Consider the following 143,293-nt stretch of genomic DNA (forward strand, 5'->3'; position numbering starts at 1 on the left):
CCACAATAAGCTCATCATTTCAAACTCCTTAACACTTCTACAAAGTCCATTTAAGGTGAGATTCTGGGGATGAGGACATGGACGTCTTTGAAGGACCATTATCCTGCCCACCAGGAGGCTACTGCAATAGTGCAGGCAAGAGATGATGGTGGCTTTGACCAGAGTGACCGCAATGAAGATGGTAAGAAATGATAGCGTTCTGGATAGATTTTGAGGATAGAGCCAACAGGATATTCTAAGGGATTGGATGTGGACTTTTCCTTCCTCGTGCAGGGAGACTTCTAGTCTACCTGTGCCTTGGGCCTGCGCCTGGGTGAGGATGAGGGTTTCCCTGGGGTAAAGTCCAGGGAGTCACAGTCATTGACTGGAGCCTGTGTGGCCGTCTAGGGCCTGCTGCATGGCCTGCATGTGGTCAGACAAATGGGTATGGAGTAGGCCCTGTAACCCACCATTAGCACAAGTGTAGGGTCCTTTCTGGTCAACAGTTTCACCCACCTCCCCCTCACTCCTCACTTAACCCCTCAAGTTCTGCTGGGTTGGGCCTTTCCTGCCCCCATCGCTTACTTTGCCCCACTCCCCTGGGAGGTGAGACCTGCTCCCAGGCCCACCACACTTTATTTATTTACCTGTTTGTAGGTGTGAGCATCTCTCTGTTCATTCATTATTTGCATGTAGGCAGAATAGCACAGTGGCTAAACTGGTTGCCTTTACAGTAAGAATCCCAGCTCTGCCTCCTACAAGTGTGTGATCTTAGGCAAGCTGTCCAACCTCTGTTAATGTATAAAATGGGAACAGTAAAGCCTACCTCATATAGTTGTTGTGTGGGCTAAATGAGGTAATGCATGTAAAATCCTCGGCTCAGTGTCTGGCTTAGCATAAAGTGCTGATGAAGATTCTCTGTTATTTTCTCACGGTTCAAGTGCCAACCAGACCACTCAATAATGGTGTGATCTTCGGCAAGTTATTCAACCTCTCCAAGCTTCTGTTTCCTCAGCTGTAATCTGTAACTACCTCATAGAACTATAGTTGGATGATTAAATGAGATAATCTGGCTGGGCGTGATGGCTGACACCTGTAATCCCAGCACTTTGAGAGGCCAAGAGGGGAGAATCAGTTGAGTCCAGGGGTTTAGGACCAGCTTGGGCAACATAGGGAGACCCTGTCTCTACAAAAGATACAAAAATTAGCTGGGTGTGGTGGCACACACCTGTGGTCACAGCTACTCGGGAGGCTGAGGTGGGAGGATCGCTTGAGCCTGGCAGGCAGAGGTTGCAGTGAGCCATGATCGTGCCACTGCAATCCAGCCTGGGTGACAGAGTGAGACCCTGTCTCAAAAAATAAAATAAAATAAAATAAAAATAAGTAAATAAATGAGATATTCTATGTAAGCTGTCAGAGTGAGAGCTCCGTGGATGTTAATGATTATTATTCCTGTTGTTATTATTTCATAAATATCTGTTGAATACATACTCTGTGCTAAGGCCTTTGTCTGTGTTGTCACTGAATCATCAGAATGGCCTGGTGAGGAATATAGTGTTATTTCTGTTTCACAGACAGGAAAACCAAGGCAGGTAAAGCACATGGCTGAATGGCAGAGCCCCAATTCTAATCTAGGTCTGTGTGGTAGGCACCAAAACATGTTCCCTCTTCATTACTTCAACGCACTTTTAAAAATTGAGATAAGGGGCCAGGCGCAGTGGCTCACGCCTGTAATCCCAGCACTTTGGGAGGTTGAGGCGGGCAGATCATGAGGTCAGGAGTTTGAGACCAGCCTGGCCAACATGGTGAAACCTGTCTGTACTAAAAATACAAAAATTAGCTGGGCGTGGTGGTGCATGCCTGTAATCTCAGCTACTCAGGAGGCTGAGGCAGGAGAACTGCTTGAACCGGGACCCGGGAGGCGGAGGTTGCAGTGAGCCGAGATCGTGCCATTGCACTCCAGCCTGGGCAACAAGAGTGAAACTCTGTCTCAAAAAAAAAAAAAAAAAATTGAGATAAGGCCGGGCGTGGTGTTTGTAGCCTGTAATCCAAAACTTTGGGAGGCCAAGGTAGGCGGATCTCCTGAGGTCAGGAGTTCGAGACCAGCCTGGCCAAAATGGGGAAACCCTGTCTCCACTGAAAATACAAAAATTAGCCAGGTGTAGTGGTGGGCACTTGAAACTGGGTGGTAGAGGTTGCTGTGAGCCGAGATTGTGCCACTGCACTCCAGCCTGGGCAACAAAGCGAGACTCTTTGTCTCAAACAATAAAAATAAAAATTGAGATAAAATTCACATGACATAAAATTCACCATTTTGGTCGGGTGCGGTGGCTGATGCCTGTAATCCCAGGACTTTGGGATGCTGAGGCGGGCGGATCACCTGAGGTCAGGAGTTTGAGACCACCCTGGCCAACATAGGGAAACCCCATCTCTACTAAATATGAAAAAAATTAGCCAGGTGTGGTGGCAATACCTGTAATCTCAGCTACTCAGGAGGCTGAGGCAGGATAATTGCTTGAACCTGGGAGGCAGAGGTTGCGGTGAGCCAAGATTGCACCACTCCACTCCAGCCTGGGCAACAGAGTGAGACTCCATCTACCAAAAAAAAAAAAAAAAAAACCTCACCATTTTAACTAAAGTATACAATGCAGCTCTTTTTTATTACATTCACAATATTGTGTAACCATCGCCACAATCTAGTTACATAACATTTTCATCATCCCAAAAAGAAACCCTGTACCCATTAAGCAGTCATTCTCCTTTTTCCCCCTCTCTGGACCCTGGCAACCACTAATCTGCTTTCTATCTCTATGGATTTGACTATTTTGGACATTTCATATAGGGTCAGCCTGGGTGACAGGGTCTCACTTTGTCACCCAGGCTGGAGTAGAGTGATGAAATCACAGCTCACTGCAGCCTCGAACTCCTGGGCTCAAGTGATCCTTCCACCTTAGCCTCCTGAGTAACTGAGACTACAGGCACACACCACCATGCCCAGCTAATTTTATTTATTATTATTATTATTTTGTATAGCTGGGGTGTCCCTATGTTACCTAGGCTGGTCTTGAACTCCTGGGCTCCTGCGATCCTCCTGCCTTGGCCTCCCAACGTGCTGGGATTACAGGCATGAGCCACAGGGCCTGGCCTCATTCCTTTGCATTTGGATACCCAGCTGTCTTAGCACCATTTGTTGAAAAGACTATGCTTCCCCCATTTAATGGTCTTAGCACACTTGTTGAAAATCAATTGACTATAGATGTATAGGTTTATTTTTGTACTCTTGACTCTATTCAATTGATCGATAAACTTCTTTATTGTAGCTTCGCAGTAAGTTTTGAAATCAGGACATGTGACTCTTCCAACTTTATTTTTCTTTTTGAATATTGTTTTGACTATTCAGGGTCTCTTGCGATTCCATATGAGGTGTGGGGATAAACTTGTCCATTTCTGCAAAAAATGCAGCTCAGATTTTGAAAGACTTGTATTGAATCTGTTGAGCAATTTGGAGAGTGTTGCTATCTTAACAATTAAGTCTTCTAATCCATGGACATGGAATGTCTTTCCATTTATTTAGGTCTTCCTTAATTTCTTTCAACAAGGTTTGGTACTTTTCAGAGGACAAGCCTTTCCTTTCCGTGGTTAAATTTATTGCTAAATGTTTTATTATTTTTGATGCTATTGTAAATGGAAATGATTCTTAATATCATTTTCATATTGCTCGTTGCTAATGTACAGAAATACAACTGATTTTTGTGTGTTGATATTGTTGAACTTTGCTGAACTCATTTTAGTTCTAATAGCTTTCTGTGTGTTCTTTAGGTTTTTCTCTATATGAGATCATGTCATCTACAAATAGAAATAGTTTTACCTCTGCTTTTCCAATCTGGATGCCTTTTATTTATTTTTCTTGCTTAATTGCCCTGGCAAGAACTTTCAGTACAATGTTGATTGGAAGTGATGAGAGTAGGCATCCTTATCTTATTCCTGATCTTAGGGGGAAAGCTTTCGGCCTTTGTCTTCACCATTAAGTGTGATGTTAGCTGTGGGTTTTGCACAGATGCCTTTTACCAGGTTGAGAAGTTCTCTCCTCTTCCTAGTTGGCTGAGTGTTTCAGGTTTTGTTTTGTTTGTTTGTTTGTTTGTTTTTTGTTTAATCAGGAGAGAATGTTGGATGAACTCTTTTTTACAACTAAAAATCAGCGAAGTCCTCTGTATTTAATTTGGTATAATTATGTGAGACCAAGTTTCATAATTAAGGTTTTATTTCATAATTTTTTTGATTTTTTGGGACAGAGTTTCACTCTTGTTGCCCAGACTGGAGTGCGATGGTGTGATCTTGGCTCACCGCAACCTCCGCCTCCCAGGTTCAAGCAATTCTCCTGCCTCAGCCTCCCGAGTAGCTGGGATTACAGGCATGCACCACCATGCCCGGCTAATTTTGTATTTTTAGTAGAGATGGGGTTTCTCCATGTTGAGGCTGGTCTCAAACTCCTGTCGTCAGGTGATCCACCCATCTCGGCCTCCCAAAGTGCTGGGATTACAGGCGTGAGCCACCGTGCCCGGCCTCATTTCATAATTAATGTTTTCAAAGAAGGTTACAAATATATGGCTGGGTATCTTTAACCATGTGACTTTAGTCAATTCCTACTTCTTTGGGCCTCAGTTTCCTCAACTGTAAAATGTTGGTGGATAGTAATGCTTACTTCATGGGGCTTAGAGGGATGATGGAGATAAGATGGGATTTTTGTGTGCAAAGGCACTTTGCAAATAAAAACTATTCTTCTGTTGCTGCTCTTATTAGAGATACTTTGTGTGTGTATGTTTTTTTGTTGTTGTTCGTTTCTTTTTTGAGACAGGGTCTCCCTCTGTTGCCCAGGCTGGAGTGCATTGGCGTCATCATAGCTCACTGTAGCTTTGAACTCCTGGGCCCAAGCAATTTTTCCACCTCAGCTTCCCAAGTAGCCCAGACTACAGGCTTGCACCACCATGCCTGGCTAATTTTTAAATTTTTTTCTAGAGAAGAGATCTCACTATGTTGCCCAGGATGGTGTTGAACTGTGGCCTCAAGCAATCCTCCCACCTTGGTTTCCCAAAGTGCTGAGATTACAGGCATGAGCTGCCATGCCCAGCTAGAGATGTTATTTATTTATTTATTTATTTATATTTACTTATTTACTTATTTTTGAGATGGAGTCTTGCTATGTCGCCCCGGCTGGAGTGCAGTGGCATGATCTCGGCTCACTGCAACCTCCACTTCCTGGGTTCAAGCGATTCTCCTGCCTCAGCCTCCTGAGTGGCTGGGATTACAGGTGTGCACCACCATGCTTGGCTCATTTTCGCATTTTTTTAGTAGACTTGGGGTTTCACCATGTTGGCCAGGCTGGTCTCGAACTCCTGAGCTCAAGTGATCCACCCACCTCGGCCTCTCAAAGTGCTAGGATTACAGGCATGAGCCACCATGCCCAGCCTAGAGATGTTGTTTTAAATTGTAATATAACATGTTTAATAAAGTACATAAGATACATAAAGGGCACTCGTCTTAAGTATAAAAACTGATTAATTTGTATACAGCCATGTGAACACCTCTGGATCCTGCTATTGAACCTGTTAGCACCTTGTAAGGGTCCTCTTCCTGGTCTGTACCTCCCTGGAGGTAACCATTATTCTGATTCCTAACACCATGGATTAGTTTTGCCTGTTTTTGAGCTTCGTATATATGGAGTCATACAGGCTTTTGTATCTGGTTTCTTTCACTCAGCATAATATCTGTGAGTCATCCAAATTCTTGCATGTATCAGTGGCTCATTCTTTTTCACACAGTTTTGAATAAGTTAATACGAGTTGGTCAAAGTTTGAAAAGGCTGTGCATTTGTCTGAGAGACCAGAAAAATACAGGCCAGCAAAGCCCAGGGCTCTCCAGTATTGAGCCAGTCCACTCTGTGAATCTCTATTTATGGCAGCTGAATTCTCAGCCAGGATGGCAGCTACTTTGCCCATGTGTCACCACTTCCCATCCCATACCCTGGGTAGACATCACAAATCCATCTTGAGCACTTTTTTTTTCTTTTTTTGAGACAGTGTCTCACTCTGTCACTCAGGCTGGAGGGCAGTTGCATGTTCACAGCTCACTGCAGCCTCAACCTCCTGGGCTCAAGTGATCCTCCTGCCTCAGCCTCTCGAATAACTGGGACCATAGGTGTGTGCCACCATGCCCAGGTAATTTTTAATTATTTCTCGAGACTGAGTGTCCCTATGTCACCCAGGCTGGTCTCAACCTCCTGGGTTCAAGCAATCTTCCCATCTTGGCCTCCCAAAGTGCTGAGATTACAGGTGTGAGTCGCCATGCCAGGCCAATCTTGGCACTTTTTTTACAAGAACTTCTGATGCAGCCTCAAAATTCTTTTCAACCCAGCGGTCCAGGTGGCCAACACTAATTGCTTGTAGTTGGTACTTGATATAGTTTGGCTGTGTCCCCACTCAAATCTCATCTTGAATTATATCTCCCATAATTCCTATTGTTGTAGGAGGGACCTGGTAGGAGATAATTAAATCATGGCAGCGGTTTCTCCCATACTGTTCTTGTGGTAGTGAATAAGTGTCATGAGATCTGGTGGTTTTATAAGGAGAAACCCCTTTCTCTTGGCTCTCATTCTCTCTTTGCCCGTTGCTATCCATGTAAGACGGGACTTACTCTTCCTTGCCTTCTGCCATGATTGTGAGGCTTCCCCTGCCATATGGAACTATAAGTCCAATTAAACCTCTTTCTTTTTGTAGATTGCCCAGTCTTGGGTATGCCTTTATCAGAAGCATGAAAACAGACTAATACAGTACTCAAGATTAAATCTGAGGCTTCTGCTGTCATATCCCCAAGATATTTTTCTGGGCTCCCAGAGTTAGAACATGAGGGGCTCTGTTATCACCCTCAGTTTACCGCACAGCTGTATGAAACTGATGGTGGTGAGGTCCACAGCATCTTCCTGTTCATATATCCTTTGGGTAATGGCTCCAACCCAGCAAGTGTTTTGCTACCTATGTACCTGGGAGCAACTTGACTTAGATAAGAGGTGATGAGGCAGACTGCTTAGATGTGGAGGGGCTGCTGCACCCATGAGGTGGCTTGACTGAAGCCTCTTTGTTTTTCTCTTTTACTTTGCTAAAACATTGCAATGTCTCAATTACGGAACAAACACAAATGTGACTTAATATTTAACAATACTCCTGTGAATTCTTGACAGTTCTAGCATGTCTCTCACATTTGAAAAACTTATTCCAACCACGAAATTGGGTGAAATGAACTCTACCATCCTCTGGGAATGGCTGCCTGTATGTGCAGGGTTGGAGGTTGTGGCTGATTAAAACAACAACGACATCCAACTCATGGCTTTTGTCCAAATGTAAATCATAGTCTGAGGGAGGAGATAAGACTCACATATAAACTAATAGAGGAAAAGTCCAGCTAAGCTCTCATTTATTTGAAACTCTGATCCTGAGCAACTTCACCTATTTGAAAAGTACAGGAAGGAATAAAAAATACCTTTGAGAAGCTGTATTTTTCTTCATGGGAGAGCATTTCAGCTCCTCATTTAGAATTGGTTTATTCTTTGTTTTTGTTTTTGTTTTTTTTTTGAGACGGAGTCTCGCTCTGTCACCCAGGCTGTAGTGCGGTGGCGAGATCTCGGCTCACTGCAAGCTCCGCCTCCTGGGTTCAGGCCATTCTCCTGCCTCAGCCTCCCGAGTAGCTGGGACTACAGGCGCCTGCAACCACGCCCGGCTAATTTGTTTGTATTTTTAGTAGAGATGGGGTTTCACTGTATTAGCCAGGACGGTCTCGATCTCCTGACCTCGTGATCCGCCCATCTCGGCCTCCCAAAGTGCTGGGATTACAGGCGTGAGCCACCGCGCCGGCTATTCTTTGTTTTCATGCAAGGTTAACACATGCAAAAGATTGGAAGCAGCAAATTAGAATGGTAGGCTTGGGGCAACTACTGGCTACTAACAGCAGCCTCACTGCTAATGGATGGAGAAGTGATTTTTTCCCCCTTTTTATCCACCACTAAGAGTCTAGAGAAGTGATGCTTGACACCAAAGACAATGGAAAAACAATGAAATGTGGTACCACAATTAGCTGCGTCTATTTATTGCAGAGGCAAAAAGGTCCTCAACGCTTCTGCCACTTTTGAAAGTTCTGAGTCTGGTTCAATTCTTATTGCCTATAAAGATGACAGAATACCTAAGAATAAAATACACATTTTTGAGCATCCGCTAGGTGCCAAGTCTATGCTCAGTAAGTACTTTACATTCTATATCTCACATAAGCTTGAGGTGGTCCTGTTATGATCATCTCCAGTTTACACTTGCAGGAAGGGAGGCACAGAGAGTAGGGGAAATAACTTGCCCAAGTAAGTAGTCAAGGCTGGGTTTTGAACCTTTGCTATCAAAGTTCAGTGCCAAGGCCCTTAGCTTCTGCTAGGTTTCAAAGGATCTGTTAGGTGAATGAAGAGTAGAAAGGCATTCCAGGTAGAGGGAAGAACATTTGCAAAGACAGGTCTAGTCAGTCAGTCACTTGATTTCTCTGAATCTTGGTTTACTCCCCTATAAAATAGGAACAGTATTATCTGTCCTAGGCTGCTTATGATAATTAAATGTGTTTTTTTTTTCTTTTTTTTTGGAGACGGAGTCTTGCTCTGTCACCCAGGCTGGAGTGCAGTGGCGCAATCTCAGCTCACTGCAAACTCTGCCTCTGGGGTTCAAGTGATTCTCCTGCCTCAGCCTCCAGAGTCACTGGGATTACAGACACGTACCACCATGCCTGGCTAATTTTTGTATTTTTAGTAGAGACGGGGTTTCACCATGTTGGCCAGGCTGGTCTCGAACTCCTGACCTCATGATCCATCTGCCTTGGCCTCCCAAAGTGCTGGGATTACAGGCGTGAGCCACTGCGCCCGGCCAAATGTGATATTATATGTACAGCACTTTGCACAATGCCAGAATGTGCATCGATGGTGCAATCACAGAACGTGCATCAATGTTAATTATTGTTGTTTTTCAAATACAATAGTTCTCCTTTATCCTCAGGTGTACCTGCAAGTGGATGCCTGAAAACATAAATAGTACTGAACTTTATATATACTGTGTTTTTTCTATATATATACATCTATGATAAAGTTTAATTTATAAATTAGGCACAGTAAGAGATTAATAACAACTATTAATAAAATGGGACAATTATAACAATATAATGTATTCAGTTTTGTGAATGTGGTCTCTCTCTCAAAATGTCTTACTGTACTGTATTCACCCTTCTTCTTGAGATTATGTGTGATGTCAAAATCCCTATGTGATGAGATGAAGTGAGGTGAATGACACAGGCATTATGAGGTAGTGTTAGGCTACTACTGACCAGTGGAGATGTCAGGAGGACCATCTGCTTTGGGTGATCCTGGATCCTTGAGCTATGACGATGTCAATGGTTGGATATCAGGATCAGATGATGTCAACCGATGATTGGGGGTCCTTGGATAATTGCGTTTTTGCCAAAAACTTTTGGAAGAACATTATTACTGGAAGTTGTCTCTTTTCTTTCTTTTTCTGAGATAGCATTTCAGTCTGTTGCCCAGGTTTCAGTGCAGTGGTGTGATCATGGCTCACTGCAGCCTCAACCTCCTGGGCTCAGGTGATCCTCCCACCTCAGCCTCCTGAGTAGCTGGGACTGCAGGTGTGCGCCACCACACCCAGCTAGTTTTTTGCATTTTTTGTAGAGATGAGGTTTCACCATGTTGCCCAGGCTGGTCTCAAACTTGTGAGCTCAAGTGACCCACCTACCTCAGCATCCCAAAGTGCTGAGATTACAAGCATGAGCCACTGCACCTGGCCATCTCTTTCTATTTAATTCTTTTTTTTTTTTTTTTTTTTTTTTTTTGAGACAGAGTCTCTGTCGCCCAGGCTGGAGTGCAGTGGCGCAATCTCGGCTCACTGCAATCTCTGCCTCTTGGGTTCAAGCAATTCTTCTGCCTTAGCCTCCCAAGTAGCTAGGATTACAGGTGCACGCCACCATGCCTGGTGAATTTTTGTATTTTTAGTAGAGACAGGATTTCACCACGATGGCCGGGCTGGTCTCAAACTCCGGACCTCAAGTGATCTGCCCACCTCGGCCTCCCAAAGTCCTAGGATTACAGGTGTTAGCCACCATGCCTGGCCTCTTTCTTTTTAATTCATAGAAGTGTGGCTGCAGAAGTTGTAATCCTTTGGTGACCACACGAGTGATTTTAATGCTGTGTTCTATCTGAGGATTGTATTCCATAATTTTGTCCTTTAATGTCTGTGCAATTTGAAACACTCGGCAAATTTTGATAACACCCATATTGCTGGATCTGTTTCTGTTTCTCCTTCATTTTCCTCTTTCTCTGTAGATGACTTGACAAGTTCTTCCAATTCCACATTTGTTAACACTTCCCAGTGGCCTTCAAAATGATCTTCCACTTCTTCATCAAGCATGTCCCCAAATCCTTCTCCACCAACTTGTCTTGCTGTAGCCTCTCTAGTAATATTTATTTATTTATTTGAGACAGGGTCTCACTCTGTCACCCAGGTTCGAGTGCAGTGGTGAGATCACAGCTCACTGCAGTTTCAAACTCCCAGGCTCAGATGATCTTCATGGCTCAGTCTCCTGAGCAGCTGGGACTATAGGCCTGTGCCATCATGCCCAGCTAAATTTTGTATTTTTTGTAGGGAAGGGGTTTCGCCATGTTGCCCAGGCTGGCCTCAACTCCTGGGCTCAAGCGATCCACCTGCCTTGGTCTCCCAAAATGCTGGAATTACAGGCGTGAGTCACCGCACCCAACCTCCAGTAACTTTTTTTTTTTTTTGACACGGAGTCTCGCTCTGTTGCCCAGGCTGGAGTGCAGTGGTGCCATCTCGGCTCACTGCCAGCTCTGCCTCCCGGGTTCACGCCATTCTCCTGCCTCAGCCTCCCGAGTAGCTGGGACTACAGGCGCGTGCCACTACGCCCGGCTAATTTTTTTGTATTTTTAGTAGAGATGGGGTTTCACCGTGTTAGCCAGGATGATCTTGATCTCCTGACCTCGTGATCCGCCCGCCTCGGCCTCCCAAAGTCCTGGGATTACAGGCATGAGCCACCGCGCCCGGCCTCTTTTTTTTTTTTTTTTTTTTTTGAGACGGAGTCTCTCTCTGTCGCCCGGCTGGAGTGCAGTGGCGCAATCTCGGCTCACTGCAAGCTCTGCCTCCTGGGTTCACGCCATTCTCCTGCCTCAGCCTCCAGAGTAGCTGGGACTACAGGCGCCCGCCGCCACCATGCCAGGCTAATTTTTTGTATTTTTAGTAGAGACCGGGTTTCACCTTGTTAGCCGGGATGGTCTCGATCTCCTGACCTCGTGATCCGCCCGCCTCAGCCTCCCAAAGTGCTGGGATTACAGGCGTGAGCCACCGCGCCCGGCTCCAGTAATTTTTTTTTTCTTTTTGAGACAGAATTTTGCTCTTGTCGCTCAGGCTGGAGTGCAATAGCGCGGTTTCAGTTTACTGCAACCTCTGCCTCTCAGGTTCAAGTGATTCTCCTGCCTCAGCCTCCCAAGTAGCTGGGATTACAGACGTGTGCCACCACGCCCAGCTAATTTTTTTTTTTTTGTATTTTTAGTAGAGATGGGGTTTCACCACGTTGGCCAGGCTGGTCTCAAACTCCTGACCTCAGGTGATCCACCCGCCTAGGCCTGCCAGAGTGCTGGGATTACAGGTGTGAGCCACTGTGCCCAGCCCATCCAGTAATTTTTATATTTTGCAGTCTAAACCTATTCCTAAGTCAGTGCAACCATCCATTACTTTCAGTAAGTGGCTTGGTGCCACTGGTTTTAGGAGATTCCTTGCTGAAGCCTTTATACAGGCTCAATGCTTTCTCGGGGGTAACAGGTTGCTGTCAGTTGGAACACATTTTTTGTTCGTGTCTTCCACCTATAAGCTTAATGCTTTTTCTTTTCTTTTGTAAAAAAATTTATTTTCTTTTTTTCCCCTGTAAGTAAGGATACAACTTAATGCCTTTTCTATCTTAACTAAGCACTTATCACACACTGTGGCTGTAACTTTTGCAGTTTGAGGTACGACAGCAAAACCAGCATGAATTTCTTTTTCCTCTTTCACAATTCTAGGGCTAGAAGATTCGTTCTTACTGCAGACCTCAGTAAGCTCAGCATACGATTTTTTTTCTTAAGCTCAGAACTTCCACCTTTACATTTAAAGGAAGCACTTTACAGCTTCATTTTGGCATATCCAAACTGCCAGCATTACTACTCTTGCACTTTGGGGCCATTATATAGTAAAATGAGGGTTACTCGAACCAAAGCACTGCAACACCGTGACAGTCCATCTGATAGCTCCTAAGCTGGTAAGTAACTAACGGATGGTAGAGGTATGTTGGACAAAGGGATGATTCACATCGCAGGTGGGATGGAATAGGATAGCACGAGATTTCATTAGGCCAATGGAAATTAAAAACTTATGAACTGTTTATTTCTGGAATTTTCTATTTAATATTGTCAGACCTTAGCTGGCCAAGTGAAACTGCTCAAAGTAAAATCTCAGATAAGGGGGACACTACCATACTTAAATGGAGAAGATACTGCTTTGCTTCTGTGACCACAGAATTGACAGGTTGAAATTGGAAACAACTGTTGCCTTCACGCTTTTAAGACAACTTCACATGAATATACATGTGAAGTTCAAGCATGGCGGTATCCCATACTAGCAATAAATTTTTGAGCAGTGTTGCACGCTTACTGTCATTTCTCTTACTGTTCTGCCACTCCTACAGAGCGCAGGCCAAGGAGACTACATTTCCCAGAATGCCACACGCCCTTTGACCCCAGCTACAGCAAAAAGACGCGCCGGGGAGCGCCTGAAGCCGGAAGACTATAGCTTCCCGGCATGCAGCGCGCTTCCCCCCATTAGATTTGAGGCGCGGCCGGCGCGTTGCCCACTGGGAGTTGTAGTCAGTGGCGCGTTGCCCCGACGCCTGCCGGGCCGGGCGTGGGGGCCTGTGGGAGGTGGCGCGGCCGGGCCCAGCTGCGGGGCGGAGGCGGAGGCGGAGGAGAGGCCTGCGGCGGCAGGGAGCGGCAGGACTGGGAGAGGGCGCCGGAGCCGACCCGAGCCGAGCCGAGCCGAGCCGGAGCGGGCGGCGAAGGCCGGCGCGGCGAGCAGCAACCATGTCGGTGTTCGGGAAGCTGTTCGGGGCTGGAGGGGGTAAGGCCGGCAAGGGCGGCCCGACCCCCCAGGAGGCCATCCAGCGGCTGCGGGACACGGAAGAGATGTTAAGCAAGAAACAGGAGTTCCTGGAGAAGAAAATCGAGCAGGAGCTGACGGCCGCCAAGAAGCACGGCACCAAAAACAAGCGCGGTGAGGCTGCCCGGCCCCTTCAGACTTGCCACGGGCTCCCCCCAGGCTCCCCGGGCCCGGACTTCACCTTCATCAGACTCGCCTCGGGGTCTGGTCTGACCCTGGAACTCTCCGGGTCAGACTTCTTGCCGGGTCTGGGACCCCCTCCCCGACTCCCTTCAATGTCTCCCCGATCCCTGGACTTTTCCATCGTCAGACTTATTCTGCCCTCTCCCCTCAGCCTCTCTCCACCCCGCCAGGTCCCTTCAGACCCCAATCTCACAGCACTTTCCTCCGCCCTCACTCTGTCCCTTTCTCTTCCGCCTTTTCCTTCTCGCCTCACCCACCTGCCTAGCTACTGCCCCTGCCTCCTCCTCGGCTCATTTCTGCCCCCATCCTAGCATTTCTGTGCTTCCTGGTCCTACCTGTGCCCTCTCCCGACTCCTCGGTGGAATCTGTGAGCTGCCCCTTGGCCTCTCCCCTGCCCTCTTATCTCAGAATTCTCGTTGAAAAGCCTCCTTGCTGGAGAGAAAAGGGGGCTAGGGGAGATGAGACCCCCGATTCCTGCTCTATTCACTTGCTGAGTGAACTTGAGCAAGTTGCTTTCCCTTTGAGGCCTCAGTTTCCCCATCCGTCAGCCAGAGTTCGGCCTCTGTTGAGGCCTAAGGTGTTTTCCAGCGTTGTGATTCACTTTTTGTTGCCTCATAGCTTGACCTTACCAAAGTTTCCCGTGGCGCAAGCCTTCACCCCATGACTCACCGCTTCCCCATCCGTCTGAACCAGAAATAGAGACTCCCGACTGCTCCCCAGTCCCCACTACTAGGATTCAGGGCCCCAGTATTGAATCTTGAGGCACTGCTTACTTTACTTCCTGTTGTCGTATGGCTTTCTGGGCATTCTAAGTGCTTTGTGTTTTTCTTAAGTGAGATGAATGTGAAAATGCTTTAAAACTGTAAAGCAGTTTAGAAATGTTTGCTTTTTCTTGTTATGGCCATGTGAGAGTGAATCACAGAACGACATCCCTTCCCCTTGAGAGGGGTTTAGGATTGAGGTAATTCACTCAGAAGTCTGCTAGTGACTAGCAGTGTGACCTTGAGCTCATTTACCTTTCTGAAAGGAAAATCATGGATTTACAGTGCTCAGCACATAGTAGGGGCTAAATCGATGTTTTCTCCATTCTAATAGGAGAACAAAATAGCCTATCTGGAGGATGCTTCTCTGCTGATAGTCAACAGATATTCTGGAAATTCTTTTTAGTGCCTGCTGCATGCGCTGTATTCATAGGGGTGAACAAAACACGGCCTCAACCCTAATGAGAAAGAAGACAGAAACAGGAAAATAAATGAAGAAAATATTGTCCGGGGGTGATAAGTACTAAACACACAAAAAGATGGTCTGATAGGGAGTGGTGGAGTGGGAGGGATGCCACTTTAGATAGAATGGTCAGGGAAGGCGTCTTTGAAAAGGTAAAGTTTGAACTGAGTCTGGAGAAGGAACCAGCTCTGTAAAAAAAAAAAAAAAAAAAAGGGGGGGAGGAGCCTTCTGGGCGTGGAAAGCAGCATGGGAAAAGGCTCGGAGGTTGGCAGGTTGTAAGAAACCGAAGAGAGAGACCCTTGTGTCCAGAATGTAGTGCTTGGAGGGAGAGTGGTATGGAATAAAGGGGGCGGGGCTTGGACTTTGAACCTGTTGGTGAAGAGTTTGAATTTTATTCCAAGTGGATGGAAAGCTTTTGCAGAGTATTTTGTTGGAACGTGTCCTTATTGACAGAGTTTTTAAAACATCATCTGGCTGCTCTTTGGAGAGTGGGTGGGGGATGAGGGTGGGAGCAGGGAGAACAGTGAGGAGGCAGCTGCAGTGGTCCATTTGTGGCCTGGACTCCAGCTTAGTTGTGGAGATGGGAACAGGGTTATATTTTGCTGTCTCTAGCTTTTTCCTCTGATGACTCTCCCTCAGTCCAGATCCTCTGTTTATGGTCATCAGAATCAGTGTTTTTAGCTTTCTGCATTTTGGAATGCAGGAGGAGGGTGTCAGTTTACCATTTTCCTCTGATCTTTTGGTCTGGAGCTAGCTTAGTTTCCGGAGTTTGTTTTTTTGTTTGTTTGTTTTTTTTTTTTTTGAGACGGAGTCTCGCTCTGTTGCCCAGGCTGGAGTGCAGTGGCGCGATCTCAGCTCACTGCAACCTCTGCCTTCCGGGTTCAAATGATTCTCCTGCGTCAGCCTCCTGAGTAGCTGGGATTACAGGTGCACGCCACCATGCCTGGCTAATTTTTGTATTTTTAGTAGAGATGGGGTTTCACCATGTTGGTCAGGCTGGTCTTGAACACCTGACCTCATGATCTGCCTGCCTCAGCCTCCCAAAGTGCTGGGATTACGGGCATGAGCCATCGCACCCAGCCGTTTCTGCAGTTTTGGCGATCGAATTGACTTTCAAGGGGCTGCGGGAGAGCTCGCCAGCCAACTGTGGAGGACCCATCTCAGTTGTCAGACTTGCTGAAAGCAGGCTGTCTTCCTGAGTTTGCTTGAGAGGATGGGAGCTACTGTAACCTACCCTTCTTTTTAGCATCCTCTAGGAGGAAGGTCTTAGTGTGGGGAGGTGAACACTACCACATTACCATTCAGTTAGTCTACTTATTCACCTGCCACTATGCTGGGACCTTGAGAGTCAGAGATGAAAATACACTGTGTCAGCCCTTCAGGAACTCGGAATTGGAAGTGTGGGGTGGGAGTGTATGTGCGTGTGAGAGAGCAGGAAATTATAACAGTGCAGAAACATGAGTGTGTACATGGGCTGAGGCTGCAGAGGAGGTGGCGTCTGTTTGGGGGGAAAGGATAAAGAAGACTTGGCAGAGGAAGGAGAACGTGAGGTGGGTCAGCAAGGAGTTGGGTGTGTTTGGGAGGCAGTGACAGTGTCGCCTCTGGAGTCTGTGGGTGGGACAGGAGATAACACTGAGAGTGGCCTGTAGTCTTTGGACCTTGACCTGGAAGTGGTGAGGAGCCCTTAGCTGTCCTTTATTTTTATTTATTCATTCACTTTAAGCAACAGGGTCTCGCTCTGACATCCAGGCCGAAGTGCAGTGGTGCAGTTATAGCTCACTGCAGCCTGGCACTCGGGCTCAAATGATCCTCTCACTTCAGCCTCCTGAGTAGCTAGGACTTCAGGCACATGCCTAGCTAATTCAAAACATTTTTTTTTGTAGGGACAGGGTCTCGCTGTGTTGCCCAGGCTGGTCTCAAACTCCTGGCCTCGAGCGATTCTCCCGTATTAGCCTCCCAAAGTGTTGGGATTACAGCCACTGTGCTCAGCCCTTGGCTGTCTTTTAAAGCAGAGAGTCATCATATCTGTTTGGAATTTTGAAAGAGCACTCTAGCAGCAGCTTAAAGGAAGAAGTGTAGACTGACCAGGAAGGGACTGGAGGCAAGAATCCCATCAGGGGCAAGGATAGTGCCTTTCAGACCTGGGTTTGAGCTGCAGCTTCATCATTTCCTTGCTGGGTACCTGGGGCAGGTTACTCTGTACCTCAGATTCCTCCTCTACAAATCTGGGTACTAGTATCTGCCTGACTGGATGAAAATATGTTATGCATGCAAAGCTCCTAGGACAATGCCTGCCATATGGTAAGTGACCGATAAATGCTTGCCATTATCATTATTACAAGGAGACTTGCAATTCTTCAGGTGAGAACAAAGGGCCTAGTGTAGAAGCATGGGAAACTGGAAGAGAAATAATACATGTCTGAGACTTTTCTGAAGGAGAATCAAAAGAGACTTGGTGATTTGTTGTAATTGTGGGAGTGGGCAGGACGAAGGAGAGAGGGGAGTGGAAGATGATTCCCCAGTTTATAGCTTGGGCAGCTGGTTGGATGGTGATGGCAGTAATGAAGTTGGGAAACAGGAGAAGGAGCGGGTACTTGATAATAGTATAGTCCTGGTAGGTTTGGAAAACCGCTCAGCATCCCCTGAGACTGTGAGGTCCATGAAGTAAGATGTGATGGTCACATTCATCACTGTGTCCCCACCACCTAGCACAGTGCTTTGCACATGGTTAATGGTCAGCATTTGTTAAATGAAAAAAACAATCTTGTGGGTAAGTTCTGTTATTCCCATTGTACAAGAGAGGAAAATGAGGCTCACGACGGGACGAACTCAACTCAAAGACCAGTTCTGTTGACTGTGGGCATCTTGTGTTGTTTACTCCCATGATGACTAAGGGTGTCATCATGACCATCACCATGTTCATTAAACACTCAGTTCATTAAACACCCACCTGTGCAAGGTGTGGTGCTGAGTAGGGGAAAAAGAAGTAAAGCAGAAACAGGCTATTCCCTGCTGGGTGTGTAGCCAAATGTAGATGCTATCTTTGAGGCATACACATTGGAAAGATGAAACAAACTTCAGAAGCTTTGAAACAGACCTCAGAAGCTTGAGTAGAGTATTTGCACTGTGTAGGTGTGTCCCAGGTAGTGGTTCCAGTGAGGAGCCTAGAGCAAAATTTGGATTGCTTTTTTTTCCCAAATTTCATTTCTTTTTCTTTAGTCATATATTCATTCTTAAGCATGTGGCAGGCCCTTACTGTGTCCTAGGCCCCATCCTTGGTGCTGAGAATGCAGACGTGAACCAGATGTGGTCTCTGCCATCCAAGGGACTTAAATATCATCATTTATGAAATAATATTCATCTCACATGGCTATGGTGAGGATTAACTAAGATAATATATGAAAGAGTGTGGCAAATTGTGGATATTGTTTAAGTGTACTTTTCTTTTCTGATAAAGTTATTGTTGATCAGACTTCTTTGGTTTAGTTGTCTCTTTCATTGAGAACTGGATGGAAACCAAGATCAGAGTTTAGGTGAACTGACAAAAATCACCCAAAGCTAGGTCTTTTTTGGTACCTTTCTAAACAATGCCCTTTGGTTTTCTCCCTAAGAAAGGTGATCATACTTTTCTGGAGAACATGTGGGAAAAAAAAGAAAAGAAAAAAATGGAAGATGATCAAATATCAAAGATTCTTTTCTTTTTAAGTCTTGGTAACTAGCTAAGGAAATATCTACTCTAGATGGTTCAGATTTCCCTTTTTTTCCTGTTTTAGTAAAGATGAAAACAGTTGTAGACAAGATCATAGTTTAACAAGAGAATTGGAGAAGATTAGGAAATGGAGAGTGGCATCTAAAACACCCTACACTGGTACATTTCTGTGGATTTATGGATGCAAATCAGTTCATTTACAGGTTAATTTAGGTTTAGCTGAGAATGTCTGATGGATGCACAGAGGCCAGAAGCTCACAAGAGATATATCTTCATTAAGTTCTGCTCATTGCTGGAGTGAGGGTGGTTTTCTCATGTTTAATAAAGTCTCTCTCAAACATGAGCGTATGTGAAGACACTGTAATAAGTTTATAGTGAACGTGGCTCTTTGGTTCTCTGGAATCAAGATCTCAGGTTGAAAAGCACAGTGTCTCAATGGTGCATGTGCCAGCAGTATCTCTTATCCGAGGCCCAGGGATAGAAAACTCGAAATCCACCCAGGGAAGTGAGCAGTGGGAATTTCCCTCAGTGACGCTTAAGTTTCTTGTTTGGAAAAATGGTTGGCTAGATTGAGTTTGGTTTACTTCTTAAGACAGATGGAGTACCAGAGGCCCTATGTGTTGGCTATCCAAACACGCTGGTTCCTTTAATTCAAATGACAAAATCCTTATTTTGCCCCATTTGGCAGGGAGATTAGATATTTTTAATTGCCTGCCAGAGTAGGTTTATAATGTGATTTGTAACTCAAGATAGATTTTGTTTGGAAGTTTAACTAAACGTGAAGACCTGTGAGCAGGACTGTTTTGCTTGGAGAAACCTTGAGTTGTCCAGAGTTGGGTTTGAGTGTGGAGCGAGGTCTTGGAGAGCATCCTATGAAGATGTGTGTGAGCCAGCCATCTCCGAGGCGTAAAGCCAGGACCTAGTTTGTTTACAGTGGTCCAGAGCCTTGACATGAAGCCAGAGCCCACCAGGAGGAGGGGCAGAGCTCTTGGGGCCTTGAGGAATTTCTTATGAAAACTTAGTCTTCTTGCTCAGAATTATTTTGGGTTGTGCCACTGTCTTTAAGAGTGTGAGAGAGAGGATATTAGAAAACAACTTTAGTTGGTCATTTTGCAGATGGATGATAATATTTAGAAGGGGAAAATCTGAGCATAGCAATGGGAAACTACAGATCTAGCTGGTTATAGTACTGGCCTGTTTTTAAGCTGTTTGGCTCAAGTCAGCAATCATTTATTACGTTTCTTCTAGGTGGAAGGTGTGGTGATGTGGGCAAAAGATTCCCAGTTTGAATGCAGCTTTACCTTTCACCAGTAGTACCTTGGCAGTTACTTATTTTCTCTGAGTCTCAATTCCCCACTGTGTGAAAAGGGAAATACTACCAATACTTACTTGTTAGGGCTCTTATGAGGATGTGGAATAAGTTAATGTATGTAGAGTGCCTGCCAGAATGCCTGGCAAATAGGCGAGATGAAACTGTTTCCTTGGCTTCCCAGGGATAGTCTTAGGAACAGTAAGGCTATAAAGATGGATGAGACACTGCCTTCTCCCCACAAGGGCCCACACAGTTCATCGAGGAAGACACACAGGTAAAAGTAACTATGAGAAAAGGCAAACCCCAAGTTTACAAATGAAGTGTTAGAGGAAAATACAGCAGGAAGAGTTTAATTCATCTCTGAGGTTGCAGGTTCATCTCACCCAGCCACCGATCTAATGCCCAGATTCCCTCTGTGGCATTCCTGCCAAGTGATTAACCTCTGATTGAACCCCTCTGTTGACAGGATTTATATTAGGTGCCCTATCCTCTCACACTATAGCATAGTCTGTCTCTGGACAGCTCCGACTGTAAAATCACCTTTCTTATTTGGGACTGATATCTGTCTTTCTATAGTACCTACCTCTGCTACAGGTTGGGATGATAGCTCCATAGGGAAGCAGCCTGGGCTGGTGAAAAGAATGTGGGATTTGGGGACAGAAGGGTTGGGGCAAATCCCAGCTTTGACACTAGACATTTGTGAACTAGAAAACGGGTTGTGATTTCTGCCTCTTGGGGCCACAGAGAACAGGTCTGATCCCGCGTCTACATCACAGATCAAGGAAGATTGTGCTTATGTCTCAAGCCTGCACTTCTCTAGGACAGCCATTCTACATTTCATTGACTGTCCATTTTTTGGTGCTTCTGTTCCTTCCTTTTTACTGTCCTTTGGATGTGCTCCTGTTCACCAGTGTTGCTCTTTTTTTTTTTTTTTTTTTTTGAGATGGAGTTTTGCTCTGTTGCCCAGGCTGGAGTGCAGTGGCGCCATCTCATCTCACTGCAACCTCCGCCTTCCGGGTTCAAGTGATTATCCTGCCTCAGCCTCCTGAGTAGCTGGAATTACAGGCATGCGCCACCAAGCCCAGCTAATTTTTTTGTATTTTCAGTAGAGACGAGGTTTCACCATGTTAACCAGGCTGCTCTTGAACTCCTGACCTCAAGTAATTCACCTGCATCGGCCTTCCAAAGTGCTGGGATTACAGGCGTGAGCCACCGCGCCTGGCCAGTGTTGCTCTTAAGGTGTGGAGTGGACAGAGCTGAATAATCTGAATATTCTAGCCAAAGTCTGAGCAGCACAACCCTAGAACAGGCAGGGCCGAGCCGTTTGTTTAGGAACTAGTTTGGTTATGAGTGCTCTTTAGCCCTGATACTTCCGGTATCACTGAGACAGGGAAAAGTGATTGTATTTTCCTGTGGCTTATTCATTAGTAAAGGGATGAGCATCTAGGAACCCCTAAAGTTTGTTTGGTCCTTCTTAAGGAGTCTTAGCTGAAGGATTGAATGATTTAAGTTCTTAACAAGAGCATCTGCTGGCTTGATTCCCTGACAGCTGATATTTCTAGCTCTACCTCCTCCCTCTTCCTTACAGGGCAAAGCTGGCTTGGAGGGCTTATTTGAGTGATGGAGGAAAGCTATACATCCCTCTGGTTGTGGTTGTTTAGCTCAAAAGGTCAGTGATGTGGTATAGTGGAAAAGGTGCTAGCTTTGGGGTGAGAAGGCCTGAGTTCACGTTCCACCTCTGCCGCTTGCTAGTTTGGTAACCCAGGGTAAGCCTCCTCATGTCTCTGAACAACAGCTTCTTTAGCTACAAAAGTGGAATACAGAATTGACTACACAAGCTTTCTGCTCAAAGTGTGGGCTATGGAGACATCTGGGAAATTGTTAGAAACGTGGATTCTGGCCAGGCGTGGTGGCTCACGCCTGTAATCCCAGCACTTTGGGAGGCCAAGGCGGGCGGATCACGAGGTCAGGAGATCGAGACCATCCTGGCTAACACGGTGAAACCCTGTCTCTACTAAAAATACAAAAAAAAAAAACAAAATTAGCTGGGCGTGGCAGCTGGTGGCTGTAGTCCCAGCTACTCAGGAGGCTGAGGCAGGAGAATGGTGTGAACCCGGGAGCCGGAGCTTGCAGTGAGCCAAGATAGCACCACTGTACTCCAGCCTGGGCAACAGAGCGAGACTCTGTCTCAAAAAAAAAAAAAAAAAAAAAAGAAATGTGGACTCTTAGGCCCCATCCTGACCTACTGAAGCAGAACCTGCGTTTTATGAGATCCTCAGGTGGTTTGTATGCCCATCAAAGTTTGAGAGATTTTAAAACAGATCTGGATATTTTGCACTTTGGGGACTCTGATGTTGAGATCCCAAATCTTTGATCTTAATGCTGTATAGGTACACATTTGCATTTAATTTCAGTTGATCCATTTTCAAAGATGGTAGCTGGAAACTTGCTTCATTCATGAATCTATTTGATAGATAAGTATGTAGTAATTTGAGCTGTATGCTAGATACTGTCCTAGTTGCTGAGTAAATGCAGATGAAGACAGGTCATTGCCTCTGAGGTGCTTATAATCTAGCCAAGTGACACAAGTAAACAGATAACCAGGGTACAGTGTGATTTGTTCTAGAAGCATACTTAGGATCCAGTTTGTGACATGCAGTGGAGGGAACTGGAACAACTTCATTGTGGGGGGTGGGGGACTTCAATTTATGTTTTATCGATAGTTATTTTGGGGAGTAATGGAATGTTAGAGCAGAAAGGAACTCAAAATGTATGAGTGCTTGAAGCTTTAAATTAATAGGAAGAGTTTTTTGAGAAAGAAAAACCAGGAACGTGGAACTATTTGCAGTACTTTAAAAAAGTACTTTATTTGAATCAGAAGCCTCTTAGCGGGGACATGAGAATGGATCAGTGTTTAACTTGGTCATAAAATAATTAGCTTTGGAATACTAAATTTAGAGTATAGTTTATTCTGATAATTAATTTGCTTAATTATTCAGTTAATGATTCAGTTAAAATTATAATTGTCTTCCTACGAAAGGAAGTAGGAACTAAGAAACCTGAGCAGTAGATTCTCTACTGTCTGCATAAGCAATCATTATAAATTCCTGGTTTGGCCGGGTGCGGTGGCTCACGCCTGTAATCCCAGCACTTTGGGAGGCTGAGATGGGCAGATTACCTGAGGTCAGGAGTTCGAGACTAGCCTGGCCAGCAAGGCGAAACCCCATCTCTACTAAAAATACAAAAATTAGCTGGGCGTGGTGGCAGGCACCTGTAATCCCAGCTACTTGAGAGGCTGAAGCAGGAGAATCGCTTGAACCATGGAAGTGGAGGTTGCAGTGAGCCGAGATTGCACCACTGCACTCCAGCCTGGGTGACAGAGCAAGACTCCATCTCAAAAAAAAAAAAAAAAAAAAAAAAAAAAAAAAAAAAATTCCTGGTTTGTAGTCTTTATAATATCTAATAGTTGTATAAATAAAAATAAGACTTTACATGTGCGTAGCCCAGTCGCTATTCCCTGCAGAGGTTTGGAGAGGAGTTGCTACCCAGACTAGGATTTACTCTGTGACTCCTCCAGTAGGGTGAGGAATTTGATCAGCATGGTGTGTCCCAGAGTTCCCTGGACTTGGAGACATTGACTGACAAGACTGACATTTAAAACCCAGATTAGGCTGGGTATGGTGACTCACACCTGTAATCCCAGCACTTTGGAAGGTGAGGTGTAAAGATAACTTGAGGCCAGGAGTTTGAGACCAATATAGGCATCAAAGTGAGACCCTATCTCTATTTTTTAAAAAAAGTTAAAAATAAAAGCCCAGATTATTGCTATTTTCTTTCTTTTCTTTTCTTTTTCTTTCTTTCTTTTTTTTTTTTTTTTTTTTTTTTTGTCAGTCTTGCTGTCGCCCAGGCTGGAGTACAGTAGCAAGATCTTGGCTCACTGTAACCTCTGCCTTCTGGGCTGAAGATATCCTCCCACCTCAGCCTCCTGAGTAGCTGGGACTGCAAGTGTGCACCACCATGCCCAGCTAAATTTTTGTATTTTTTTTTTTTTTTGTAGAGACAGGGTTTTGCCATGTTGCCCAGGCTGGTCTCAAACTCCTGAGCTCAAGCCATCCACCTACCTTGGCCTCCCAAGGTTTTGGGATTACAGGTGTGAGCTGCTGCACACGGCCTATTGCTATTTTATTTATTTATTTATTTATTTATTTATTTATTTATTTATTTTTGAGAGTACTGAGTCTCGCCCTGTTGCCTAGGCTGGAGTGCAGTGGTGTGATCTTGGCTCACTGCAACCTCCACCTCCTGGGTTCAAACGATTCTCCTGCCTCAACCTTGTAAGTAGCTGGGATTACAGGCACGTGCCAGCACACCCAGCTAATTTTTGTATTTTTAGTAGAGATGGGGGTTTCACCATGTTGGCCAGGCTGGTCTCGAACTCCTGACCTCAGGTGATCCACCTGCCTCGGCCTCCCAAAGTGCTGGGATTATAGGCGTGAGTCACCGTGCCCAGCCTACTGTCTTAATTCTCTATCAGGTGAACTAGTTGATTTCATCTCTCCAAAGCATGTTCTCCCTTTAGAATTTTGCACATAGGCAGCATGTCATCGCAGATTGCTTGGCAAGTCTGGAGGTAGGACTTTGGGTGTCAAGTTGTAATGGGCTCCGATAGCCTTCTGTGGCCTTGTCTAAGGAGGGAACTGATATCAGCCTGGCATTCAGCTTGCTGCTCCTAGCTGACAGGGCTGCAGGGCTCACAGCTGCGGACAGCCCTCCTCATGCTTAGATTTTAGAGGTAATTTTGGAGGTGTAAAGGACACAGCAATATAGGCCCAGGCCCAGTTAAGTAATTTTTTCTTTCTTTCTTTCTTTTTTTATTTTTTTGAGACAGAGTCTCATTCTTTCGCCCAGGCTGGAGTGCAGTGGTGCGATCTTGGCTCACTGTAAGCTCCGCCTCCCGGGTTCATGCCATTCTCCTGCCTCAGCCTCTTGAGTAGCTGGGACTACAGGTGCCCGCCACCACGCCGGGCTAATTTTTTGTATTTTTAGTAGAGATGGGGTTTCACTGTGTTAGCCAGTGTGGTCTTGATCTCCTGACCTTGTAATCCACCCGCCTCGGCCTCCCAAAGTGCTGAGATTACAGGCATGAGCCACCGCGCCCGGCCCAGTTAAGTAATTTTCATCATGCTTAAAAACATTGTATTTCAAAGAAAAATTTTTTTTTTTCAGAAAAAGTGTCCCCTGGAAATGAAAACATTTCCCCCATCTTTGGGAAATACCATATACTTTACAAACTTGATCATGTTTGATCTTTTCAGCAACTCCATGTGTGAGTGGTATTATCCTATTTTAGAGATGAGAAAGTCGAGGTTCAGATTATATGAGTCACTGGGCAGATCTAGCTCTGTGACTTGGGGATCCTGAGGTGGGCTGTATCACAGTGGATTTTCTGGTGTGTTTGATATTCCATAGGATCTCAGCTCTGTCGCCCAGGTTGGAGTGCAGTGGTGTGATCATGGCTCACTGTAGCCTGGACATCCTGGGCTCAAGTGATCCTCCCACCTCGGCCTCCTGAGTAGCTAGAACTATCGGCATGTACCACCAAACTTGGCTAATATTTTATTTTATTTTATTTTTCAGACAGAGTCTCGCTCTGTTGCCCAGGCTGGAGTGAAGGGGCATGATCTAGGCTCATTGCAACCTCCGCCTCCCAGATTCAAGCAATTCTCCTGTCTCAGCCTCCCGAGTATCTGGGATTATAGGCGTGTGCCACCACAGCTGGCTAATTTTTGTTTAGCCATAGGGTGAAGCCAATAGGGTTGCACCATATTGTTAGGCTGGTCTCGAACTCCTGACCTCAGGTGATTCACTCGGCTTCCCGAAGTGCTGGGATTACAGGTGTGAGCCACCGCACCCAGCCTAATTTTTTATTTTTTATAGAGATGGGGGTGTCACTATGTTGGCCAGGCTGTTCTTGAACTCCTGGGCTCAAGCAGTCTTCCCACCTCAGCCTCCCAAAGAGTTGGGATTACAGGGATGAGTCACCATACCCGGCCCCAGATTGCTATAATCCTTGAGTGCTGGTAATTTATCAATAGACAGAATCTTGTCATTGGAAATCAATTTTTATAATATTCCCTGTACAATATGAGCACCTATCCTTATTCTGCAGAGGAATACTTCACAGTGTTTTATGGCTTCCAAAGAACTTTCACATACATAATCTGGTTTTGAAACTCAGAGAAGCCTTATGTAGGGCAGATTATGGTTTTTAGCCCCATTTTTTCCCTTTTTTTAGAGGAAGAAACTAAGGCTCAAAACAATTAAATTGTGAACCTAGAGGCAGAGTCAAGGCTAGAGCCCTTCTTGAGGCTCCAAGTCTAGTGTGTTTCTGCCACTCTGTGCATCCACCCTGGCTCCTTCCTGTTAATGCTGCATTTCAGATTCCCCCCAGCTTCAGCAAGGCTGTGTCAGTAGTGGGTGTGGTCAGGTTGAGGAGCACAAGGTTGGGGTTGGGGTGTGGGGGTCCCAAGAGTGACTGGACCGTGTTATACACAGTGGGACTAGTGCCAAGGAGACGACCAAGAGGAGACTGTTATTACATTCTGGAATGGCTTGACAGCCTTTATTCGCTTGTCTTCATTCATTCAATTCGCTACATCAACATTGTGCATTTCCCTGCCAGGTTTCTATCTTTTCCCGCAATAAGCTCATTTTCTCTGTGACCTCTAGAGTAGGGTTTCTCAACCTTGACTGCTGACATTTTGGACTGGATAATTTTTTTGTTGTGTGGGACTGTCTTGTGTATTGTAGGATGTTCAGCAGAAGCTTTGGCCTCTACCTACTAGATGTTCTTAATACCTCCCCATCCAGTTGTGACAACAAAAATGTCTCCAGATATTGCTGAATGTCCCCGAAAGGGTGGGGGGAGGGTGGCAGAAGCTCCTAGGTTGAGAACCATGGCTCTAGGGCTTGTCAAGCCACTGCAAATAGAGCTCTAGAGTGTTAGAGGCTGGTCTAAGGATAAGGGAGTCATAAAGAGCAGGGCTGGGTGGAGCCTGCTAGGTACTTTTCATTCTACCCTTTTGTTGTTCTGCTGGGGAAACCAAGGTCTAGAGACTTAGCCCAGGGCCACCTGGCTCTGCTTTCTAGAGGTCTGGCTAGGGCTGGGAACTTGACCTGAATCCCTCCCACTCAGGACTCTTTGATCAACCCATAGTCCCTAGTCTTTTCAGGTTGAAGAAACCTTTTCTAATTTCAAAAAATATCAAGAACGGGTGTATGATAATAGTTGTACTTTTAATACCCGTTAATTGAGAAGATCAGATATTAATTCCCTTCAACCGATATTCACTATATACCCACCGTCTTTCTTCTCTAGGATTGTGTCTGCGTAAATGGTAGATGGTCACATGGTAGTTGTTTTTATTATTGTGTGATATATTCATCATTTAGTGCACAGGCAGGGCACAGTTGGGCATATTCACAGAGCGCTGGAGTGACCACTGTGAACCCTATGAGCTCACAGTCCATAGGTTGGGAACTGATTGACACATTATACCAGGAGACTTGAGAGAACAGCAGGCCTGAAACTCTGGGCTTTTCCTGAAACCATGAGCTGTCTTCACACTTGAGATGGAAATCTCCACACTCTGGAAATAAAAAGCCAACAGGCTACCCAGAGTGCTCAGTGCTGCTCTCTCAACAGCTATACACTAGGGCATTTGTGATAAAAGAAGAGGCATTTGGCTGGAAACAAGCTTTAAGTTTCTAGCATTAGTTGGTAAATGGTGCATGGGTCTAAGGGGAGTATAAAATAATGGCCTTGAACTTGGGAATCTGTGTTTGCAGAGCCTCTCATCTCAAAGCACTGAGCTTCTCTGACAAGAACCATTGTTCTTATTTCAGAGGTAAGAGGCAGAGAGGCCAAGCCCACACAAAGGGTCTCTGAAAAAGAGCCAGCTCCTTCCAGGTTTAGGAGCTTGGACCCCTGGTTGGCATCCTAGGGTGGAGCTGTTTGGTTTTATCAGGTGATGGTGGGAAAAGGAAAAAAGTTTGTTAAGTTCCACCCAGTTTGGCAAATATTTTGAGTGTTTACTGTGAAAGACTCAATTTGAAGGGACGGTGTGGGTCATAGTTCTTACCCTCCAGGAACTCCCTGTCTGGTGAGGGCTGTAGAGAAAGACAGTGCATAACTCTCCGTAAAATAAGGCACGCCTACCATTGGTATTCAGTCAAAGTATGGTAGGAAAAGGAAGGAGGAAGAAGTGAATTCCAGCTGGGAGACTCTAGGGTAGTGCCAGGGGGATGGCAGGGATTCTGAGCTGGGACTTGATGAATGGGATTTGGGAAGGAGGAGGCCGGTAGGACCATTCGAGGCAGAGGGGACCGTGAGACCCAAGGTACAGAGATTAGCATATGCTGTGTTTGTATGTGGGAGGGTTGAGGGGTTATGGGGTATAGATGAGGGGTAGTGGTGGCTCAGGTTGGGTGAAAGTATGGGTTGCGGCCTCCCTGAGGGGCCCTGGATGCCAAGCTGAGGAATCTGTGTTAGTTTGAATTTAGCGAGACACATACCAAATGGACACTTTCTGTCTCTAGAGAGCAGTTTGCTGGGACCAGCAGCTATCTCCCTACAGCACCCAGGTGAAGCTTCCCATTGGTTAGGTTGTCTGTCCATTACTGCTTGAGGGAATGAGGTGTATCTGGGGACTGTTCCCTTATAAGGAAGTCCATCGGTCACTACCCTTTCTCTTGTTTGTTCTCCCAGTTCCCCTTCTGCTTTATTTGAAGTCCAGCCATTCTGGGCAGCTTGGTAGAGGCAGAACAGCCACTTTTCTGTTTTCAGAGTATCTCAGGTTGCATGTCAAAGGCAAATCCTCTTTGCTTAAACTAGCTTGACCCAGCCTCATTTATTAATCAGGTCCTTGGCTAATATTGTGCATTTCACTCCCAGCTGGCTAGCTGGCTAACTCAATTAGTTGTGATCTTTGGGATTGTTTAATCTTCCTTTCATGTTTATCTTTGGTTTAAGAGAAAGCTAGTTATTCTTTTTGGTTGATGACAGTGACCTGTATTTCTGAGGCCATACATTTCAAGTTCAGCCCAGACTTGATCTACTATCCCATTCCCAAAACTCTGAGAATGAACTCTTACTCTCCTCCCCCTTTCCTGAGCTCCTGGCCTCCTGTTAGCTGTCCTACCCCTGGGTGCCCCCTCCATCGCCCAGATTGGTCTGGCAGACCCCTAAGACTTTGAGACGCTGCACACTAGTTCAGACTCTGTCACTGTATGTCTTTGGACAAGTAAGGGCCTTCCTACCTCTGGACCTTTGTTTTGTCAACAACAAAATGGGAAGATGGATTAAATGAGTGCTAAGATTTCTCTGCTGTAACATTCTGTTAGTCAACAAGTGCCACATTACAGTAACCTTACCCTCCAGACAGCCAGGTGTTGCTCCAAGCAGTTTCACTGCATAAAAAGATGGAGTAGCTCAGCCTTCATCTTACCTGTTAACAGCTTAGGTACCTGCCTGCTTATTGTAAAAGTCGAGGTCAGCCACAGGCTGTTTTGTAGAAGGTACTGGACATTTTTCTGTTTTGATTCCTTCGATCAGAGGCCAGAACTGAATAATGGTTTTTAGCTACTCCCCTGATCCTGCATCCAGGCAAGTAGCGCAGATGCTGGAGGGCATCTTTTTTGGTACCTGAACCTTGTTTGGTTCAGTAGCCTGCCTCTGACTTTTACTGCCAGCCTTTTGGCAAATCAGAGGCACAAATTTCTGTTGGGGCTCAGCAGGTTCAAGCCCTACTGGACAAACCCCCAGCAGTGACCAGTTAAGCACACTGGGGTAAGACTTGTGATAGGACTTGACTTCCTCACTGACCCGCCTTTGGGGCCACAGGATGTAGGGGATTTGTCTCCTGTGTGAGGATCATGAAGAAAGGAACCAGCTGCTGAGGGCTGGCCTGACTTGAGTCATTTTATTTCAATCTGCTTTTTAGGATGGCGATCGAAGAGAAAATCAATGGTCCTGGTGGTGTCAGAAAGAGCAGCGGGCTTTTCTGCAAAGGCCTCATGCTTAGCATAAGTCCTGGCTCCATCATGAGCAGCTAAGCTTCTTAGGAATATGGTAAACATTTACCCACCTGGTTCTAAATTAGGCCATTTAAAACCTCAAGTCTCCACTAGTGACATTAAAACAGCCCTCTCCCTTTTATTAACCTTCACAGTACATTCCTGTCTCTTAAGCAGTTCTGGAAAATCAAACTTTAGCACACATCTTGTCCATACAGAGGGAAATCCCGGGCCCAGAGAGGTTAGGTGACCTGTTAAAAGTAATACAGCTCATTGAAGGGAAAGCTGGGACTGGAACTCATGATACCTATCTCCTCATTCCAGTGAATTCTACTGTAGCCTCACCTGTTTCTCAACAGACGCTGTGGTAAATGTGGCCAACCCTGCCAGAATAGTTTTGAAAATAAAGTTAAAGTGCCATGCAGAAAGCCAGCTGACGGGGAGATGGAGCAAACAGTTGCTATTTTAGGGGGTTGTTTTCTTTTGAATTATAACTGGCAGTCAGTGGTTAGGCGGGCGGGCACAGCCGTGGTGCAGGATCACAAACTACAGGGTCTTGTTGCGCCTACATTTCTGACTCTCTGTGTGACCAGGCTGAACAAGGCACTGTCTTTCCCTGCATCAGAGTTTCCTCCATGCAAGGGATCAGAATAATTCCTACTTTCGGCTCATTTTACAGGACTCTGGGGAGGGTTAGGAAGTCTATAAAGAGACCTAAGAAAAAGTTGGTATATAAATAGTAATTTTTGGTGCTTCTTGTCTTTTTTTTTTTTTTTTTCTTTTTCGTTGAGGTATAACGTATAGTAAGCAGATAAGTCTCAGGTGACACCTGAATGAGTTTTTTAAATGTATACACTTGTGTAACCACCACATAGATCAAGATATGAGAACATTCCAGCACTCAGCAGTCTGGAGGGTTTATAGCAGTCTAGGACTTGAGAAGAGAACAATATTTGTTTATTCTGGCCCCTTTTAGAATCTCAGAGGCCATTTATCCTTCTGTTACTCATTCAACATGTTTCCCAAACACCTTGTAGTACAGGGCACAGTGCTAGGTATTGCTGGGAGTACGGAAGTGAAGAATTGTTGGCCTCTGTCTTGGGCTCACAGCCCATTAGGGATTATGACTTGAATCCAAGGGAGAAAGCGAGAAGAGCTGCGAGGAAGCTTGGAGGAGAGAGGCTGCTTCTTGCTGGGAGAGAGAGGAGGGTGTGTGGTATTTATGTAGACACAGAATTTTCCCCAGTTCTCTCTGTTTATAAACATAGGAAAGGGACCAGATTATGAACTTCAGCCCCTTCTCAGCCAGTTCTTTGCATTCTCAGACCACATTGGGTACTTGGAGAGGTGCAGGCCCAGCCGAGAATGCCCATCTGTGGTGTTTGCTCAGCTTTGCCTTTCCCTTGGGAAGCAGAAACAAACTCAGGCAAAAATAAGAGACACTTCCCTCCCTTTCTTTGGCCCCTAGGCTCTAAGGAACTGATTTCCCTTCTGTATCGGGTCTTAAGGCTATAAGGCCACAAATCTGTGAATTAATTTTGGCCTGAATTTCTTTCTTTGCCCTCTTTGGTTAAGTAATTAAAAATTTCAATTTCTTATGTGAAACCAGACCCCAGAAAGACTTTCCTGATCATTTTCATGTATGAGAAATAAGTTTTAGATTTTCTTTTAATTGGCTAATATACGCACGTACAGCTCTGTAGTTGGTAGGAAAGGAGGAGGCTGTATCCTGAGTAGACACATGGTGATCCCTTTCCTTAAAGAGAGTCTCCGGAGATAGTTTAAGACCAGTGCCTAATGTAGGGTCAGCCTGAAGAGATAACACCACAGGACATCTGAGCATTATAGAACCACATCTTGGTACATGTGTAGACAGACAGTAGATAGTAGATAGGAAGGGAAGAAGGGCAGATGGCTCTGCCTGGCTGAATCTTGTTCAGGTTCTGATGAGTTACTGGGTCTGGGAAATATAAACGACTTGAGAGATCATCTGGGCCCATTCCCCCACTCCCATTTTACAAATGAGGAAACAGACTTTGATTTGACCAGATCTGACTGGCAGCAGAGCTGGAACCAGAACCAGGTCTCACGTGTGGTGGAGAATGAAGACGTTCTGGGTGGAGTGCTCAGCAGGATGTGGAAGGAAGCTTGGCTGGGAGAGGGTGGTGGTGAAGAGGAGGATGAAAGGAGTGGCAGAAGCATTTGGTGGTTCCCTCAGCATATGGAGCCAGGAAAAGCAAGGCGCTGGGTGGGAGAGACACTGAGGCTGTTGATCATCTCAGGGGAGGGACCTGAAAGCCCTACAGCAAGAGGGTATGGGGGATACTGTAGCCAGGCTGAAAGATTTTGAATGGCTTGGGCATCTATAGTGCTTATCTTCCTTGTGTTAGTTAGCTTGGGCTGCCATAACAAAATACCATAGACTGGGTGGTTTAAGCAACAGAAATTTATTTTCTCAGTTCTGGAGACTCAGTCGATGGTCAAGGTGCTGGGTAATTCCGTTTCTGGTGAGAGCCCTCTTCCCAGCTGGAAGACAGCTGCCTTCTTGCTGTGTCCTCACATGGCCTTTCTGTGGAGTGTGTGTTGTGCATTGCAGGGAGTGGATAGAGAGCGGGGGCGTCTCTCTTCCTATAAGGCTAATAGTCCTGTCAGATTAGGGCCCCATCCTTGTGATGTCAGTTAGCCTTAATGACCTCCAAGAGGCCCCATCTCCAAATGCAGCCACACTGGGGCCAGGGCTTCAGCATATGAATTCTGGGGGGATACAGGTCAGTCCATAGCACTCCTTAGCTTTTTGTTTTCTGATTGACTACTTTAGGACCCGTGAGGTATTGTTTTTCTTGGTAGGGAGGCTGCTTTCTGACATTCCTTTCTTTACATTATTTTCTAAACAATCAGATTATAATCTAGCACTGTGAATTAATTGTTCAAAGGAACAGAGTTGTTGTTGTTTTTTTAAAATTTTTTTGAGACAGGGTCCTGCTCTGTCACTCAGGCTGGAATACACTGGCATGAAAATGGCTCATTGCAGCCTGGACCTCCACAGCTCAAGGGATCCTCCCACCTCAGCCTCCCAGGTAGCTGAGACTACCAATGCTCAGCTAATTTTTTTTTTTTTTTTCAGATAGCTTTGTCGCAAGACTCAGGCTGGAGTGCAGTGGCGTGATCTTGGCTCACTGCAACCTCCACCTCCTGGGTTCAAGCGATTCTCCTGCCTCAGCCTCCCGAGTAGCTAGGATTACAGGCACGTACCACCACGCCTGGCTATTTTTATTGGAGACGGGGTTTCACCATGTTGGCCAGGCTGGTCTCGAACTCCTGACCTCAAGTGATCCGCCCACCTCGGCCTCCCAAAGTGCTGGGATTACAGGCATGAGCCACTGCACCTGGCCGTCCAGCTAAGTTTTAAAAGTTTCTGTGAAGATGAGGTTTCGCTGTGTTGGCCAGGCTGGTCTTAAACTCCTGACCTCAAGTGATCCGCCCACCTTGGCCTCCCAAAGTGCTGGGATTACAGGTGTTAGCCACCGTGCCTGGCTGCCCAGCTAAGTTTTAAAAATTTTTGTGGAGATGAGGTTTCGCTATGTTGCCCAGGCTGGTCTTGAACTCGTGGCCTCAAGTGATCCTCCTGCTTTGGCCTCCCAAGGTGCTAGGATTACAGGCATGAGCCACTGCACCTGGCCTCAGAGATTATGTTCTCTCAGTGTTTCAGTGTCTGGTAATTCTGTGCAGTTTGGAGTTTGTTCTTTAATTTTATTATTTTCACATATACAGTTGTAATCGACAGTGTTCAGCAGGGAAGATCGGATAACAAACCCATGAACCAGACGGTTTTTGTTTTCTAATTGCGCTAAGGTATACATAACATTACAGGTGTGAGCCACCGTGTCTGACCTGTGCCCCATTTTTTAAGGACAAGGCAAGACTACCTTTTCCCGAAAGAGAATCAGCTTCCTGTGCCCTTCACCCCTTGCTGCCTTCTGGGCAAGGAAAATCATTTGTCTGCAACCCCTTCATCATGTCTCTCTTGATTCCAAAAGCATAAAAGGCTGGTTGGGTTTTCCCTCTTGCCTTGCTTTTCTAACAAGCGCGCACATTGGAAGTATTTTTCTGCCGGCATTTCACTCTCTTCCCAACTTCCCCACAAACGTCCCCAGCCCCCATACCTCCGTTGTCATCTCGGTTGCCAGGGTGCTCTCATGCTTGCTCAGGCAGAAGGGGGCCCTTGTTGGCATGGATTCAGCTGGAAGCAGAGGAAGAAAAGCCAGTCGGAAAAGAAAGAGTGCATCCCAGCCTGGGAACGGAAACCCAAAGCAGGCTGTTTCCCCTCTGTCCCAGCCAAGAACCTGGTCACCTCTCAGCAAGCCTGGCTAAGAGCATCCAGCCTGGGACCTGGCGGGTGGGGGAGGAGCTCAATCAGTGCCTTCATTCCACCCGAGGGCCACACCAAAGCGCCAGTGCCAGTCATAGTCAGGTTGTTCTTAGTAAATGATTTGCTTCTTTAAATATAACTGTCTTTCCATGTCTGGGGATGAGGAAGAAATGGGCTGTTGTTTTTGTTTGTTTTGATTAGGTAGTCATGTAAATGGTACATAATTTTAAAAGTGCCTTCGTTGCCTCAGTCACTCCCTTCCTAGAAATGACCAATTACAAGGCCCTGAGGTAGTCTCTGCAATTAAAAACATGTACCATACCTGTATATTCTCCTGAGACACGCCCATGTATGAATGGTAGTAATTAGGTTACCTTTGAATCCTGTGCTCTTTATAGTTTTACAATAAATGATTTTTTTTTTTTTTTTAAAGAGACAGGGTCTCGTTCTGTTGCCCAGGCTGGAGTGCATTGGCGCAATCATAGCTCACTGTAACCTCAAACTCCTGGTCTCAAGCAATCCTCTCGCCTCAGCCTCCCAAATAGCTATGACTACAGGTGTGCACCACCATGCCTGGCTAATTAAAAAAAATTTTTTTTTTTGGTAGAGACAGGGTCTTACTATGTTGCCTAGGCTGATCTCAAACTCCTGGCCTCAAGCGAACCTCCTGCTTTGGCCTCCCAAAGTGCTGGGATTGTAGGTGTGAGCCACCACGGCCAGCCAGAAGTGATTTAGATTTGACCCACTCTGAAGTCCCTGAACTCCATCTTCCTCATATGGATTTAGAGAATGTTAATTCAAACTTCAGGTGCTAACTTGAATTTTGAAGCCCATGGCCCCACAGAAAGATCTGGGAGAATAGTTTCTCCCTCCCTGCCTTATCTTCTCTTCCCTGAGTTACTAGTCTCTCTGAGAAATGGCATCTCCACCACCTGGTTGCCCCAGCCAGGAACTTGGAACTTATTCCTGACTCAGTCTCCATTTCCTTCTGTTGTACATTCAAACAGGTGATACAGGCCCATGGTCTTCCCTCTTGGTATCTCTCAAGTTCACCCTCTCCTGGTCAGCCCCTCTGCTGTGGCCTCAGTTCAGGCTCTTGAAATCCACACCCTCTGGATTATTGCAGTGGTTGCCAGCCCCTTCTCCCCACAGCAGCCAGAGGGATCTTTCTGAAATGTAAATCTGATCACGTTCCTGTCCTGCTTTGAATCTTTCAATGGCTTCCTGCTAACCCTGGGATAGATTCCAGCAGCTCCTTAACAAGACATCCAAGTCTGTCCTTGAGTTTCTCTCTTTAGCTTTTATCTTTCCTTGTTCCCTCCCCTATTTTCTCATGCCTCTCTTTTCCTGCTGCTTGGATATATTCCTCTGGGCTCTCTCCTACCATCCTTTAAAATGCATGATAACCCCAAAGGTTAGTTTCCCCCCTCTAGGCATCCACAGTAAGTGTCCTGTGCTGACCTCTGTCATGTATTACATTGTCCATATCTGCTGGCCTGTGAATTCCTTCAGCCTTGGGACTGTATCATTTTTGTCCCTAGTTCCCTAGCAGGGTATCATGAGCAAAGTGTAATTCCTGGTACAGTAGAATGAGCAAAGGAATTGCCTGTTTCATCTAAGCTGTTGCATCCTTTGTAGTATTGGTATGAAGTTGCTTCATCTTTTCTAGTATTGTCATGAAGTTGTTCATAATATCCCCTTTTTATCCTTTTAATATTCCTGGAGTCTGTAGTGATATCACATCTATCATTCTCGATACCAGTAATCTTTTTTTCCTGGTCAGTCTGGCTAGAAGTTCAATCTTGTTGAACTTCTCGAAGAGCCAGAATTTTATTTCATTGACCTTCTTTCTCTTTTGTTTCTTTTTTGTCTTTTATTGATTTTTCACTTCGATCTTTATTCCCTTTCTTCTGCTTACTTTGGATTTTGTTTGCCCTTTATTTGTATTTGTATTTTTTTTTGGAGACAGGTTATCACTCTCTCACCTAGGCTGGAGTGCAGTGGCACAATCATAGCTTACTGTAGCCTCAAACTCCTGGGCTCAAGTGATCTTCCTTGCCTCAGCTTCTCAAGTAGCTGGGGCAGTACAGGTGCCCGCCACCGACTAATTTTTGAAAAAAATTTTTAATAGAAATAAGGTCTTGCCACGTTGCTCAGTCCCAAGGTGGAAGCTGAGGTCCATTTGAGATTGTTCTTTTCTAGTGTAGGCTTTTAGTTCCCTTAAGGTACCACATTGGTGGCATCCCACAAATTTTGATATGTTGTGTTTTTATTTTCATTCAGTTCAAAATACTTTCTGATTTCCCATTTCATTTCTTCTTTGACCTACGGCTTATTTAGAAGTACATTATTTAGTTGCTAAATGTGTGGGGATTTAACAGATTTTCTGTTCGTGATTCCTAATTTATTTTATTTATTTATTTTTTTTTTGAGATAGAGTCTCACTCTGTCGCCCAACCTGGGGTGCTGTGACGTGTTCTCAGCTGACTGCAATAACCTCCACCTCCTGGGTTCAAGCGATTCTCCTGCCTCAGCCTCCCGTGTAACTAGGACTACAGGCACACGCCACCACGTCCAGCTAATTTTTGTAGTAGAGACGAGTTTCACCATGTTGGCCAGGCTGGTCTTGAACTCCTGACCTCAAGGGATCCGCCCGCCTCGGCCTCCCAAAGTGCTGGGATTACAAGCGTGAGCCATCGCACCTGGCCTGTGATTCCTAATTATTAAATTCCATCCCAGGTGATAGAAGTAATGAGATTCTTTAAAAATATTGCTCCACTGTCTTCTTGCCTGCATTGTTTTCTATGAGAAATCTTTGTCATCTTTATTTCAGTATATGTAATGTATATTTTTTTCTTTGTCTGCTCTTAACATTTTATTACTGATTTTGAGCACTTTTAATATGATGTGCCTTGGTATATGTGGTCTTCTTCATGTTTCTTAAGCTCCAGGGTCATTGAGCTTCTTGTATCTGTGGGTTTAAAGTTTTCATCAAAGTGGAAAATTTTTGGCCGTTATTTCTTGAAATGTTTATTCACCTGCCCTCCTCCTTTGGGGACTCCAGTTACATGTATATAGGTTACCTGAAGTTATCCCACACCTCACTGCTGCTCTGCTGATGTTTAAAATTATTTTTTCTCTCTGTATTTCATTTTGGATAGTTTTTATTGCTATTCAAGTTTACAAATCTTTTCATCAATGAAGTGTCTGATCTGCTGTTCATCCATGTAATAATTTTAATCTCTAGAAGCTCCATGTAGGTGTTTAAAAAGATTATCTTAGTCTATTTGTGTTGCTATTAAAGAAATACCAGAGGCTGGGGTATGTATAAAGAAAAGAGGTTTATTTGGCTCACAGTTCTGCAGGCTGTATAAGAAGCATGGTGCCAGCATCTGCTGCTGGCGAGGGCTCAGGCTGCATCCACTCATGGTGGAAGGCGAAGGGGAGCTTATGTGTGTGGCGAGAGAGAGAGGAGGAGGTGCCAGGCTCTTTTTAACAACCAGCTCTTTCGGGAACTGAATAAGAACTCACTTACTCCTGGAGAATGGCATTAAGCCATTCCTGAGGGATCCGCCCCCATGATCCAGATGCCTCTCACTAGGCCCCACCTCTGACATTGGTGATGAAATATCAACATGAGACTTGGCGGGGTCAAACAAACCGTATCCAAACCATAGCAAATATCTTCCCTGTTTCTCCTTCGCTTTTTAAGCATATAGACTATAGTTATAACTGTTTTCATCTCTTTGCTAATTTTGACATCTGTGTTAGTTTGGGTTACTTGCAATTTGTTGATTTTACTCTGCATCATGGGTGTTATTTACCCATTTCTTTGCATAAATGGTAGATTTTGATTAGATGTCAAATGTAAATTTTGCCTTGTTGGGTACTGAATATTTCTGTCGTCCTATATTCTTTATGTTTTGGGGGCACAAGTTTTTGGTAACAATTTGCCTTTTGGGTCTTGGGTCTAAGAATTATTAGGCAGGCCCAGAGCAGTGTTTATCTGGTATAGAGCTAGTTAATCCCTACTATTAAGACAAGGCCCTCCTGAAGGCCCTCCAAGAAGAATTATGAGGCTTTTCTAATCTAGCTGAGGAAGAGGCACTATGACTGGCCCCATGTGAGTACTTAATATTATTTATTCTCTGTCATCCTTTTGAGTGGTTCTTTCCCTGGCCTTAGATAGCTTTTTCACACATGGGTGCTGATCAGTATTCTGCTGAATACTTGAGGAGGACCCTCCGTGGCTCTCCAGGGTTTTCTCTCTCCATGCAGCTCTCTCCTCAGGTACTCTCATGAACTCCAGCTGCGTTGGTCTCCCCATACTCTCAGCTCTATCTCATTAATTCAGGAAGTTGCTGGGCTCTGCCTGGGTTTTCCTTGCCTGCTCCTTGGCCTGGAAACTCTCAGCAATCAACTGGGTGTGATCGTAGGGTTCAACTTGGATCACTGTCCTTTTTTGCTTGATGTCCAGTGTCTCAAAAACTGTTAATTCATTTCTCTTGGGCTATGGATAAATCTAGTCCCTGCCATCCTGTCTTGGCTAGAAGCAGAAGGAAGAGTCTGGATTTGAATCCTGACTCTGCTGGTTGGTTATTCACAAGCTTTGAGATAATCTCTCTGGGCCTCAAATCTCTTCATCTGTAAAATTGGCTAGTAAGACGAATTCCTTATTGTCAGGATTAAATACAAGAATAAAATACGAGGCTCAGAACAGGTGTTAGTTCACGTGAGAAAGGAAGAACTGGCCGGGCGCGGTGGCTCACTCCTGTTATCCCAGCACTTTAGGAGGCCAAGGTGGATTGGATTGCTTGAGCTCAGGAGTTGGAGACCAGCCTGGGCTACAGCTATTTCGGTGGCTGAGATGGGAGGATCATTTGAGCCTGGGAGGTGGAGGTTGCAGTGCACTGAGATTGTGCCACTGCACTCCAGCCTGGGCAATAGAGCAAGACGCTGTCTTACAAAAACAAAAAAACAGAAGAACCTAGGATCAAGATTTTTAAGATTTGAGCTTCAACCATTAGGAATTGAGAAGAGGGAAGGATCTAGGAAAAAAAACACCTCAAGAAGGAATGGCCTCTGGGGCAAGGGAGCCAGGCTAGGGGATCCCTCAAGGCTGACAGGAGAGAGGAATTTCAGAGAGAGGAGGGAGGCAGTGCCAGAACTTGTAAGGAGACGGAGGGTGAAGGTGTCTGTGTTCACATTCTAACTATAGTTACCTTTGCTTCCTGAGTGACATTTGTGGCTCACATTGGATCTGAGTGCTACTTCCTCTGCCCAGTTGAAGCAGCTTAATTCAGAGGCTAAAGGGAGTTTCTGATCTTTCTAACTCAGTTTGTGAAGCCAGTTAAAATAAGAAAGACTGCTTATTTCATTGGGCAGGAAAAACTTGATTATGTGAAGCGGTCAGGAAATGGAGCATATGGATGTTAATTACATTTTCTGGATCACACAAGATCAACCAGAAAGAGCCTTTTGTGTTTGTTTCAATCCTGTTATTGGAAATCTCAGAACTATATGGGTTCACCTATTGTTAGAGCTCAAGGAAGACCTAGAGAGAGCACCTAATCCGCCCTTCTTGTGTCCTTGATGAGGAGTCTGAGGCCCTAGGAAATGAGGGGACTTGCTCAGTGACATACTTTAGTCATGGCAGAGTTGGAACTAGAAGCCAGATTCGGAATCACAGGACCCGTGTTGCAGGTTGTGTCTAGATACAAGTCTCCTGTTCGGGCACCTGGCTTGGATTCCTCCTTGTCAAGTACCTTTAACTTTGTTACTTTGAGGAGGTTGTTGAACCTTTATGACATCAGTTGCCTATCTTTAACTTGAACACAGCCTTAACTGCCTGAAGGCAAGGGATTATATCAGATAACTCCTAGCAGTTTCCTCCGGATGTAAGATTAGTGTCAGGTGTTACAGGGACTGGTCAGGACATGTAAATGAGTAATGTGTCCAGGTAGAAGTTGGTGGGCAGTGGTGGGCTCTGAGACGGACTGGAAAGTGTGTGCCCCTTCCAAAAGGGATGGCTGCTGCTCTGCTCTAGTGGATCGTTGCTAGGTGGCAGTGTGGGCTCAGTGTTGCCAGATACTCCATCTTTACAAAAGGAAGCCAAAAATCTGGATTTTTATGTGTAGTATGTAATATTCAAATTTACGTATTAAGACACGACTTAAGACATGGGACAAATGAAGACATATCTGTGGGCTGCATGGGTGCTCAGTTTTAGCCTCTGATCACTGTTTAAATGAAATTCTGCAGCCTGGCTGGTGTCTAGGAAAGAACTTTGGCCTTGGATTGCAGGGCACAGGCTGAATGACTATGGCCCTCACTAACCAGGGGGAGGTCACTTTCCTTCCCAGTATCCTGGTTTCCCCCTCCTGGCTCTGAGTTATCTTGATCACCAAGAGCTACTCCAGGGCTGCCTGCTGGGTCTAGGAAGTGAAACCCCTTCTCTTCCTGATCAGCTGCCCTTTGGGGAGCAGGAGGAGGCAGCCCAGATAGGCCTTGCAGGGTTCCCTTTGGTGACCCTGACTCCCATGGCCATTTCTCTCCTTCCTTATGCCCTGGGCCACGCCTGCTGACCCAGTCTGGAATAATCTGCTGCTTACTTTGGGTCTCTGCTACTTTCCTCCAGGTATAGTCACAGGGGAGGTCCTAGGCTCATTGTCCCTAATAATAATCCCCTGACCCTTTGGTTTTAGGGTTCTAGCAATTCCAGTGTGGGTTGACACAGGAAAAAAGTGGGCAAGTGACAGAGGTTCTTGTAGCTTTGGTCCCTGGGTCCTCCAGAATGTGGAGGAAAGGCTGTCTTAGGACCTGGGAAAAGATCTGGAAGCCATTATAGGGTGAGAGGACGGGGGCACCCACAAATGAGGAAATGGCAGGGTCAAGTTGGGCGTTATGGAGTGCCCCTCCCTTCTCCCTGTCTCAGTGCTGTTAGGGGCACAAAGATGGAGGTTCCACCCTGGAGGAGCTTATGGTTTAGGGTAGACGTGAGGGAAGAAGACATTTATTCTTTAAAACAGAAAAAAAGCTCACAGCAAACTTTCCAGCTATGTAGAGTCATCGACCTAAGTGTAGAGAGGATGGTAATAATGGTTGGATTTTTATCCCATGTGCTTTTAACCAATTTAAAATCTACTAGAAAAAAAACTTTTTTCCAGGTAGAGGTTTTTACTGCATACCATCTGGACTGTCGCTAGTGGACAGTTTGTGGGCAGAACAGGCAGCCCGCTGAATGCCCTTGGTGCCAGACTGCTGCTAACTTGTGGGGTCCATGGGGAGGGGAAGGCCTTCAGGGCTTTCAGATCCCCAGGCTCAGGCAGAAGCAGGCCCAGCTGCCTGCTTGGTGCGGGGTAGACGCTCTTCTGCAAAGAAAGAACATGCCCTTTGCAGATAGGCAGCTTGGCTTTGATCCCAGGCCTGCCACTGCCTAACTGTATGACTTGGGCAGGTGATAAACTCTTTGAGCCTCAATACCCTGGCCTTTCAAGTGGTACAGTAACAGTACCTACCTCATAGATAGGTTGTTAGGAAGAACTAGTGAGCATGGAAAGTATCAATTTTTCATTGCCATGAAAGCACCAATCATGGCACCCAGGAAGCTTCTCATAAATGTTAGCTGCTGTTATATATTAACTTTTTCTCCACCATGCCATAACTGTATACTCTTTCTTAGACATACTGGGCTAGGAAAGGGGACAGGATACCACTGCGTGGTGGCAGGCGCCTGTAATCCCAGCTCCTTGGGAGGCTGAGGCAGGAGAATTACTTGAACCCGGGAGGCGGAGGTTGCAGTGAGCAGAGATCGCGCCACTGCACTCTAGCCTGGGTGACAGTGTAAGACTCCATCTCAAAAAAAAACAGGCGGGGGGGACAGGACAGGGACAAGAAGATGCAGAGATCCCCAGAGACAATGTTGGACACAGGCAAGGAAAGAGAGGTGGGGGGGAAACAGGCAAGACGGAGGAGAGAATGCTCATATTCATCAAGTGTTTGCATAGTGATTATCTTTCTCGTCTGTCCTTAGGGTAGTGGTTTCACCCCCATCTTGCATCTGACAAACATGTTCAGAGATGTGAAATAACTTACCTGACACCCACCTTCAGGGCTGGGATTCTGGCCTGGTCTACTGATACCAAGCCTCATATTCTTTTCTTTGTGCCCCAGTGCTGGCCGGCATCAGCCAAGGGCAGGGGTTGATGAAGCTGGTGTTGGCCAAATGATCAGGTGGTTTTAAATTGGTTTCTTCCAAGCTGTGTTTTACAGATGTTGGTGTGTGTCTTGTTGGTTTTTCTTGTCTTTTCTTTCCTTTCTTTTTTTTTTTGGTGAGCCAGTTAGGTGTCGGTGTTTTCTTCCTATCAAAATAGGATCTGGGAAGTCCTGCAGTAAATAATACCAGTGACCAACATTTACATGTCATGCCCTGTGCCAGGTGCTTTACATACATACTTCATTTTAATCCTCACAATAACCCTATGAGGTGCGTGTTGTTATCATGAGGGTTATTAGTGAGATTAAGTAATCTGCTTGATGGTGGAGGTGAAACTGGAAGCTAGACAACTGGACTCCCTAAATGACCGTTGTAACTTGATGTGATCCAGCATTTCCTAAGCTTGTTTGACTGCAGAGTGTGTTTTATCATGCCTTTTACGGAACACACTTTGTTTGTATTGTTTAAATGATTTGGAGCGTTTGATATTCTGTTAGGTTGTTAGTTGTGGGGCTTATTTCTTTCATCTTTGTCCCTTTCAAACAGATAAGGGGCTTCTTTCTTTCTGTCTAGAATTTTCCCTTGCAGTGAGTACTGTACTCCCTATGTGTTTGCTGATGAAGTCAGCAGGGTTTCAGACTCCGATTTCCTGGTCATACACAAGTACTTATTTTACCATCTCTAAATGGAGTGCATTAGCTCCAGGCCACGGAGAGCAAATTAGAGGAACAGGGAGATACATCACAGAGAAGGAGGCTGCTCTGGAAAAAGCTGTCTGCACCTCTAGCCTGAACTCTCCAGCTGTGTGGGAATAAATACAGCAATGTCAGGGACAGCGTTCCAAGGCTTTTGCAGGATGAGGCCCTTGTCCTGCAGGTGAGCCTGCGACAGTGTCAGAGCAACGATGGACACAGAACAGCCTCTGTCTGGGCTTCCAATGTGCATTTGGTGCATTTTGGTTTCTGATAACTTTCTGTTTGCCCATGCTGTCCCAGGCACCCTCACACAGGGTAGAGAAATGAGAGCCTAGCCTTGCCCTGCCTTCTGAAACTGCAGGTGTATCAACAGCACTCATTAGGGGAAGGTATTCTTGAACCAGCCCGATTAGCACCTCTTTCCCATTCTTTTTTTCCCCCCTTCTATCTGGGGACTTAGGAGAGCAAACCAGGTAGCTTTTTGGTTCTTTCATGTGTCAGCATGAGCTTTAAAATGGAGTTTATCAAGGGCAGAGTTTGGAAACTGGATGGAAGAACATTAGGCAGACTGTTTTCCTTATGGCACGGGGAACTGCTGATTTATTTGTAGCAACTAAATTTGGAGACAACAGACTTGAGGTGGTGGAAAGAGTCCTGGGCTGGAAACCTGGGTTCTAGTCCTGGTTCTTTCTCTGTCTCACTGTGCACTGCGGGGTCCTGGCAAGCTGTGCCGCCTGTTCTGGACATCATTTTTCTCAGTTATCTAATGAGGGGTTGGTCTTCGTTATCTCCAAGAGCTCCTCAAGCCCCCTCTATTCTTGATGCCATGATCGTAACTCTTACTTAGTCAAAGTTTGGTGGGATCTCTAATGCCATGTGGTACAAGGATAGTCACTGATAACCATCTTTACAGGAGAATGGGTTTCTTTGACACTGGTGGTTAACTGTGTTGTTTTGACTTTGGGTCACCCGAGATCAGACAAGATTGGGCATGTTCAGGGTGGTATGGCCGTAGACTTGACTTTGGGTCTTTTCTTGCCCATACACACAGGGCAGATGACAGATCACAGATGACACCCCCATCACTTCCTCCGTCCAGCAGAGCAACCAGTGGCTTTAGGGCCAGGCATAGTTCTCCTGGCTAAGGGCACCCTGAATATCTGAGTTTATTCACTGGCAGAATGAGCCAGGAGGAGCTATCTGAGTGATTGCTGGAGGCAGGCAAAGTGGGGACCCCTCAGCCTTGCTCGGCTCCCTGCCTGCCAGTAGCCCTGCTGGGACCAGGCTGCTGAGGGTTCTTCAGAATGCTCACTTAGGCTGGAGTCCTGGTGTTGCATTTGTGTGTAAGTGTCCTCAGGACCTCAGGAGTGTGTTCATTTGCTCTGTTGTTCACGCTGAGAGTGGGAAAGCAGCAGCCCTCTTCCCTCCCAGCCCTGTACCTTCTGTTAGATGACTTCAAATGTAGACTCTGGGGTCTTCAGAAGGACTGTAGACACTGCCATTCGTTTAGTGAGAGCATATTATTGGGCCCTCCTTCCCTCCATGCCTGAATTTCTCTATACTAGTAATGAGTGTATAGTTATGACTTCTTGGCATCTATTGAGGTGCCCTGGGCTATTTGCCCCTATACTGAACGCCCCCAGATCTGGGACCGGCAGACTTGCCGTCCTCAGCAGCTTTTCAGAGAAGTCGTGTTTGACTAGGAGAAAGGAACGTCCTGTCTAGTTGTATCGAACTGATGTGTTCTCTAAAAATGGTTTCTGTAATCACTAACTGTTGCCTCACAGAAAGGGTTTCCATCCTGGGTGAACGTCTTTTTGACTGGTCTCTGCTTCTTAGGGTATCTGTTCTGTATCCTTCCTCTAAATAGCTGTTTGGAGGGGCTAATGAAGCAACTGTCTGGAGACCAATGTTTATTTCAACATGGTTGGAGTTGTTTTTGCTTCAGCTTTCACAGCCAATAAAGCTGGTTATTAGATTCTGTAATTGCTGCTGTAATTACTCTCTTGGAACTGGCAAAGGCATAATTAAATATGGAGATTCCAAGGACTGTTTTTTTCCCATCTAAAAGCAACCTCTTAAACTTCTATTGGCCTGGCTTAGATTTCAATTGTTAAAGCCATTGTGTTTATAAATGGCGCTGGGGGTTCTCTGGCAGAAGATGGGTTTCTTTAGACACCTCTTTTTTGAATATTTGATTTAGCTGAACAGCTTCTCTTTAACTCGGTACTTGTTTTTTAATCTAACCATCAGGAATCTGGAAAAGTTAAGACAAAACATTAAGAACCAGTATATATTTAATATTTATGAAAACATTGGGTTGGTTACAGATAGAAGCAAATTTCTGTGGTCAGAAATAAGGTTGGCATGGAGGAAGTTTTACTAAGTGTAATAGTATTCAAGAAGAATGGCGTTTTACTTGTGGAAGCACTCTAATACCTCTGAGCCTTTAGTTTGCCCTGTTACACCTCACCACCGGAGCCATGCATTTGTAAGATAATAGGAGGTGGTTCAAGTGCTGTGAATATTTGTCTACATCTGTTTCTGCAGCCCAGATGCTGACCCCATGTCTATTTTCAAGGTAACTTTACTCATGAAGCATGTTTAGGTGTTTCTGTGGGGGAAAATTAATCATGTAGCCTTTCTCTTTGGAGTTCTAAACTAGTTGAGAAACACAGACAGCAGATGGATCTAGATAAGAAAAATCAACATCCTGGAGAGTTCACTGCGAAGAGGGGAAGAGGCTGTGTGAACCCTGCAGGCAGGAAGGGGAGTCCTGGGGGGATACCCCAGGACTGTCCCTCATACTGTTTGCTCAGGTCCTGTCCCCAGTATGAGAGAGCACACCTTACAGCCAGGTGCTTGCGGGAAGTCCCTGTTTTATGGGCCAGGAGGAATGCAGTGGAAAGATGCTGCCAAATGATTGTTCTAGCCTGTGTTTCAGTAAGACGTCAATTCTGTGGGTCAGAGGTGCACGGGAGATAAAATATGGGTGGATCCCCCATGAAGAACCCTGGATAGAATACATGAAAACCTTGTAAGACAAATGAAATTGCAGGTTCAATTTAGTAGATACTAAGCACTTACTGTGTATCAGTCATTGTGCTGGATTGCTGATCTGCAAAGATGAATAATATCAGCATTATTTCATTCGGGGTGGGGATGGGCTCTTGGTTTCCTCCCTGGTATATTTGCGTATTTGCTTCCAGATCATTTATTTGGGGGATTTTAGAAGTGGGAGGTGGAGGTCAGAGGACGTTAGGATTGGCATACAAGGAGTCACTGCCAATGGAAAATATATTGGAGAAAAAGCAGTTCTAAATCTATGATGTTAATAGGGAAATAACTTTGGTTTTAAATATAAGAATGTAGCTGACTGTATAAAATCAGTTTCATAAGCATTTTACCAAGCTCCTGCTACACTCGGGATGCTGAAAAGCAAGGCAGCTCTGTCAAAGAGTGTTCGCTCTTTTTTTTTTTTGAGACGGAGTCTTGCTCTGTCGCCCAGGCTGGAGTACAGTGTCGTGATCTCGGTTCTCTACAAGCTCCGCCTCCCGGGCTCACGCCATTCTCCTGCCTCAGCCTCCCAAGTGGCTCGGACCACAGGCGCCTGCCACCACACCCGGCTAATTTTTTTGTATTTTTAGTAGAGATGGGGTTTCACCGTGTTAGCCAGGATGGTCTCGATCTCCTGACCTTGTGATCCACCTGCCTTGGCCCCCCAAAGTGCTCGGACTACAGGCGTGAGCCACTGCGCCCGGCCGAGTGTTTGCTCTTATGAACAGTCTCAGAGTCACTTGCTGTCGTTCTGAGCCTGTGAGGAAGAGCATAGAGCTGGGAGTTACACAGACTACTTCCCTCCTCACTTGGCAGAAGGATGACTTGGGTGAGCTGCATCACCTTTCTGATCCCCAGTCTCCTTGTTCATTTGGGATCTCTGGATGATTAAATGAAATAGGAGGCGGAAGGGACTGCCGTTGCTTGTTCACCATCACGCAGCAGGCTCTTGGAAGGCCTTGGTGAATCTTTTTTTTTTCTCGCACCCGAGATGGAGTCTTGCTCTGTTGCCCATGCTGGAGTTCAGTGGCACAGTCTCAGCTCACTGCAGCCTCCGCCTCCTGGGTTCAAGCAATTCTCCTGCCTCTGCCTCCTGAGTAGCTGGGACTACAGGTGCGTGCCACCATGTCCGGCTAATTTTTGTATTTTTAGTAGAGATGGGGTTTCACCATGGTGGCCAGGCTGGTCTTGAACACCTGACCTCAGGTGATCCACCCACGTCGGCCTCCCAAAGTGGTGGGATTACAGGGGTGAGCCAGCGTGCCTGGTATGGAAGGCCTTGGTGAATCTTAATGATGGGCTGGGCTGTGGGTAATGGAGCTGGCTGGAGGGGAGTTGGGAAAGGGGCACCTGTGGGACATTGGCACTTGATCTTGGAAGGATTCACAATCACTTGGTGATTAGAGTATGTCTCGGGTGTGGCTTTTGTGGAAAAGGAACACAGCACCAAGGAAGTCACAGGAAGCAGGCCTGCAGCCCCACGCCCTGGGGCACTTACAGGACTCTCCCAGGACCTCTTCCCTCTGACATTACTGATGGCAAAGGCGGTTCTGTAGACCTTGTGCTAGGGCTCCCAGGACTTGGGCTTATGGAGAGAATTCTAACGTCTTGCCTCTGCAGGACCGGGCAGGCCATATTAAACCATATGGCAAAGGGAGCTACTGAGGATTTTTCAGCAAAGGAATGGTTGGATTTGCATTCCCTCTTCTGTGTTCCCACAGTCCCCATGTCACTTCCTGCATGACTGGACGATCCCTCCAGGGCAGTATCCTACCTTTTTCATTAAGTGGGGGGCATAACATAATGGCAGGGCAGGGACTTTGGGGTTCCATACCTGGTTTAAGTCCCCTCTCTGCCAGTTACCTGGGCTGAGTCACAGGACATCTCTGAACCTCAGTTTCCTCATCAACTAACCTTATCATCTAACCTTAAAGGGTTGCTATTTTGAGGCCCTTATGAAGTGAGCATGACTTAGTGCTAACAGCAGGTGAGAGTGAAGGTCTTGAGGATCCCCTGGTGTGACTGCAGGATGGGTTTCTTGAAGTCTTGGGCCATTCCAGCCTACATCAGAATCAAGGGAGATTACGGATTCAGTGGCTTTTCAGATTTTAATGAGGCACATCTCATTGTTGTTCAGATGTTTTACAAGTTCTCTTTATGTGTGTATGTATGTATTTTGGTCAGCATTTGTTGGAAAGACTGGCTGGGAGAAGTTTTCTGCTGCTTTTGGAGGAACTGTGTGCTATACGCAGGCCAAGCCGTTTTCCCTTGGCAAATGGTCCTTAGGACGGAATCCCAGGCCAACAGGGGTGTGAGTAGAAGGAGCATGGGACCTATTCATGTGACATATGGAGAAACCACAGCCTCATGGGGGAGGGGGTTTTGACCTCCAGTCTGCAGGAGATGGCTGTGGTCCAGAACTCCAGGACATGGGGGAGTTTGCGTGCTGAGTGCATGTGTGTGTGAGGCTAGTGCTCCTGACCCAGCCCAGTCCAGCTCAGCCATTTCTTCTGACAGAGTCTGTGCTAAGCCTCCTTCCTAGCTTTTGATGCCCATTGCAGGGGAGCAAAAAATAGCTTCCCTTCTAGTTTCTTTGGCTGGGCTACAAACTGAATTGATATAAGACAGATTAACAAGAGAAAAACCATATTTAGTTACATATGTACATGTGGAAATCCCACAAAATATGAGACTTGAAGAAGAGTCAGATGCTTGAAGCTTATTTAGCATCCTGAGCTACAGAAAAGAATAGGGGCTTGGGGGTTGTTGTGGGGGACACAACTTATGGGAGGGTGAGGGGAAGAATTACTTATGGTGAATAAAGGATGTGTTGTTATGCAGATAAAAGGTCTCTTAGGTAATAAAAGTTGTCTGGAGCAGCCCTCTTCCTGGCACAGATACTTTTAGTAATGTAGATTTTCTTCTTAGATGTACTGTTTTTTTTTTAAACAAAGGGACAGCTTTTTGAGCTACTCTAGTTTCTTAGAATAACCAGCTCAAAATATGCCAAAGAAGTATATTTTGGGGGTGGTATATTCTGGTCTCCTACAGTCATATTTTGGGGTGGTGTGTCCTGTGCCCCAACATCATCTAAGATGTGTGCTAAAGATATTTTTCGGTGTGAAGAGTGGAACTGAGACCGTGAGGGGAAGGAAATCTGGGTTTCAAGTTGGGAGATGTGGTTTTGGTCCCAGTTCTGCCACAGATTCACCTTGGTCAAATTGCTTGCCTTGACTGGACCTTAACATGAGGTGATCTCCACAGCCTCAGCGTGCTAGGAGGCCAAGGTAGATGATGCCACTGACCCAACCAAATGGCCAGACTCTAGGTTTGGCCGTGGCAAGGGGTTCTGTCTGGCTTTTTAGTTTAGTCTTGTTTTCGATGATGGAGGATGCTGTAGTAGCCATCTTCAGGCATGGGGCTTCTTGCTTTTGAATACATTTCCAGAAGGAAATTACTGGGTCAGAGGATAAGAACATCATGATGGTTGTTGCTGTGTGTTGCCATGTTACTTTTCGGGAGCATTGTAACAATTTACACAGTTGTTGGCTATGAGTGAAATAGCATTTTTAACCCAAACTGATCTAGTATTTGATATAGTCATTATATTTATGATTTCTTTAGTTTAGGTGGCATAAAATAGTACTTTAAAGTTGCTTTATAATAATGGGAGCTGCTTTTTTTGAGGGGCATACACACTGATGAATGTGCCAGGTGTTTACCTACAGTATGTCATTTGCTGCTCACACTGACCCCATCTGGGAAGCCAAGTAGCTCACCTGAGTCTGTGAGCTGGGCTTTGACCCTAAGGGAGTTTGACCCCAGAGCATCTTCTTCCTCGGGTGGCTGTCCATGCTTTGATTTGTGTGTGTGCGTAGTTACCCGAGGGTTGAACTTTGGCTTGTGTGCTTGTTTACTGGCCGTGTTTTGAGGTATGTGAATTTTATGTTTTTGTAGAAAATTGAATGTGCTCTTTGTGTAGAATTTATGAATCCTCTGCTATAGTGGAAGCAACAACAGAGGTGCTTCCAGTAGAGTTGGGGAAAAGACTCAGTGACACTAGAACCTCACCCTGTGCCGGGACTCTCTGAAACCCTGTTTTCTCCCTCACGCAGCGGCCCTCCAGGCACTGAAGCGTAAGAAGAGGTATGAGAAGCAGCTGGCGCAGATCGACGGCACATTATCAACCATCGAGTTCCAGCGGGAGGCCCTGGAGAATGCCAACACCAACACCGAGGTGCTCAAGAACATGGGCTATGCCGCCAAGGCCATGAAGGCGGCCCATGACAACATGTACGTGTCTACCCGCCCCTGCGCCACAGGGCAGTGCTAGTCCCGGAATGCCTCGTACCCAGGCCATGGCCTTGGGCAGACGGATCCCTTGACTTACCTATTCGAGCACCTGAGTTTGTTTTAATTCTCATTCTTTTTTGGAACTCCGAAAATGGATGATGTGCCTTTGAAAGGAGATCTCATGGGATGTAAAAGTACTTTCTGAGTAATTCAGGGTTATTGTGATGAGCATAGTTTCAAGCTGGAAAGGCCTTTAGAAGGTCCTCTTGTCCAGACCTGTGAATGTGAAGGTGGGGAAGCTGTGTCCCAGAGAGGGAAGCGGATTTGCCCTGTGTGACATGGGAGCTTGGTTAGAACTGGGATTAGAATCGGTGCCCATGATTTTTCCCTGATGCTGTCAGGGGCCCTGAAATGTGTGGTTCGTCCAAGAGCTTTGGATCTCTCTGTTCCTATGTCTGCTTTTGATGGCGTTTTCTGCCTCCTCCCTTGCTCTCCGGCTGTAGCTGTCATTGACAGTGATCTTGCCCTCAGCAGTCCTTCTTTCCCTATATGGCTACCTCTCATGGCAGTGGCCTAAGAAACTAGATAACCAAGCTTGTTACAGTTGTAACTAAAGGCCAAGGTAAGGAGGCTCCAAATGAAGGCCTCTCTCTTGAATACAATCTGCATTTGGGCTGGGCGAGGTGGCTCACGCCTATAATTCCAGCACTTTGGGAGGCTGAGGCAGGCAGATCACCTGAGGTCAGGAGTTTGAGACCAGCCTGGCCAACATAGTTGCAACCCCATCTCTACTAAAAATAAAAAATTAGCTGGGTGTCGTGGCATGCGCCTGTAATCCCAGCTGCTGGCAGCTGAGGCAGGAGAATCGTTTGAACCCAGGAAGTGGAAGTTGCAGTGAGCCAAAATTGCACCACTGCACTCCAGCCTGGGCGACAGAGTGAGACTCTATCTCAATTAAAAAATAAAAAAAAAAATTAAAAAATCTGCATTTGTTGTAGTGCTTAGATTTGGCAGCATATATTTGGGGGTGCTAGGTGCCTTTTTTGCTTCCTTTTGGGTACTCAGCTGTGCTGTCCAATGGGTGGGAAAATGCACCCTATGGGCTTGCCATCTGTTTTTGTAAATAAAGTTTTATTATTATTTGAGACAAGGTCTTGCTGTGTCTGTCACCTGGGCTGGAATGCTGTGGCCCAATCCTAGCTCACTGCACCCTCAAAATCCTGGGCTCAAGCCATCCTCTCACTTCAGCCTCCTGAGTAGCTCAGACTACAGGTGTGTGACATTATGCCTGGCTAATTTTTAAAATTTTCTGCAGGGATGGGGTCTCACTGTGTTGCCCAGACTGGTCTCAAACTCCTGGCCTCAAGTGATCCTCCCTCCTGGGCCTCTCAAAGTTTTGGGATTACAGGTGTGAGTCACTGTGCCTAGCCTTAAAAGTTTTATTGAAATACAGTCATGCCCCTTAATTTACATATTGTCTGTGGCAGCTTTTGTGCTACGCAGCAGGGTTAAGTATTTGCAACAGAGACTGTCTGGCCATAAATTCTAAAGTGTTTACTGTCTGGCCCTTTGCAGAAAAAGCTTGCTGATATTGCTCTAGAAATGTGAGGTTGCAGGAGAAGTAGCCTTCAAATAAGTGAGGTTTTGTCTGAGGGTGGATGTTCATTGGACCGAGCTGCTTGAATGAGAACCATATATGCCTCATTTCTGTGTTCTCCTGGAAACCTAGCAGAGTGCAGCTCATTAAATACTGTGCAAATGTTGACGTATGTGTGTGTATATTGGCTTGAGTAAATATAGTTTTATATGATTGTCAGTGTGTAGAAGAAAATTCTGCATATTTGCGGAATTTGCCTTTCCTTTGGGGTCCTAGAGGATCCATAGGTGGACTGAGTAGATGGAAGGCCCATTAGACGGCATGGCTGTCTTCTGTGATTTGTGCTTTTACTTCCCCCTGTACAGAGTTACCCTTGGACTTGAAAAAGAGCTATTGGCCCAGGAGTTAAAGCCCTGCGGTCTTAATCTGATACCTTTACTAATTTGTATGTAGGACCTTGACAGTGCCACCTGTAGGGTGTTGGACTGGGTAGTGTCTTAAAGACATTCCCGTCCCCTTGAGTCTATGATTCTCTATTTTAAAGGGGAGGAGGCAATAATGCCAAGTAACCCCTCACAGGGAGTCATTGCAGGGGGTGTGGCTGGGAAGCTGATTGTGTGGGGCCCAGTTTCTGCTCCTGCCTTGCCTTGCAGGCCCTCTTTACGCAGCCTAATCGAGTGATATGATACCTGTCCATTGCATTTGAAGGGACATCGATAAAGTTGATGAGTTAATGCAGGACATTGCTGACCAGCAAGAACTTGCAGAGGAGATTTCAACAGCAATTTCGAAACCTGTAGGGTTTGGAGAAGAGTTTGACGAGGTGAGTAGTTTTGTACAGATCCCATAAGCTTCACAAATGATACCCTGAGGCTGTCCCTTGATGTGCTCTTGAAGGCTCTCAGGCAGGGAGCATTTGGACTTGGACAGAGACAGGGCATGGTGTTAACCCTCCCTGAATTCTGCATTTTGAGGGACACTTTCTCTATTTGGGGTAGAAGCTTAGGTAGAGTAAAGGTACATTCATCAGGACCCTTCAGCAGGCTTCAGGTCACTAACTGATTTGAACAAGTAGCTAGCCTGCACCTTTCCAGGGTGGGCCCTGGCACAGAGCTGGGCAGCAGAGATGACCATGCCCTGGAGAAGTTCACAGGATTTTCCCTGAGACAGCTCCAGCATGAGGGAAAGGTAGAGCAAAGAGGGGGCACTTACCCCTGACCCAGGGTATCTGTCTAGATCTCGGCCATCTGCCAGCTTCTGCTGTAGCAATTTGGGACCTTGAGTCTCTTAGGTTTTTAAAATACGGTACCAGCCCTTGTTGAAGGTATTTCACTGTGTGCTAGATTTGTGTCTCCTGAAGGTCAGGTCCTTTCTGCTGGACCTTTGTTTGTGCTTTCTGACCCCTGCTGTATAACCGAGAAAACAGCGTGCAGCTCTTACCTTTGGCTCTCAACACCAGGGTTTTCATGTTTTCACACTGGAGTTCGATGGATGAATCGAGTTCATTTCAAATCAGCAAACATTTCTGAGCATTCACTCGTGTGCCCAGCTCTGAGCCAAATAAATAGGAAGGCAAAGATATGATCCCCTCTCCCAGATGCTCACAGTCTAGTGCAGGACACCAGAGGTCTACATCAGTGATGTGCAGCAGTGATACGTTCCCCAGTAGAAGCTGCTTTAGGATATTTGAATCACAGGGTCTGGAACCTGGAGTTCACCTCCCCGCAGACCTTCTCAGAGGGGTGTGTGTCTCCATGAGCATTAATTAGGTAGGAGGCATGACCGCGGGGGCTGGGATTCCCAGGGAGGGCACTCACTTTGTGTTTCCTTTTACTAGGATGAGCTCATGGCGGAATTAGAAGAACTAGAACAGGAGGAACTAGACAAGAATTTGCTGGAAATCAGTGGACCCGAAACAGTCCCTCTACCAAATGTTCCCTCTATAGCCCTACCATCAAAACCCGGTGAGTGCTTCTAGAGTCATGGCACACCGTGAGGTCATGTGGCGGGTGATCTTGTGGTCGGTTGGCTTTGGTTTGTGGTCGGTTGGCTTTGGTTTGTGGTCGGTTGGCTTTGGTCTGTGTCCTGAGCTTGCCCAAGATTGAGAACCAGACAGGATCCATTGTAGTGGCCACAGAGGCCATGTCACCTGGCTTTTTCTGGTTTCTCTCTGGAACAGTGTTTCTTAATCTTGACGCTATGGACATGGCCAGATACCTCTCTGGGCCGAGAGATGGAGGGTGGGGGCGGGGTTGTCCGGTGCACTGTGGATGTTCAGCACCATCCCTGGCCTCTGCTAGATGCCAGTAGCAACCGCCATGAGTTATGTCAACCAAAAATGTCTTCAGACATGGCCAAATGTCCCTTGGTAGGGGTTGGGAGGATCACCCCCAGTTGAGAGCCTCTTTTCTAGAATGATTTTCCTATTTCACTAAAGAAGAGAAAGTTCCAGGCACTGTGAGAAGGTGTGAGAGCGTGAGTCCAGGACAGCTCTTTCCCTGCCCCCTCTAGTATCCTGTGCTGTGCACACCTGCAAAAGCCCCGGCCCCTAGAGGCAGCCCCTGGGGGAAGGAAACAGCTTTGACTCCTTTAGAGACCTGATTCTATAAAACCTTCATTTCCTCCCTTCATTTCTTCCCTTCCCCCATCCCCTCGCACAATATTTCACCCCCAGGTAGAAGTAATCCACACAGAACTTCTAGAAAAAGCGAGGCAATTTGATGTGGCATGAGAGAGAACCCTGGGGGCAGTGCATGACCAGCTGTGGTCACCTCCCTCTCCCATGTATAAAGAGGAAACGGCCTCCTCAAGTAGAGTCAGCTGCCTGGAGTCCTGTGTAGGCAGAGGCCGTCCAGCAAGCCTCCTGGAGCTGTGTGGCCATGAGTCAAGCCACTTGAGGTGGAGTTGGGGGTTGGCAAGGATTAGATCTCTTGTGGGGTTCTTCCCACTCTCCTCCCACCTTGCAGGCTCTGGGACCGAAGCCTTGTGGGAATCCTGAGGGCCTCTGTGTAGAATCCTTGTTTTGTCTGGGCCTGCTGGAGGCGGAGGGTGGGTGCTGCCAAACTGTGCTTGGTTTTCCAGAGTTGTATGTTGCAGCTTTTAGGCACCAAGGAGCAGTCTCCCTACAGCCTGGAGAGGAGGCTGGCCACAGGGCAGGGCTGTTTGACAGCCCTCATTTCCGGCCAGAACATGTTGAACGCACCAGTCATCCTAAATAGCCTTTTCTGTCTTCACACAGCCAAGAAGAAAGAAGAGGAGGACGACGACATGAAGGAATTGGAGAACTGGGCCGGATCCATGTAACGGGTCCAGCGCTGGCTGGGCCCAGACAGACTGTGGTGGCCTGCGCAGCGAGCAGGCGTGTGCGTGTGTGGGGCAGGCAGGATGTGGTGCAGGCAGGTTCCATGGCTCTCGACTCTCACTCCAAAGCAGTAGGGCCGCGTTGCTGCTCACTCTCTGCATAGCATGGTCTGCACCTGGGGGATGGGCGGGGGGAGGGGGGCGGGCGGGGTGGGAAGTGCCTGCTGTTTATAATGTTGAATTTCTGTAAAATAAACTGTATTTGCAAATCCAACATTGAGCTTCTGGACTACGCTGACTCCACTGCTGAATCCTCAATGGAAAGGGTCGACCGGTTGCAGTTGAAATGACCTGAAATGTAGCCTCTGTCCTTGTAAGTCAGTTGACTTGCCGCACATCTCTTTGTGTACTTGTACGGTACTGGCAGAAAAGTCATTTTTCAAAAGCCATAGGCTTTTCCTTGCCCTTAGCTGTAATAATGCATCTGATTTTGATTTCCTCCAGAGCTGTGTTTCTGTCCATCACCTGTGTATTGGCCCTGTGTTTACCACTCTGGCCCACTCCTCACCCCCTTGCTCCCCTGGTCTTCTGGAGTTTGTGACATTGATTTGAAATGGATGGTGTTCTCTTGAGAGCAAGTGAGATTGTTAGAATTAAGTTCCAACTATACAGTTTTCTAACATAGCTATAAGGTCCTTGTTGCTGTTTGTGATAACTGATAGATAACTCATTGGAAACGTGCATACATTTATATTCAGATGAAATTATGGTTTGCACTGTCTATTAAATATCTCGATTAATTTTCATACTTTGCTGTTGTGTTTAATCTATCATTTGCCTCGGGAGCTGACCCTTTCCAGACCAGCAAGGTGTACAGTGGAGTCTGGAAACATGGAAGACTTAACCATGACATGTGTCAACAGTTTGAACCAAAGAGCAGAGCTTGTCTCACCAGAAGTCTGTTCAAGTCCTAGATTGGCCCTCACCTTGCCTGGGGACTCTCTGGGTACAGTTCAGGGTGAGTTGGTTCTTGGGTACTTCAGGGTCTTCCCTATTTCTTCTCTGCCAGTGTCCATGGGCAGTGCCAGCAGGAGCCTTACTGTTGGAAGCCATGGTGCTCCCATCAGACAAGGCTCATCAGGAACATTGAAGAAATGGCCTTTCCCATGGGGAGGAAGTGTAGGGCACTGACTGAGAATCTAGGACACAGAGGTCACCTCAGGACTGCTGAGACTCAACATACGACTCTGGCCCAGCCCCTTCCACTCTGTCCCCTTTTCTTTGGTCTTGTATCCCCTTGAGAGTGTGATGCATGCTGTGGACCCTCTTCAGAAAGGTGGATCTCTACGTATTTATCCTTAATTTTGCATGCAAATTTGCAGTATTGAGAGGACACCCCTGTCCCCCTGTGCTCACTCCCAAACCTTTTAAAGTAAAACCAACCTGAGTTCAAAATGAGACACCATCATTGCTCACTGGGCGCCCTGGGGCAAGTTGCCTACCCTCCCTGGGGCTCCTGTTCTCACCTGGAAAGCAAGGGGATGGGAACAGATCAGTCCTGAGGTCCTGTCTGTGTTGAGCGGCTCATGCCCTGTCCCTCACCCCTCATTGCGGCATCCCAGGGCTGCCACACTTAGAACTGGGAGGGACTTGAAGACAGTGGCTTAAAAATTCCTGACTTGTGTGGAGGTTGGATCTGGCTAGTCTCAGAAGTTCTTTCACCTCAAGACAAATCTAGTGGCAGTGCTTGCTGCCAGCTTCCACCCCCTCAGCCTGCAGCTGGTGTGGCCTCTGGGTATCGCTGGTGTGGCCTCTGGGTATCGCTGGTGTGGGAGACCTAGTGGACTTTCTTTTTTTTTTTGGAGATGGAGTCTTGCTCTGTCGCCCAGGCTGGAGTGCAGTGGCGTGATCTCGGCTCACTGAAAGCTCTCCTCCCGGGTTCACGCCATTCTTCTGCCTCAGCCTCCTGAGTAGCTGGGACAACAGGCGCCCACCACCATGCCTGGCTAATTTTTTCTATTTTTAATAGAGATAGGGTTTCACTATGTTAGTCAGGATGGTCTCGATCTCCTGACCTCATGATCCGCCCAGCTCGGCCTCCCAAAGTGCTGGGATTACAGGTGTGAGCCACCGCGCCCGGCCCCCAGTGGACTTTCTTAAGCTCTTCTCATCAGCTGTTACAGGGCGTCTTGCCCTAGGTCTGTGTGAGGGGAACTTGCAGACTCAATCCTCCAGCTCTGGTGAACCCAGAAGCCAGGTCCAGGGCAGGGCCTGTGACTCCTCTGAGCAATAGCTGCTTATTTCTACTGAGTGTGGGTCTTGCGCCAGGGCCTGTGGAGTACAGTGTTCAGTAATACCCAGCCCCTCTCCTGTTCTCAGGAGGTTCTTGGGGCCAGAGAGAGAAGTTACTGAGTCAGGATTCCTTGGCTACAAGCAACAGAAGCCTCAACCCACTGGTATAAGCAATGGAGACATTTACTTATTTATGAAAACTTAGTCAACAGATATTTATTGAGCACCTACTGTGTGCTAAGTACTGTTCAAGGCGCCAGGAGTACAGGTATCAGAGTCCCTGCCCTCAAGGGGGTTACAGTCTAAAAATCTCAGGACAAGAAATCTTGGTGGTGGGGCGAGGGGGTGGTTCTGGATTTGGGGTAGTGGCTGAACCATGTCCTCAAGAACCAGGTTCTTTGCATCCTTCTGCTCTGGCACCCTGCACACATAGAGGCTTTTTCTTTTTTTTTTTTTTTTGAGACAGGGTCTCACTTTGTCACCCAGGCTTGGGTACAGTGCTGTAATCATGGCTTACTGCAGCCTCAAACTTCTGGGCTCAAGCAATCCTCCTACCTCAGCCTCCTGAGTAGCTGGCACACGCCACTACTCCCAGCTAATTTTTAAATTTTCTGTAGAGAGGGAGTCTCACGATGTTGCCTAGGCTGATCTTGGACTCCTGGGCTCAAGCGATGCTCCCACCTCAGCCTCCCAAGGTGCTGGGTTTACAGGAGTGAGCCACCGCACCTGGCTGGAAGTCTTGCTGTCTCTTGGTTGTGAGATGGCCCTTCCTCACATGCCCAGTGTCAAGAAGCAGCAGGCCCAGCACCCGCCAGCTTTTCCTTCACCTGAGCCCATGTTAACAGGCCAGGTTTCCCCAGAGTCATCTTACAACTTGTCCCTTATGCCTCATGGACCATAACTGTCACATTGCCACTTCTTGCTGCAAGGGAGTCTGGAATGGTTGTACGGGACAAAAGGGACAAATAGGGCTCTCCTGTAGGGCTAGGGGTGGAGCCTCCCTTCCCTGAATATATTAATGTCCACTTACTTGATGCTGAATAGAATTGGGCTTCTGTTAACAAGGAGGAAGGAGGGATAGTTGCTGAGTAGGTGGCACCGACAGTGTGCACCATGGAGGCAGAACCAAGAACATAAGACACGTATGTAGTTGGTGCTACCAGTTTCTTCCAAAAAGTGGATCTGATCGTGACACTTGGTCCTTTCGAATCCCTCAGTCTGCCTCCATCCTCTCCTGTTCTGGGCAGACTAAAGGTGCGTCACCATTATCCAAGGAGCTTGTGAAAAATCCCGACCTGGGTGGGGAGACTCAAGAATTGCATTTTCACTGCTGGGTGTGCGATGGCTCACACCTGTAATCCTAGCACTTTGGGAGGCTGAGGCAGGTGGATCGCTTGAGGCCAGGAGTTGGAGACCAGCCTGGCCAACATGGTGAAACCTTGTTTCTACTGAAAATACAAAAATTAGCCGGGCGTGGGGGCACATGCCTGTAATCCCAGCTACTCGGGAGGCTGAGGCAGGAGGATTGCTTGAACTCGGGAAGCAGAGGTTGCAGTGAGCTGAGATTGCACCACTGTACTCCAGCCTGGGCAACAGAGTGAGACTCTGTCTCAAAAAAAAATTGCATTTTCACAAACTCCTGAGGTAATTCTGATGTAGGTGGGCTGGAGCCCACACTCAGAACACTCAACGTCGACAGGATCAAGAACTCAGAATGGCTAACTTGACCTCATGACCTGGCCCCCATTTTCATTTCCCTTTGAACCCCAAATCCTGTTACCCAGACTTCCCTGTCTCTTGGAGCATGTGCTCTGTCCCTGTGGCCCTTCCCTCCTGGACACAGCCCTCCCTGTCCTGCAAAAGCTGCTGCTTCCTCCTCTGCTGCCCACCTGTCAATGCTGTCTCTTCATCATTTCCCACTCCCTTACCAGATGGCGAGGTCACTGTACTTCCTGGCCCCTAGGTCCACCTGGCACAGATCAGGTACGAAGACATTTATGTGAACACCGGTGTGGTGGAAAGTCAGAGGGAAGTACTGTCGCCAGGGTGTGCCAGGAGGAGGTGGGATCTGAGCTTGCACGTGAAGGAGCAGACTTTCCACGTATGCCTGTGAGGCGGAGCACCATAGACCAAGGGAACCTGCTGAGGGAGACACAGCAGGGAGGCCAGGGGCTGCCTTGGGAGGAGTTGGCTGGGGGAAGGGGCTTGCTTGGAGTGGGTGGGAGGTAGAACTGAAGAGGGAGGCTGGAGCTAGATGGGATGGAGGGCATGAGACTAAGGCAATTGCAGGCAGGCAGGAAAGAACGGGAGGAAAGGGAAGGAGGAAGGAAAGAAGGAACAGAAAACAGAAAGAAAGGGAGAAAGGAAATTAGGTTCTCAGGCAATAATTTGGGGCCAGGAGAGGATAGAGATGAAACTTCTAAGGCTGCCTTCCATTTCCCTCAGTGATGTGAAGACAGCTTTGCAGCAGCTGTGATCCTGTGGAGTCAAACCCCACTGCTCCAAGTAGGGACGACACCAGGCAGGTGTGTGGCCAGGCCACCTCAGCAGCCTGTAATGTGGACACACCAACTTCAGTTAAAACAGCAAATGTATTTTCTCACAGTTCAAGGGATCAGAAGTCCAAAATCTAGGTATCAGCAGAGCGTCTGGTGGAGGAGGATCCTCTTTGGCCCTTGTGGCTTCTGGTAGCTCCCAGCATTCTTGGGTGCTCCTTGGCTGGCTGCTGCATCATCCCAAACTCTGCCTCCACCTCCACATGGCCTTCTCTGTGTCCTTTTCTGTCTCTTACAAGGATGCCTGTCATTGCATTTGGAGCTCACTCTAATCTAATATGATCTCATTGTGATCCTCACCTTAGTTACATCTGCAAAGACTCCATTTCCAAATAAGGTCCCATTCTGAGGGTTCGGGTGGGTGTGAATTTTGGGGGACATTATTCAACCCACTCTAGCTGTGAGCTGGGGGCCTATAAGCCCGCAGCAGGGTGGAGAGAGCTCAGTGGGGCAGACACAGGAAGCACAGGTCTCGTGAGCCCCATGTGCTGGATGTGAAGCCCAAGGCTCAGAGAAGCTCCAGGGCCCACTGCTAATCAGTGACAGTGAAGAAGCCATGGGTTCCTTAGCTTGTGAAGGCCATTCATTCATTCTACAAACATGTTTTGGGTACTTCTATGCCAGCTGTCTGGAAGCTCACCGTTTGGTGGGAAAATTAGAAAGGCTGTAGCCATCCACTTCTTCATCATCATCACCGCCACAGGCTGGGTCCTCTCTGTAGTGAGTCCCACTGGGAAGAGGGCTCCTGGCTCAGGAGGGTTTGTGGGAGGAGATGATATCTCAGCCAAGATCGGAGGCTGATGAGGTCTCAGCAGGGGAAAAGATGTAACAATAGAGAGGTCGGAGGGTCGCGTTCAATGCCTGTGCAAGAAAGGCCTGGAGCCACCCTTGGCCTGCTTGTGAACTCCAGATGAACCATGACACACAGTCACCAGACCTGCAGTAAACATTTACGAAATGAAATTACAGATGAGGAGGCCGAGGCGCCAAGGTGCTTCCAAGTGTCACAGCCAAGTACCAGCAGAGCAAATTCATGAACCCAGCTCCCCTGTCTCCCCATCCATGTCTCTTCCGGTCTGGCCTGGGCACCCCACCTCAGAAACTGCTTCCTTCCTTCCTGCTCAGCTGTATGCTGGCCCTGCCCAGACCGCAGAGGAGCCAGGTGGAGCTGGGTTAGACACGCAAGACTTTGGGTCTTGCAGCTGAGACTCTGCACCAATCCCAGGCTAGATTTCCATGAGGCACTGGCTAAACTGGTCCAAATTCCCGCAGAGTAGCTCTGAGGGAGAAGCAGAGGAGAAGGATCCCCCTTCAGAGTAGAAACATTTAGGGAACATACACGAAGAACAAACAATCTGTACCTTCTCACTGAACCCACACAAGAACTATTTCAGGGCAGAACCATTCGTTACCCCATTTTGCAGCAGAGAAAGCCCAGGCTCAGAGAGAGAAAGTGATTTGTCCAAAGCCACAGTTGTGGAGTCACAAGAATCCAGTCACACACATACCTCCTCCCCAGGCCTTCCCTGTTGCTGTGGTGGGGGAGGAGCCGGGTCACAGAGATGCATCCCTGACTCCCTTAGAAGGTGTTGACCCTGAATGTGACCAAACCCTGGGATTTTAGAGGCCAGCTCTCTCCCATGGCCACTTCCTACTGACAGTGAAAAGGCCACAGGCAACAGGACCTGGGATCACCCAGGGCCACCTGGAATGGAGCGGCAGGGTCAGCCACGCAGAAGAGTTGGGGCTCCTGTCTTTTCCACAAGGGGCTGATGAGGGGATCCCCTCTGGGGCTGGGTCTCCCTTCCCACCCTGAGGACCTGTCTGTTTTCACCCAGACAATCTCACTGATTGTCTGACAAAGTAAAGAAGCAAATGAATTACTTATTCCATGAAAGCCATTCATTCAACAATTTTCTTTTTTTTTGAGATGGAGTCTCGCTCTGTTGCCCAGGCTGGAGTGCAGTGGCGCAATCTTGGCTCACTACAACCTCCGCCTCCCGGGTTCAAGTGATTCTCCTGCCTCAGCCTCCCAAGTAGCTGGGATTACAGGTGTGCACCACCACGCCCAGCTAAATTTTTTTTGTAGTTTTAGTAGAGACGGGGGTTTCACCATGTTGGCCAGGCTGGTCTCAAACTCCTGACCTCAGGTGATCCGCCCACCTTGGCCTTCCAAAGTGCTGGGATTACAGGCGTAAGCCACTGTGCCCAGCCAAACAAATGTATTTTGGTTGGGCCTGGTGGGTCACGCCTGTAATCCCAGCACTTTGGAAGGCTGAGCTAGGAGGATGGCTTGGGCCCAAGAGTTTGAGACCATCTTAGGCAACATAGCAAACTCCTGTCTCTACAAGAAATAAAAAATTAGCCAAGTGTGGTGGTCGTGCTTGTGGTCCTGGCTACTCAGGAGGCTGAGGCAGGAGGGTTGCTTGAGCCCAGGAGGTTGAGGCTGCAGTGCGGCAGGATCATGGCACTGCACTCCAGCCTGGGTGATAGAGCAAGACCTTGTCTCGGAAAAACAAAACAAAACAAGTGAACAAAATAAATACACAAAAAACATTTTTGAGTACTTCTATGCCCGCTCTCACAAAGCTCCTTGTTTGGTAGGAAAATTCCTTATCTCCCTCCTCAGCTTGGGCGCCTATGTAGGGACACTTGGTTCCCTCATACAAAGCGTGGACAGACATCAGGGTACATACTCATTGCTGTTTCGCTTCTCCATTGCTGCAAGAAACCCGCCCCTGAAACTTAGTTGTGAAAAGCAACTATTTTATTTTATTTTATTTTCTGAGATAGAGTTTCACTTTGTCTCCCAGGCTGGAGTGCAATGGCACAATCTCAGCTCACTGCAACCTCCGCCTCCTGGGTTCAAGTGATTCTCATGCCTCAGCCTCCAGAGTAGCTGGGATTACAGGTGCGTGCCACCACACCCGGCTAATTTTTGTATTTTAAGTAGAGACGGAGTTTTGTCATCTTGACCAGGCTGGTCTTAAACTCCTGATTTCAGGTGATCTGCCTGCCTCGGCCTCCCAAAGTGTTGGGATTACAGGCGTGAGCACCCACACTCGGCGCAACTATGTTATTAAGCTCACAGATTCTGTGGTCAGAAATTTGGAAAGGGCCAGTGGGATGATTTGCCTCTGCTCCGTGATAACCGGGGCCGCACCTGGGAGACCTGAAGACTGAAATGACCTCCATGGCTGGAGGCTGGAATTATCTGGGGACCTCTCCAGTCAGTGGTGTGCTACGTGTGGTAGTTGATGCTGGTTGTTGACTGGGACGTGCCCTGGGGCTGTCAGCAGGAACCTGAGACCTCTCCATGTGACTTGGGCTTCTTACAGCGTGGAGACTTCAGTGTAGCCAGAGCTCAGGGCTCTAGAAGTGATTGTCCCAGCTAGCAAGGGGGAAGGTGCGTCATCTTTTGTGACCTAGACTTAGAAGTCATGCAGAATCACTTCACTGCATTTTACTGGTTATTAGTGAGTTGCAAACCCACCCGGGATTCTAAGGGAGAGGAATTAGGCTCCACCTCTTGATGGGGACATGGCTAGTTCTAAAAGAGCTTGGGGGACAGGAGATATTACTGGGGCTGTCTTTCGGAGCTAAAGTCTGCTATGATAGCTAACACAGAGCATTTAGTATATGCCAGGTATTGAATGAACTCATCTGGTCTCTGAACCCCTATCAAAAGAATATTTGTGAGGATATACCATATTTATTTATTAATAAATTATATAAATGTACCACTGTACTAATATATTGTGTAATAATACACAACTCCTTGAAGTTTTAAAAGCCTAGGATAGAAATAATTATAATAAAAAATTTCAATGTTTTCTTTCTGTATTCCTAAAGAGTTTAAGGATTTTTTTATTTTTTAAATTTTTTTTGAGATGGAGTCTCGCTCTGTCGCCCAGGCTGGAGTGCAGTGGCGCGATCTCTGCTCACTGCAAGCTCCGCCTCCCGGGTTCATTCCATTCTCCCGCCTCAGCCTCCCGAGTAGCTGGGACCACAGGCGCCCGCCACCACGCCCGGCTAATTTTTTGTATTTTTTTTAGTAGAGACGGGGTTTCACCGTGTTAGCCAGGATGGCCTCGGTCTCGATCTCGATCTCCTGACGTCGTGATCCGCCCACCTCGGCCTCCCAAAGTGCTGGGATTACAGGCCCGAGCCACCGCGCCCGGCTGGCTTGTGTTTATTTAAGGAATGGAAGCGTTCACTCAAGCCAGACTTCAGGGGCAAATGTACATTGGGAATCTCCAAGGGACATCTCCCAAACTACCTGACCAGGGTGTGGGTTCCGCCGAATATCTTTTGGGAAACGTTGTGCGGGGGTCCCTAGAGCGTGGGGGTCCCTAGAGCGTGTGGGTCCTCCCCATCCCTCCTCCCGGGTTTGAGGGGCCGACGCGGCAGCGCGCCCAGGGGCCTGCAGGTGGCGCCATGTCCCAGGCTGTGAGGCCCCGCTCCCGTCGAACCACGGGGAGACCGTGGGCTCCTCCCGGGTGGTCTGCGCCTGGCGCAGGGAGGGGCCTAGAGGAGGCGGTGGAGTGGGGCGGGGAGGGGTGTCTGCTTAGCATCGGGCGCTGCCCCCTTGCCCTCCCTTGCTTTCCCCTGTCTCCATGCTTCCCACTCCCCCTACTGACCCCCTCACTCCTTCGTCCCCCGCCTGCCCGGAGGGACACCCCCATGGATAGGGAGAGGGCTGTGTCCTACCTAGCTCCTGCCAGGGTCTGGAGGCTGCGAGTCTAGGGTGTAAGGAGAAGGGGGCCAAGCCAGCCAGGAGGTGGGGCCATTGTAACAACAATCACAGCAATAGTCACTATGTATAGAGGCCCACTCTGCCGTGCGGGGGTGGGGGGCTGCAGTTGTGCGCTGCTAGCTCATCTTCTAGGCGGTCTTCCTGTTCCAGGTCCCTGTGCTGCCCCCAGGAGTCCAGCAAAGCAGGACAGCTCTGTGGACATGGATACCTGTGTGTCCCCCACCCCCAGCCCTGCATCTGGCTTAGCGGGAAGGCAACCCGCTCGTGGGAGGGTGGGACTGGGTCCCAGGCTGGGGACTTCACTTGTTGCCTTGGAGCTGGTTCTCCAAGAGCACAGACCCTAAACCACTGCCCTCTACTTCCCTGGTGAGCTCCCCACCCCCATACCTTAGGCAAATTTCCTTTTCCAACCCCACTCCACCAATTTTCTCTGCCTCCTCCTTCTGTGAGGTTTGTGGGCCCAGTGTGGCCTCAGGGGGCTGAGGGCATCTCATGGAGTTGAGCCTCACCTTGTCCAGTGCCCAGCAAGGCCTGGGGAGGGGTGCCCAGAAGCCATGTTTTTGTCACACTGCCAAGGAGGACCTTGGATGCACTTGGGGAAGTGCTGATGAAGAAATGACTTCAGAAAAAAAGACCCTGATTTGTAATCTTTGCTGATTTCCGTGTAAATTCTCTTACCGTGGCCAGCTTCAAGCTACCTACATGACAAAACATTTCTTAACATTCAGCCATTCCTGTGGTCCCTGGAATATGTGGGGAAAAGAAATTGAACCACAGGGTCCCGGACCTGGTAGAAGCCGCCTCCAGCACAACAGTGGGAAGGTCTGTTTAGGACTCTGCTTGTTTCAGAAAGATCCCGGCTTTGCTTTGGTCAGGATGGGCTACATCACTGAGGGGCCCAGTGCAAAGTGAAGATACAGGGCCCGTTTTTCAAAAATTATTCAGAACTTCAAGACAGCAACAATAGACTGTTAAACCAAGTGCGTGGCCCTTCTGAGTGAGGGCCCTGTGTGGTTGCTCAGGTTGCACACCCATGAAACCTGCCCTGGCTCTGTTCCAGGCCACCAGGATGGCTTGCCTGCCAGGACCTCCTCACTGGCCTTCCTGCTGTCTCCCTGGCCTCCTACAAACCATTCTCTACTCAGCAACCAGGGGTTGCTCTGGGCTGGATCTTGTCACTCCTACACCTGCCGCTTGTCCTTGAGAGCAAGGGCAAGGCTCCTCTGCCTGGCCTGATTCCGAGACACTGGGCTCCCCAGTTACATATCCCTATAGCTCCGCACACATGTGTTCCTGCCTGGCTCTCTTCCCTGTAGAAACTACATTTCCTTGTATGATCTCTCCCTTTATACCATCAGCAGTGTAGTCCTGTGCTCAGTACCACTGCAGGCCTGCACTTAGTAGATACTCAGGACGCGCTAAATTGAACAAAATGAATTAATTGATGAAAAGGACAATTGGATCAGGATAGGGCTGTTCCAAATGTTTTCTGGCAACAGACTCATTTCATCAAATGAGATCTTACAGGGAAGCCCACGACATGAAACAGAAAAGGGCCGCTGCTTTGCTTGCAATGGGAGGGACCAGACGCCTGACTCCGGAGGCCATGCAGTCACTGCCTCTGCAGAACCTGGTTTGGCGGCACCAACATTGCCACTTTCCTTTGTTCTTCCTGCATTTAACCTTAGCCGACCCCTCCTGGCTGACATTGACGATCTGGTTTCTGTTCGTATTAGCCGGACTGAGAACTTTAGCTGTCACGTTGGTTGTACATGTGGATTATGCTCCTGTCTCCCCTTCTCCCTGTACCTGCGGATCACTCGGCCATCGCTTGGCTCTGAGAACAGCGGCTGGGCTGAGCCATGGGCAGAGGATTTGGTGTCCTTTGGGGAGGGGTGCTGATGGTGAGCACAGGGGCAGGGCTGCAGTCCCCCCCGCCCCCAGCACAGCCAGGCTCCCCCACTCCCCTCCACTTTGGTCAAATGACCTTCCGTGGCCAGGGGTGAGGTGCTCCCTCTCACGGAGCTCTAACCTCGCTTGAACACCCACCAGCATTTATTGAGCACCTGCTGGGTGCCAGCATGTTGCCAAGGGCTACCTGGGTTTTATTTCCATGGGTCCTCAGGACAACTCTTAGGAATGGCTGTTATCACATTCCCCATTGTACAGATGAGAAAATGGAGGCTCACAGAGGGAGAGGACTTGACTAAGGCCACACAGTGGATGATTCAAACTTCTGACCCACCCTGGCCCACAATGGGCAGCCGAGCTAGAGACCAGTACTTTATGGATGAGGGGGGAAAGAGGAACCAGGACCTCATGCTGCTTCTGGTGGCCTGGCTGCATCCTCTGACCCTGGGACGCGCTCCTGGCTCTTACCTGGGAGGCAGCATAGCAGGTGGCATTGGAAGCAGAGGGGCCTGAGCTAGAATCCCGGCTCTGTGGCTGACCAGTCTGGTGACCCGGCTATGTGGGGGTCTCACCAGCCTCACTCTCCTGCCTGAGCAAGGGAAGCAGAGATGTCAGTACCCACCTGCCCGGGTGGGGGCAGGTGAAGGAGAGGTTGTCTTGGCACACGGCACATCTGAACACTCGCTGGGGTGGCTATGAGGGGTCCTCACGCTTTACCCACCTTGGGCCCATCTTAGAATGAAAGAAAATGGAATCCCCAAGGAGGTCTCTTTCCTGTCCTTCCTCAGTGCATCTCAGAGTTGGACCCTGAGGGGACCCTCTGCTTGGGGCTGTCCTGGGCTGGGCGTCCTCCCCTCCCTGCTCCTGATGTAAAAACTCCAAGGGTGGGTGCCGCATGAGGAGGGCCAAGATGCTGCGTTCTAGTCCTTGCCTGGCCACCGGCTGGTGCCTAGACCCTCTCTGGACCTCAGTTTCCCCACCTCCAGCATGGGTCTCCTGCAGAGCCCGTGAGGCAGCAGAGGATGGATTTGAGCCTGGCTGTGTGCGGTCGGGGCACCTCCCATACGCGAGGGGGTGGATCAGTCTCCTGGGGTTGCTGTGACAAATGACCATGAACTCAGTGGCTGAAAACAAGACACACATTCGCTCACAAGCAGTCTCGTATCAAGGTGTCAGAAGGGCCACGCTCCTGCAGACGCTCCGGGGGAGAGCCCTGCCCTGCCTTCTCTGGAAAAGATGCAGCGATCCCTGGCCTTCCTGGGCTTGTGGCCTCCGATCTCTGCTCTGTCTTCAGGTCTCCTCTGTGTGTCTTCTCCTGCCTTTTATAAGGACACTTGCCATTGGATTTAGGGCCCACTCGGGTAATCCAGGATGATACCATCTTAAGATCCCTAACTTAATTATATCTGCAAAGACTCTTTTCCTAAATAAGGTCATATTCACAGCTTCCAGGGATTTGGATGCTGACATATCTTTGGGAGCTATGACAGTCAGCCTCACCTCACAGGCTCCCTACCAGAGAAAGGCAAGTGAGGGCCAGCGGATTCCTCTAAGGACCTTGGACAGTGCCGCATACAGTAAGCTCAACAAATGTGAACCCCAAGAAAGAGACATGGAGGCACAGGGAGGAAAAGATCACGGAAGAGCTTGCCCTGGCCGTGCTGAGACCCCTTCCCCCCAGCTTTGGGCCTTGTCTCTGGGGGTGGGCCAAGCCGGACCCCTCCAGGGCAGGGCGGCAAGCACACACCGCCAGCCCTGCATCTCTGCATCCCATTCTGGCAGAGCACTACCCAGAAACATATTTTACCCATAAACGGGCCAATTAAGAAGGCAAATGTTTTCAAACAGGAGGATTTATTGGCATAGAATGTGCCATCCCTCTAAGCAAGAGGAGTGGGGGTGTGTGCGGAGCCATCTGGAGGGGAGTTGTTTATCATATTTATTTAGTTACAAGTTGCTGGTTTAGAACTGGCAGAGCTTTGTGAGGTGGGAGCGCAGTTCCCTGGGAGGGCACAGGCTCGGGTGGCTTTGTGCACAGGGGTATGCCCGTGTCTGTGCAGACACGTATGTCTTTGTGCCTGAGCGTATGTGACCATGCACCTACATGTGGGAGTTTGCCTGCCTATGCGTGTGCATACCCTTTATTGGGTCTGCTCTCTGTGTGTGCACACATGTGCCTCTGTGTGTACACATGAGTGTAAGCGGGCCTAGAGATGTCTTGGTGCATGCGTGTGCACATGCGTGTTTGTGTGCATGTGTGTGCAATTCTTCTTTGTGTGTGGATGCAGGTGTGGCCTTGTGTGCACTTGCCTGGGACAGATCCTACCTTACCCAATTTGACTTCCAGGCAGTCTTGGACATCTCTGAGAGTCTCTTCCCTGGCAATTTCCCACATCATCCTCTTTCTTTGATCTCTTTCTCTTCCCTGTGTGTCTTCTCTTCTCTTTCTAGACCAGGGGACACCAGTAGGTCACGTGAATGAGAGAAGAAGGTCTGGCCTGGGCTAGGCCTTTGATGCAGACTCATTGTGTGTGGCAAAGGTAAAGGAATTGTCTTGGCCTCTGCAAACATATATGCTCTCCTATTTTACCTAAACACGTGGCTCTGACTCTCTGAGACTACTCTGTTTCTCAGCATTTGATAGAGATATGGGACAAAGAATCATTACAAGTGCCATGATCACCAACAAGAACTACTTAGCCTGTGGTTCTGGGAGCCAATAGACAAGGGTGGGGCTGTGGTGAACAGGAGAGTGCGTGCCCCTGTCTAAGGGACAGCCAATCCTCGGTGATGGTTGCTTTGAGAAATTTCCAGCCTCTGTTGCCAGGTCTTCTGAGTTTCTAAGAAAAACCAGAGATTTGTATTTTTAAGAGAGTGTGCTTGATTTTTAAACATTGGCTCAAAGATTTTTGAAACATTGCAGGCCAAATGGAACTTGTGTGCAGGATGAATGAACAGGGTGCTCATCTGCAGCCTCCCCCACGCTCCATGTGCACCCCTCTGATCTGTGGCTGTAGGGATCATTGTCAAGCTCATGACCAACATCTGTGCCTCGATTTTGGGTCTAGACCCGCTATGAGTCAGACCCTGTCATCCTGGGCTCATGTCTTGTGAGCACAATGAACCCAGCATGTCCACGAAGCAATGCAGCATCTTTCCTCCATCAGTGCCTCCCTTGAGTCCCCGAATCAGAGGCAGCCCCGCCATCAGCTCTGGAGATGGAATCTGGGTGTCATCCTTGGGTCCTCACCACCCCTCAGCCTCCGTGGGCATTGAATCAGTCACCCAGTCCTGCTGGCTTTGCCTCCAGCACACATCTCTACAGCCTCCGTCATCTCTCTCCTGAATGACAGTGACAGCCCACTCCAGCTTCTCCAGGCTTCTAGTTGTGCCTCCCTGCTCCTTCCCTGTCCACCTCTCCAGCCTTGTCCTTCCCTCTCCCTGCTGGCACTTTAAGCTTCAGCAACACCAGACTGCTTGTGTTCTATTTATTGCCTCTTGCCTTTGCAATGACGTCTCCTCTTCATGGAATGCCTTTCCAGGCCTCTCCACTTCCCCCGACTAACTCCTCTTTATCCTTTGAGATCCCATAGGAAGCTCCCTCTGCAAAAGGGTGATAAATAAATCTCACCTGGCAAGGTTGTTCTCAGACTGCATGAGGTCCTTCCTGGCACAGTGCCCAGCACACAGTAGGTGCTCACTTGATGTGCCTGCCTCCCCGTCCGCTGGCCTCCCCTGCCTGCCACTCTCTCTGGAGGGAGGACCATGGACACTGACTGGGCCCTGAGGGATGAGACAGAGTGGCCCCCAGACAGGTGATCTCACAGCCTTCCCCAGGCCTGGACCCGGTGACTCTCAAATGACATCAACCACGGAACTTCACCAGCAGGTCAGGTGGGCTTTTCCAATCAGCCCTCTCCTGTTAAATAGGCATTTTGATATTTTCACTGGACATACATTAGTCACGGAGAATTCTGATTTGCACAGCCTGTGTTTTAGAGTGTGACGTTCTAGGCTGTAAAGATAATCAGCTCTCATAAGAGATAGTTTCCCTGGTGCCAAGGGTGGGGGACTGGGGTGGCGACAGCGTGATTGGAACTCTAAATGTCTGAAGTGACTGTCTCAAGTCCCCTGAGCCACAATTCAATCAGCCTCTCCAAACGAGAAATTCAACAGTGAGCGTTAAAAAAACGGTGGAGGATGAAAATGAAAAAAGAAAAACACTCAAAATGGAATTAAGTTTTGGGGGCATTGGACGGAAGTTTTAAAAATGAACAGTCACAGCCCCCCAAAAGGTGCATCTTCTCCAGCGCGGCGGAAGCAGGGAAGGGTTTGCTTTCTGGGATTCCAGAAGAACTTTCAAAATTTCTTCTTCCTTTTTTCCCCCTCCTTTCCTTCCTCCCTCCTTTATTCTCTTCCTTCCACAGATGTTTTCTGAGCACCTACTGTGTGCAGGGCACCACGCTGGGCACTGCAGACTTAACAATGAACAAGGCAGATGTTGTTCCTGCTCTTGCAAAGTTTATAACCCTCCCCTACTGTTAGGCCTGAGGGTCGTTTCCAGTTTTTCATGGTTGCAGATAATGGGGCAATGAACATTTTTGCACGCATACCAGGATGAGGCATGGAATGAAGTTTTCTGTTGCCCCAGAAATGGTGCCTGAAGCCAAGCTACAGACAAAGGCATCAGGTACCCCACGTTATTTTTTTATTTTATTTTTGAGACAGAGTCTCGCTCTGTCATTCAGGCTGGAGTGCAGTGGCACCATCTCGGCTCACTGCAACCTCCGTCTCCCAGATTCAAGTGATTCTCCTGCCTCAGCCTCCTGAGTAGCTGGGATTACAGGTGTGTGCCACCATGCCTGGCTAATTTTTTTTTTTTTTTTTTTTTTTAGTAGCCGCAGGGTTTCACCATGTTGGCCAGGCTGGTCTCGAACTCCTGACCTCAAGTGATTTACCTGCCTCCTAAAGTGCTGGGATTATATGGGTGAGCCACCTCACTTGGCCAAGTCCCCCACATTCTAAAGAGCACAGTTAAAACTGAGGCCAGACACACCCTTCTGGGCTTATACAGTCCAGCCAGTTTGGTTATCCCCAGCGTCCCCTGGCTCCCCTGGCTCCTCATCTCATTCTGCTCCATAAGCAGGAAACTGACAAGAGATGGAGAGAGGGGAATTATTGGATCATAAGTTGTCATCCCTTGGAGGGGGTCAGTTATTGTCCCCTCCCTGTGGGAGAGGAGAGGGGATCTCTAAAGGGACCCCTTGCAGAGATGGGGAGGTGTCCACTAGATGGGCAGACAGGCATCTCGGGCCACGTTAGAAGGTCTGTGTCTGCTTAGACAGTGGCCCAGCCTCTGCCCTGGGACCTCCGTGAGATTGGACTAGGTATTGGTGGGCAGAGAGGGGATGCATGGAGGAGGCTGTGGCCAAGTCGACCCCAGAGAACAAGGCTGGCTGGGACTGTTTGCCAGGGCAAGGACTTAAGGGGAAGCAGGAGGCTGGGTGTGGTGCCTCACGCCTGTAATCCCAGCACTTTGGGAGGCTGAGGTGGGCCAATCACCTGAGGTCAGGCATTCGAGGCCAGACTGGCCAACAGGGTAAAATCCCGTCTCTACTAAAAATACAAAAACTAGCTTGGCATGGTGGCAAGAGCCTGTAATCCCAGCTACTTGGGAGGCTGAGGCAAGAGAATCACTTGAACCCGGGAGGCAGAGGTTGCAGTGAGCTGAGATGGAGCCACTACACTCCAGTCTGGGCGACAAAGCGAGACTCTGTCTCAAAAAAAAAAAAAAAAAGACGGGGGTGCAGCAGGAGGTCTGGGGTGGCTGCGTGGGGTGCGAGTTGAGGGGTGGGAGAAGCAGGGCCATGGTGGTGGTCTCATGTCAGGGCCCCTGAGGACACAGAGGCCCCAGGGCACAGCTGGGGGGCATCCTGCACACCCTCTTCCCTCACTTGGCCTTGGCTCCTGGACGCTGTCTCTGTCTACCCTCTCTTGCTCCTCTACACCTGCCAGGCCAGGCCAGGGGCTGCCTCTGGGTTCTCGAGGCCCCAGGGTTCCTGCTGCCTCAGCACAGCCCTGGCCTGTCACTGCCAGGTCCACGTCCATCTCTGGTTGATAGCAGGGGCTTTGTCTCGTTCGCTGCTATATCCCCGGCGCCTGGCACAGGGCTGGTAAACAGCAGGCGCTTGCTACGTGTTTGTGACGGGACCTTTGTTGGAGGAGCACTGAGCTGAGGGGAAGGTCGGCTCAGGGTCCCCCGGCTGCAGGATACTGTCCTCTGCAGAGGGGAGGGCCGGCTTAGGGTCCCCAGGTTGCAGGGCACTGTCCTCGGCAGAGGGGAGAGCGGGCTCAGGGTCCCCGGGCTGCAGGGCGCCATCCTTTGCCAGCTCTTTATTGTCCCTCCTCTTTATGCCCTGCGTTGGTCTGGCTTTCACTTTACAACCAAATAAATAAATCTTCATCCTCATAGAGAGTTTTCCTCTGGGCAGTGCTCCAAGGAATTGGAAATGCTCCCAGCCTAGGTTTATGGCAAAGGAGCCTCCAGGAGGAGATTTCTTGAGGCTGTTTAGGTGACCCCAGGCCTTTACCAATGCTGTGCTCTCTGCCAACTGTGTGGGCTGAATACGTCCTCCGCCTATGAGGCCTGACCGAAACCCCACCTCCCCCAGGAAGCTGTTCTTCCAGCTGTGTCGGGGGTTCTTCTATCCAGTCCTGTAAGCACCCTTCATCCCGGCATCATCAAAACAGGATTTTAGTTGTCTGTGTCTGTCTTTTTCATTAGACCGGGCACTCCCTGAGGGCAGGGACTCAGCGCTGTGTCCCCAGCAGACATCAGGTCCTCATCACGTGTTTTCGAAGACAGTTGATTGCTTGAACCAGGCTAGAAGGTGATGTACAGAGTGTCTAGAAATGAGTTAGGTGTGAGGTTGAGATGAGGTAGGGCACACGAGGTGGAGAAATAAAGAGAGGGAAGGGCAGGCCAGGGAGAGGGCGTGGTGCGAGCAGAGGCACCGCAGCAGGACATAGCCTGGCGTGCGGGGCTCTCAAACAGTGAGGCTGCCGGCTGAGCCCAAGCTCCAGGCATGGGGCGGTAAGCCAAGAGATGGTAACTAGGGTTGGCGCGACAGATCTGGAGAGTAGGTGACAGACTCAACTGAGGTCCTAGAGGTGGAATCCATGGGGGTGGTTATTGGAGTAGGGGGGTGGCGGGGATGGCGCCCAGTACCCTGGCTCACAACTGGGTGGCTGGTGGAGACACAGAGGAGGAGTTGGGGGTGGGGGTGGGGAGCACTATGCTCAATGTTGGGCCCTCCGAGTGGGACATGGGGCATCGGGGGAGATGCCCAGGAGGCCCTGTGGTCTGGAGAAAGGTCCAGGCTGGAGAAGGAGCAAGGACACAGCTGGCAAGGGGGCGCCTGAGGCCGTGGAGTGGACAGAAGCGGAGGAGGAGGGGGACTTCACCCCGAGCTTACAGCTCCTTGCATAACTTAATTGCCAATATGATTAAACATGTAAATAATTATTTAAAAATAAATATATTTAGAAACTTAAAATTTGGATTCAGGAACATTTTAAAGAAAAAGCACAGATGGCCAGGCGGGGTGGCTCACGCCTGTAATCCCAGCACTTTGGGAGGCCGAGTCAGGCAGATCACGAGGTGAGGAGATCGAGACCATCTTGGCTAACATGCTGAAACTGCATCTCTACTAAAAATACAAAAAATTAGCCGGGCGTGGTGGGGGGGCGCCTGTAGTCCCAGCTAATCGGGAGGCTGGGCAGGAGAATGGCGTGAACCTGGGAAGCGGAGTTTGCAGTGAGCCGAGATCATGCCACTGCACTCCAGCCTGGGCGACAGAGCGAGACTCCGTCTCAAAAAAAAAAAAAAGAAAAAAAAAGGAAAAGCACAGACATAACAGTGAATTGCACATTGCCTTTCCCAAATATGCTCACATTATGTTCTGAAAAGTTCCCTCTGCTCCCTGCCCACTCCATCCCACTCCCCAAGGAGTAACTGATTTCTCTTTCCAGCATGGTCCAAAGGGCTTGTCAGGGGTTTGCTGTCAAGTGAGTGATGTAAACCCTCCCCTCCACTAGCCCCAGTAGGCATCTGTAGTGTTCACTGCTCACTGGCATGTTTCAGGATAAACTCTTTTGTGGAAACAAGAAAAGGAGAAAAGGAGCTTGGGCCTGTGTTGCTGGGAGTTCACTTGAGGGCCCCTGGAGCTAGAGAAGGTGGGACAAACTGATATCTACATCACACAGCCCTCCTCAGAGGGGTGTCCTATTGTCCTCATTTTACAGAGTTGGCGACTGAGGATCAGAGAGGTGACTCTCCTAAGGCCATGGAACTGATGAGTGGCCGAGCTTGGATTCAAACCCAGGTCTGCCCAGCTTCAAAGCCCAGGCTCTTGCTCATATTTTTAGGAGAAGATACAGACCAAGTTTATTTTACATAGGATTCAGAGATTCAGGATCCTGGAGCTCTAGTGACCATTTGACAGATGGAGAGACTGAGGCATAACCAGGGCTAGAACCCAGGCCTACTGCCCCTGAGTCTGAGGTTTTGACCATCAGCAATCATTCAGGGTGAAGGGATCTTGCAGGAAAGGTGACAACTTGACGGGGCCAGGGTTCAGAGGTGTGTGCAAATGGGAGGTTCGGAAGCTTCCCTAGAGGCGGCAGCCAATTCCCCCCACCTCTCCCCTCCATCCCCCACATAACACACTTGGCCCCCTGTGAACCCATGGTTCCTGCTCAGAGCAGGCGGCCAAAGCAGTGTCTTTGCTGCAAGCGAGGGACTGAGCTGTTCAACGAAGAATCATGTCCTTCATCTTGTCCCCTGCATTTTACCCCACCATGTAAAATTTTCCATTAATTCCTCGGAATAAAATGTAGTGGCTGTTAATTTTTGATGCCTGGGAAGTAGCCAGCTGAGCGCCTTTTTATGCCTGAAACTATTTTCTACCATTAGAAGAGTGTAATAAAAAGTTTTCTTTCTTTGATTTTATTTTTTAATTAGATGAGGGGGTTTAGGCAACTCTGCTGTCAGAGCTGTGGCTGGCAGCTGGAAGCCCAGGACGTGGCAGAGGAAGGACACGAACACCTTCACTCTCAAATACCTTCCCCACAGCCAGGCCTCGCCTCTGAGCCAACCAGGGGGGCCAAGGTCTGGCCCAAATCATAAAAAACCCCGAATCTTCATTGCTTTTCCAGAAAGGCTGTTTGCGAGAAGTAGCATGCTTCTGCGAGAAGTTTCTGTCCTGGGCTTTGGCTTCATACAGACGTGTGAAATTCCTCCTCTGTGTCTCTGAGTCGAAGTCTTGGATCCTCAGCTTAATAGCTGAGGGACTTTGAGCAAGTCCCTTCCCCTCTCTGGGTTTCTTCTCTGTAAAAGCTCCCAGGGTTGTTGACTAAGGAGATATTGATTAAAGGAGAAATGGGTGTCAAGCATCTAGGCCATAGTAGATACCCTGGAAACAACGATGATGGGGGAATGTGTTTAAGAGGTGGGAAAAGGCCAGGCATGGTGACTTATGCGTATAATTCCAGTGCTCTGGGAGGCTGAGACGGGAGGATCACTTGAGGCTAGGAGTTCATAGACCAGCCTGGGCAACATAGTGAGATCCTACTCTAATTTTTTTTTTTTTTTTTTTTTTTTGAGACAGGGCCTCACTCTGTCATCCAGGCTGGAGTGCAGTGACATGATCTCAGCTCACTGCAATCTCCACCTCCCAGGCTCAAGTGATCCTCCCACCTCAGCCTCTCAAGTAGCGGGGACCACAGGTATGCACCACCACATCTGGTAATTTTTTCTATTTTTTGTAGAGATGGGGTTTCGCCATGTTGCCCAGGCTGATCTTGAACTCCTGAGCTCAGGTTGATCCACCCACCTAGCCCTCCCAAAGGGCTGGAATTACAGGTGTGAGCCACTGTGCCCGGCCTACAAAATAAAAAAATAATTAACTGGGCGTAGTAGTGCACCCCTGTAGTCCTAACAACTTGGGAGGCTGAGGTGGGAGGATTGCTTGAGCCCAGGAGTCAAGGCTGCAGTGAGTTATAATTGTGCCACTGCACTACAGCCTGGGTGACAGAGTGAGACCCTCTCTACAAAAAAAAAAAAAAAAGGAAGTGAGAAGGCTTCAGGCTTCTTCATGTTCCTCGATGGGGTTGTGGTGGGGCCGGGAGGAGCTGGGTCGAGGCTGGCAGGTGCAGGCAGAGATTTAGGGGAAGGCTGGGCGCAGCCTCACCTGCCTGCAGGAGGAGACCTGTGGGGGCAGGTCCTGCTTCGCCACTGGCACTTCCTCCTTTCAAGAGTGTATGTTCCTCCTCTCTTCTGGGGGAACCGTCCCTGGCCGCTCCCCACTACCCCCTCGCCCGCTTTAGGATCCAGACGATGCCATCATCTCATTTCATACCCAGACTCCTGGGTCCATCCTTGCTGGGAATTTTTAAACTGGAGACAGGGAAGAGGAATCCCTTCCTCTCTGGTCATGTAGTCAGAAAGACAGGAGCCCAGAGCTACTGGTCACCATTCCCCCCACGCTCACCCCATGGAGAAGGCTTTCTGTGCAAAGACAGGAGGGCTAGGGACATGAAGAGAAGCAGAGTGTGAGGCTCAAATCTCATCAGCCTGGCGAGGCTATAACTCAATTAAATGCAAATCTCGGTGTTGCTGTGCAGGTGTTCTGTAGCTGTGCTTAACATCTACAATCAATTGACTTAAAGTAAAGGAGATCATCCCTGGTAATGTAGGTGGGCCTCATCCAATCAGCTGAAGGCCTCAAGAGCAAATCAGCTTCCCCAGAGAAGAAATTCTGCCTCAAGATTGCAGAATAAAATCCTGCGTGAGTTTCCAGCCCGGGGCCTGCCCTTCCAATTTTAGACTTGCAAACCCCCACAACTGTGTGAGCCTATTCCTTAAGAGAAATCTAGCTGTCTCCTTTCCGTGTCTTCTATTGATTTTGTTTCTCTGGAGAACCCTCACTAATACACAGAGGAAAGAAGGAAGAGGAGGAGAGGGGATCCTGACAGTGGGAGGCCCTGTTTCCTCTTGTCCTGGAGGCCACCACCTCATTTGTCCACCACTGGGTGGACACTGCCAGGGCCCTGCCCACTTGCCCTTGGGCTATGCCTTTGAGGTGGGGACTTCCTTTTTTCTTTTTTTTGAGACAGAGTCTCACTCTGTTGCCCAGGCTGGAGTGCAGTGGCGCGATATGGGCTCACTGCAAGCTCCTCCTCCCGGGTTCAGGCCATTCTCCTGCCTCAGCCTCCCTAGTAGCTGGGACTGCAGGCGCCCGCCACCACGCCTGGCTAATTTTCTGTATTTTTTTAAATTAGAGACGGGGTTTCACCGTGTTAGCCAGGATGGTTTTGATCTCCTGACCTCGTGATCCGCCTGCCTCGGCCTCCCAAAGTGCTGGGATTACCACCGCGGGTGCAGTGAGCCACCGCGCCCGGCCGAGTTGGGGACTTTCAATGCCTGCAGGCTTTCTCTGGCGGTCTCCCAGGGACGGGCCTGCCTGCTTCTCCTGCGCTCTCACCGAGGGACCAACTGGACTTGCCTCCCAAAAGACGTCTGTCTGAGCGCAAGAGTGGCAGTTGTGGGGGCGCTGGAAGGACCAAACACCCTGTGCTCCGGCTTACAAACGGCGACGAGTCCATCAACCTCCTCTGGGTTAGAGTCCTAATTCGCAGCCCCCACCCACTGCTGAGCTCAGGGCTCTGGAAACTGACTGCCTGATTCAGCCAACAGGATACATGGTGCTGGAGCCTGTGCTGATGAGCCCATTAGGGGAAATGGGGGCTCCCAGGCACGATGATCTATTCCAGGTCATCTCACCAAGCCTGGGCCCGAATACTCCCATGGAGCCCAGTGAGGAGGGCAGCGGGACGCTACACTGACTTCTTCCCTTGCAAAGGTGCGGGGTGAATCTGTTTGGAGCAGGGCGGGCAGAAGACATCTTCCTAAGATGTCTTCCATGGGGAGCAGTGGGCCTCTGGGATGCCCAAGGTCTCTGCCATCACTCTCTGGTCTCTACCATCACTCTCTGGTCTCTACACTTTCAGAGGGATCGTGGAGCACTGAATTGCATGGGATCTTAAGATTTCATCTACTCTGGGAGTTTTCAAAACTTTTTTTTTTTTTAAGAGTTGGGGTCTCGCAGCCTGGCGCGGTGGCTCACGCCTGTAATCCCAGCACTTCGGGAGGCCGAGGTGGGTGAATCACAAGGTCAGGAGATCGAGACCATCCTGGCCAACACGATGAAACCCCGTCTCTACTAAAAATACAAACATTAGCCGGGCATGGTGGTGTGCGCCTGTAGTCCCAGCTACTTGGGAGGCTGAAGCAGGAGAAGGGCGTGAACCCGGGAGGTGGAGCTTGCAGTGAGCCGAGTTTGCATCACTGCACTCCAGCCTGGGGGACAGAGCAAAATTCCATCTAAAAAAAAAAAAAAGAGAGATGGGGTCTCGCTTGTTGACCAGGCTGGAGCACAGTGGTTTGATCATAGCTCACTGCAGCCTGGAACTCCTGTTCTCAAATAATCCTCCTGCCTCAGCCTCCCAAGTAGCTGGGACTACAGTTGTGTGCCACCATACCCGGCTCCAAATTTATCTTTAAAACTTGTTATAGGCCAGGCACCATGACTTATGCCTGTAATCCCAGAGTTTTGGGAGGCTAAGGTGGGCGGATTGTTTGAGCTAAGGAATTTGAGACCAGTCTGGGCAACATGGTGAAACCCTGTCTCTTCAAAAAAATAAATAAATAACATTAGCTCAGTATGGTGGTGCGTGCCTGTAGTCGCAGCTACTCAGGAGGCTGAGGTCTGATGATCACTTGAGCCTGGGAGGTCGAGGCTGCAGTGAGCCATGATTGCACCACTGCACTCCAGCCTGGGTGACAGAGTGAGACTGTGTCTCAAAAAAACAAAAACAAAAACAAAACTTGTTACAGAGCCCTTTCTCCAAGGAATATCTTACATCAAAGCCAGATATATAAGAGAAACCATGAGGGACCGACTCTATTTGAGGCGGGGAACTGGGAGACCCAGCTCTTTGATGGCTCCCTTCACTGTGGCTGTAAGACCCTTGGAGAGATCAAGTTCAGCCACCTCATTTTCCCAGTCTGCTTCCACCTGCCTAAAGTCACCCCCAAATCTGACACTACATGGCACATGTCAGTGGGATGCTTGAGGAATAAAAGCCACGTGGGTGTTCTGCTGTTGCTCACCAACCACACTGCAGTGCTGCGAGCCGTATCCTGGCAAGTGTTCAAGGTGGCGCTAGGGAACAGAGGAGGGGTTGTGAGGGTGTTGTGGGCACAGGCCCCAGAGGGACAGTGAGCTTAATAGGAGTGTGTGTGTGTGTGTGTGTGTGTGGTGGTGCTGGTGGTGGTGTGGGGATTACAAACAGGAAGGAAATCTCATTAGATGGGCTGGGTCTTGGTCCAAAGACCAGATAAACTAGGATGTCACAGGTGGGGACAGAGTCCAAGATTCAATGTCTTCAGAACTCTCCTGATCAATAGTTATGAGATTCCATGATTCACAAAGACAGGGACCATGTTTCATTTATTTAACACATATTTATTTACCTCTGTCAAACAACAAGCTGGGGGAACCGATCTTACTGATTTAGTTAGCCTCTATGGGAAAGCTGTGGTGTCAATCAGGGCTCTTTTGGTTGAAAATGAGAGAACATTATAACTCATTCCCCGTCCCTCAATGAATTGGGACTTTGTGGGCACCTGAAACTGAAAAGTTCAGGAGTATCTTCAGGTTGAACTTGATCAAAGACTCAAATAACATGACCAAGATGGGATTCACTTCTCTATCTCTTTAATCATTTTCCTTCCTGTTGAAGCACATCCTTTAATCTTTTGGTGAGGGCCTGTGGGTAGTAAACTCTAAATCATGTATATCAGGAAATATATATATATATATATATATATATATATATATATTTTTTTTTTTTTTTTTTTTTTGAGACAGAGTCTTGCTCTATTGTCCAGGCTGGAGGGCAGTGGCGCAACCTCCACCCACTGGGTTCAAGCTATTTTCATGCCTCAGCCTCCTGAGTAGCTGGGACTATAGGTGTGCACCACCACACCCAGCTAATTTTTGTATTTTTAGCAGAGACAGGGTCTCGACTTGTTGGCCAGGCTGGTCTTGAACTCCTGGCCTCAAGTGATCCACCCACCTCAGCCTCCCAAAGTGCTGGGATTACAGGCATGAGCCACCACGCCCAACCTGGAAATATGTTTTGATATCACTCTTCAGTGACAGTTTAGCTAGGTATAGAATTCTAGGCTGACAAGTATTTTTTCACTGTGTTTGGAGATATTAGTCTACTCCTTTCTGGCTCCTATTGTTGCTAATTAGAAGTCTATTTTTTAGTCTAATTGTTTCTTTGAAAGGAATCTGTCTTTCCCACCCTTCTGGCAGCTTCAAAAGTTTTCTCTTTACCCTTAAAGTTGTCCAAGTGCAATTAGACATGCCTAAGCGTAGATTTTATTTGTTTGTTTATTTTTGAGACAAGATCTGGCTCTGTCACCCAGACTGGATCACAGTGGCATAATCATAGTTCACTGCAGCCTTGACCTCCTGAACTCGGGTAATCCTCCTGCCTCAGCCTCCCAAGTAGCTGGGACTACAGGCACATGCCACCACACCCAGCTAATTTTAAAATTATTTGTAGAGACAGAGTCTCCCTATATTGTCCAGGCTGGTCTTGAACTCCTGGACTCAAGTGATCCCCTTGCCTTGGCCTCCCAAAGTGCTGAGATTACATGTTTGAGCCACTGCACTCAGCCTAGATTTATTTTTATCCCACTCTGAACTATGGCTTTTCTCTGTGAAGACAGTGCTTTCTTCAATTTGAAAAATTCTTATATATTATATTTTACTATATTTTATTTTATTTTATTTTATTTTTTTGAGACAGAGTCTCACTCTGTCACCCAGGTTGGAATGCAATGGTGTGATCTCAGCTCTCTGCAACCTCCGCCTCCTGTCTCAGCCTCCTGAGTAGCGGGGATTACAGGTGCCCGCCACCATACCTGGCTAATTTTTGTATTTTTTAGTAAAGACAGGGTTTCATCATGTTGGCCAGGCTGGTCTCGAACTCCTAACCTCAAGTGATCTGCCTGCCTCAGCCTCCCAAAGTTCTGGGCCATGCCTGGCCCCTATTATAGTTTCCTTTATTGCTTTTCCCACATCCTCTTTACTGTCTCTTATTGGAATTCCTATTCCTGTTGTACATCCTATTAGATATATAATGGATCATTTCATTTCATCCTCCATCTTAACTTCCCCTTTATGTTTCACATTTCTTTATCTCTCTGTGTGCTGTATTCTGGGCGAACACCTCTGATAGGTGTTCTATAGCCCCCAATACTTCTGAGTGTGATTATATTGGAGATAGGGTCTTTGAAGAGGTGACTAAGTTAAAATGAGGCTATCAGGGTGGCCCCTAATGCAATCTGACTGGTGTCCCTATAAGAGGAAATGTGGATGCACCAAGGGGCAGGAAGGATGAGCATGCGCAGGGGAGACCATGTGAGGACACAGCAAGGAGGTGGCCGTCTGCAAGCCAAAGGGCAAGACCTCCGATAAAACCAAACACCAGCACCCTGATCTGGGACTTCTAGCCTCCAGAACTGAAAGTAATAGATTGCTGTTGCTTAAGCCACTCTACTGTTTTATTATGACAGGGCCAGTAAATGAATATGACAGACTACTGTCAAACCCACCTATTGAGTTTCTCTCTTTCTTTTTGCTTTGTTTGTTTTTTCAGTTTATCTTGGGTGACCTTTTTTTTTCTATGGCCCAGGGCAAGACACCCACTTCTAGGCTTCAGCCCAAGGTTATTGGGCAGTTTTTCCAGTCCCAAGAAGAAACAGCTGACTTCCAGCTTTTTCCTGATGTAGGGAGCCTAGTTTCAGCTGGAGGGCTCTCAAAGGGCCAGGAGCCTTGTCTTTCATCCTCACAGAGGCATTCAAACCCCAGCGCCATTCAGAAGTCTGGATATGGCAGCCCCAGGCGACTTAGTGGCTCCATGAAGCTGCCGGGGACTTGGACACCTTTGATCTTCACATTTTAGCACCCTTGGGGTGCGGCTTTAACCCTCTTGTTGCACTTCCAGGCATCTCATCTCCAAATGCCCCATGTCTTCTGTCTTTTGTTTGCTTCTTTGTTTTGAGACAGGGTCTCACTCCATCACCCAGGCTGGAGTGCAGTGGTGTGATTACAGCTCACTGCAGCCTCAACCTCCCAGGCTCAAGTGAACCTCCTACCTCAGCCTCCTGAGTAGCTGGGACTACAGGTGTGTGCCACCACACCTGGCTAACTTAATTTTTTTTTTTTTTTTGAGACAGTTTCACTCTCGTTGTCCAGGCTGGAGTGCAATGGTGAAATCTCAGCTTGCTGCAACCTCTGCCTCTTGGGTGAAAGCGATTCTCCTGCCTCAGCCTCCCGAGTAGCTGGGATTACAGGTATGCGCCACCACGCCTGGCTAATTTTGTATTTTTAGTAAAGACAGGGTTTCACCATGTTGGTCAGGCTGGTCTTGAACTCCTGACCTCAGGTGATCTACTGACCTCGGCCTCCCAAAGTGCTGAGATTACAGGCATGAGCCACCGCACCCGGAAATTTTTTTTTTTTTTTTTGTAGAGACAGGTCACGCTATGTTGCCCAGGCTGGTCTCAAACTCCTGAGCTCAAGCGATCCTCCTGCGTCCGCCTACAAAAGTGTTGAAATTACAGCCACAGGCCAACGCGCCCAGCCTTATGTGTTATCTCTTGCCACATAGTGGCCTCTGCTCCAAGGGAAGCGGGAAGAGTGAGTTTTTTCAGTGGTACCTTTCCTCCCCATCCTGAAAACAAATGTGATTCTCCTCCTAAAGAAGTAGAGCAAGTGGGTGTAGAGTTGTTAACATGCAATGTCTGCCACATAAAACATGATCCCCATTTTGGTGAGGAAATCACAGCCTGGAGAGGTGTGGTGATTTACACAGCCTGGATTCGATTGCACTGAGCCTGCCCCACCCTCACCCTGCTCTGATTCAGGGACCCTGGCCTGGCTCTCATCTTTGGTGGTTGCTGTCGTCAAGGCACTGGCCTTGCGTGATGGATGAGCAGGCAGCCTCATTAAACACAAACCCTTGTTGGTTTCCCAAAGCCCACAGGAGCAGCGAGGCCCGGGATCTGGGAGCAGGGAAGCTGAACAGGACCCCATCTGTCCTGTTCCCTCCGGCTTTTGCTCAGACAGGCATTTGTCTGCCATGGCAAGAGGGCAGCCTCAGACACTTCATCTCTGGGCAATTAGGGGGCTGCACGTGGGAAGAGTAATGACTGGCCAGAGGGGATTTATCAGGGGCCAGCGTGGCTGGGCGGGGCTCAAGATTTGACATCCACCTCTTTTCCGAGGGGAAGGAGCTGGTTAGCATCCCTGCCTGGCAGTGGAGCCTCGTTAGCTCTGCCTTCTACTGTTCCTTCCCCCTCCAACGCTCTGCTCCCCACCCCACCTCCTTGTCTCTGCCCTAGATCAGAGGCCAGGCACTAGCTGGATGGTCACACCTGCCTCCTCCATGCTGCCCCCTGTGAACCACTCTCCGCACTGGCTGCTCACAAGTCTGATCATGTCACACACCTCCTCCCCACCTTTAAATCCTTCCATGGCTCCCTACTGCCCAAATCATAAGCAGCTGTTGTGTTCGGGTGGTCCTAGGTGACCAGCTTCCCCACGAGCGATTTCTCTCCTTTGGTTTGATTCGTGTCAAAGATGAGTCTTAGACACTGCCTGATGCTCAAACGGTTTATCCTTTTTTTTAAAAAAAAGATGGGATCTTGCTGTGTTGCCCAGGCTGGTCTTGAACTCCTGGCCTTAACCCATCTTCCTCCCTTGGCCTCCCAAAGTTCTGAGTTACAAGCATGAACCATGGTGCCCAGCCTCAAGTGATTTATTTTGGCTGTGCTGTTACGAGACAGACATCAATGACATGGGCCAGATACACTTAGGAGGTCAGAGGACCAGCTGACCAGGAGGGTCTCTGTGTAGAGACCATCCTCAGAGTTTGGGGGATCCTTCTCTCTTCCCTAGACCTGGGTTCAGTCTAGGTTAGTTGCCAGGTGTTTCTTTCAAAAAAGAAGTTTAAGCTATTCTTGTAAGGGGAAGCTTTGTTTCAAGGTTTATGAAAGTTGCATCTGTGCTGAGGTGGTCTTGTTTTCTGGAAATCCCCTGGCCAGGGTTGGAAATCCTGGGGCCAGGCTGCATCAACTGCTAAGTGACACCTGGTGTCCGGCCTGTGAGATGCTTAAGTGGGTCCTATGGCTCTTGTTAATCTCACAGTTGCAGTATGTCTCTTTTTATACTATGACAGCAACCTCAGCCCTGGTGACCTCAGCTCCCGCGCCGCATCCTCTGTACTCTTGCTCTTCAATTTTTAAGAATGAGTTTCATGATTATGGGTTTCAAAAATTACATTCAGGACTGCGTGTGGTGGCTCATGCCTATAATCCCAGCACTTTGGGAGGCCAAGGTGGGTGGATCACTTGAGGTTAGGAGACCAGTCTGGTCAACATGGTGAAACCCTGTCTCTACTAAAAAAATAAAACTTAGCAGGGCGTGATGGTGCACACCTGTAATTCCAGCTACTCAGGAGGCTGAGGCAGCAGGATCACTTGAATCTGGGAGGTGGAGGTTGAAGTGAGCCGACAACATGCCACTGCACTCCAGCCTGGGTGACAGAGTGAGACTCCATCTCAAAACAAAAACAAAAACAATTCAAAAGGCACACAGTAAAACAAGGCTAACTCCTGCATCGTCCTCACCTGCCTAGTCCCCATCACCTGCCACATGCCTTAGTTCCTTGTGTATCCTTCCAGTTTCTTTATGCAAATGTAAATAGGACAAATATGTCGTCATATTTACCACCCCCACACATGCTTTATATACAAATGGTAGCTTATCAGGAACGTGGTTCTATACTTTCATTTTTGCACTTAATACATCTTGGAGATCTTTTTGTATCTGCAGAGAGAAGGCTGCTTCATTCTCTGGTACAGCTTGACCGTCATTTCCTTAGCCAGCTCCCAGGTAGTGGATGTTCGTGTGGCAGGTGCTGCTGCTGCCCTGTCCCATATCTCCCACCTACCAGAGCTCACCAGCAGCCCTTTCATTTCTCCAGGCTTTAGCCCACACAGGTCTCTCTGCCTGGGATATGCTTCTGCTTCTTCAACTCAAATCAAGAGTCTGGCAGCCCCGCCAGAGACACTGACCTAACTAGTTCAAGCAGGGCTAGCACTTTGGGCCTCAGGGTCTTCCTTACCTCCTCTGCCTCAGGAATGATCACAGTGGATTAAATCCTCTCCTTACCTGCCTGCCTGGCTGGGAGCACCTGGGCAGGGGTCAGAGCTGTGGGGGGGCAATGGGGAAGATGAGTCAGATTCATCACTATGTCCCAGCACCTCTTACCACATCCCATGGCCTCTAGTGAAGCAGGAGAAGGATTGTATAAAATCCAAACTCCTTCCCATGGCCTACAAAGCCCTGCTGACCCCGTCCCTGCCATCGCCCCCAACCTCAGGTCCAGCCAGTGTGGCCTTCTTGTTCCTCAGAGACCTCAAACTCGATCCTGCCTCAGGGCTTTTGTTCTTATACTTTCCTCTACTTGGACTCTCTTTTCCCCAGATCTCCTGATTAGACCTCGGCTCAAATGACACTTCCTCCAAGAGGCCTTCCCTGACCACCTTGACTAAAATATCCTACTCACCCCTGCCAACTTTGGGAAGCCAAGGCAGGAAGATCAGTTGAGGCCAGGAGTTCAAGACCAGCCTGGGCAACATAGTGAGATCCCATCTTTGAAAAAAAAACACCCCCACTTTCTTAGCAGTTATGGGATGAATTGCGTCCTTCCCAAAGTTTATAGGTTGAAGCCCTAACCCCCAGTACCTCAGAATGTCACTGTGTTTGGAGATAAGGTCTTTAAAGAGGTGAATAAGTTAAAATGAGGCCAGTAGGGCTGGGTCTTAATCCAATCTGAGTGGTGTCCTTTTTGTTTGTTTGTTTGTTTTGTTTTGTTTTGTTTTTGAGACAGAGTCTTGCTCTGCCTCCCAGGCTGGAGTGCAGTGATGCAATCTTGGTTCACTGCAACCTCTGCCTCTGGGGTTCAAGCAATTTTCCTGCCTCAGTCTCCCGAGTAGCTGGGACTAACAGGCACATGCCACCACTCCCGGCTAATTTTTTTTTTGTATTTTTGGTAGAGACAGGGTTTCACCATGTTGGCCAGGCTGGTCTTGAACTCCTGACCTCGTGATCCACCCATCTCGGTCTCCCAAAGTGCTGGGATAACAGGCGTGAGCCACTGTGCCCAGCCTGGTATCCTTTTTAAAAGGGGGAAGCAACACAAGGGATGAGGGTGCACAGAGGGAAGGCCATGTGAGGACATGGGGAGGAAAGCCGAGGAGGGAGGCCTCCAAGGAAACCCTGCCGGTGCCTTGGTCTTGGACTTGCTGCCTCTGGAACTGTGGGAAAATAAATTTCTGTTATTTGAGCCAGGGGTCCTCAATCCCCTGGCCATGGACCAGTACCGGTCCATGGCCTGTTAGGAACCTGGCACACAGCAGGAGGTGAGTGGCCGGTGAGTGAGAGAAGCTTCGTCTGTATATACAGCCGCTCCCCATCGCACGAATGGCTGCCTGAGCTCTGCCTCCTGCCAGATCAGCAGCAGCATAGATGCTCACAGGAGCGTGAACCCTGTTGTGAACTGTTCATGCGGGGGATCTAGGTTGCATGCTCCTTATGAGAATCTAATGCCTGATGATCTGTCACTGTCTCCCGTGACTCTCAGATGGGACCATCTAGTTGCAGGAAAACAAGCTCAGGCTGGACCTGGCGGCTCACGCCTGTAATCCCAGCACTTTGGGAGGCCGAGGCAGGTGGATCACGAGGTGAGGAGTTTGAGGCCAGCCTGACCAACATGGTGAAACCCTGTCTCTACTAAAAATACAAAAATTAGCAGGGCATGGTGGTGAGCGCTTGTAATCCCAGCTACTCAGGAGGCTGAGGCAGGAGAATTGCTTGAACCCAGGAGGCGGAGGTTGCAGTGAGCCAAGATCGCGCCATTGCACTCCAGCCTGGGCGACAGAGAGAGACTTCGTCTCAAAAAAAAAAAAAAAAAAAAGGAAAACAAGCTCAGGGCTCCCACTGATTCTACATTATGGTGAGTCATATAATTATTTCGTTGTATATTACAGTGTAATAATAATACAAATAAAGTGTACAATAAATATAATATGAATCATCCCCAAACCATCCCCCCACTATCCATGGAAAAACTGTCTTCCACGAAACCCGTCCCTGGTGCCAAAAAGGTTGGGACCACTGATTTAAGCTACCCAGTCTGTGGTACTTTGTTATGCAGCCTAAGCTGACTCTACGTCTTCCAGCGCATTTCTTCCAATGCACTGTCTGACATGACTTTGTTTACTGTCTGCCTCCCCGTACAAGGGCAAGTCATTTAATTGTCTTGCTCATGGTGTAGCCCCAGCTCCTACAACAGAGCCTGGTACATAGTAGGCACTCAATAAATACTCACAGGATGAATGAGCAAATGCCGATTCCATGAAGCAGAGAGTGTCATATGGAGATCCCCCCAACGCTCACAAGCACATGTGTGAACGCACCCACATGTGTGCTCAGACATGTACGTGGACAGCTGGGTGCTCACACACATGCATCCTGCCCTGCATCTTTGCCTCTGACCATGTCCACTTCATGGCAAGGGCCATGTACACAGCCTGCAGGCTCAGCGGATGGCATGACTGTGCCTGTTTCAAGCTGGCTGTGCCTCTGAGCTGCCCTCAGAAACCCACGCCTGGTGCTCCTGTCAGGAGTGTGCTTGGATGCTGGGCCTCCCAGAGGGGTCAGAAGACGGGGAAGAAGAATCTGTTTGCAAATGGAAATCAGAATAAGCTCTACCAGGCACAGAGAACAGGGAAGGCAGTGGGCAGAATATGAGTTTTCCCAGCCCCCCACTGGGGGTCAGAACAATCAGCGAGTTCCTTCTGTGCCAGCCACATGACAAGTACATTATGCCCTGTGAAGTGGTGGGTTATTCACTCCCATTTTACAGATGAGAACACAGGCTGGTGTATCCCAGCATTTTGGGAGGCCGAGGTGGGATGATTTCTTGAGCCCAGGAGGTCTGGTTTGCCGTGATCTGTGATCGTACCATAGTACTCCAGCCTGAGTGACAGAGTAAGTCCCTGTGTCTCTCTCTGTCTCTCTCTCTCTCTCTCTCTCTCTATATATATATATATATATATATGTATATATTTATGTACACACACACGGGATTGGAGAGACCAATTCAACCCATAATAGCAAAACTGTCATATATATGTGTGTGTGTGTATATATACATATATATGTGTGTGTGTGTGTATATATATATATTATTTTATAGAGTATAAAATACTCCCTCAGTATTTTTTTTTTTGAGATGGAGTCTCGCTCTGTTGCCCAGGCTGGAGTGAAGTGACTTGATCTTGGCTCACTACAACCTCTGCCTCCCAGGTTCAAGTGATTCTCCTGCCTCAGCCTCCTGAGCAGCTGGGATTACAGGTCCCCCGCCACCACGCCTAGCTAATTTTTGCATTTTCATTAGAGACGGAGTTTCACCATGTTGGCAAGTCTGGTCTCAAACTCCTGACCTCAAGTGATCTGCCTGCCTTAGCCTCCCAAAGTGTCCCCCAGTATTTTATGGAGGCCCTAGGTATAACACTGATTGCTCACTTATTTTGTTGAAGCAGATGATATGGTGATTAAGAGCCTCAGCTTGGGAGCCAGACAGCCTGGGTTCAAATTCTCACCCTGATAATTACTAGCTGTGTGACTTTGGGCAAATCACATCACCTGTCTATGCCTTCCTTTCTTTATCTGTAAAATAGAGTTATAATGGTACCTACTTGCTTGAGTTAATACATGTACAGGGCTTCGAATGGGGCCTGGCATGTAGTAGGCACATTTCTTGAGCAATAAATGTTAGTCCTTATTCCTTATTTCTAATTGTATCAGGATGTTCCCACCGAATCCTGCTCCTCCTCCAGGGCTGTGCCAGCTGCCTCTCTTTCAGGCCAGACCTTGAACAATCTTTGCTATAAGAAGGTATCACAAACTGGAAGGCTTACAGCTACAGGAGTGTATTCTGTTAGTGCTGGAGGCCAAAAGTCTGAAATCAAGGTGAGGGCCGGGCCTGCTCCCTCTGAAATCTTTCTTGCCTCTTCCTAGGGGAATCCTTCCTTGCCTCTGCCTAGCTCCTGGTGGTTTCCCGGCAATCCTCAGCGTTCCTTGGTGTGCGGGTGCATAACTCCAGTCTCTGCCTTCCTCATCACAGGGCATTCTCCCTGACTTCACATAGCTGTCTCCTTAGAAGAACGCAGTTCTATCAGATTAGGGGCCCATTCTACTCAAGGATAGCCTCATCTTTAATTACTAATTAAACTTGCAAGGACATCATTCTCAAATCCGATCACATTCTGAGGTCCATATCTTTTTTTTTTTGAGGGGATTGGAGAGAACAGTTCGACCCATAATAGCAAATCTCTCTTGTCCCTGGGGAAGCTGTGTCTTTAAAAAGAGCTAGATGGGGAATAAAGAGATTTCAAAGCCAACAAGAAAAATGGTCTTGAAGTGGATGCTCTGGTTCTCCGTGTCTCTGGTTTACTGGCTGGACTGAGCTCCCTGGGTAGTTTTATTCTCCGATCGCTGCCGTCACCCATATTCTGTCTTCCCTGTCCCTTCATGGGTTGTACGGACTGCCGATCACACTGCAGCATGAGGGAGTCCCAGCCAGTCTGGCCCAGTTGAAAGCCCCACCTCTCCTCTGGGTTAACATGGAGGAGGGAGGGCACAGGGAAAAGGTCTCTCCCCTAATAGCTTCCTGTTGGGGACTCCCTCACCTCTTGTGGCCAATGCCATCTCTCAGGCCATCCCTGACTGGCCATCAGAGATTTCTGTGTCACTAGGGCCGGATGGTGGCTCTGGCATGGGGTGCAGGTCCTTGGGGGTTCATTGGAGGCCTCTTTTCCCTGCATTCCCACAGCTGACTCTGTGTGCCCTCTTTTTCTCCCATAGCTCCCCTTCCCTGTCTCTTTTCCTCTGGGCCCCCTTGCCTGGTCAGCAGCCCTCTTTGCTGGCAGAGCAGCAAGATGTCTCCCTCCCATGATGCCCTCTTGGCTCCTGGAAACCTCCCACTCCCTTGCTACCCAGTTGCTGGGGCTGGGGTGTAGGCTATTCCACGTGTCCTCTCTGCCTGCCCATATTTTTTCATAGTTCATTCATAGTTCTCCCCAAAAAGAGAGGCACGAGAGCAGGGGAGCCTAGGCAGACCCCCCACTGGAGAATGAGGCGTTGGACCCTCCTAAATGCAGCTCTGCTTTCTGAGATTTCACTTGGAACCCCCTACATTTGGCTTGAATTGGGGAAGTGAGAGTCCTTCTCCCTTCCCAGGGGAGGGAAAAGTCTTAGTGCCACCTGCCTTCTCCTCAGGCTGGGACACTTAACTCCAAAGACCTCCCCCAACTCCCCACCTGCTTATTTAAAGGGGGCCCAGGGGAGGTAGAAGAGCTGGTCTGGCTGCCCCTTAATAAGTCCTGAGGTGCCCCCCACCACCATCTTGGTGGTTATCTTGGAAAGGAGTTCAATGTCCTTTTGTCCTCTGCCCTGGGTCACATTGCACTTAACAACCCTTGGCATCTGCACTTCAGTGCATCCTCCATAACCTGAAGACTCCAGAAAGGAGGAAGGGCTAAGAGTATGGGATAAGCTACCCCCAAATTATTGGTGCCTCCTCTGTACCAACTTTGTAACAGGTGTTTGTCTCCATGGACCCACTGGATGCTCTGTGAGCTCCATGAAGGTCCCATTTTCCCAGGACCAGGCCTGGATCCTGGTACATTATATATACTCAAGAAACATCTGTCGAGAGAGTGACTGTGGTGGCTTTAGTGGTTGTCCTAAGGTTTACAATATACATATTTAATTTGTCAGAGTCTACCTTCAAATAATATCATACCACTTTATATGTAGTATAAGAACCTTACAACAATATACTCTCCATTCCTCTCTCTCATCCACTATGCTACTCTTATCATGCATTTTATTTCTGCATTTGCTACAAACACACAGTACTTTGCTACTGTTTTGCTTTAGATGGTCAAATATATTTTAGAATAACTAAAAATATGAAAAAAGCAAAATTTATATTTATCTTCTTTTATGCCATTTCTAGCATTTCTTATTTCTTTGCATAGACACAAGTTTCTTTCTGGCATCATATTCCTTCTGCCTGGAGAACATCCTTTAACACATCTTATAGTGCAGGTCTACTGGTAATTAATGCCCTGATTTTGTTTGACTGAAGAAATCTCACACTTCTTCCTCACTTTTGAGAGATATTTCCACTGGGTATAGAATTTTAGGTTGACAGTTGTTTGCTTTCAGCACTGTAAAGTGGTCACCCCACTCTCTTTTGCTCTGCATAGTTTCTGATGGGAAGTTGGCTATAATTCTTATCTTTTCCCTTCTGAATGTAATATGCCTTTTTTCTTTGGCTGCCTTCAAGATTTTCTCTTTATCTTTGGTTTTCAGTAGTTTGAATATGATTGTGTCTAGGGTTGTAGGGTTTGTTTGTTTGTCTGTTTGTTTTCTTTTTCTTTTTTGATCTTGCTTAGTGTTTTCTGAACTTTCTGGATCTGTGGTTTGGTGTCCATCATTAATTTTGAAAAAATTCCCAGCCATTATCTCTTCAAATATTTCTTCTGCCCTATTCTCTTTCTGTTTTACTTCTCGGATTCTAATTATGTTATGTATGTTAGCTCATTTGATATTTGACATTCTTTCATAGCTCTGAGATGCTCTCATCTGTTTTTGGTCCCCCCCACCTCCCACTGTTGGATAGTTTTTAACTGACCCATGTTCAAGTCCACTGATTCTGATTCTTTCCTTGGCTGTGTTAAATCTACTGATGTGCTCATTTAAGATTTTTTTTTTTTTAAAGAGATAAGGTCTTTCTCTGTCACCTAAGGCTGGAGTGCAGTGGTGCAATCATAGCTTACTGAAGCTTCTAACTCCTGGGCTCAAGTGATCCTCCTACCTCAGTCTCCAGACTGAGGCGCATACCACCGTGTCTAGTGAAGTTTTTATTTTTTATTTTTACAGAGACAGGGTCTTGTTGTGTTGCCTATGCTGGCCTTGAACTCTTGGGCTCAAGTGATCCTCCTGCCTCAGCCTCCCAAGTAGCTAGGATTGCAGGTGTCTCCCAAAGTGCTGGGATTACAGCTGCCAAGCCCAGACCATCTAAGACATTCATTATTGCTGATACTGTGCTTTCTATTTTTGGCATTTACATTTGATATTTTCTTCTAGTTTCCACCTTTTTGCTGAAATTTCCCATTTGTTCATGCATGTTGTCTACTTTTTCCATTAGAGCCTTTAAGATAGTAATCATAGTTATTTAAAAGTCCATATATGATAGTCCCAACATCTGGGCCATATCTGAGTCTGGTTGTTGATTTCTTTTTTCTTTCTCTCCCTTCCTTCCTTCCTTCTTCCCTTCCTTTCCTCCCTTCCTCCCTCCCTCCCTTCTTTCTCTCTCTCTCTCTTTCTCTTTCTTTCCTTCCTTCCTTCCTTCCCTCCTTCCCTCTTTCTTTCTTTCTTTCTTTCTTTCTTTCTTTCTTTCTTTCTTTCTTTCTTTCTTTCTTTCTTTTTCTTTCTTTCTGACAGAGTTTCACTCTTATTTTCCAGGCTGGAGTGCAATGGCATGGTCTTGGCTCACTGCAACCTCTGCTTCCCAAGTTGAAGCGGTTCTCCTGGGGTGGAGACCAGGTGCCAAACAACTGGTAAAAATTCAGCTAAAGTTTTAATAAGTTGCTAAGGCTGAGTATGGCTGGGATAGAAATATGGATCCACTGGGAGCAGCAGACACACGGGGAATTTGCACCTGTTCACAGGCTCATCTTCATGGATGGCGTTGGGTGCTATGAGAAAGACTGGGGATAGAGTGAGAGATGAGAGAAAGCCTGCCTTGTGGTGCAAGCCTAGGGGAGGGGAGCATTAGCCACTGCTGGAGAAGAGCCATAAGACACTGGGAAAGGTTGGCAAATCCTGTCACCCTCAGTGCCCATTGCAGCTGGGAGAAGGGAAAAGAAAAATTCCTATCCTGATGGGCAAGGGGCAAGGGTGAGAAGGCCCCACCCCCAAGACCCAGGGACACAGTGCCTGCCTAAGACTGAAGCAGTACCAGGACAGCAGAGAACAAACAACCTCCACGCAGTATACACGCACACCTTCCAGCCCCAGGCTAGCAAGTATCAAGTAACAAGTAGTAGTCTGCTGCTGGAGAAGGATCAAGAGCACATGGAGAAGCCAGGCATGGCGGCACGTGCCTGCAGTCCCAGCTACTCAGAAGGTTGAGGCATGAAGATCACTTGAGCCCAGGAGTTCAAGACCAGCCTAGGCGACATAGAGATGCAGGATCTCTGACGTGCAGGATCATAGACAAAGTCTGGAGCTGAGGGTGGAATAAGATCATTGAAGAAAAAAACCCTCCTGGTTCCACCTTAAACACAAAGGAATGCTAGAAGAATTTGAAGCCCACGGTGCACTGATGGTAAGCCAGTAACAACAAAGGCCAAACCCAGCTCCATTCTTGTCCCCTACACTTAAGGCCTAGCAAAAGAAAAGGCATGCCCATTTCCAGTCATAAATACCATTTACCTCATCTCTACCATCCCATGCAAGATGTCTGTCTGTAAACAGAAAATTAGAAGACATACAAAGAAACAAGATAAAATAACATATTGTCAAGAGACAAAGAAATCAACAACCAAGGCCAGGTGTGGTGGCTCATGCCTGTAATCCTAGCAATTTGGGAGGCAGAGGTGGGTGGTTTGCCTTAGCCCAGGAGTTCAAGACAAGCCTGGGAAACATGGCAAAGCCCCGCCTCTGCAAAAAAAAAATACAAAAATTAGCCAGGCATGGTGGTGTGCACCTGTGGTCCTAGCTACTTAGGAGGCCGAGATGGGAGATCACCTGAGCCCAGGGAGGTCGAAGCTGTAGTGAGCTGTGATTGCGCCACTGCGCTCCAGCCTGGGCGACAGAGCAAGACCCTGTCTCAGAAAAATAAATAAATAAATAAAAAATAAAAGAAAAGGTATAAAACTGTAGATTATCTGGCCTTTTCTCATTGTGAGGGTGGATGTGATACTCTTTCCAGCTTTCTCCATCCTAAGTGGAGGCTGGAGGGGAAAGTGGGACAGTTGTGGAACATGCACACACATTCTTTGAATGCAGTGGAAGTGACTCTGCACAGCTTCTGAGGCTGTGTCATAGAGGGTGAGGCAGCTTCCACTTTGCTCACTGGAGTTCTGAACTACTATGTCAGAGGTTCAATTACTCCGAGATAGCCAGGCTGTGAGGAAGCTGATTCTCAGCTGTCGTATTGACATGCCTTACCTTGGAGTTCAAATCAGCCCCTAATCAAATTGGATTCTGTATTTCTAGCCATTAAGAAATCCGGGGAGATCAATAATAATAACAGAGACATTCAGAGAAGCACAGTGCCTCTCTGGAAAAATGAAGGGAGTTTCGTCCCACTCAGCCATGGCCCAGACAAAGACAGTTGTAAGCAAATGGAGGTGATGATGGTTTTGTTTAACTGTCCTGGCACATCAAATAGCCAGTCCAATTCCCCCACACAAGTCTTAGCAACAGGGGAATGCAGAATATCCTAAGATTGCTCAGTGGGGCCCAACTGTCATCAGTGGGGCAGCAGCCATCTAGTGCATGATGTGATCATTAACTAGCCTGTGACAGAGAACATCTGATGGGTACAAGCTTTGAGGGCTGGGAGGAAAACCTCAGGGACTTGAGGAAATCCTGGAATCCTGGTCACAGATCACTTGGTCATCTATCTACAAGGTCCTTTGTAAAGTTTCTGTTCTTTTGGTGGATTCAAAGAAGATTGGAGTGAGCTAGAAGATCCCTTCCTCTGATATTGCTTTTGGGTCCAAGGTGTAGATGGGTGGTTTCATCTCAGGTGATGAATGGCAGTCTGGAGTGCTGTGTTGAGAAGGATTCTGAGGTTCTGTCCAGGTTCAGCAGGAAAGAGCTCTGTGGTCAATTCGTGATGTATCCCACGGAGGCAGGAAGTGGAAGAGGCATATTTGCTCCATATTTGTAAGCTGTCTTAGGTTGGTTCCAGGGAAGCGGACTCTGAGGTGGGGATTTGCATGCAGGAAGTTTATTGGGGCATGCATTCAGGAACATTTGCGAGAGTGAGAAAGCCAGGTTGGGCAACAGAGGCCTCCTCAGTCAATCCTATGGGTGTCTCTGGAGTTGTCTTCCATTGAGGCCAGGTGTGAACCAGCCATTGATGCAGCCAACACTCCTGAAAGTTGGGGGAATGAGGTCCTTTTTTGTCCAGGCAATCATGTGCCCAGCTGCAAGGGATGAATGATGGGTGATCCAAATTATTATGACTACTCCATTCCTCCTTGCTAGTGACCAGTCTAGGGGTAGGTGTGTGACCTCATCCAGTCAATGACATTGAAGGGCAAGTGTGCTAGGGGCTCCAATAAAGACTCTCCTTCTTGATAAAGGAGACGTTAGAAGGAACGCTTTCTCCTCTCCTTTCTTCATTGGGATGTGAAGCTTGGAGTTTCAGCAGCTATTTTGAGAGCAGGAAGGAGATATTTCCCACACACCATGGATGTCAGAGTGAAGGGCCTGAGTCTGGGTGACCTCACTGAACCATTGCACCAATCCTGAGACCTCTCACCACCAGCTTCCTTGGCATGTGAAATTAACAAGCCTCATAATTTAAGCACTTTAGTCAGGCATTCTGCTATTGCAGTGGAATGCTTCCTGAAACAGTTCCCCTCAAAGGAACACCATTCAATGAGTACATGGCTGCCTGTATCCAAACTGAGTTCTGTGAGCCAAGAAATATGGGAATGGCTTGAGGATAGGACATCAGGTCTCCTGGAAACATTTCTTATTTTTGTTTTCCTAGCGTAGTTTGCATCAGAAAAATGCACCTTCCATGCTCCACATAATCCTGGAGGGCTGTCAATCACAGACCCACATCCCCAGGCCAACAGGGCAGGCACTATTACCCAAGATAAATCAATCAGACTTCATCTCCTGGGAATTTAAACCTTAAATGAAGACACAGGGTGGGGACTCCCATGCTGTCTCTCCCAAGAGCCTCTTGTTGGGTCCTTTTGCATCCTCTTTTTCTTTTTTTTTCTTTTTTTTTTTTTTTTAGATGGAGTCTCACTCTGTCACTAGGCTGGAGCCAATGGCGCGATCTCAGCTCACTGCAACCTCCGCCTCCCAGGTTCAAGCAATTCTTCTGCCTCAGCCTCCTGAGTAGCTGGGACTACAGGCACGCGCCAACATGCCTGGCTAATTTTTTGTATTTTTAGTAGAGATGGGGTTTCACCATGTTGGCCAGGATGGTCTCAATCTCCTGACCTTGTGATCTGCCCACCTTGTCCTCCCAAAGTGCTGGTTGCACCCTCTTTTCTCTCTACAAGTCTAACTCCACACTGCAGGCAGAGTTATCATTTAAATGCAAATCTGATCTTGTCACTCTCTTAAAACTCCTCAGTGGCTCCCCAGTGCTTTTGGGATCAAGGCCACCATTCTTCTAGTGGACTATGGACAAGCTGATGGATATTCTGTGGGATACATCACAGCCAGCTGGAGGCATGGGTTTATAGGTGAGGGATGGCAAGGATATGGGGGTGTTCAAAGGAGGAGAAGGGACCCTGGAAGAAATTGTGATGTCATTCAGGACTACAGGATAGGCATGAATGGAAGGGCTATGTGTTGGGTAATTACTTCGTGCAGGCACCTGCCAAGTACAAGCACACCTGAGAAGCATCAGTCTCCCCATTGTGTAGCAGAAGAACCAACACTCGGATGGGTTAGATAACTTGCCCAAGGTCATAGAGCTTGTCAGAGGTAAAACCCGAAATTGAACCAGATCACTGTCCTCAATTTCAAAGTCCACTCCTTTAGCTACAAGTCCATCCACCGCTTTTGTGACAGACATTGTAATGTGCTCCCCAGGACCCCTTTAGGAATTGCTATGGTTTGAATGTTCACGTCCGCTCCAAAATTCATGTTGAAACTTAATCTCCAATGCAACAGTACTAAGAGGAGAAGCCTTTGAGAGGTGGTTAGGCCATGAGGGCTCTGCCTGCGTGGATGGGATTAGTGCTTTATAAAAAGGCTTGAGGGTGTGTGTTCACCCATTCATTCCTTCTGCCATGTGAGGACAAGGTGTTTGTCCCCTCTGGAGGATGCAACATTCAAGGCACCGTCTCGGAAGTAGAGAGCAGCCCTCACCAGACACTGAATCTGCTGGCACCTTGATCTTGGACTTCTCAGCCTCCAGAACTATAAGAAGTATATTTTTGTTTTTTTATAAATTACTGAGGTTGAGGTTTTTTGTTCCAGCAGCACAAATGGACTGAGACAGAAATGAAGGATTTATTCCCATGGCTTCTGGGAACGCTGCCAGAAGACAGCCCTCAGCTATTAGCCTTCTTTGGAGATTGTCTCAAGACAAGAAAACGGTCTCATACCAAGGTCATGCCTCCTTCCAGAGGCAGCCTTCATCCAACAACTGACCAAAGCTGGGGTACAGAGACCTGGTCCAGTTGCCCTAGTTCAGGTCAACTCCAAAGGGCCATCCCAACTGGAGAGCCCCTCCCAGAGTCAGCTAAACCTTCAATGAGACTCTGCAGCCGCACCGCTCCCTCTGCCCAATCCTGCCTCTGTCCCCTCCCATCCTCAGGTGTGAGCCCAACAGCACGCCCCATAAACATCCTGCAAACTCATCTCCATCTAAGTCTGCTTCCCTGGGAACCCAGCTTGTGACAGACCCCAGATTTCTTACCAAGAATTTGTTTCTGCTGTTTCCTCTAACTGAAATGTGGTTCCCCCAGCCTCTCTCTCTCTCTTTTTTTTTTTTTTTTGAGACGGAGTCTCGCTCCGTCGCCCAGGCTGGAGTGCAGTGGTGTGATCTTGGTTCACTGCGACCTCCGCCTCCCAGGTTCAAGCAATTCTCCTGCCTCAGCCTCCCAAGTAGCTGGGACGACAGCTGCTGGGACTACAGTGCCACCATGCCCAGCTAAGTTTTTATATTTTTAGTAGAGACAGGGTTTCACCATATTAGCCAGGAAGGTCTCGATCTCCTGACCTCGTGATCTGCCCGCCTCAGCCTCCCAAAGTGTTGAGATTACAGGCATGAGTCACTGCGCCCGGCGTAGCCTCTCTTTATCAAGATGTTCTTGCTCATTCTCTGAGTGAGAGTGGCGTGAACACAGCTCTGCCACAGTCACGCTGGTTTCTAGCCATATACCTCATGACTGTTCCTACTGTAGTGCCTTAGCTTGTGGTATACCCCCAGTCCTCCTGGAATGTTCTTCACCATCCTAACCCTACCACCTTAGCTGGACTCAGAGGAACAAATATATAGGACTGACAATTACAGTTGCTCAGGATGGTCACTGCACAACTCCCGGGGGCACCATTCCCAGTTCAGCGATCAACCTGTCCAGCATCACTTTGCAAATTATGCTACAGGAGGTTGAGAGCCAGGCTTTGGGTCAAAAGGACCCAGATATGAATCCTGGTTCTGCTGCTTATTAGCTATGTAGCTTTAGAGGAAACATTAATTCTTGTTTCCTTGGTGTTTTCATCTGCAAAATGAGGGTATACCATACCGTAGTGATTATTTTTACTTTTATTTTTTTTGAGATGGCGTCTCGCTCTGTCACCCAGCCTGGAGTGCAGTGGTGCGATCTTGGCTCACTTTGCAGCCTCTGCCTTCCGGGTTCCAGCAATTCTTCTGCCTCAGCCTCCTGGGTAGCTGGGATTACAGGCGCACACCACCACGCCTGGCTAATTTTTGTATTTTTAGTAGAGACGGAGTTTCACCATGTTGGCCAGACTGGTCTCGAACTCCTGACCTCAGGTGATCCACCTGCCTTGGCCTCCCAAAGCGCTGGGATTATAGGCAAGAGCCACCGCGTCCGGCCCATATTGTATTGATTCTAAGATGCACAGTTTTTCATTTTCACATCTCTGAAATTAGGCTATATCTTACAATTGCTGGTATGCTATATTTCTAATCAGTAGCATTTTTTCTTTCTTGGTGTTGATAAAATCACGGTGCATATTATAATTAATGCCATGGTAGACTTGTTGAAAGATGGAAAAATATCTATCTCAGAGGAGGATGGATAAGACCAGCATGGGATGCCCAGGGTGTCACCCACCCTGTATCCCCTCAGTCTACCCTGAGGGTCACCTGCAGCTTCTTTGGAAGTTCTTGTACACCATGTAAATGGAGCAAGTCATTTCCAACCCCCCTTTCTCAGTTTCCTTGTCTATATAAAGGGTACATAATAGCACCACCTCATAGAAGGTTTTTTTTCTTTTTTTTTCTGAGACAGAGTCTTGCTCTGTCACCAGGCTGCAGTGCAATGGCGTGATCTCAGCTCACTGCAACCTCCGCCTCCTGGGTTCAATCGATTCTCTTGCCTCAGCCTCCCGAGTAGCTGGGATTATAGGCGCCCGCCACCACACCCAGCTAATTTTTGTATTTTTAGTAGAGACGGGTTTCACCATGTTGGCCAGGATGGTCTCAATCTCTTGACCTCATAATCCGCCCACCTTGGCCTCCCAAAGTGCTGGGATTACAGGCGTGAGCCACCGCACCCGACCTTTTTTTCTTTTTAAAGAGGGTCTTGCTCTGTCACTCAGGCTGGAGTGCAGTGGCACAATCATAGCTCACTGTAGCCTTGAACTCCTGGGCTCAAGCAATCCTCTCACCTCAGCCTCCTGAGTAGCTGGTACTACAGCTCATCAAAAAAAAAATTTTTTTTTAGAGACAACATGTGTCTAAATGCTTAGGATGGTCTCGAGCTCCTGGGCTCAAGCGAACCTCCCACCTTGGCCGCCCAAAGTGCTGGGATTACAGGCGTAAGCCACTGTGCCCAACTCTCATACAGTTTCATGAGGACAAAATGAACTCGGGATGGCAAAGTGGGTGTGCCCTGTGTCAGCCTGCATGCTGCCAGGTGCAGCTCTCACAGCCTAGGCTGAGGCCATTGGCAATGGCAATGCAGTCTCTGTCTGTCTGCCTGGCTTTGGTTCATCTCTGGCTGTTGGGAGATTCGAGGTGAGGTAGGAGGTAGCTCCTCATCCCAGGTAGGCAGGAGGACCTGGGTGGCAGTCCTCGCTCTGCCAGCTTGGGTGAGTCTCACTACCTCTCTGAGGCCCAGCTTCTTATCTGTATTAGTGATCTCTTGGGCTTATTGTAGGACTAAAAGTTTGTGAAGGTAAAGTGCTTGGCGCATGGTAGATGCTCAGTTTTAAAACAGAACTTCTGCCTGGCCAAAAGAAAAGACTGGCTGGGGGCTGACATGGAGGCATATGGCCCAGTGGCCCACTCCTGAAGATGGTGAAGGTAGTATAAGTGTAAGAGCCCACACTCAGAGCCTGTCCCTACCTGCTGAGACTCCAGGATTAAAAATCTGAAGTACAGCCGGGTATGCTGGCCCACACCTATAATCATAGCACTCTGGGAGGCTGAGGCGGGTGGATCACCTGAGGTCAGGAGTTCGAGACCAGCCTGGCCAACATGGTGAAACCCCATCTCTACTAAAAATACAAAAATTAGCCGGGCGAGGTGGCGGGCACCTGTAACCCCAGCTACTTGGGGGGCTGAGGCAGGAGAATCGCTTGAACCTGGGAGGCGGAGGTTGCATCGAGCCAAGATCGTGCCTTTGCACTCCAGCCTGGGCGACAGAGTGAAACTCCGTCTCAGAAAGGCTAACAAACAAACAAACAAACACCTGAAGTACCACAGGCATCTCAGATCATTCCTGCCTCCAGGCTGGAAGGACTCTGTGATGTGATATTATAAGAAATACACGCGTGTAATCCTGGCACTTTGGGAGGCCGAGGCAAGCGGATTGCTTGAGCTCAAGAGTTCGAGACCAGCCTGGGCAACATGGCAAAATCCTGTTTCTACGAAAAAAATACAAAAATTAGCCGGGCATGGTGGCACACACCTGTAGTCCCAGCTGCTTGGGAGGCTGAGGCAAGAGGATTGCTTGAGCCCGGGAGGTAGAGGCTGCAGTGAGCTGAGATCACGCCACTGCACTCCAGCCTGGGCGACAGTGAATATATACTTATTTGGTCTCTGCCTATGGTTCCTGAGATAGAGATCCTAAGACCTTGTAATTTCCTGAGCAATAGGGGAGTGAGGAGAATCTTTTGTTCTGATATTCGGTCTTTGACCCCAGTTCCTGACACAAAGCTCCAAAAACCTTTTTAATTGCCTGAGTAATGGGAGCACGTAGCACAGCTCCTAAATCCCTCAGGATTCCCCGGGTGACAGGAGCTTCTTTTGTTCTTACGAGGTGACTCTTGGGGGGCTCCTGGACAGCCTCAGAATGGGGGTTGGTTGCCAAGGGAACCAACCATGTGATTAGAGAGTTGGAACTTTCAGCCCCACCCCCTATCTCCAGGAAGGGGAGAGGGGCTGAAGGTTGAGTGGGTTACCAGTGGCCAGTGATGTAATCAGTCACGCCTATGAAATGAAGCCTCCATCAAAACCCAAAAGGATTGGGTCCAGGGAGCTTCTAGGTTACTGAACACGTGAAGGTGCCTGGAGGGTGGTGCTCCCAGAAGGCGGGGAAGCTCTGTGCTCTCTCACTCCCACGTCCCTTGCCCTGTTGACTTCTTCACCTGGCTGTTCATCTGTCCTGTGTAATATGCTTTGTAACAAACCTGTAAACATAAGTGCTTCCCTGAGTTCTGTGAGCTGTCCTAGCAAGTTAACCTAACTCGAGGGAGTCGTGGGATTCTTAGTTTGCAGCCTGTCATTCAGTGGTGACGACCTATTACTTGCAACTAGCCTCTGAAGTGGGGGCAGAGTTGTGGGACTCTGTGTGATCTGATGCTATCTTCAGGTAGAGAGCATCAGAATGCATCTGAACTAATTGAATTAGAGGACACCCTCTTGGTGTCTGCTAGAGAACTGCTTGGTGTGTGGGAAAACCTCTCACTCACACATCTGCTGTCAGAAGTGTTGTGTTGTGTGGTGTGTGAAAGTAGAAAAACATTTTTTCCACTTACCTCTCTCTCTCTCTCTCTTTTTTTTTGGAGACAGGGTCTGGCTTTGTCGCCCAGGCTGGAGTACAGTGGCTTGATCTCGGCTCACTGCAGCCTCTATCTCCCAGGTTCCAGCCATCCTCCCACCTCAGCCTCCTGAGTAGCTGGGACTACAGGCACATGCCACCATGCCTGGCTAATTCTTTTTTTTTGGTAAAGACAGGGTTTTTTCATGAACTCCTGAGGTCAAGCAATTACCCACCTCAGCCTCCCAAAGTGTTGGGATTACAAGCATGAGCCACTGCACTGGGCCTCCACTTATCTATTTTTTGTTTGTTTGTTTGTTTGTTTTTTGAGACAGAGTCTTGCTCTGTTGCCCAGGCTGGAGTGCAATGGTGTGATCTCAGCTCACTGCAACCTCCACCTCCCAGATTCAAGCGATTATCCTGTCTCAGTCTCCTGAGTAGCTGGGATTACAGGCAAGCGCCACCACACCCGGCTAATTTGTGTATTTTTAGTAGAGATGAGGTTTCACCATGTTGGCCAGGCTGGTCTCGAACTCGTGACCTTGTGATCTGCCCACGGCCTCCTAAAGTGCCGGGATTACAGACATGAGCCACCGCGCCCAGCCCACTTATCTCTTATAGACCCCAAACCTCCAACCAAGTTTCATCTCTGACCAAAAACCTCTCTGCCACCTTGCTGTACGGACCAAGATTCCACCATTGTCACGCTTTCCTGGCATCTCAGGCTGGCACATTCCACATCTATTCTAATCTTCCTTCAGACACTGTTTCTCTCCTATGATACCATTAACTAGGAGTTATCCACTCTCTACTTGAATGCTCCTAGCCATGAGGATCTCCCTCCCTCCCGAGACAGCCTCCTTCAGCAGAGTCCAGCTGTCTCCTGTGCAGTTCTTCCTTATATTCAGCTCCTGCCTGACCCTCCCAGGCCCCCATGCTCAGTCCTAGGTCTGTCCCTGGGGCCACCCAGAAGTGGTCTGCTCCGCCTACATCCCCATCCCCACAAGGATGAAATGTTCCTTATAGGACAAGGTGTATCTACCATTTCTTTTTTTTTTTCTTTCCTTCCTTCCTTTCTTCCCTCTCTCTCTCTTTCTTTCTTTCTTTCTTTTTTTTTCTGAGACAGAGTCTGTCTTTGTCACCCAGGCTGGAGTGCCCTGGTGCAATCTCAGCTCACTGCAAGCTCCACCTCCCGGGTTCAAGCAATTCTCCTGCCTCAGCCTCTGGAGTAGCTGGGGCTACAGGCACGTGCCACTACACCTGGCTAATTTTTGTATTTTATTAGAGACAGGGTTTCACCATGTTGGCCAGGCTGGTCTCAAACTCCTGACCTCAGGTATTCCACCCGCCTTGGCCTCCCAAAGTGCTGGGATTGCAGGTGTGAGCCACCATGCCCGACCCATCATTTCTTTAAGAAAATGAAACACCTCTCTCTTTAAATATATGCCTTTCTTTTTTTAAGTGGAAAAGTAATCCATGTGCATTGTTGAAAACATGGGAAATGTATGTCAAAGTAGAAAGATTAAAATTACCCATAATTCCAACTCCCAGAAACAACCACTATTAACTTTTACTTCTGCCTTCCTATTCATTTTCCCCATAATTGAGCGCATAGTGCATAGACAATTTGGTGCTCTGCTTTTTCCACATAACATTATTACAGGAATATTTCGATGTACCATTCAAATTTCTTTCAAACATGATTTTTATTTTTAATGATTATGTAGTACACCATTGTCTAGACAATTTACTGATCGTTCCCAATTGTTAGACATTTGGGTCATATTTAATTTTTAACTATGATGTCACAATGCTGTGGTTAAAAAAAAGTTGTATATAAAGTATTTTACCGCTTTCAAATTATTTCCTTAGACTCATATCCTAGAAGTGTTACCACTAGGTCCAAGGGTTGTAGGTGTTTTAAAGACGACATTCTCCCAACTTTTTTGTCTTTAACAGCTTTAATGGGATGATAAATACAGCTTGAGAAACATATTGTGTGACAAGATGTCACACCAATAGCCAGACTGTAAAACTGTACACAACATCCTTTTATAAAGTTTTATCATTTGTTTTCAATTTTATAAAGATGTCTTACTGTACTGGTCATTTATATCTTATCATTCACACACCAGCAGTACAGATCCCAGGGACAGCGCCTAGGACTGAGGTGCTCCAAGGAGGACAGAGGCAAAGGCATGGCATTCTGCTGAGAAAAGACTTGTAAGAGCAATTCATTATTTTATTTTATTATTAAATTTGTTTTTAAATTATTATTAAAAATTTTTTCATGATGAGGTCTCACACTGTTGCCCAGGCTAGCATGCGGTGGCTCCAGTACAGCTTACTACAGCCTCCACTTCGAGGGCTCAAGCAATCCTCCTACTTCAGCCTTCTGAACAGCTAGGACAACAGGCGTGTGCCCCTATGCCTGGCTAATTTGTTTTAGTTTTTGTAGAGATAGAGTTTCACTATGTCGACCAGGCTGTTCTCAAACTCCTGGCCTCCCAAAGTGCTGGGGTTACAGACGTGAGCTACTACGCCCAGCCCAATTCATTACCTTAAAACCAATTTTTACTCATGCTAAAATCATATGAGTGGGCCGGGCGCGGTGGCTCACACCTGTAATCCCAGCACTTTGGGAGGCCGAGGCTGGTGGATCACAAGGTCAAGAGATCGAGACCATCCTGGCTAACATGGTGAAACCCCGTCTCTACTAAAAAATACGAGAAATTAGCTGCATGCGGTGGCGGGCGCCTGTAGTCCCGGCTACTCGGGAGGCTGAGGCGGGAGAATGGTGTGAACCTGAGAGGCGGAGCTTGCAGTGAGCCAGGATCGTGCCACTGTACTTTAGCCTGGGCAACAGAGCGAGACTCCGTCTCAAAAAAAAAAAAAAAAAACTCGTATGAGTGTCCATTATATGTACTTTTTCCAATATTAAATACTGTTTTTCAATATTTGCAAATTTGATAGGTAAAAATGAACACATTTTTCATTTTCTTCAAATTTTTTAAAATTTTATTAATATGGAATACTTTAATATTTATTGGTCATTTGTATTTCTTCTCGTGCAAACTGTCAATGTCACTTGTCTCTTTATCTGCTAGGGGTCTTACTAGGTGTTTTACTTGTTGATTTATAAGAACTCTATATATTAAGGATGTTTTGGAAGCCAACTATTATCTCAACTTGTTGTTTGCCTATATGTTTCATTTGTGAGTTTCTGTAGAGATCATTTAAATTTCATGAGCCAAGTCTATCAGTTTTTTATTTTGTGATTCTTTTTTCTCCTTTGCTTTTTTTTTTTTTTTTTTTTAGACAGGATCTCACTCCCGTCGCGGAGGCTGGAGTACAGTGGTGCATTCACGGATCACTGCAGCCTCAACTTCCTGAGCTCAGGTGATTCTCCCACCTCAGCCTCCTGAGTAGCTAGGACTACAGGTACATAGCACCACGCCTGGCTGATTTTTTGTATTTTTGGTAGAGACGGGTTTTGCCATGTTGCCCAGGCTGGTCTTGAACTCCTGGACTCAAGTGATCTGCCTGCCTTGGCCTCCCAAAGTGCTGGGATTACAGGTATGAGCCACTGCACCCTGCCTTCTCCATTGCTTTGTAATTTAGGAAGTCTTCCCCAACTTGATGAATATCTGTTTCTATTTTCTTCTAGGTTTTAAATGTTTGCTTACATTTAACTGGATTCCATCTGGAGTTTATTTTTGTATACATTTTGAGGGAAGGATCTCTGTGGATCTTCTTTTTTCTTTACCCAAATAGTAAATCAATTATGCCCGAAATAGTTTTGGGTGCCCCCACCAGCCTCATCACCCATGGAAAAAGCTTTCATTCTTTCATGTCCTTCCTAAAGTGTGGGGACCAGAACAGGAACAAATAATTCTTAAACAATTAAATGAAAGCCTAAGCTAGATTCTTTTCAGCCTTCTTATAACAACCCTGAGAAGGAGATTGATTATCAGTCCCACTTATGGATGAGAAAGCTGAGGCTCAGAGACGTAAAGCAACTTTCCCGAGGTTAACACAGCTAGTCTGATCTGGAATTAGAACATACATTGTTTGACTACTATATCCCAAGGCCTCAGCATTTATAATTGGTTTCAAGTTGAATTAGCTCTAGGTTCTCTTTACAGAGGAACCACCTGACTTTGCTACTGGGAGATGAGCATTCAGAGCCCAGCCCTTCAGAGAATGGGCTTGGGAACCTGAGCCCAGAGGAAACACATGCCAAACCAGTTGGTGAATTTGTTTTTATTTTTATTTTTATTTTTTGAGACAGAGTCTGGCTCTGTCGCCTAGGCTGGAATGCAGTGGTGTGATCTCAGCTTGCTGCAACCTCACCTCCCGGGTTCAAGCAATTCTCCTGCCTCAGCCTCCCAAGTAGCTGGGATTACAGGTGCCCACCACCATGCCCGGCTAACTTTTGTATTTTTAGTAGTGACGGGGTTTCACCATGTTGACCAGGCTGGTCTTGAACTCCCGACCTCTGGTGTTCTGCCTGCCTTGGCCTCCCAAAGTGCTGGGATTACAGGTGTGAGACACCATGCCCAGCCAAATTTGTTTTTCTTAAGTTAGCAAAATCCTCCATTTTCACGGAAAATATTTTGGGTGTCTCAACAATCTTCACACCTCTGGTTTCCTTTAGGATGAATTTGGTTAGGCTGGTTTGTTTTGTTTTCTTGTTGCGAGGGACAGGTTCCCACTCAGTGGTTAAAATGAAGGGGCTTACTAAGGTCACAGAAACCAGGATGGCTCCAGACGTGGTGACTCATGCCTATAATCTCAGCACCTTGGAAGGCTGAGGCAGGAGGATTACTTGCGGCCACTAGTTCAAGACCAGCCTGGGCAACATAGCAAGACCCTGTCTCTATAAAAAAAATTGTTTTAAAAAAAATTAGCTGGGTGTGGTGGTGTGTGATTGTACTCTCAGCTACTTGAGAGGCTGAGGCGAGAAGATCACCTGAGCCCAAGAGTTCGAGGCTGCAGTGAACTATGATCACACCACTGCACTCCAGCCTGGGTGACAGAGCAAGATCCTGTCTCAAAAAAAAAAAAAAAAAAAAAAAAAAAAAAAAAAAAAAAGAAGAAAAAGAAAAAAGAAAGGAAGAAACCAAGAGAGAAAAACACAGTTCATAGGGGCTTTAGGACAAATGCCAGCCCTGCCCTTCAGTGCCCCTGGAAGTCACTGTCCTGCCTCCCTCTGCAGACTACAAGCTAGGCTGCTTCACAGGGTCCCACAGGGTGTCAGCCCCTGAGTTTGCATACAAACCTACAAAACACAGATTTGGATAGTGTGCTTACCGGATTTGGGAGAACTGCCAATCTCTATGATTTTGCAACTCGAATAATCCTCACCTTAAAAAAAATTTTTTTGAGAGTATCCAATTTTTTGTTGTTGTTGTTTTTGTTTGTTTGTTTTTTGAGATGGAGTCTTACTCTGTCACCAAGGCTGGAGTACAGTGGTGCAATCTCAGCTCACTGCAACCTCTGCCTCCCAGGTTCAAGTGATTCTCTTGCCTCAGCCTCCTGAGTAGCTGGGATTACAGGTGCGTGCCACCATACCTGGCTAATTTTTGTATTTTTAGTGGAGACGGGGTTTCAACTGGTTGGCCAGGCTGGTCTTGAACTCCTGACCTCAAGTGATCCGCCCACCTTGGCCTCCCAAAGTTCTGGGATTACAGGTATGAGCCACCATGCCTGGCTCTAATTGGTTGTTGATCAACCAATGAATTCACTGTGTCTAGTCAGGTGACCATCTCTAGCTCCATCAACTGTAATGGTGGCTGTGGGAGGTCGCGTGGTTCCCAGGACGCCCCTCTCCAGAGCTTGAGGTGAGGCAGAGAAACTGACATCCCCATCTCACCAGAGGTACCCAATTCTGTATTCCACGGGTGGTTGAATTTCCTTCATCACATATTTAATGTTCCAAGGCAAAGCTGCTATTGTTTTATTTTGCCAAAAAAAGGTAATATATAGCAAACAAACAACATGATCCCCATTTAGTATCACCACCATTTCAGAAACCATAGGTAACTTGCACCTCAAAACTAAAGGTTAGAGATAATCCCAAACTAAAGGACAGCCTTCCTTGCGACGGATAATTGGCCACCTCAGGACATTCTTGCTGGGGACCATGGGCACAGGCAGCAGTCCATGAACCAGTACGTGGGATTCAAGCTTTCTTCTCTTGCCTGCTCCCGTGGGTACACTCTTTCCATGAGTGCAACTTTTAGAAGATAAACAGGGGGCTATGGTCTCAAGTTAACTGCCTTCATTTCTGGGGCAAAGAGCCACATGCTGCCACCTTTAACTCTGTTCCATTCCCTGGAACCTCATGTGGCCGAGAGGTCAGCATTAAGTTAGGATAAGCTCCCGGGATCCCCAAGCCTGTCTCCAGAAAATACTTTAGACCCTCTCACCTCATTCCCACTTCATCCCTTTGGATCCAACTACTGATAAGACTTCGTGCCCCTGATCTCCTGTTTCCTGCAGGAGCTGGGGGCAGGGCCCACCTTTCCCAGCCCTTTGGGTTTGACCCATGGAGGAGCTTTGGGAGTAAACGTCCGGCGGATGAGCCACAGTTGGTGGAGCGGACACTGTTGGAGCTCTACCCAGCTGCCCTCGGATCCTCTTAGCATTTCTGTTTGCCCAGGTTCCAGGTGTTTTCATCTGACAGCTTCCATGTGAGATTTTTCTTCAGAGGATTGCCCTTGGGCTCCTGGAGCCACTGGCTGCACAGCACAAGGACCTGGAAGTGCCTGCAGTTTACTTCCCCGCCGGGTGGCCCTTGGCCATAGATGGGCAGATACACAAGAGCATGAGTCCAGCTCCTTTGCCTCCAGGCGCAAACCGAGCTGTAATTTACATTCCTCGGCTCCCAGTGGGATCAGATTGAGGCTGGGACGCTATCTGCTAGTCCACTCTTGCTTGGCTTTTTCTCTTTCCTATCTTCTTCCCCCACTCCTGCCAGTTTCTCCTAGGAGCACTTAATAAATCACTTGCCCAGGAATCGTTGTCTTTGGGTTTGCTGCTAAGCCAGTCCCCCTGTCATGGGGATCAGTAGGCTATGGCAAAAGTAATGCCCAGAGGAAAAGCAGGCTGTGAGTGTGCAGCACTTTTGCTAGCTCATGCTTGCGAGGGCCTGGACCAGCATCCTTGCATGCCCTAAATCAACAATGCTCCAGCCTTGCAGGTGGTCTGATTTTCAATAGGAAAGTATAACCTATTTTTTATTTTTTACATTTAAAAATTATTTTTAAACTTACTTGGAGATAGTAAGAGTCACCTTTTTTTTTTTTTTTTGAGACAGGGTCTTGCTCTGTTGCCCAGGCTGGAGTGCAATGGCGTGATCACAGCTCACTGCAGCCTTAAGCAGTGCTTCCACCTTAGCCTCCTGAGTAGCTGGAGTACCGATGCACACCACCATGCCCGACTAATTTATTTTTTTGTAGCGAAGCAGTCTCATTATTTTGCCCAGGGTGGTCTCGAACTCCTGGGCTCTAGAGATCCCAATCCTCCCACCTCAGCCTCCCAAAATGTTGGGATTACAGGCATGAGCCACTTCATGCAGCGGAGAGTCACTCTTTTTGGTGTGTAGTTCTAGGAGTCTTGAAAAATGCATAGAATCAGAAACCACAATCACAATCAAGATATAGAAGCAGATTCTGTCATGTGGCCAGGGCCCTCTGTAACCAAACCTTCCCTTCACCCTGATCCCCTGGCAACCACTGATCTGTTCTTCATCACCATAGTTGTGCCTTTTCCAGAATGCCATATAAATGAAATCACACAGTAGCTTTGGCTTCTTTTAGGTAACACAATACCTTTGAGATTCATCCACATTTTTGCATGTATCCATTGCTTGTCCTTGTGGACGTTTTCAGTAATCAAAATGGAGTCACTTATGTTGACCCCGAACAAAATGGAGCCCATGGGCCTTGAAGGAAGGGCTCTCATGCACATATGCCTATGACTGGAATGATTGTAAGGACTCTCTGAAAACCACAACAATTTCAAAAATTTCAGATAAGCCTCTTGCACAAGAACACTTGACTAACAATGGCTGCCTTCACCAATGAGTGGATGCCAACTATTGCAGGAGGCCCCTGTAACCAATGGTCCTTGTTTCAAAGCAGCTTTTGTGAACTTTTCCTTTTGTCTATAAAAGGAAACCCCTTTGGATATGCCTGTGGTTCACCAGAGCATGCATATCGCTCCTGCTATTCCCAAATAAACTCTTTGTTTTAGGTAACACAATATATTTGAAGTTTATCCAAGTTTTTGTATGTATCAATTGCTTGTCCTGGAGGGCAACTGTTCTGGAGAGCAGGTCTCTCTCCTGTTTACTTAAGGTAGACATCCTTTTTTTTATTGCTGAATAGGGTTACATTGTATAGCTCGACTACAGTTTATCCATTCCTCAATGGGGAAACATTTGGGGTTTCCAGTTTTTCATGATTATAATTAAAGCTGATATGAACATTTTCATATGTTTTTTGGTTCAACATAGGCTTTTGTTTCACTTGAGTAAATGCCAAAGAGATTTCTGGGTAGTTTGTTAAGTGTATATTTATCTTTGTAAGGAACTGCCAAGTGTTTTCCGGAGAAGTTGAACTATTTGGCCTTCCCACCAGCAATGTGTGAGAGTTCTTATTGCTTGACATCCTCACCAGTGCTGTACAGTCAGGGTTTGTTTGCTTGTTTGTTTGGGTCTTTTTTTGGAGGGACTGGTTCTTAATTTCTTTCTTTCTTTTTTTTTTTTTTTTTTTGAGACAGGGTCTTGCTCTATCACCCAGGCTGGAGGGCAGTGGTGCAATCTCGGCTCACTGTAACCTCCACCTCCCAGGTTTAAGCAATTCTCCTGCCTCAGCCTCCTGAGTAGCTGGGATTACAGGTATGTGCCACCATGCCTGGCCAATTTCTTTGCATTTTGTTTAGTAGAGATGGGGTTTCACCATGTTGGCCAGGCTGGTCTCAAACTCCTGGCCCCAAGTGATCCACTTGCTTTGGCCTCCCAAAGTGCAGAGATTATAGGCGTGAGCGATCATGCGTGGCCTGGTTCTTTATTTCAAAAAGACACTCATCAGTCTTCAGTATCAAAACAGTTGCACTATTGATTTCTTTTTCTCCCAGTTGTTGTCAAAGAGGCATCAAAGGAGAGTACATTGTAAGCCAATAAGCTGCAGTTTCTACGCCTAACAGACCTCCTAGAAACTTTACCAAAAAGTGGGGATTAGGTAGGGAAAGAAACTTTAAAAGATCAGCAACCTGCAAGCCTACAGACTGTGGAGAGCTCTCACAGCCAGAGGGGGTAGCCAGGGTGCCAGAAACCCAAAGAAGCAAAGTTTCAAAATAATATGACGTTTAAAAAGTTTTGTACACAAGCTATTCAAGATTTCTCATTGACTGATACAAAGCACAATGAGATGGCACTTTTAGAGACAGCAGCTTCAAACCCAGAAAAGGGTAATGAGATGAGTTTCATGTGGCTAAATCAGTGGCAAAAACATAATCTTCTTTCTTTCAAGGAGGCAGGAGAGCAATCAAGTGGTCACCTCAATGTAAGGGGCACATGATCCACTCTGTAAGCGGCTGGGAATGGGGTGGAGATGGGACAGAAATTTGGTCTCAGAGGTCTCACCATCTTAATTTGGTCACTTCTTTTTTTTTTTTTTTTTTTTTGTCCCAGATGGAGTCTTGCTGTGTCACCCAGGCTGAAGTGCAGTGGCGCGATCTTGGCTCACTGCAACCTCCGCCTCCCAGGTTCAAGCGATTCTCCTGCCTCAGCCTCCTGAATAGCTGGGACTGCAGACGCACACCACCATGCCTGGCTAATTTTTGTATTTTTAGTAGAGACAGGGTTTCACCATGTTGGCCAGGCTGGTCTTGAACTCCTGACCTCAAGTGATCCGCCTGCCTCAGCCTCCCAAAGTGCTGGGATTACAGGCGTGAGCCACTGCGCCTGGCTTAATTTGGTCACTTCTAATGAAAAAACAAAAAAGTAAAAATAACTTTGTCCAAAGATATCTTAAAGCTGAAAACCTGAACAGCACATTTTTTGTTGCTGTTGTTTTTGGGCTAACTCCTGGAATCACCTTTCTGGTTTGGCTGGTATTTTGTGCAAAGCTATGATTTCCCAGAGTGGAGTCTTTCCCCGGGCTCTGTTTGGTTCTCAGTAAGGCAGGCTCATACCTTTTTCCCTTTTCTCTAGAGAAAGCAATATACAGTAAGCTAAACAGTCACCTTCCAAAAGGGAGAAAGGGATTAGATTGCTGCTTCAGAGCTGTGGAACTATTTGGAATGTTTTACAAATGGTTGCTATAAAACAACAAAAAAGGTAATTACTAAATGTATACAACACAACATGCTTTTAAAGACATTACGTGTTGCACTCACATTCGCTTAAATGTTGTTCCCAAAGGTGCTCAGCCTCTAGCGCAGCTGGAATCTCTGGGAAGAGGCAGAGACAGTTTGGCAAAAAAGACACGTGGGGGAGGTAGGGGTGGTGAAAGGAGAAAGCAGCCTTCCAGTTAAAGATCAACCCTCAGTTAAAGGGCAGCTTTGGGCAGGCTCGCCTAGTTGGAGTTGGGGTCAGAGGGAGGAGCAGTGGCAAGGTGGGACTGGGGTGCTCTGCATCTCATTCAGTTAAGCAGGTCTGGTCTGGCATCCTTTGTGTACAGAGGTGCTCCTCCTTGGTGCATTTCAGTTTATCTTCCAAGTCATCAATTGTCTCTTCCAGCTTGGCTACCGATCTCTCGGCAAACTCAGCCCGGGTCTCTGCCTCCTTGCGTTTATCAGTAAGAATCTCAGTTGCTTCCTCATATCTGTCTTCTTTTTGAGAGTCCTTTTCTTCGGCAGCACTCAGCCACTCCAGGTTCTGGTCCATCGATCTGATCTGCTCCTCCATCTCTCAGCCACAGGACTCTGCCAGCTCAGCTTGTTCCTCTCTGCGTCCCAAGTTTCCTTCAACAACCACCAACTTATGAGCCGAGCCCCATCTTCATGCTTCCTACCTATCTTCTGCAATGTGCTTAGCTTCTTTGAGTTGGATTTCCTGGAGTTTCATCTTTTCTTCATCTTTTTTTTTTTTTTTTTTTTTTTGAGACAGAGTCTCCCTCTGTCACCCACTGGAGTGCAGTGGCACAATCTCAGCTCACTGCAACCTTTGCCTCCTGGGTTCAAGTGATTCTCCTGCCTCAGCCTCCCGGGTAGCTGGGATTACAGGTGCGCACCACCATACCCGACTAATTTTTGTATTTTTAGTAGAGTTTTACCGTGTTGGCCAGGCTGGTCTTGAACTCCTGACCTCAGGTGATCCACCCACTTCGGCCTCCCAAAGTGCTAGGATTACAGGCATGAGCCACCGCGCCCAGCCTTTTCTTCATCTTTTAAGGCTCGATTTTCAATAACCTTCCTACCTCTCCCACTTTCAATCAGCAGCTTTTACCACTTCTTCCAGCTTTTGCAGAGCAGTGGCCAGGCACGCCTGAGCACGGTCCAGCTCCTTTTCAACCAGCTGGATCCTGTGGTTCAAGGAGGCCACCTTGGCCTCAGCCTGTTCTGGGCCCGCCTTGCTCCCTCTACTCCCCGCTGGAGGCGCTTAGCTCTCTCCTCTGCATCATCTGCCTGCTGCTGCTGAACCTGGCTGTTGCCCTTTACTGCCTTGATGGTGGCGATCCCAGCCACGGTGCCCACCCAGCCCCTGCTTGTGCTCCAGGTCCTGCCTCTCCACTCAGCACTGCAGCCATTTCTCCTACTGTCAGTTTCCCCCCACCACATTCCAATAGGTAGCCTCAGTTTTAAAAAATCAGGTCAATTGGGTCATGCCATTTCTTTGCTTCCACTTTCCAATGGCTCATATCATGCTTAGAATAAAACCCGAATCCTTATGTGGCCCATAGGGTTGGCCAGCTCCTGACAGTCCCCCTGGCCTCTTCTACTCTCCCACTCCAGCTATCCTGGTCTCCGTGCTGTTGCTCAGACATGCCCAGATGCCCCACCTTGAAGCCGGTGGCCTTGCGGCTTCCTTATCTTGAATGCTTATTCCTCAGGTTTTCCCATGGGCCACCTCCAGAAAAGGTGGCATCTCAAAGCTATCTCTGCAGAAGGGTCTTTGCTCCCCATCCTGTGGCCTGGTTTTATTTTCTTCATATCTTTCATCAACATGTGAAATTATCTTAGCTATTTATTATTTTTAAAATGTATTGGATCTCATTAAAACGCGTGCTTTAATTGAAGTATAATATTAAGTGCATAGCTCAATGACTTTTTTTTTTTTGAGAGAGAGAGTTTTGATTCTGTTGCCCAGGCTGGGGTGCAATAGTGCAATCTCGGCTCACTGCAACCTCTGCCTCCCAGGATCAAGTGATCATCCTGCCTCAGCCTCCGAAGTAGCTGGAATTACAAGCATGTGCCACCACGCCCGGCTAATTTTTTGTATTTAGTAGAGATGGGGTTTCACCATGTTGTCAGTCTGGTTTCGAACTCCTGACATCAGGTGATCCACCTGCCTCGGCCTCCCAAAGTGCTAGGATTACAGGCGTGAGCCACCGCACCTGGCCTCTATGACTTTTTACATATGTGTGCTTGTAACCATTCCCCATATCTGGACATAGAAGGTTCCCAGACACCCCAGAAAGCTCCCTCATGTCTCTTCTTCTCCAAGGTAGCCACTATTCTAATTTCTATTTGGTTTCTATCATAGATGAGTTTTGCCTGCCTTTGAGCTTCATGTAAGTGGAATTGTGTAATTTGGACACTTTTTGCCCAAATTCTTTCATTCATCATTGTTTGTGAGATACAGCCACATTTTTGCATGTGGATAAATGCAACAGCAGTTTGTTCTTTTTATATTGCTGTTGCGTGGAGTACTGCATAGCAATACCCCATTGCACAGCAGTGTTCCATTGTGTCAGTATAACACAATTCATTTATTCATTCTTCTGCTGGCCGACCGTGGGTTGCTTCTGACTGGTTGCTGTTGAATAACACCACTGTGAACATTTTTACACGTCTTCCCATGGAGAGATGCACTCATTTATTTTGGATATATGCCTGAGAGTAGAATTGCTAGATCATCGAGTAGGCATATGTTTATCAGCTATTTATTCTTTTACTTGTTTATATTTTTTTCTCTTCCTGGACTGTAAGTTCCATGAAGGTAGGAAACAAGCTTGTCTTGTTCACTATTGTATTACCAGTGTGTAGCACAGTGCCCAGCACATAGTAGCCGCTTAACAAATATTTGTTAAGTAAATGAACAAACTTAAGCTACTATCAGCTCCAAGTAAGTTATGACAAAGAACCCAGGACTAGCTACAAATCCTCCTGACATTCGCCCTTCGCAAGCTGATATTTAAGAGCCCAGCTGACTCAGAAGGAGGCAGAGCTGCAGGTGCTGGGTTATTCAGCATCCTGTTATTCTTTGAAGTGGCTCCCCCTCCCTCTCTTGGCCTGCATTGTCACAGCTTGAAATATTCTTTTGATTATGAGAACATTTCCCATTAAGTGTGCATCTCCAGCTTCTCCCCCACCCCCCAGTATTTATGAGCTCATAACTCCAGAATCTGTCACAATCAGTGTTGCAAAAGTGTATCTGAATGTAATGAAATAATTTGATGAGAAACGTGGCGGGGAGACAGTTGGAATTTTCTCCTGCCTTACAAACCATCCCCAGGGGACGGGTGTATATAAATCAACACCTCCCTTAATTAAGTAAAACATTTTAGGGAAAAAAACAAATTAATTACCACTTCATGGCACCACCCCAGCCGATTACCCAAATGGTTCACATTCCATAAACCTCGCTTGAATTCAGAACTAATTATCACTCTTTTGGTTGGTTTATCCTTCCCAATCTACAAAGATCTGTATTAAAAGTGGGTAGTGTGGTATGGCTTTTTCACTTTACTTTCAGGATGATGTAAGCTGTCAAAAGAATCAAGAATTGAGTCTTAAAAAAAAAAAGAGCTGAAAATGCAGGGAACGTAGAATGTGGAACATTCAGGGTAGGAAATAAACATCACCTTGGGGTGTTGCTGGGATGGTGGGGAGAAGCCTATAGAGTGCAGGATGTGTGGGGTCTTGTCCTGGCTGAGTCCCTGACTTGCTGTGAAATGTTGGGCATGAACTGGACGTCTCTGGTCTCTTATCTGGGGACCATTGTCCATTACCTGCCTGGCCCCCAGGGGGAGCCCTTGCCTCCTGCCATGTGGTCCCAACAGGGAGTGAGAATCCTGACATCTCTGAGCCTTCATTGTCCAGCCTGGCCTGATGTCTTTCCTAATTATCCTTCCTGCTGGCTCTGGCCTCCCCCTTGCCCTGTGGGCCCGATCAATTCTCATCTTTGATCCTGCAGGGCCCCGTGGCCAGGGTAGCTGCTAATAGCTTCTCCTATTCCCAGTCCGTTCAGCTGCCTTCTGAGTGGTTCACTCCCCCAGTGGAGCAGGCTGCACAGGCCTGGCCTTGGCTCTTTTGGACTATGTGTGGGAGTGGGAGTCTCAATGGCATCAAGCACAGTTGGCCTTGGTAGCCCCCTCCAGCTGTAAGCCTTGTAAGTCCAGAGTCCAGTGCTGGCTAAGCCAAGGCCTAACCTTCCCTTGTTTCTGCCACTTGCCCCACTTGAGTGGGTGTGTACATTGTAAGCGCTCAGTCAGTTCTCAGTCACTATCTGAATGTTAACGAAAGACATGGATAACCAGAAAGAAACAATCCAACTCTTTAAAACATTTTTAAGGCATGAATTGCACATAGTAGAGTGCATAAGTTATACATGTACAACTCAGTGAATCTTTACTTTGTGTACACCTGTGTAATTCCAACCCAGGTCAAGACACAGGTCATTCCACCTCCCTAAAAGTTTCCCTTCCAGTCAACGCTCCTCAAAAATAACCATTATCCTGACTTCTATCACCATAGATTGGTTTTGTCTGTTCTTGAATTTCATGTAAATGGAATCATCTGGTATCTAGCTTTCTGTGTCTGGCTTGTTTTGCCCATTCACTGAGTCTATGAGATTCATTCTTATTGCAGATAGCAGTAATTCTTGAACTCTTTTTTAGACTGAAGTTTTAAAAAGTGATTACTTGAGCGATTACTGATTGTTGGTATCTAGCTTGACAGTATGTTGTCCTTTTAAAAAATAACCACATACCAAGATATTTGTGGGCCTAATACTGTCATTACCATATGTACAAAAAGAATAATTTAGCTCCTGCGAGCACTCGAGTGCATTCAAATTCCAAATGGAGCAGGGATGAATTTGATTAGGAAGGTGTCTGACTACAGCCCTTCCTTCTTGAGAACCTTCCAGGGCGTTTTCTTATTGCTTTAACTCCCATTTGCTGAGTGCTGTGGTTTGAATATTTGTCCCCTGCAAAACTCATGTTGAAATTTAATCGCCAATGTGGCAATGTTGAGAGGTAGGGCCTTTAAGAGGTGATTGGGTCATGAGGGCTCTGCCCTTATGAATGGATTAATCTATTCATGGATTCATAGGTTAGTGGATTACTGGATTATCATGGGAGTAAGACTGGTGGCTTTATAAGAAGAGGAAGAGAGGGATGAGCGTGGTGGCTTGCATCTGTAATCCCAGCACTTTGAGAGGCCGAGGATAGAGGATTGCTTGAGCCCAGGAGTTTGAGACCAGCCTGGGCGGCATAGTGAGACTTCTTCTCTAATTTTTTTAAAAAAGAAGAAGAAGAAGAGGAAGAAAGACTTAAGCTAGCACGCTCAGCCCCCTCACCATGTGTGATGCCCTACACTGCCTTGGGACACTGCAGAGAGTCTCCACCAGCCAGAAGGTTCTCAGTAGATGCAGGCCCTTAACCTTGGGCTACTCAGCTTCCATACTTGTAAGAAGTCAATCCCTTTTCTTTGCAAATTACTCTGTTTCAAGTACTCTGTGATCAGCAAGAGAAAACGAACTAAGACATTGGGTTACTAGAGAGGTTTAGTATCTTTTCTTAGGGTCATTTATTACCTGTGTAACAGGTAGGTCCTGCTGGGACCCTTTCTGAGGACTCCAGGGAGGGCATGAGGAAGTTGGAGCCTGCTCCCTCCAGGTCATGTGTGAGAGGGTGGGAATAATCTGGGTACACCCTGCAGGTTGTCTCCAAAAGGGTCAGTCACCCCCAAACCCAGGGAACATCAGTGCTGGGGCAGGTGGGGGAAGAATCAGGGTCCACTGTCTCTTGGGCTAGACCTAGGCAATGTCTGTCCCCATGAACCCTCAGCCCTAATCCCTGCCTTCAGCCCTGAGAGCTTGTTAGCAAGAGGCTCTGATCCAGCAGGTCTGGGGTGGATCCGGGAATCTGATATTTTAAAGCTCCCCAAGTGATTCCAGGGAGTGGTCTGGAGCCAGACTGCTTGCATTTGAATTCCAGCTCTGCCTGTTATCACTGTGACCTCAGCCAAGTAACTTTGCTTCTCTTGCCTTCATTTCCTCATTCGTACAATGGGGATTATAATCGTGCTGGAAGAATAAAATGAATCAATGCATTTATGCTTGAAAAGCACTTAGAAGAGTTCCTGGCACAGAGTAAGCACTCAAAAAGAGTTGGCCACCACCGCCATCATCATCATCATCACCATCCACGGCAGCACCAATGCTTTACCAACGCTTTCACTTTACACACTGAAACTGAGAACCACAGAGGGGCGTGGACATATCCAGAGTCACACAGCAAGACACAGGTGGTACAGGGACCAGAAGCCCAGCTCCCTTTCCCCTTGGGATTGTGTTCTCTCACCCACGTGGCTGGCTAGCCATCCTGCCCAATGTCCCAGTCACATGCTGGGGGACAGGGTGGGGAAGATAGTCTACAGAGTGGGGACTTTCTGAAGGATTATATTAGGTTGGTGCAAAAGTAATCACAGTTTTTGTTTTTGCCATTACTTTTAATGGCAAAAACCACGATTACTTTTGCACCAACCTAATAGAACTGGAAGTGTTGGCATTTGCCTTTCGCCCACCATAGCAATTCTCTATCCTCCTCCTCACCCTTGAAGGGACCAGCCAGGCCCTCTTTTCCACTTTTGGAGTAAGAGGACGGGAATGACTTGAGTCACCTCTAGATTTCTAAAGTTAGGACAAATATCATATCACCAATGATCAAATAGCACCAATTCTACCTCCACAATGTCTTTTGTATCCAAGACCTCTGCCATACCTGAGGCCTGGCCGCCATCATCGCGTGCACCTGGGCGGCTGCACCAGCCCCTCCCTGGCCTCCCTGCTGCCAATCTGGCTGCTTCAATTCACTCTACATACCACCCTCCTCACCACCCCTTGGAGGGATTGTTTAAACCCCCACCCCCCTGCTATGTATGAGTGGATAAAAATGTGATATCTACATAAAATGGAACATTATTCAGCCTTTTATTTTATTTTATTTTATTTTATTTTGAGGCAAGGTCTTACTCTGACACCCAGGCGAGAGTGCAGTGGCATGATCCCAGCTCATTATAGCCTCAACCTCCTGGGCTGAGGTGGTCCTCCCACCTCAGCCTCCCGAGTAGCTGGGACTACAGGCATGCACCACCAAGCCCAACTAATTTTTTTTTTGTATTTTTTTGTAGAGACAGGGTTTTACCATATTGCTTAGGCTGGTCTCGAACTCCTGGGCTCAAGAAATCCTCCTAAAGTGCTGGAATTATAGGCATGAGCCCTTACACCTGGCCTCCTTTTTTTTTTTTTTTTTAGTCAGGGTCTCACTCTGGCACCCAGACTGGTGTATAGTGGTACAATCATAGCTCACTGCAGCCTTGACCCTCGACCTCCTGGGTTCAAATGATCCCCCCACCTCAGCCTCCCAAGTAGCTGGCACCACAGGTATGCACCACCACACCCAGCTAATTTTTTACTTTTTTGTAGAGATGGGGGTCTCACTATGTTGCCTAGGCTTGTCTCAAGTTCCAGACCTCAAATGATCCTCCTGCCTCAGCTTCCCAAAGTGCTAGGATTATAGGTGTGAGCTCATGCCTGACTATTCAGCCTGTAAAAAGAAAGAAATCCTGTCTTATGCCACAAGATGGATGAACCTTGAGGATATCATGCTAAGTGAATAAGCCAGCCACCTATATGAGGGACCTAAAGTAGTCGAACTCCTAGAAACAGAAAACAGAATGGTAGCTGTTTCTAGGAGAAACGGGAAGTTGTTCAAGGGGGAGAGAGTTTTAGTTTCGCAAGATGAAAAAGTTGTAGAGATCTGTTGCGCAAAAAGGTAAATACACTTAATGCTACTGAACCATACACTAAAAAATTGTTAAGATGGTAAATTTTATATGTTTTTTTCTTTTCTTTTTTTTTTTTTTTTTTTTTTGCATTTTTAGCAGAGATGAGGTTTCACCATGTTGATCAGGCTGTCTTGAACTCCTGACCTCAGGTGATCCACCTGCCTTGGCCTCCCAAAGTGCTGCGATTACAGATGTAAGCCACCATGCCCAGCCTGTTTTTGTTGTTGTTTGTTTGTTTGTTTTTTGAGACAGAGTCTGGCTCTGTCACCCTGGCTGGAGTGCAGTCACAGGATCTTGGCTCACTGCAACCTCCACCTCCCAGGTGCAAGCGATTCTCATGCCTCAGCCTACCCAGTAGCTGGTATTACAGACGTGCACCACCATGCCCGGCTAATTTTTTATATTTTTGGTATAGATGGGGTTTTGCCATGTTGGCCAGACTGGTCTCAAACTCCTGACCTCAGGTGATCCGCCCGCCTCAGCCTCCCAAAGTTCTGGGATTACAGGTGTGAGCCACTGTGCCCGGCCTGTTATATGTTTTTTACCACAATTAAAAAAACAAAACAAAACACCTCCAAGTCTCCCCATCACCTTTAGGGCGAACCCAGATCCCTTGCCTAGCTTTGGAGACCTTCTGCACTGTTGCCACCCTCCCACCAGGCACTTCAAGCTACCATGTCCTCAGCCCACAGAGCTCTTCAGCTTTTCCCCAACACGGCTCACATTTGCTCACCAGTGAGTTTCTCCCTGACAGCTTTCCATCTGGAATGTTCTTCCCTCAGCTTGTCAACCTTTTGAAATCCTCATTATCCTTCAAGAACCAGCTCAAATATATCCTCCTCTGTGAAACCTTCTTTTAACCCTCTCCTTCAGGAAGAATTAATGCCCAGAGTGTGTGCCCCTGCTTTTTTTTCTTTTTGAGACAGGGTCTCACTCTGTTGCCCAGGCTGGAGGGCAGTGGTGTGATCACGGCTCACTGCAGCCTCAATCTCCAGGGCTCAAGTGATTCTCCCACCTCAGCCTCCCCAGAAGCTGGGACTACAGGAGTGCACCATCATGCTCGGCACATTTTTGTAAATTTTTTGGTATAGATGGGGCTTTGCCATGGTGTCCAGGCTGGTCTCAAACTCCTGGGCTCAAGAGATCTGTCCACCTCGGTCTCCCAAAGTGCTGGGATTATATGTATGAGCCATTGTGTCTGGCCCCCCGTACCTTTTTTTTTTTTTTTTTGAGACGGAGTCTCGCTCTGTCTCCAGGCTGCAGTGCAGTGGCGATCTTGGCTCACTGCACCCTCTGACTCCCGAGTTCAAGCGATTCTCCTGCCTCAGCCCCGCAAGTAGCTGGGACTATAGGCGCGCACCACCACACCCAGCTAATTTTTGTATTTTTAGTAGAGACAGGGTTTCACCATGTTGGCCACGATGGTCTCGATCTCAACCTCATGATCTAGCCACCACGGCCTTCCAAAGTGCTGGTATTATAGGCGTGAGCCACTGCGCCCAGCCCCTATAACTGTTCACATCACCACCACCACCACCACCACTGCCTCAGCTACCATTGAATGGGGGCTTTCTACACACTGAGTACCAGGCCAAACAAGCTGTATGCATCAGTGGCTCAGTTAATCTTCATGAAAACCCACATCGTCCTCATTTTACAGATGAGAAAACGGAGACTCAGATAGGGAATGTATCATGCCCAAGATCACACAGCTAGTAAGTTGTGGCACTGAGACTTAAATCTTCCTAATTCCAGAGAAAAGCTTCTGACAACTCAGTTCTGCTCCCCCACACACCTGAGTAATTGCCTTGTCCGTATAATTATTTGTTTTTCTGCCTGCCCAATTAGGGGAGGGCTGTGCCTTAACCCTTCTGGCTCTGATGCCCCATGCCTGGCCCAGGGCCTGGCACAAAGCAGGTGCTCATTTTGTGGGAGTTGTTTTGTACACCTTGGAGTAAATCAGTGTCAGTGCTAGCTCCTCTAATTTCACCACTTCTATTTCCCCTCCAGGAATTGGCAGGTTGGTGATCACAAAAGAAACATTCCCCAGCCGATCAATAAATAATAATGTTGGAGAATTTAAAATAAGAATCTGGATTATTAAAGTTACAAATCTTTGGTCTTTATACCTTTAATAAAACATGCGTCTATTAATAATGAATACTGGTTCTGGCCTGCTTAGGCTGAAAGGGAGAAAAAATGACCAGTCAAAAGATGCTAATATTTTTTCTCCTTACTTGTTTTGGCTGCCAAGATGCTGCATCCCTGACAAATGGCTCATCATTTAAAAAGATTTAAAAAGTTTAACTGCATGAAAGGGAAATTGAAGATGGGTTGTTCAGCCTTGTGGGCCCTGAGTGAGGAGAGATTGTTTCTTCTTGAGACATTCTCTCTCTGGTTTTGGTGGGCCCACCTTCTGCTGGTCCTTCTCCTTGACCTCTGGTTGTCTTTCTCAGGCTCCTCATTTTTTGGTCAAACTCTATCCTGGGTTCCCTCCCCTTCCCTCCCCTTCTCTCCCTTCCCCTCCCCTTCCCTTTCCACTTAACTCCCTTACCCTGAGTGACCTCATCCACTTCTGTGACCACCAGTCATCATCTTTTGCATGAAGGAAGTCACTCAGTAGGAGAGATGATCAGAGCGGTAAACAGGGGGTCAGACCATTTGGGGCCTTATAGGCCAGGGTGAACTTTGGCTTTAACTCCAAGAATCCTGGTGCCACTGGAGGCACAGAGGATGGCATGAAACAAATCTCTTTGGAGGCTGTGATTAAAATAGACTAAAGGGTGACAAGGGCAGAATTAGGAAAACCAGTTAGGAGAATATTGCCATAATCCAGGCAAGAGGTGATGGTAGTTTGGAATAGAGTGGAAGCAGTGAGGAGCTGAGGTTGGATACAGGATATATTTTATTTTTTTAAATTTTAATAGAGACAGAATCTCACTCTGTCACTCAGGCTGGAGTGCAGTGGCACGATCATGGCTCACTGCAGCCTTGAACTCCTGGGCTCAAGTGATCCTCCCACCTCAGCCTCCCCAGTAGTTGGGACTACAAGTATGTGCCACCATCCCCAGCTCCAGGATATATTTTAAAGGTAGAGGTGACAGGATTTGCTGAGGGATTGGAGTGGGGTGTGAAAAAAAAAAAGGGAGAGGGTTGTCTCCAGGGTTTTTGGTCTGAGCAACTAAAAGATGAGTGTTTTCATTTTCTGAGATGAGGAGGCCTGTGGGTAGCGAAGCTTTGATGATAAGGAGTTGAGTCTTGGATGTGTGTTGTCTGAGATACCTGTTGGATATCTAAGAAGAGACATCAAATTGACAATTGGACATACGGGTCTAGAGTTCAGGAGAAAGGTCCAGGTTAGAGGTATAAATTTAGGCATCATGATCATAGATGTGGTATTTAAAGTCATGAAGCTAGATGAGATTGCCAGTGGAGGTGTATGGCAGAGTGTGAAAAAGGACTGGACTCATGACTTTCCTATGTTTTAAGGTTGGAGAGATGAGGAAGAATCAACAAAGAAGAATGTGAAGAGGCCAGTGAGCTAGGAGTAAAACCAAGAAAGTAAAGGATCCTAGAAGTCAAACGAAGAAAGAGTTTCAAGAGGGGGAATGTCATTATGTATGTCAAGTACGGAAAATGGGTTAAATAAGGTAAGGACTGAGGACTGACCATTGGATCTAGCAACATGGAGGTCATTGGTGATCTTGATGAGGGCATTTAACCTCACTTTGGGCCACTTGATGGTGAAGGTAAAAAGGAAAGCCAGTAGATTCCATAACTCTCATTATTGTCCAGAAGGAAATCTACCAGTTGTTCAAGACACCCCAACTTGTCCTGGGAGCTTGTCATTTGAGTTCTTCAAAGGAGGCATTGAATAATACAGCTGACTCTTGAACAACACAGGTTTGAACTGCATGGGCCCTCTTATATGTGGATTTTTTTTCTACCAAATGCAGATTGAAAATACAATATTCACAGGATGCCAAGTATGCAGATATGCAGGGCTGACTTTTCCTATGCGGGTTCCTCAGGGTTGACTTCAGGACATGAGTTTGTGTGGATTTTGGTGTGCGCAAGGGAGGGGAGGTATCCTGGAACCAATTTCCCACATCTACTGAGGGATGACTGCATAATGAATATTGTCAGCAAGAGTTTTATAGCAGAGCCATAGGTCAACATTATACTCCCAGGATATAAGCGGTGCTGTGGGAAGCATGGAGTGGGAGAGATTGTCATGTTGAGTATTTATCACTCCACTGATGCATGGAGTGTTCCATCCAGTTTGAGACTGGGCTCTGCCTCCTGGAGAAGCGACAGCAGCCAGGTGCCACTCTCATGGAGACCAAGAGTTAGTGGCCTATGTGGAGGGCCACAAGGCCGCCCTGTTACACAACTCCAGGCGACACATCTACATCATGAGCTTCCTGGTGTTGTGCAGTGCACAAACTGCGCTGCCATACGAAACAGGCCTGATGTGACAAGAGGCAGCTAAGGGTATCCCCAGAACTCCCAGAGGGATATTGGGACACTGTTGTCTGAAGAAGGGAAAGTAAGTGATGGAAGGCAAAACAAAAGATGCTCACATCCTAACACGAAGGACAAATTCCAGATGGAAATAAGGCACATGCTCTCTTTATTCTTTAATCCCCCAAAATTCAAAAGGAATTTTATTGTTTTCTTCCTGCCATCAAATCTGTGACTTGTTTTAGGGGAAGGACAAGGTACGTGTGTGTGTGCGCGTGCATGTGTGATGGGGTGCGGGGTTATATAGCCTCTACCCTTCTCTCCTTTCTCTCCAAAATTCCTAACTGGGAGGATTTTTCTAGTCATTGGAGGAGAGGTGTTTGGGAATATATTAATTAGAGCAAGCCTAAGCCGCTGTAATAAAGAGGTCACAAAATACAGTGGCTTGAAGAAAAGAGAAGTTTATCCACTCTCATGTAACAGCCTCAAGGTTAAGTAGTGCAGGGTGGGGAGATGGCTCTGTTCCACATGATCACTCAGGTATCAAAGATCCTTTCATCTTGTTTCTCTGTACCCTTCATGGTGTTATCTTCATCCCCATTGTCAGAACTTGGTCACCGCACATCTATGTTCAGGGAAGGAGAAAGAATGTTAGGAAAAAGGTGCCCCATCCCTTCTGTTCATATGCCATTGGTGACAACTTAACCATGTGGCCACACTGGCCACAAAGAAGGCTGGGATGTGTTGTTGCTAGCTGGGGAATCAGCATTTGTTCAGTTTAAGCTCTATTACTGTGGAAAAAATTTAGAATGGGTTAAAGTAAGTAACTGGCAAAAACTGGTTCTTTTTGCTCTCATCTCTTTTCTAAGCATTTTTATCTCTCAAATTTAGAAATGGAAAATTTGGGCCAGGTGCAGTGATTCACGCCTGTAATCCTAGCACTTTGGAAGGCCGAGGCAGGAGGATTGCTTGAGGCCAGGAGTTTGAGACCAGCCTGGGCAACAAAGTGAGACCCCGTCTCTCCAAAATAACCTTAAAAAATTAGCCAGGCTTGGTGGCACATACCTGTGGTCCCAACTACTCAGAAGGCTGAGGCGAGAGAATCACTTGAGCACAGGAGTTTGAGGTTGTAGTGAGCTATCATTGCACCACTGTACTCCAGCCTGGATGACAGAGTGGGAACCTGTCTCTAAGAAGAAAAGAAAGGAAAGAGACAGCGAGAAAGCAAGGAAGGAAGGAAGGAAGGGAGGGAGGGAGGGAGGGAAAGGGAAAGGGAAAGGAAAGGAAAAAGGAAAGAAAGATACTGAAAATTTGAAGATTCTTTCCGTGGGTCCCTTTCTGACCATTTGACCTAGGTACATGTGTCAGCCCTGTGTATCCATTCCAGTCATAATGTGGAGGGTCCTGGGGTTAAAAGGTATATGAAAAAAAGTCTTATCAGTCAAGCTCACATGTCAACCCACAATAATGACCATAACAATGAATAACAACAATTATAATTGTTAACATGTTTAGTTTACACATAGATGTATCACTTATAATGCTCTGTAATTTATTTTTAGTAATATGTACATGACTTTTCCATAAGTCAAAAGTCTTGAAGGACTGACTTTCTACGGAGAAGAAGTGACTCACTTTGCCTGGAGAGCTGGGAAAGAGGAGCCACTGAGATGGGCTTTGAGAGGATGACTAGGAATCCCCAGAGAGAAAAAAGAGAGCAAATGGAATTTTACGAATGAGAAATATTAATAGCATGTACGAACTCTAGCATGTACTTTCAGTAAAACAAAATTTTTCTTTTTTTCTGTTTTTATGACTTTGTTTCTCTTCCTCTCTCTCTCTTACACCCATTAATGGACACACCATGTAACTGTTAGAATTCTTGTTTGCAAGCGACAGAAAACTCACCTCAAAAATATCTTAAATCAACAAAGGGAATTTATTGGCTCATGCAATTGCAAAGTTCAAGGGTAAATTTAAGATGTGGCTAAACTCAGAGGCCCAGACAATAGTACCATGACCTGGTCTTTCTCCACCATCTGGCTCGGCCTTGCTGCGTGCCAGATGAGCATTCACACTCCACATGGTGCCAGGATGGCTGCCAGCTACGTCGGGTCTAAGTCGTCTTCATCTCAGTGGAAATGAATGGAGAGCCTCTCTCTCCATTGTGCCCCATTGGCTCTGATTAGGTCAGGTGATCATCCTTGCGATGCTCTCACGGGCTACAACTGAGACACGTGCCACAACTGAGACACGTGCCAACCCCTACCAGCAGGGGTAGAGTCAACTCTGTCTAAAGCTAGGGATTGAGAACTGGGAGAGAGTGATCTGCTGAAGGAAAAATTTGTTACTGAAGAAGGGTGAGGCCAAGTGCATGGCTCATGCCTGTAATCTCAGCACTTTGGGAGGCTGAGCAGAAGGATCACTTGAGGCCAGGAATTCAAGACCAGGCTGGGCAACAAAGGGAGATCCTGTCTCTACAAAAAAATTAAAAATTAGCTGGGCATAGTGGTGTGTGCCTGTAGTCCCAGCTACTAGGGAGGCTGAGGTGGGAGGATTGCTTGAGCCCAGGAGGTTGAGGCTGCAGTGAGCTGATTGTGCCACTACACTCCAGTCTGGCAACAGAGCAAGATCCTATCTCAAAAAAAGTAAAAAAAGGCCAGGCACGGTGGCTCACACCTGTAATCCCAGCACTTTGGGAGGCCAAGGCAGGTGGATCACCTGAGGTCAGGAGTTCAAGACCTGCCTGACCAACATGGTGAAACCCCATCTCTACTAAAAATACAAAAATTAGCTGGGCATGGTGGCAGGCGCCTGTAATCCCAGTTACTCGGGAGGCTGAGGCAGAAGAATCACTTGAACCTGGGACGTGGAGGTTGCAGTAAGCTGAGATCGTGCCACTGCACTCCAGCCTGGGCGACAGAGCAAGACTTCGTCTCAAAAAAAAAAAAAAAAAAGTAAAAAGAAGAAAGGTGAATGGCCCTTTGGCCACAAAAGCCGTTTCCATCTTCCATGGAGTGGGATGCTGAGGATCTCACTGAGATACTGGATTCCTACCTATTGTGGGGAAACTTCAGTCTTAAAGACTGAATGGCCCTCAGAGCAGAGGAACCTGCAGGTGAATTGAGCTCTGAAGCACAACAAAGTGGAAGGCTGGGAAATGCGGCTGGTCCAGGGCTTAGCAGTCATCCAGCCTTTCCACTGGACAGATGAGGAAACAGATCGTAGAGGGTGAGGGACTTGTCTGAGCAAGTTGAGGCAGAGCGGGGACCCAAACCCCAGTGATGTGAAAGCCAGAGCCAGGCTCTGTCTGTGGGTCTGGCAGCTGCCACATTTATTAGCTCCCTGATATCTCCTTGTTTCCTTGTATATTTTTACAAGGTTGTTAATTACCAGCCATAAAGCTCGGCAAACATTCTGATAGGCTTTAAAGGCTCATGAAAACAGCATTACATTTTAAGGCATGGTTTCCTTATTAATCTAATTAACTGTCAGCCTCACATCCTGCTGGTTTCCAGATGAAGCGAGCTGTGCCTTTCAGCTTCCGATTCAGCCCCAGTGGACAAGGCTTGGGGCTGTCATCGCCACAGTCTCTGAGCCAGGAAAGCAGCTCACACAGGCCCAAGGTGTGGGTTGCTGAAGCAGTGTCTAGATGCTCAGCATCGTACAGATTTATATCTCAGGATGATCCATCTCTAGAACAAAGACATGATGGCTTGGAAATAGCCCAGATTACAGCAAGTACATGGATGCCTCAGCTCAAGACCCTCCCAGGCCATGGTGCAGACACTTTTGGGTGACCTTCCCCAGTGAGGCTCCCTTTCCAGAGCTCTGTCCTCATTTATAACCCTGACCCTGGCACCCTGCTCTCCCACAGCAGCTGTTTAGACTGAGATGGACACCTGACCCAAAGAAGGCTCAGTCACCTCTGACCTGTAGCCTGGCTTGAAAGAGGGGCTGGGCCAACCAGAGGCAGGTCTGGAGATAGAGAACTAGAACTGGGAAAGAGTGTCTTCATTTATGAGGGCCGCCGTCACAACATACCACAGACTGGGTGGCTTAAACAATAGAAATGGATTTCTCACGGTTCTGGACACTAGAAGTGTGAGATCACAGTGCCAGCAAGGTTGGCTTCTCTCTCCTTTTCTCTCTTTTTTTTTTTTTTTTTTAGGTAGGGTCTTGCTCTGTCACCCCTCAACCTTGTCGGGCTCAAGCGATCCTCCCACTTCAGCTTCCTAAGTAGCTGGGGCTGCAGGCATTGCCACCATGCCCAGCTAATGTTTTTCTTTTTTTTATTTTTCTTTTTTTGAGACTGAGTCTCGCTCTGTCATCCAGGCTAGAGTGCAGTGGAACTATCTCGGCTCAGTACAACCTCCACCTCCTGGGTTCAAGCGATTCTCCTTCTTCAGCCTCCTGAGTAGCTGGGATTACAAGCGCCCACCACCACGCCCGGCTAGTTTTTTTTTTTTTTGTATTTTTAGTAGAGACGGGGGTTTCACCATATTCACCAGGCTGGTCTGGAACTCCTGACCTCAAGTGATCCGCCCGCCTTGGCCTCCCAAAATGCTGGAATTACAGGCATGAGCCACTGCGCCCAGCCCCAGCTAATTTTTTTATTTTTGTAGAGACAGAGGTCTCCCTGTTTTGCCCGGGCTGGTCTCAAACTGCTGGGCTCAAGTGATCCTCTCGCCTCGGCCTCCCAAAATGCTGGGATAACAGGCGTGAGCCACTGTGCCCAGGGCTGGCCTCTCTTGCGGCCTCCCTCCTTGGCTTGCAAATGGCCACGTTCTCACTGCGTCCTCATGGGGTCTTTCCTCTGGGTGCACATGCCTGGTGTCTCTCTTGTGTGTCCAAATTTTCTCTTCTCCCAAGGAGAGTAAGCTCTGATTATGGCTGACCCTAATGGCCTCATTTTACTCAATCCCCTCTTTTTTTAAAAATTTTTTTAAAATTTGAGACGGAGTTTCACTCTCGTTGCCCAGGCTGGAGTGCAGTGGTGCGATCTCGGCTCGCTGACTGCAACCTCCGCCTCCCAGGTTCAAGCGATTCTCCTGCCTCTGCTTCCTGAGTGGCTGGGATTACAGGTGCACGCCACCATGCCTGGCTAATACAATCCCCTCTTTAAAGGTTCTATCTTTAGATAGAAGACAATATTTAAAATATTGTCTTCAGATATGGAGGTACTGGGGATTAAGGCTTCAATATATGAATTTTAGGGGACACAATTCAGCCCATAACAAAGGGCTTGAGATGAAAATTCACACAGCATCTGGGCTGGGGCAAGGGAGCCACCATGGCTGGTGCCCTGCCTATGTCTGCAAGACCCTCAGCTCTACCCCCTGAAGGTATAATCGCAAACACCTGCCACCTCCCACCTGAGGGCTTTTATCTGGCTGCTTTCTGCTGAGGGCACGTCCACCTGCATGCAGGGAAAGCCTACTAGAGGGTTAATGGCCAGGAGCAGCCCTCCACCAATGACTGATGGGATACAGACCCAGCTCCCTTGCCTGGGGTGGGGCAACTCTGCTTCCATGATCTACACTGTCTCCAGCATCCCCGGGCAGGAATGGGCTCCCATTGCCCACGGGGTAACTGGCTTGATCATGTGCCTTTATTTTCTCTGTCTCACTTTGCCACTCCCCTACTGGTACTTCCTGGGATCACCTCCCAAGTAAATGACTTGCCCTTGAACCTCTGTCTCAAGGTCAGCTTCTGAGGGAACCCAAACAGTTAGGTGGCATGTGGACATGATGTGGAGATATGGGCAGAGGAAGCTGGCGTGGGAGGGGAGAGAGGGAAACGTGGATTCCAAGAGAGGGAAAGGGTTTCTGGGTTCCTGAGTCTCTAGTTCTGGTACCTATGAGCACTGCCCTGTGCCTCTCCCCCGTGGCTCTCCAAGTAGTTACATAAGTGGGATGTTAGGTGTTCTGGAACCTAAGCTAGTTTAGCCTCTTCCCTATCTAGATGCAGCAAATTCTCTTGGACTCTTCCAGATTCTTCCCTCAAATATGGAATTATCAGGCAAGTTGATGCCTCTTGCTCTGGGGGAAAGGTACCCCCAAGACATTCTGTGGCTATGTAAATATGCCCCCCAAAATAAATCCATGGTTTGTAGAGTGAAAATTGAGCAAATCTGCATACAGGCCAGGAGCTACCCAGAGGGTCAGGAATCGAGGCCACATGCCCTTTTCTTTTGAGGTAAAACATGATCACAACCTTTCTGGTTAATTGTGATGAGCCTGACTGAGGCCCCTGGAGGGAAAAAAGATGTAAAGACCCACAGGGAAAAGAACCATACCTGTGGGAGTCTGCACTAATGACCAGTGTTAAATACCAACTTCTTCCACAGCTGCTTCTGGTTATGACTTCAAGTATGTTTTCTCATTCTCAGCATAATTGAAAGGCATCAAATGATTAACACCAGAGGTTAAGATCTAGAACAATTTTGTCCAACCTGTGGGCTGCAAGCACCCCAGGACAGCTTTGAATGTGGCCCAACTTTCTTAAGATGTTATGAGACTTTTTTTGTGATATATAAATTATATAAGCTCTTCAGCTACCGTTAGTGTATTTTACATGTGGCCCAAGACAATTCTTCTTCCAATGTGGCCCAGGGAAGCCAAAAGATTGGGCACCCCTGATCTAGAAGTTAGGAGTCTTTCAGGAAGCTAAGAATAACTTACAGACACCTGATTCTATAACTCTATGAAACTTCTTAGATTCTTTGGTCTTAAAATAGTATTGGCCCAGGCGCGGTGGCTCATGCCTGTAATCCCAGCACTTTGGGAGGGTGAGGCAGGTAGATCACCTGAGGTGAGGAGTTTGAGAGCAGCCTGACCAACATGGCGAAACCCCGTCTCTAGTAAAAATACAAAAACTAGCCAGGCGTGGTGGCAGGTGCCTGTAATCCCAGTTACTCGGGAGGCTGAGGCACGAGAATCACTTGAACCCGGGAGGCAGGGGTTACAATGAGCTGAGATCGTGCCACTGCACTCCAGCCTGGGTGACAGAGCAAGACTCTGCCTCAAAAAAAAAAAAAAAAAAAAAAAAGTGGAGTACGATCATAATCTGTGTAGGCAGGAGAGAGGAAGCAATGGAGCCAGCAGGGTCTGGAGTCAGAGAGGAGTGGGAGTGGTTGGGTTGGCTGGCTTCAAGACTAGAGGGGTTCTTAATAATATAGGGTGCTATAGTCACAAGTGGGGGTGCATCCCAGGTGTTAGCAGGGTCCAACCCTTGGGTCTAGGGGTAGCATGATATTTATGACAATAATGATGGTGAACATGATAATGGGCATGACCACTCCTGTTTACAGGTGAGAAAACTTTACCCCTCTCAGCAGGACTGTCAGGTCCAAGGAGTAAAATTGGACCCTAAAAAATAGGATTCAACAGTCCTATTTGGGTCAGGGTGAACTCTTTGGCACCAAGGCTCTGGACACTTTGAGGGTGAAGCCAGGTGGGGTGGGGCTGGTTCTGGGGAAGGGCTGGTTCTGGTGGCCTGAGACGCAGCAGGACTGAACAGGACTGTCCTTCCAGTAACCTCCATCCTTCCTCATCGAGCATGTCCCAACCCCAAACCTGTTTGGCACTTGCCTGATGGATTTAAATTGATGCCCTCAAAACTGCAAAACTAGGGCCAGTTCTCCCCCCTTTCTGTCCACGCACCTTCAAGAATTTAATGAGCTTGTCTAGGTTAAAATGTTTTATTCAAGCCCAATGTTTGTGGTATCACTGAGGAAGTAAATCCCAAACTAATAGAAGTTGCGTGTAATGTAAAATAGCAATTAATCTCCATCATGAAGGGTAAGAAAAATTAACAAACCGCTGTTCAAATATTTATTAGGAGGAGAGACTGGACAGATATTCTTAGTCTATTACTGGGGGCAATTGAAATACAAGGAAACTGGGCTGGGCGCGGTGGCTCACGCCTATAGTCCTAGCACTTTGGGAGGCCGAGGCGGGTGGATTACCTGAGGTTGGGAGTTTAACACCAGCCTGACCAACATGGAGAAACCCCATCTCTACTAAAAATTCAAAATCATCTGGGCGTGGTGGTGCATGCCTATAATCCCAGCTACTTTGGGAGGCTGAGGCAGGAGAATCGCTTGAACTCGGGAGGCAGAGGTTGTGGTGAGCCGAGATCCTGCCATTGCACCCAAGCCTGGACAACAAGAGCAAAACTCTGTCTCAAAAAAAAAACAAAAAAACAAAAAAAACAAGGAAACTGTCTGGTCCGTAACTGGGCATGGGGATGGGGTGGGCTTAGGAATGATTCCAGTAGGTGAGGGGTTCAGTGCCAGCCCAGGTGGGTGGGGAGGGGTGAGACCTGTGGTCTCTTTGACATATTAGAGTAGTGGGCAACTTCTGGATGCTTCTTCTCCCCTCTTCTTGCTGAAATCAGGTTATGGTTGTTCAGCCTGACATGATGGTCATCTTCGACACAGGCAGGAGGATTCTGGCCCCTGCTCCAGCCAGAGGTTTAGCCCTGAACCCCAGCCTTGACCCCTCCTACCGTTGTCCTGCCTCTATGTTCCCTTCATCTACCTCCTCTTTTTGATGGCCTTGGCAATTCTTTTTTGTTTTTTTTTTGAGATTGGAGTCTCATTCTGTAGCCCAGGCTGGAGTGCAGTGGTGCAACCTTGGCTCACTGCAACCTCGGCTCACTGCAACCTCCACCTCCCGGGTTCAAGTGATTCTCCTGCATCAGCTACAGAATCGAGTAGCTGGGATTACAGGCACCCACCACCACGCCCAGCTAATTTTTTTTTTTTTTTTTTTTTTTTTTTTTGTATTTTTAGTAGAGATGGGGTTTCACCATGTTGGCCAGGCTTGTCTCAAACTCCTGACCTCAAGTGATCCGCCCACCTCAGCCTCCCAAAGTGCTGGGATTACAGGTGTTAGCCACCGCAATTGGCCTAGGCAATTCTTAACAACTCTGGATTTTTCCCTACAAATGCTGAGCCACTCCCACAGGATTACCAACCACCTGTCCTCCTCCTACCAATACCCCACCTAAGACCTAGATAAAGGTGATGATAAAGGCTGGCACCTGGAAAACAAGGGCTCAGGCTTCCTTTCCCAGCTGAGGGAGATGCCTCCAAAGATGGTCGCCAACAACGCCTCCTGTCCCTGGACACGCAGGCTCCTGTCAAGAGGTGGCACTATTTCTCCTCCCTAGAATCTGGGCTGGCCTTGTGACCTGCTTTCACTTGTGCCGGTTCCATGCCTGGCTTGTAAGAGGCCTAGCAGCTTCTGTTCTCTTGGAGCCCTGAGCCACTGAGAAAGAAATCCAACTAACCTTCTGGAGACAGGCCCAGCCAGGGCCCAGCCGGTCCAACTACTCCTTGACAACCAAGGCTGCCACAAAGACAGGATAGAGGAAGGAACACAGAGGCAGGGCAATGGGCGGAGCCATTTAAGGCTGAGGTTCAGGGATGAGCCCCTGGATAGGGAAGGGGCCAGAACCTTTCTATGTGTGTCTTGAATGTTCCAGCTCCAGCTGAATGTGGGAGTGATCCCCAAAAATACCTTGTGGAGCAGAACTTCCCGTCTGCGTCTGGACATCCCTTAGAACCATAAGAAATAACTGTAATGAAGGCCAGGCCCGGTGGCTCACACCTGTAATCCCAGCACTTTGGGAGGCTCAGGTGGATAACCTGAGGTCGAGAGGTTGAGACCAGCCAGACCAACACGGAGAAACCCAGTCTCTACTAAAAATACAAAATTAGCCGGGTGTGGTGGCGCATGCCTCCCAGCTACTCGGGAGCCTGAAGCAGGAGCATTGCTTGAACCTGGGAGGCGGAGGTTGCGGTGAGCTGAGATTGAGCCATTGCCCTCCAGTCTGGGCAACAAGAGTGAAACTCTGTCTCAAAAAGAAAGGAAGGAAGGAAGGGAGGGAGGGAGGGAGGACTGTAATGGTTAATACTGAGTGTCAACTTGATTGGATTGAAGGATACAAAGTATTGATCCTGGGTGTGCCTGTGAGGGTGTTACCAAAGGAGATTAACATTTGAGTCAGTGGGCTGGAAAAGGCAGACCCACCCTCAATCTGGGTGGATAGCATCTAATCAGCTGCTAGCATGGCTAGAATATAAAGCAGGCAGAAAAAAGTGAAAAGGTGAGATGGGCCTAGCGTCCCAGCCTACATCTTTCTCCTCTGCTGGATGCTTCCTGCCCTTGAGCATCCAAGTTCTTCAGTTTGGGGACTCAGACTGGCTCTCTGCTCCTCAGCTTACAGACGGCCTATCGTGGGACCTTGTGATCATGTGAGTTAATACTTAATAAACTCTCCTTTATATATATATATACACATATATATATATCCTATTTGTTCTGACCCTCTAGAGAACCGTGACTAATACAATAACACATCATCATTTTAAGCCACTGAGATTTGGAGTGGAGTAGCGTATTAAATAGCAATAGGTAACTGAGACTCCAGCCCAGCTAGGACCAGTCTGGCACCCCCTGCCATTTTGGATGCTGCAAACTATACTTGGCCAACTTCAGGATCCCCAGTTGACACCTACGTGGGGTCTCCTGCTGCTGACCACCTGTCAGGGCTGCTCTGCCCACCAAGCTTCAAGCGGAAGCTCATGCCATTGTTCAACAAACATGGAGCCGCACCTGCTATTTAAGCCAAGCCCTGTATTGGCCGCTGAGGATTCAGAGACACACTCCTGGCCTCTGAGGAGTTCACAGGCCCAAGGGGAGTCCGGCAGGAAGATAACATGCTAAAAGTCAGGGTGCAGAGTGTGAAATAGTAGCAGGACACAGTCCCAGGCAAGTTCAGGAGGTGGGAGTGGCAGCTATGCCCCAGTAGGCTTCATGGGGTGGGGTATTTGAGTGGTCAGCAGGGAGTTCTCCAGGCAGGTTGATTTTGTGCTGTCCCCGGTGGCCCTTCTCAATGCCGTTGCCTGCCCTCTGACCCCCTGCTCCCCAGCCCTGGCCCTCTGTGCTTCACCCAGGCAGGTTTTGCCCTCACTGGAGCCAGGCTCTACAGCCAATGGAGGATTTTAAGCAGAATGACATGGTGGTTGATGTTAGGTGAGGATTGGGAGGAACCAGAGACCTGGCCAGAGATGGGGAGCTCAGTGACAAGGCAGTTGCAGTGGTTAAGGTAAGAGAATCGTGGTGGAAAAGGAGCAAAGATCTGTGCCAAGGGGAGAGCCTAGGATTCAGAGGAGCCAGGCAACCAGGTCAAAGTGCATGGACCCCCAATCCAGTGCTGATTCCACTGTAGAGCGAATAAAAAGTAATTTTAAAGGTTAAAAATACAGATGAGTACGTGGAGGTAAATACAAGGATGTCCTCGGGAGCCGTGATTGTGATGGTAAGAAGTTGGAAAGAATCTGTCTATCAAGAGGAAAATAATTACATAAATTATGGTAATTCTTACGATAGAACATTATCAAGGAGCTAAAAGGAATGAACTCAGGCATATGTAACAACATGAGTAAGTCTTGCAAATACACTGTTGCACAAAGAAAAGCTGCATAATGATATATATGGTAAAAAATCCACTTATTTACTAAAATATACAAAACAATATTATATATTTTCTATGGGTTCCTATAAAATGCGTGAATATATTTTTGAAAGATCTGGAAGGCACTTGCCAAGTTCAATATTTGGAAAGGGGCCATGGACCAGGATTGCAGAAGGTGGGCAAAGAAAACTTGTGCTCCGTTCATAATTTTTTTTTAAAGAATGGTTCCATTTTACTGACATAATTAAATATTAATTAAAAATAGAAAACAATGAATTAAGGATTTGATTCATAGGTATTGTTAATCCCCCAAAATAATCAGCTCAGACCTTCACCCTCTGATCCCTCAAGGGAGCTGAAGTCCTACTACCAGACACTCATTCTGTGCCAGCGTCTGGGTGGCAGGAGTGTCACTGAGGAAAGGAGGGGATGAGAGTGTACCGAACCCCTGTTGTTTGGCATGTTGTTTGTTGGCACATGACAAATCTTGTGTCATTGAATTGTCACAGCTACCCTAAGCCGTGGGGGTGGGGGGGGGGCGCGGGTATGACGATTCTTATTGTACAGATGAGCTGCGTGCATTTGGGAAATTCAGTCAAATAAATAGTTCAAGATCACACAGCATGCAAGTGGAAAGATTTGAACCCAGGTCTGTATTGTCCCAAAAGCCATACCCTCTCCTCTGTACCAAGGAGGAACAAGAGGACAGACAGGCATGGAATCACCTGGGAGCTTTCAAAGCACACAGGTGCCAGATCCTGCCCTCAGAGATGCCGATGTGATTGACCTGGGGTGGGGCCTGGGCTTTTTTTTTTTCTTTTTTTAAAGCTGTGACTATGCCCTGCCAGGCTTGAGGACAACTGCCTTAACTGGAGTCCAGCTCATTCCTCTCAGATCAGCCACCACGGGGTGACTCTTTCAACCGTGCCTCCCATTACTCAAGGGCTGTCGTTTTGGACAATGACTTTGTGAGAAGTGTTTATTACACTTGGGTGCATTTTTAAAAGGTGGCTCACAAACCCTGTCTCAGATTTGAGTTCCCATTTTCTCACTGTTTTTTTATTAGAGAATTCGAGACGGGTTCTTCAAGAAAAAAAAATTACCCTAAGAAATAACCACCTGAAAGAAGGAGCAGGATCATGAATAAAAAAAAAGAAATTAAAAAAATAACCAGTAATAATTTTATGTATTTTATTTTACTTTATTTATTTATTTGAGACATAGTCTTGCTCTGTTGCCCAGGCTGGAGTGCAGTGGCACACTGCAACCCTCGCTGTAGAACTCGGCTCACTGTAAACCCCGCCTCCCAGGTTCAATCAATTCTCCTGCCTCAGCTTCCCAAGTAGCTGGGATTACAGGTGCACACCACCATGCCTGGCTAATTTTCGTATTTTAGTAGAGACGGGGTTTCACCATGTTGGCCAGGCTGGTCTTGAACTCCTGACCTCAAGTGATCTGCCTGCCTCAGCCTCCCAAAGTTCTGGGATTACAGGCGTGAGCTACCATGCCCAGCCTAATTTTATTTATTTTAAAGTCAGCGTTTCCTAGACTTCAGGCATATGGGAGACACCTTCACATTTGCCATGTTTGTATCACCACTGTTAATTTACTTACCATTTGACTTTAAATCAATACATAGTTCATAAACTTAAAAACTTTTATTTTAAAAGATAACTGTGTATCATCACTAAAAATGAAAAGCAAAAATACTTGTAATAAACACATAACCGTAAAAATAAAACATGGTTACTTTGTGTCCTACCTAAAATTTAGGAGCTCATATACCACCAATGATGTGTGTCCTGTATTTTGGGAAATAGCTTTAAATACTAAATTGAAAAGACTGAAACTTTTAGATAAAATCTTAATGACTCCTAGGGCATTTCTCACATGGATTATTGCCAGATCCTCCTAACTGACCTTCCTGTTTCTAAGCTCATCACCCCCATTCCCCACCTATTTTCCTCCCAGCAGACAGTGGTATCTTTTTTTTTTTTTTTTTTGAGATGGAGTTTTGTTCTTGTTGCCCAGGCTGGAGTGCAATGGTGCAATCTTGGCTCACTGCAACCTCCCCACCTCCTGGGTTCAAGTGATTCTCCTGCCTCAGCCTCCCAAGTCATTGGGATTACAGGCATGTGCCACCATGCCTAGCTAAATTTTTGTGTTTAGTAGAGATGGGGGTTTCACCATGTTAGTCAGGCTGGCCTTGAACTCCTGACCTCAGGTGATCCACCCACCTCGGCCTCCCAAAGTGCTGGGATTACAGGTGTGTGCCACCACATCGGGCCTGGTATTCTTTAAAAATTTACATCAGATGATGTCATTTATCCATCCAAACCCTCCGTTTGCTCTCATCTCATTCAGGGTAAAAGATATAGAACCTACTATAGCTGACACCTTTTCTACGCAAAGTGCGGTCCATCAGCCAGCAGTATCAATATCATCTGAGAACTGGTTAGGAATGCAGTATCCAGGCATGGTGGCATGCACCTGTAGTCCCAGCTACTTGGGAGGCTAAGGCAGGAGGATCGCCAGGAGTTCAAGGCTGCAGTGAGCTATGACTGCACCACTGCACCCCAGCCTGGATGACAGAGTGAGATCTATCTCTAAAATTAAAAAAAAAGAAAAAAAAAGCAGAATCTCAGATCCCACCCCAGACCTGAATCAGAGCCTGCATTTTAACAAGATCCCCAGGTGATTCATAATGCACATTAAAGTTTCAGAGGCACCTTAGTGGTCTCCTCACCTACCACAGCCCTTCTCCCACTGCCTCAGCCACCAGGCTTCCTTGCGATTCCTCTGCCACACCAATCTTGCTCCTACCTCAGGGCTTTTGCACTTCCTGTTTCCCTGCCTAGAACACTTGCCAGAGCCTGGGTTCCCCAGAAAGCAGAGCCAGAAGAAAGCTCAGAGTTTGTTTTTTGTTTTTTCTTTTTTTTGAGATGGAGTCTCACGGTGTTGCCCAGGCTGGAGTGCAGTGGCGTGATCTTGGCTCACTGCAACCTCTGCCTCCCAGGTTCAAGCGATTCTCCCACCTCAGCCTCCTGAGTAGCTGGGATTACAGGTGTGTGCCACCATGCCCAGCTAATTTTTGTATTTTTAGTAGAGCTGGGGTTTCACCATGTTGGCCAGGCTGGTCTTGAACTCCTGACCTCAAGTGATCCACCTGCCTCGGCCTCCTGAAGTGCTGGGATTACACGCATGAACCACTGCGCCGGGCCAGCTTATGTTTATTACGTCTGTGTTTACTCAGGGTGTAATCCCAAGGAAGGAGGAAGAGCCAATACAAGGGTGCACAACCAACCAGGTCACCACTTGGCATAGAGCATGACTGATTGCTCAATCTCCTGGAAATGTCTTCTGTGAGACCACATGAATAAAGTCAGCTCAGAACAATCCACCCAAGGGAAAAAAGGGAAAGGAATTCATCCACCTGCTTCTGCTCCCACTAGGTAAATGTTCACTAGTGGGGCATTGATATGGTTTGGATTTGTGTCCCCACTCAAACCTCATGTTGAATTGGAGGAGGGACCTGGTGGGAGGTGATTGGATTGTGGGGGCAGATTTCTCCCTTGCTGTTCTCATCATGGTTATGACGAGAGTGAGTTATTGTGAGATCTGATGGTTTAAAAGTGTGTGTGACGCTGTGAGTTCTGATGGTTTAAAAGTGTGTGATGCTTCCCCCTTCACTGTCTGTCTCCTGCCACCATGTGAGGAAGGTACTTGCTTCTCCTTCACCCTTCTGCCATGATTGTAAGTTTCCTGAGGCCTTCCAGTCATGCTTTCTGTTAAGCCTGTGGAATTGTGAGTCAATTAAACCTCTTTTCTTAGTAAATTACGAAGAAATTCTTGGGTAGTTCTTTATAGCAATGTGAAAATGGACTAACACCGGCATTAACCCCCTCACTTTCCCAGTGGCTCAGGCATGGGCTCCCAGCAGGTCCCACGTCATCTTCCACCTGAGTGTCAATAGGGAATCTCCGGAGCAGGAGGCAAGGACAGGCGGCCCAGGCATGAGATCAGTGAGAGCCCACACACAGCTGGCCACAGAGCAGCGGCAACTAAGCTGGAACCAGTGGCCAAATCTGTGGAGCCAGGGGAGGCCGCGAGGACCGGGAGTGCCCATGAGCAGTACTTGCTACCAAGCTCCTCCCTGAGATGGCTCTTGGCTCGATCCTCGCTTTCCTCATGAGGGCTCAAATGCTGCCCTCACAGAACCCTTCCCTGATCATTTTTACATTTTCTTGTTTAATTAAATTTTTTGTTTTGAGTTGGGGTCTTGCTCTATCATCTAGGCTGGAGTGCGGTGGTGTAATCACAGCTCACGTGCAGTCTCCATCTCAAACCATCCTCCTATCTCAAACCTCTCAAGTAGCTGGGACTACAGGCACGCAGCACCATGCCTAACTACATTTTTGATTTTTAGTAGACAGGAGGTCTTGCAATGTTGCCCAGGCTGATCTCAAACTCTTGAGCTCAAGCATTCCTCCCACCTCGGCCTCCCAAAGTGCTGGGATTACAGGTGTGAGCCACCGTGCCTGGCCCCATGATCACCCTTTTAAACATTGCAGCTGCCTTGTCTGCTTGAGTCTTCTCCAGACCACTCATCACCTTCTGATGAATGTGCAATTTACTTTAAAAGGAATGTGGTCCCATTGGGGGAAGAGTTTTTTTGGCCTGTTTGTTCACTGATGGGTCTCCAGTGTCTTGAACAGTATGTGGCACCTAGCAGGTGCTTGGTAAATATTTACTGAATAACTTGAACAAAGGGCGGAACTGGATGGAGCCTTTGGAAGTCATTGAGTTTGCCAGTCTTTAGGTTTATTTCCAATGAAATCTGACATGGAAGCCCCATTTTGAAACAGATCAAAGACAGCAACAGCTGAGGCCTCTCTGCAGGTGTCCTGGGCATACCCGCTCCTATGCTGGTGACAGAAAAACTGCCCAGAGAGGGGATGTCCCTTTCCCACATAACTCTACACTCAAAAATCACAGATATAAATAAGCGAGAGTTTCTTTTTCTGCTTGAAAGGCTTACTTGAAGGCCTAAAAAGAAAACAAGAATGAGCACAGCCTAAATGAATGTTCCCTGGGCTGAGAATTCTCCCAGTATCTGCAAAATCCTTTCCTGAACAGGAAATCCCAAGTTCTCTACACTGAATTAGATTCATGGGAAACCAGAGGGATCAGTTTACTGATGCTAGAAGAAAACTCGTTATTTTATTTTAATTTTTAAATTAATTTTTTTTTTGAGATGGAGTCTTGCTCTGTTGCCCAGGCTGAAGTGAGCGGTGTGATCTTGGCTCACTGCAATCTCTGCCTCCCAGATTCAAGCGATTCTCATGCCTCAGCCTCCCGAGTAGCTGGGACTACAGGTGTGTGCCACTGTGCCTGGCTAATTTTTGTATTTTGTACATTTATTTATTTATTTATTTATTTATTTATTTATTTATTGAGACGGAGTTCTGCTCTGTTGCCCACCTGGAGTACAGAGGCACAATCTCGGCTCACTGCAGCCTCCACCTCCCGGGTTTAAGCTATTCTCATGCCTCAGCTCCCGAGTAGCTGGGATTACAGGAGCATGCCACCATGCCTGGCTAATTTTTGTATTTTTAGTAGAGACGGGGTTTCACTATGTTGGCCAGGCTGGTCTTGAACTCCTCACCTCAAGTGATCCGCCCACCTCGGCCTCCCAAAGTGCTGGGATTACGGATGTGAGCCACTGCACCTGGCCTATTAATTTTTTTTTTTTTTTTTGAGACAGGGTCTCTCACTGTTACCCAGGCTGGAGTGCAGTGGCACAATCACAGCTCACTGCAGCTCCGACTTCCTGTGCTCAAGCGATGCTCCCACCTCAGCCTCCCGAGTCGCTGGAACTGCAGGCTCGCCACCACACCTGGCTAAGTTTTGTATTTTTAGCAGAGATGGAGTTTTGTCGTGTTGCCCAGGCTGTTCTCAAACTCCTGGGTTCAAGCAATCCTCCCACATCAGCCTCCCGAAGTGCTGGGATTACAGACATGAGCCACTGCACCCGGCCAAAACATATTATTTTATAAGCAGTGTGCGCAT

General features: G+C 47.5%; 1 protein-coding gene, 1 long non-coding RNA gene and 1 pseudogene across 3 annotated transcripts; 2 read left to right on the forward strand and 1 right to left on the reverse strand.

The window, feature by feature from the left end:
- Window positions 1–6,492: 6,492 nt before the first annotated feature.
- Window positions 6,493–56,098, forward strand: CHMP4B (charged multivesicular body protein 4B; the record flags this gene model as incomplete). Its single annotated transcript, NM_001302415.1, is given in 7 exon segments — window positions 6,493–6,519; window positions 8,993–9,005; window positions 13,047–13,376; window positions 50,216–50,393; window positions 52,699–52,813; window positions 53,828–53,954; window positions 55,229–56,098. Coding segments are annotated over 5 exon segments (675 nt in total). The 3' UTR covers window positions 55,294–56,098.
- Window positions 56,099–108,789: 52,691 nt separating this feature from the next.
- LOC134809184 (uncharacterized) lies at window positions 108,790–127,539 on the forward strand. 2 transcript variants are annotated; one of them, XR_010154279.1, is made up of 3 exons: window positions 108,790–108,870; window positions 124,763–124,923; window positions 127,300–127,539. It is a non-coding gene; the product is annotated as an uncharacterized LOC134809184 (long non-coding RNA). The 2 variants fall into 2 exon arrangements; XR_010154280.1 differs by lacking the exon at window positions 108,790–108,870 and adding an exon at window positions 113,250–113,375.
- LOC469921 (tropomyosin alpha-3 chain-like) lies at window positions 113,676–114,817 on the reverse strand (annotated as a pseudogene).
- Window positions 127,540–143,293: the final 15,754 nt, after the last annotated feature.

Source organism: Pan troglodytes, chromosome 21, assembly GCF_028858775.2.
Source record: "Pan troglodytes isolate AG18354 chromosome 21, NHGRI_mPanTro3-v2.0_pri, whole genome shotgun sequence".
In the NCBI taxonomy this organism is placed as follows: Eukaryota; Metazoa; Chordata; class Mammalia; order Primates; family Hominidae; genus Pan; species Pan troglodytes.